We start from the raw sequence: 111,189 nt of genomic DNA, 5'->3' as shown, positions 1-111,189 counted from the left end.
AGCTTCAATTTCGATCGATCAAAAATAATCCATGCAGATTAAATTATGTAATTAAAATATCTATTCAAATTAATGTTGTTATTTTGAAAGCTTATCATTGCACGTAAACGCAGTTTAGAATGTGTTATTACGTATACATCGACAACTAGCTCGATTCAATGGATCGCGTAGATTTCTGTCATTCCATGCATGTATGAATTATAATCGATTATCATGAGCAGTACGGGAAAATACTAAGTGGATGTAAATATGTGCATTTCAAAAGGATACTTTAAATATATTTCAAAAAATACATTAAATAAAGTGTTGAAACATATTTAAAATCAATGTTTTAGAGAGTAGACATACCGTAGGTACAAATCCCATTTCTTCTGTCAACATATCCTTCTCCTTCACATTCGTCAACCTGATTGAAACATTATTAAATTCATCGCTGAAGTAAGTGAACTACGAGTATATTAATAAGACAGCACATATTGTTGTAACATATAACTTTCGTCTAGTTCAGTCTGTGAAACGCTAGTTATGACACCGTTGGGCAAACTTGCAAGGGACAAAGCCTTGTCTGTTGCACTTAGTGTAATATTAAGTCATTAGCTGATCGATCTTTAAAAAAAAGAGAAGTATGCATAGATATAATTTTAAAAAAAACCCAACAAAACTGCATACTAGTATAGTATGTACCTTTTATCTGAAATCTGTTGAAAATGAAAATAAATACCTTCATATATTATATTTAGAATTATTTCTATTTAAAAGCCGGTTTTTTGGTTTCAGATTTGATTTTGTCTTTGCATTCTTTAGAGGTCAAAATTTTTTAATTTAGCTTGAATTTTCATACAACACATCGATAACGAAATAAACATAAAAGTTACACCGAAAAAATAAATAATTAATATCGAATAAACTCTAAGTTATTTCATATTAAGACTTAACATCATATTTACCATTTGCAGGCGTCTACACGTGGAGTGAGACAGTGTATTGCCGGTATTCTTCCAACCTCTGCTGAGTCTACATGTTTGTCCAGTAGGCGTGGAGCACCGTTCTATAGCGTTACAGGACAGGTCATCTAGACATTTTGCTGCACATTGGGCATTGGTAATTTTTCTGGACGTGTTTACCTCTAGAAGGATTCCATTATCGTTTCCATATGAAACATCTCCTTCGTTAAAAAAATGTTCAGATATTTGTAAAGCGACAGCGTCAGCAGAACTGCCAATCAGACAAAACACAGTTCCGACGAGGAACATTGAAGTCAACATCTTCTCGGACGAAATGCTAAATCAAAGATAAGATGATGTTTTAGTATTGTAACACTTTCAATGATCAATGCATCCTTTAACCCCTTTATAAAAAGTGACGTTCTAAAACAGCCATCATAAGGTTGAAATCAATCTTTGTAGAATTTGGTTACAATTTTCTGGAAGATTAAATATAATTTTAAAGGATGTAAAACGTTTGAAAAAATGAAATGAAAGCGCTAACGTTTTACAATATTAGTGTTGTCTGCCTTTTTTATTTTCATATTCGTTACAGGACACTGTGAATATATATATATATATATATATATATATATATATATATATATATATATATATATATATATATATATATATATATATATATATATATATATATATTGTTTGTTCTAGAATCACTGCCAGATACTTAAACTACTATTAACTAAATTACACTACACATCCAAATGATGAATAACTTACGTATTTTAAGTATGGTACGTATTCGTCAGCCGGTTGGAAGATGACAAACACATAATTATCTAAAGGTGGTCACATCGCGCCAATGTTATTAACATTTTTTTTTTCGCAAAGTGACCTTCATTTATATACCTTTAATTCTAAAAAAAAAAAAGCATTGCTGTTTCTTTGCTAGATTAGGGAATAATAAATATTCATTAGCATGATAAAAGATGAAAGATTTTTTTATTCATGAGGTACCTGTGGCTTGTTTCAAAAGATATTGCCACCACTGATTATCTTTTATTAGAACTTTTTCTTGCGTATTTCAATGTAAATTTGGATCACATCAAAGCCAATTATGACCTTCAGATTTGAACTTGGTATCGTGATTTATCCTGATTCTTATAACGATGTTGTAAAAAGAGAAAACAATATCTTTTCTTTGTTTTAAATCCAGTTAGAATTTTCAAATAACAATTTATTGATGACAATGAACGTCTGATTTTACTAGCTTTATCTTTAAAAAAATACAAATAAAAAATCAATCAATAAATCTTGATCAAAAAAAAAGCAGAAGAAAAAAGCAGCGTTCATTATTACAGTTTAACTGAACGTTATGATTATTTTTTGGGTGGTGGATCCAATTTGGAATCTGATTGTGGCGTTTTTTATACTTGTATATCCCACCCTCTTTTGATGATTGCCATATCAGGGTCATACTTTTTAATGTTTTTATGTAGGGGGTCAGATTCTATATTGGATGTTGCCCAATATATTGAAAATGTATCAGCGGTGTTTTCTAGTCTCGTCTGACCCCGTCAATATTTACAGTTTTTACATCTTTGACATTTATTTGAATAAATGGCCTATTTAATCTTCAACTATGTTTTTTTTCTAATTCTATCAATAAATCTAGTGGAGTAGTTTTGCCTCTTTATAACAAAAGAACATAAATATTATGTTTAATTTGGTCCATTTCGGCGATTACGGCATGCCTTTTCCAGCACCAAGTATTTGCCATATAAGGTCACGTCAAAATACGACAAGCTTGTAAACTTTACATTTGTCGATTTGTAACATGTCAGATGTGCTACACGTATATCCGAGGAAGAAGATACAAATGCGGAAACTATGGGTTACACATTACAGTTTTGTCTTATTTTTATTATTGCCCACAGATGTAACATAAAATTGGGATTCACCGGCTTTAGGTAACATTTGATGAAGCTGAAGTACAATGTGCAAAGTCAGAAGATAAATTAACATTCAAAAACAACTAGCTGCAAAATGTGCATCGTACGATGGAACAGAGTCATATCTCAAAGTATTTATGCCTGAGTCTTTATAGGTTACACATTCATACTCAGGCTCACACAAAGAAGATTCAATATTATATAATGGAGAAAGAATATGTTCACGCAGGATTGGCTCGTTTGCCACAACAGTTATAAGATTTAGCGCCAATGGGATGATGTATTCTTATAGATTACATTCAATTTTGTGTATTATCATGGATCTAGTGAACACGTACCAGTTAATATTATTATAACAATTTCCATAAATAAACAGTAGCAAATCAAGAGAGATTTTTTGGAGACGCCCTTGACAAGTCATTGAGTTTGAACAGGAAAGCACACCTAGTTTGGTGTAATGATACCATTCAACATTGAGTTAAGTTTTAAATGGCACATGACTATAAACTCACGCATGTAATATATTACTGTTTGATATATAATTATTTTATCAATAAATAGTTGAAATATGTGAGAATTATACCGAACGCGTGTGGTCTTAGATACATCTATACATGACTGCCGTACATTTTTGGGAGTTGATTTTAATCAACTCTCCTATGCAGTTACTCTGGCAAACCGAAAGTGAAACAGTGTTTGGACCTAAGCACAAATCATCACCGCTGACAAGACTAAGTTCTTGAAAATAATAGAAAAAATTCGATCTAATGTATGCTGAGGCATTGATTTTCAAGGATTTAGTCTTATTTATAAACACTTTGAAAATAGTCAAATTTTATACACTACGAACAATTTAGATATTTTTGTAGTCTCATGTTTTCCTACGCCAAAGTTAATTTTGTCTCGTTCAACCAGACGCTCGGCTGTCTCCGTAAATCTGTGACAAGCAGAGAGGGGGCTCTCTTGCTTGTCGGATATTACCGGAGACAGTTGAGCGTCTAGTTAAACGTGACGAAAGTTCGATATCAATAGTGCTTGGATCCATACAATTTTTAGAATTGTTTCGATAACTAATACATACTAGTAGACAGTTGAATTCTATCTTTAAATATTTCACAACATGATTCACATGGGGTTTCTCGAAATTCTTGTCGGAAAAGTCTATAAATTCATATTATAAAAAAGTGCGGAATTCAAATACAAACTAGAAACTAATTGCCATGCAAGATAAATTGATTTTAAAAGAAATGATAAACGATAAAATCAACTCCCGTCAGTACTTCAGTACTTTGATTTTGTATACTAGTAAACATTTCCAAAATTTCTATACATTGCACCCACAAGACCTGGTCTACAATCTAGAAATGATAGATTCATTTGTATAGAAAATGTACCAATCAATTACAAAATAATCTCCAAGTCACCAGGTCCTAGTTGTCTCGAGAGAATACACAAGTATTGTGGAATCATTAGAATTCGTGGTGGCTCGATTTTCGTGGTATTCGTGGGTAGCCCTCCCCCACGAATTTAAATCCTCAATGAAAACAATTTTAGAAAGAGTTATCTTTGTTACTAAAACAGTAACCGACGCATCCACGAAATTACATCCTGACGAAAGAACAAAATAGTCACAGTCCACGATAATTGGTCGCCACGAATTTAAATGATTCTACAGTAATTCTTATTTGGCCTTTAGCCAAAAAGTACAATGAACATGTATCACTTAGTAATGGTACATTACCTTACATATACATTTGGAATGCTGCTATGGCTGTACTTGTTTTCAAAAACAAAGAAAGCAAACCCTCGTGCAGGGGATATTTAGATGCTAGATGGTTTGTCAAAACAATGGATAGCTAATTTTAATCCCAATAAAAATTAAACTTTCCGGAAAGTTATACTTCTGGAAAGTTATACTTCGTCATTATATCATAAAGTATAGTGACAATGACCCTGAAATCAAACTATTAGAAATGTAAATTTAGGAGTTAACTTTTAGTTCGAAGTAAGTTAGTAACTATATACAGTATTTGTAATATGGCATGCCTTCGATCAACCGTAGTTAGCCATAAAAACTCTCTTCCTTGTGAACTTTTGATAAAATATATACATCTATAAGACCTGATTGAAAATATGACTGAATATTGTAATAAAAGGGAAGCAACCTCTGAGAGAGAATAATTAAATCACTACAGTTCGGATCTTCATTTTCCTTTTGAAATAGCGCTTAAATGATGGATATTGGTAGAAAATGTAATTCTTCAGAAGAAAGGTTTTTACTATCAACTTTTAAGTTATGGAATGATCTATCTCTGCATATCAGAAGTCTCTTAACTATATCTTCCTATTTCAAATGCTGTACAATATTAATTAGAAACCCCTGAAAAGATTTTAATCAAGGAAACTCCACACATGGAAACCTTTATTACCAATTGTCAATTAAGTAACAGTACCAGCTTTCTTAATGTTGACATTTAAAATTTTTATGAGAAATAATTACATGTGCCATAATTGTTATCTCCATACTGAACACGTATTTCATTTTTATTTTTTTATGTTCTAGTTAATGATTTAAAACAAAGGAATACTCCATTTATCAGTGATACTTCTCCCTTACAGTCATAACGCACGCTGAATCAATATGCCATTTATGTGCTATGTTCTTTATGGAGTAAGCTCATATAGGTAATGTCTGCATACTGCAAAAGTCAATAATGCTTTTAGCATAATCGAATATAATGAAATCAAATAAAAATCTGACAACGTCCGTTTAATATATAAACCAACAATAAAAAAATACATCTTTTCAAAGAAGAAAATTGTCGACATAATTTAAACATCATAATTTAAACACACAATATTGTACACGCATTATCCACTCTATGAAACACTGTTAACTATTAGTTCTATTCTAACAAAACATTAAAACATTCAAACAATAGAATAATTCTGACTTCCGAAAGAACCTCAACAAGAACTAGTGCTTGCTTGTCGTTACATCTTTCTGACTTTCATGACAGAGGATTTCAGTGAGTAGGATAGAGTCAACCATCCCTCCCAGTTCACGCCCTGTCCGTACCCGTTGTCACCATACACTCCATTCAGACAGGTGTTTTGACAGTGGTTGTGCCACCAGCCTCCTTTAGCCCACTCAGCACAGTTGCCTGGATAATTGTCATTGTCCCTGTCATACGTTGTAAAGGGCATCCCATTGTTGCAGATACCGCATGTTTGTTCTAATGTATTACCTGTGAAAAAACGTATTTGACAATTTTATTGAGTTATTTTTGTGACGAATGAAATACTTCATTAAAATTCCTAAAGTATCTGTTTGTCAGAAAATCTGGTAGTCAAATTCATTGATTCTTCAAAATGATCATCTTACAATGTATAACACATGATTGTATAACATGAAAATACAACAATTTCATGAACAATATGACACACATGTAAATATTTGTTCTCAAAACTACGTACCTATTATTAAGTATTTTTAACTTGAACTGCTCCCATTGAGACGGTTATTTTAAGTGAAAAAAAAACATGCGACTCATTTGATAATTCGTTTTAACATCATATCGCAAATTATCAGATATTCTGCACAGGGTGATAATTATATGTAAATTTATCAAGCTGAGATATCCCAAACTTTTTATTTTTTATTCACAGTTTTTTTCCAAAAGAACATGTTTATCTATACATAACACAGCTGTACATATTTAACGGAATGATATTTTTTCCAATGATGTTTCAAACTTTCTTACCGGCATCTCCAGTGTATCCAGTCACAAAAATTCTGTAATTGTCTGTGACGTCAGCCACGGTAAAACTGCTTGTATTCAGCATACCGCTTGTTTCCATCATGGTCCTCCAACTCAATTCTCAGTATTGTGTGGCCGTCAGCGTTCAGACGATGGATGTACTTGTTTCCTTTAATGATACATTGTTGGGACTTAAATGGGCATGATCATGCAAGATTTGAGCGTGAATAAGTTTTTAACCGGGTTTTCCAACGGAAAAATCCGGTTATTAAAATGGTGAAAATGGCGGGCGGGCGGATGGGCGGGCGGCTGCCAAAAGGGTACCCTCATTGTACGGATAACTCCTCCTACAGTTTTCAAGATAGGAAGTTGTTCTTTTGCAGATCAATTGTACATATATCAGAGGTGTGCATTTTGCTAGGATTTTGATTTCCAAAAATTTATCGAAAAAATACCAGCTTTTGAACTTAGTCATTTTTTGACAAAATGTTGCATATACATGTAGGGTACTCCATTTCACTGGATAAGGGTTGACATGGATTATGGATACAGTTAACATAAAAGAAAACCCGGTTTGCTGTCACATTAACAGCTTTTCACTTGTTAATCTTTAATGTTCAAAAAGCTTCACAGGGTATATTTGTTGGTCAGTCAAACATTGAATGTCAGTTTCGAGTTTATTAGATCCTGTATAAAAAAAACCCACCTGCATATTCTTATTGAGCCCCTTTGCATGTAACAGGATGATTTTACAGTCATATCACATATTAGGCGTTACAGTTCTCGAGAAGATGATCAGACTTAAACAACAGTAACTGTTTATATATGGATTATTAACCTACATCAAACTTTGAACCCTTTGTGAGGTTCAAGAATTGTCCAGGGGCATGAGTCTAAACAATTTTAAAGAATAAACAATATGTTTAAATGTTTGCAAATAAGTAAAACCATATAAATGATAACATTTGATTTTTGTAAATAGTTTAAATGTCTTCCTTTGTAAAATTGAATCTACCCTAACTGAGAATGCTTTCATACAAGTTTTAGCTTTCCTGGCCGACTGTGGCCTTTCTCTATCCCAAGGATCATGATTTGAACAGAATTAAATCTAAACTACATGAGGATGATTCCACACAAGTTTCAGCTTTCCTGGCTGATCAGTTTAAGAGAAGAAAATTTTTAAAGATATACTCAATATATTCCTACGTAAAAAATTCAACCGCAATTGTTGTCCCACCCTAAACCCTAGGGATCATGATTTGAACAAACTTCAATTTACACTACCTGAGGATGCTTCTACACAAGTTTCAGCTTTCCTGGCTGATTATTTCAGAAAAGAAGATTTTTAAAGATTAACTCTTTATATTCCTATGTAAAAATTCAACCCCCCCCCCCCCATTGTGGCCCCACCCCACCCCGGGGATCATGATTTGAAGAAATTTCAATTTACACACCCGAGGATGCTACCACATAAGTTTCAGCTTTTCTGGCTGAATGGTTTTTGAGAAGATGATTTTTGAAGATACCAACAATTTTTTAATGATTTTTAATTATCTCCCCTTGAAATAGAACATGGCCCTTCATTTTAACAAACTTGAATCCCCTTCAACTAAGGATGCATTGTGCCAAGTGCCAAAAACTCCACAAAACAACAAAAAGCAAAACAACCAAAACACGAAAGAATCCCCAAAACTACCCCTTCCCAAACTCGACCTTCCCCCTAGAACTCACAATCCATTATAATGTAAACAGGGCTGATATAATTTTGTTTACATTGAAAAATATAAATAAATTTCTGTTTCAAGCGGGTGTGTTTTCCCTTGCTATGTCAGAAGCAATCTGTGAATCTTTTTGAAACAGTTTGATATGTATCATTCCTACAAGACAAAGGCAAACAAAGTCTGTATAGCTCTCGAGAATATATTCGAAATTATGAATTTCGCTTTTGCAACTTAAAATGCATTGTGTTTACCCTGATACCGGTTCCACAAATCTTACAGCATGCACTAAAATTTAACTGTTGTCAATGTGTTGGTTATAATCAAATTATTTAATTTTAAATTGTTTAAAATTATTTTATTACAATATCTATGATACTAAGTAATTATCATTTACTTTGTGACTTCAAAAAGAAACAAGTTTTTGTGTATAAGAGCGAAACTATTTAACAGGCAGTTGACGCGTCCAGTTAGTACAATGATGCATCCCACCATATGGCATGCTTTAACAAAGAGTGTGTGAAAATTTCAAGCATCCGCAATGAATAGTTGCTGAGAAAAATGCGACAAAATTTTTTGTTACGGACGGACAGATAGACAGACAAACACTTCTCCTTCGGAGCGAGGGTATAATAATCAGGTATTGATTACCTTTTTATTTTATATGAAAATCCAAATCAACTTACCAAGCCACACTTCAGACGCCGGTGACCCAAATCCGAACTCATAATCTGTCCAGTTCCTGTAGAAATCCTCGGACCCATCTTGTCTCCTTTGAAGTACCTTGTGTATTGAGGAAAAACGTAACTAATTAACAGATATTTATATTTATACAGTCACATGATCACATATTTTAGCTAAAAAAATAAATAAAATAATTGAGAAAGAGTTCATAGAAAAACAAACAAGCAAACAACAAACCAAACAAACAAAGAAATAAAAAGAATTAATTTTGAGCATGAACTAGATACAAATGTTTAGAATTATGTTTTTAACATTATGGTACCTTAATTTTTTCCGTAGATTTCCTTTTTTGTTTTTTAAATTCTCGTTGAAAATTACACTGTATTCCATTTAAAACTTTTAATTTTTTTATTCAATGTAAAGATACCAGTTTTATTTAAATTATTGTAATAGCTTTATAGATTCAATTTATTCCGACAAAAGCTCAATTAATAAGTCAAAAATACACTTATGTTTTAAAGAAGTAATTAGTTGGATTTAAAGTGTAAAGTTAGATTCATCACGCCTCTCCAAATGTGATCATATCTTTAATTCGTATAATTGTGCAAACTGTACCTGTGCCCCACCAGTTCATCATTTAAATCATTGATGAATTGAGTTTAAGTGTACGACACAAATTTTATTACGGGCCGCCGGAAGGCGGTCCGTTATTTGATACACATTTAAATATTGTTACTGCGTTTCTGCGGGATAGTTCTTATTTAATAGAATTAATATTATGTATATTTTTATAAATTAAAAGTAAATTTGCATGTAGAAATATATTCTATGCCTTTTAAAAAATATCACATATTTTTTTGTTGTACTTGTAAATGAAAAATAGGTCATACTTAGTAGATTGTCGTCTTTGGTGCGTTTTTATCGAGACTATAATCTATTCGGAAAATTCGGAGTTCTTCATTCTTTTCAAAACAATGCATCGAGATCGGTATGCAGGGCATACTAAAGACCTGAAACACTACAGACCTGAATGTCATTAAATTTTATATAAATGATATACTTGAATTCTTTCTGCCGTGTCAAAGAAAATGACTTTGTGCGTGTATTTTTTATATTTCCATGTAAAATGTGGTAGAAAATATCATTAAATGACATCCATATCAATTATTTACGCAAAAGTATGACAGAAATCAAAATTTGAATTGACTGGAATATTTGAAATAATCAATTTCTATTTTATCATGAGGACCCTTGAAATCATATAAACTAATGCATTAAGTTCTCATTCAATACAATGCAAAAAACAAAACAAAAACAAAATGGTTTGAAATACAGAATCTCCAAGAGAAAATGATGAGTTGAACTTTGTATTGTACAAATCAATGTGTTTTCCATTTCTTCATACTATGGCAATGATCAAACAATTACCGTTAGAAATGCTTACAGTAACGAACTGGATTCTTCATGATAATAGTAAAATGTTAAACTTCAAAACATGTTGCTGACTTGTAATATTAAAATTTACCATGAAAAATTAGTACAACCAACTTTTATCTTTTTCTGTGTGGTGTGTTTGTTTATATGTAAACAACCAATGATTCATACAATTTTACAATTATATTTTTGCGGCCCATTTGACGCTTGCGTCAAAAAGATTTCTTGTTCTTAGTGTTATCAACGAAAAAACTTAAACATCTCTCTTACAGTCCAGGTATGGCTGCTCTCGAACGAACAGTAAACACTTTTTAGATCTCCGCCAATAACAACACCATAGACCCCAGAAATCTGCGTGAATGTAGATACACACTCACAATCCTGACATCGGTCTGAAAAGAGAGAAATTATATAAGTAATTGGATTGTTACGTTTTCTCGTCCTTATGTTCTCAAATTCTAAAACTGTATTTCCATGACAATCATATCTTACGTCATCACCGACAAATACAGCATTTCTTTGAATAAGATTGCCTAAAAATTCTTTATCAATTTAATAAAGTCTATATCTAAACATGTATTCCTCGAGTTTAATTAATTAAGAAATGAACTCGTATTACCGCGGATTATAAAGCGTAAATTGCCCCAACTCAGGTTATACTCGTATAACTTGGGTAGATATTGAGTTCATTCCTTATGATTTAATTTTATGTAATTTGCTGTACAAATTGAGTCTAGTCTGTTTTACTTTTTAATCTGTTCAAAATTTAAGCGTAACGTCAAGCGGATTTGTACGTTTTTGACGCTGGTGCATTGTGCCGTGGTTAAACAAAAGCTAAATTTTTCTATTCAATCAAATGCCGCGTTGCAACCAGAATTAAATTATTGTTAAATACTACAAACCAATTGCAGTTATTTCATTTAAAGCTATACACCACAGAAAATGATACTAAACACTTTTGCATTGCATTTCGTATAAAAGCCAAAACGACTGCAACACACGGGAGGGGGTGGTTTACCTCATTCGGAGTTAGATACCTTGTGTTATTATTATACTATAGGGTAAATTTTTTTCTCAGAAACAAGTGCCTGTGCTATACACGCTATAATTTACGTCAATTTTGAATGACAGTGAAAACGCATGTGTTTGTCTACTTATAAAAGTTATCCTTAATCTGTAAATTACAATGGTGAATTCCATCTCGTTACAAAGCTATAGATTTTTAATTGTTTATTTTCCTGCCAGGAAAATATACCTTTTCATGAATATTGATGAAGGAAGAGCAGAACCGACCTCATTGCTCATGTCCGCGGAGAACTAGGTGGTCGTTATTGTTTGCCTAATTAAATATCCAACTTGATTTTTAATATGCTTAACAGTTGTTAATTTGAAATACATACATGTATAATGAGTAAAATACGTTTGTCATTCACGATACCCTTACTTCTGCATTAACACTTATAGGATCTATAAATAGCACATAGGGGAAACACACAGGTCTACGTCATTTTTTTTAAAGGAAGTACTCACAGGCTTGTATTTTTTCTTTTGTTTGTACTCGTATATCGGACAAATTTATGCTTTACTGAAAATATCCTTTCCTTTGTGAAACTATCACAATTATGAAGATGTTGACCCTTCACCAGTTTTGGTATGATAGACTAAATTTAGCTGTCGATATCACGTGATAGACTGATATTCACGAGGAGGCATTACTTTCCTGGCAGGAAAAAAATATTTTTTATTGTTTGATATTTGATATATTTGTTCCATGATCGAATTGAACATTATAATTAACAGCATAAAGGTAACCTTTATTAGTAATAAAACACATACATTTCCCCCTTTATTTAAAATTGACGCAAATCATAGCGTGTATAGCTTTAAAATTGTTATATAAAAGTATTGATACTATTTCAAAAAATACTATGATAAATTAAATGCAAATTAATAACAATGGAAAGTTAGTTATTTAATCAACTTTTCTCAGCCATTGGTCGCTTCAGAAGTGTACTGGATCTTTGGACTCATTAGGTTAATGAATCAGCAACGTTAAATAGTTATTTAAAGATGTCTATTATTTATTGACACCCTATTAGGGTCAATTTTTTTGTGTGGATGACAATAACACATTCCGACAGATTATCTATCACGTTATTTAATCGGCCAGTGTAACGAAGAATACTGATCTGGGTTGAAAATTGACCCGGGGTCATATTACACCGATGAAAATTGCGACCAAAAGTCGTTAAATTTACATCTCGGTCATTTTTCAACAGCTTATTTTTTTTTTCAAACTCATTTGGGCTTTACCCGTTAGAAATGACCGTGTTGACTTCAACTAAAAAGTTTTTAACTGGAACTTAATTGCTGAACGCGATTAAAATAAATCTACTCAAATTTTTGTGGGTGTGCTAAGCGGGTATTGGACATTTCTGTAGCTCTAGATATAACACTTCCATAACATTTTAAAACTTAATTTAAACTCTAAAAAATTCTACAGTGAAAGACTGCTTCTTATACCTTCCCATGCACATTATCCCTTTATTTTGTAGATTTCCATGTAGTAAGGAATATGAATAGCAAGGAACGAATAAACTTTACTCTTTAAGTTAGTAAATAAAATTGTATGTGTAACAACTCGTATGTAGCTGTACAAATGTTTTAATTTCAAGGCAAACTCATTAGAATAATATCTTAAGTAATCTGCGTGTACATGTAATTAAAAAATTAACATGAAGCTGTCACTGCATAGTATACAAAGTAGTACGTGCGCATATAGTAAATTTTGTCGGATACCTCATACGGACACAACTGTGATCGTAGCATTTTCAAGGCATCGGTCAAATAATAACTTTCTAAACTATCAACTTTTTAAAGTAGTTTTACTATCTAGGTTGAAATTCCCACTGTGTTAATACCTTCTTTTAATTAGTGTTCTACGGATCAAAGACTAATAGAATCATTTATTATTACGAGTGAGTTGTGGGATAGTGAAATTCCACCGAGGGGACAAGTTTCGCGGTCTAGAACGAGACTTTGCCGAGTCCTAGACCATGAGTCTTGGCCCCGAGGCGAAATTTCACTATCACACACGAGTACATATATATAATGAATAATTATTTTTATCGCATTATTTTACATTAAAAAACATTTTCTGACAACATTCCATTATGACGTTCAAAAGATTACTCTCGTTTTATCCCTCCGCGTGCTTCAAATAGTGCAAGTCAAAATGAGATCTTACGAACTTTTTAAAAATAAAAATATGGTAAATTGTAATTAATTATATTGTACATTCACAGTAGCGCTACCTAGAGGTTAAAGCTTTTGTTCTTAATGCACCATTGTTAATAAATCATATGGGACGTAAAACATCACATGTATAAACGGAAATAATTAAGGAATAAGGAATCAATCTTTTAGTATTATGAGGTGATAATTTCGGTCGGGGCGTAATAATATAATAATATCATAATATTCAAAGAATGATTCCTTATTACTTATATTTATTTAATTTTAAGCCAATGTACGATTAAATATTGATTTATAAATAAGCAAACCCTGCTGGCGCTCTAATTATACGTCATTTGAAGTTATGGGTTAAATAGTACAAAATCGACACGTAGTGTTATCACAGGCAAAGACATTGGAAAATGTAAAGATTATTCTTTAAAAGCAGTTTACATTAGCTGGTGTTTAGCTGTTGCTGTGCGTCGATACACCAAAAGGAACAAATTTTAAACTTGAAAGCTAATGGTTACTTACATTTTCTAGTTAAAATATTGACTTTAAATTTTGTTATACATTTTAATTTTTGTTTGATAAGTTTATCGTACCCAATATCTAAAATGATACATATATCCTGTTAATGAGTATATTGGTTTGATGTTTCTTTGATATAAAGTTAACAAATATTTATTTTATTGATTGCAGTAAAATTCTATTCAACAAAACTTAATTCTCATACTTTACATGTTTTCTTTATTTTTTACAGTACATGTTTGATAACTTAAGGTATGTTTACTTAGCATTCTGTAAAGTAAATATATGGCCAGTTTTTAAGCATGGAAACAGTTTTGTTTTCATCCAAGTTCAAATCTCTCAAATCATGGTTTAAAATTGAGAAAATATGTTAAACATGTCCGTTTTCTTAATTTTATTTTTTTTCTGTATCAAAAATATTAATTGCAGTAATCCGAGTTCATCTCTGCCATTAAAAACATGCTTCGCGCTACAGATCGTGTAACATTAAAATTTATTTAACCCTTCAATTTAACCCCCAGTTATGTAAGGCGATGAATTGTAAAGAGTGTTTGAATTCTCTTAAAAATTTACATACCGTAGGTACAAATACCATTTCTTCTGTCAACATATCCCTCTCTTTCACATTGGTCGATCTGATATAAACAAAGAATCGTTTAAACCACTTTAAGGAGACTGCTCTCTTTTGAAGACTTTTTGCGTAATGTCTTAATAATCATTTATACTTTTGTGTCCAAACTACATTAATTCACTATAATAAACAAGTTTCATATCAATTCACCTTACAATAACGATAGAAATATCTCGGAAACAAAGTTGGGATATAATTTACGACAACGATAAAGACTATATAGTCCCCTTCGGTTTCACGGATAGGGACTAAACGTCCAGTTATCCCCTCCAATGCACAGTCAAAATAAAAGCCTGAAGGAAGCAACATAAAATATACCCTGACAATTATGTTATAACATGCGAGGAGTCCTGAGAATTTCCAAATGCAGATAATATGCAAGGTTTTCCTAGTATATAAACCACTGCAAGAAACGAAATTTTTGTTAGTGTCAAATTTCTCCATTTATAAAGAGGAAACTTTTAAAAGAAATGAATCTTCGGGTTTTATTTAATTTCATCGTTCTTCACTGAGAACTATAATTTGTGTTCTCTATCTATTTTTAAAGAATAAGAAATATTATGGGAACGGTAATTTGTGACAAACATTTAATTAAGAGCTTCAATAAAGCTTGAACTCAATGAAATAACATAATTCAGAATAAACACACGTCTTGGCTGGGTATTTGTCTGACCAAATTATCTGAAAATCAGGTTCTATCGTCCTTCAAAAATTCCCTCAAATCAACACTGTATACATGAAAGTTATTCTGCGGGATTTATAGGAGAAAGAATATAATAATAGGTATTAATTAATATGTTAACTCTCAAAATGAATGATTTATTAAATTGTTTATTCTGTGAATACCGCAGAGTTCGTATCATTATCATTTTAATTAATACATGTGCAAAGCTGTAAGAAAGGTATGCATATATAAGTTGTGAAACATATTGCAAAATTAGACACGTTAGACATATTTTCATCGTAGACTTACCGTTTTCAGGATTTTTAATTTATCTTTAGTCAAAGAAAGAAATTGCCTAACTAGATTTATCTAATTTTGCAAATACATGTATATATACTACTTGTTAAAATCTGCAACATCTAAAATTCATTTGAAATAATTAAGGTCTTCCGTTTCCAACGGAAGACCTTATAGTGATTGTCATGTTTCTTTTTAAGGTCTTCCGTTTCCAACGAAAGACCTTATAGTGATTGTTAGGTTTTTTCTTTCTTTCTTTCTTATTATTAAGGTCTTCCGTTTCCAACGGAAGACCTTATAGTGATTGTTAGGTTTTTTCTTTCTTTCTTATTATTAAGGTCTTCCGTTTCCAACGGAAGACCTTATAGTGATTGTAATGTTTCTTATTATTATTTTTTTTTTTCCTTTTTTTGTCCACAAGATTTCTCAGAGATGGCGGGATGGATTTTCTTGAAATTTTCAGGACTGATAGAAAATGATAATATCTCTAGGCGTTTTTTTCATTTTTTCAAAATTCACTTCCTGTCGTCCGTTTCCTGTCCCGCGACAAAAAGCTATGGACAATGAGATCTCAGAAACGATAAAGACTTGAACCTCCAAACTTTGTGGGATGATAGACCCATAGCTGTAGATGTGTTTAAACTATTTTGTTTTGTTCGTCGTAACTTCCGGTCGTCACCGGAAGCACTTCAAAAATAACTATTTTTTCGCATAAATTCATTTTCGATAAAATAAATATATAAGTAAAAATCTATGCATAGGTTATCTATGCGATGTTAACTCAACAAAAAATTTCGACTTCCGGTGAGATATCTCAAATATCTCAGGTAGCTTTTTTGAAACACATTTTGTACAAAACACTGTGCCGGATAATTATGCCAGTGCCAAGGTGGCATTTTTGCGCCCGCTTAAGACGCATTTCTCTAAAATTTCATTTATGTCAAATGATAGACCATAGCCTAGAGAGTAAATAACCACCTTTGACTCAGGTGTATCTCACCTGACAGGTGAGATATCTACCTTTAAACATAAATATCCCATAGGAAAAAAAAAATTCCCCTAGGAGAAATCATGTTCCTGTGGGAATTTTACAAAATCCTATAGGATAAAGACATTTCCTACAGGATTTTTAAGTTATCCTGTAGGAAATATTTCTCCTGTAGGAAAATATTAAATCCTATAGGAAGTTTAAAAAATATAATTTCCTGTAGGATATTTAAATATTCCTGTAGGAAAATAATTTCCTCTAGGAATTTTATTTTCTCCTAAGGGATTTTTTTTCTCCCATAGGAAAAATATTATCCTGTAGGAGTAAATTCTCCCTTAGGAAATTAAAAATTCCTATAGGAATTATTATACTATCCAACGATGTACATGGTTAATTTATACATCCTTAGCATGACTTAGTCCTAAATTGGACAATTTATATATCTCATTGAAGTTTTTGTCTAAGTAAATGTAGTCTGTAGTGTTGCAATAAAAAAGTATGCTGGCAATTAAATAAAGAAGACAATATTTCTAAAGGAAAACACTTTTTTTTTAATCCTAAAAGAAACTGGGTCAATTATGCAATGTTCAACTACAGCATACCCATAGTCAGATACTAGTAGTTAGTCCGAAATATCTTACATTTTCCTGGCTTTTTTATTTCAATAGTCAGGAATACCTGGAAAGTAAATTTCAACTTCGTCAAAAAGGCCAGGTAAACAACAGATATTTCGGAATTACTCATAGTGTCTGAGATTTTCTGTCCATCAAGATGATGAACCCATGATATTATGAGAATGAACTACGAAACCAAGTTTCTACAATCCTTCAAGCAAAGTTTGCAAATTATTCAGTACACAGGTGTCTTACATTTACAATACCATAAGATCCAAAATACTTACAGCAAATGAGTTATATTTGGTGATGTTTAGAGAACTGATTCACGACATCGAAAATTAAATTCTCGGAAAATCATCAACACGAGAAACAATTTACAAATGCATGATTCAGTCCAAACAGTGTGTCAGAAGATTGCATCGTGTTTGTTTCAGATCGTTCTTTCCAGACTAATAATAACGTAACAGTAAGCGCTTAAAAGACTACGACAGGTGTTGACTAAAATCCGAACATTTAATTGGGGGAGCTAATGCACGATACTATCTGTTTTGCAGTTATTTCGTTCTTTAAAATATCATAATAATCAATCAACAAATTGTCACGAAGGCGTCGGGAGAGCAGCGGCGTTCGTCGTCTTCGTAATGAAAAACAGTTGTTTTTTTTTTTTATTTTATTTTATTTTTTTTTACATAAATTACATGTGTTTATTATAGAATACTATTGCAGTGTATTCATTGTTCAGGGCTGGAGCAGCAAAATGCGATTATGAACTCTGTTGTATACACAAACGTGAAGAGGGAGTCATACTTCGTTAGCGTATGTTGACAATTATGTATAACCTGGTATTTTACACATTGGATATATTTTAGCAATAACTGCACTCGTGCAATTCTGTTATTTGATCAGGTGTCAAATTTTCTCTTAATTACATTTTAGCAAGAGGTTACAACTTTAAACCCCTGTTTTACGTACTTTCCACTCTAGTGTAAGTGCATGTATTTATACCAAAGTTGAAAGGAAAGAGGAAAACCCCAATGAAAATATTTAAAGCCCCCCCCCCCCCATTCCAAATCGTCAGCGCCCCCCCCCCCCCCCCCCAATCCAAATCTCCAGCTACCATGGCTACTGGGGTGTGTTTGAGTTTTAATTGAATTAAGTACTAGAAACCAGAGTTTAGATCGATAACATATCCAATAAATATGATTGTTGGCTCACCTTTCATGGAATATATATTTTTCACTGAAAATGCTACAAATCATCCAATTTATTAAAAATTTATGGTAAATTTTTAGTATTGATGATCATATTCAAAAATGTGTGAGAACTGACTCAAGGAAACTAATTGCCATAGGTTTTATGATACTATATGTGAAAGATTTTTAACCACTATTAAACTGCACTTTATGAAAATCAAAAGATACAGGGAGGGTATTGATGCAAGGGTATTTCTTTGTGATGTGATGCTTTTATCATAATGATATCATGAAGATACTTGCAGTATTGCAGGTTTCTTATTAGAGGAGACTGAACGGCAATTGACCTCTTAACGATTATTAATTAAAAATGTTTTACTGAAGGAAAGCCTCATGAATCTGTGTTTATATATACTAGTGAAGTGGAGATGGTGGGTTCACTTAAATGGTTTTATTTTTTCTTAAACCTCAATGAAATTGGCATTATGGTGTTTACTTTTTCTTAGAACTGCATATGCTTTCTTATTCTATTCAAAATTCCCTTTTATAGGATGTTAGTGTAAAGTAAAGGTAGCAAGGGTCAGTTTCGGATTATTTATACATGTTAATGACTGTATTTGGTGAAGTATAAGTGTTGCTAAAAGTCATGAAATAGTTTTTAATGATTATAATTAGTTAGAGAGATGTCTTCTGTTGAAATTGGTATGCAACATATGGGTCCCTAATGACTAATATTAAGTTCATGAGAATCCTGAAAGTACTGGAAAACTTTTCATCTTGCAGCTATGACTGTTGTGTTGGCTTTACACAGTGACATTGCAATTAAATTACAGACAAGGGGTAAAATATAACATGAAACATTTCATTTGAAGGGGAATAGTCAATGTTTTTACATTTTTACAGGAATTTACGAATTCTTGGTATAACTGATTGTAATAAAAATGACTTTTGAATAATTAAAAGTGGTCATTATCATCCTGAAAACCTTACAGAAACAGTTTAATCATACAAGGTGATTGGTTCAGCCGGGAATGGGGGTGTTACTAAATCAGAATTAAATTAACTTTTTTATTTTTCAATTAAATATGATCAAATTTAAAAATTCTACTTTAAATTGCACAACCTAGCTTTCTGATTGTAAAGTGTTTTTGTTAGAAATAAATACCAGACTAAATGTCAAAGGTGGCAGTGGATATTTATAGTTTTGTGTGAAAGACCGGTCAAATTTTTGAAAAAGGGGGAGGGGGGAGGAGGACCTGACATTTGAATGGTTACTTTAGGGGCATATATAGTCAGAATAATTATTGTTCAGTTCAGTTCATTTATTCACTCAAAACCATTTCAAACATATGGTACATGAGGAAAAAAATAACATTAAAACATACATATAAATTGAAATTGCAATCATTTGTTGGGGAGTGGGGCACATGTCCATTGTTGATCAATATACCAGTATAATTACACTTTAGAATTGGTAGTTTTTTTTATCAAATAGGGAAAGAAAATGCTACTGTAACAATGTTGTCAAAATTTTCACTTCTGGATTTGTGCTTGAAAAAGAGGATGCATGGGTCCCCTCAAATAATCGATAGGTTTTGCATGGGTAGACAATATCCAGAGAACAGTTGCTTCTAGCAGTTGCTTGGGGCTTGTTCTGATGCCTGCCAGTGAAAAAGTAAAAAATGTAAAATTTTTAGAAAACAAATTGAGATGGGGCTCTTCTAGTAAATGTAATCATATGGAAATCTTAAGAGTCAGGACTATGTTTACCTTTGCATGCAGAACAATTTTAACAATTTTTAACAACCTTGCCCCCCAACCCACATGTATGAAATACACTACCCGGGCCATTACGTGTATATGTAATTGACATTTCTTTAATCAGCAGAAAAAACTGTCACAGTGGTATTTAGAAAATTTACATACATTGTATCTCAATATGTATATATGATGTATGTGATAAAATTATACCTGTATTAAAAAAGTACAACTAGTTCTATATACTTGTATAGTTACATGTAGATTGCTTCAGACAACCCTTTATATTCTTTAATATATTCTGAGGTGTAATTATATTTAAATTATCAAATACAACTTAACTGATCAAGAACTTCTAAAACCGGTAGTCACAAATTTCAATCTTCATATTAAAAAAATGAAGTACCTTAAATTGATTGGTATTAATACAACTAAAAAGATTGATAAAAAAGCTAGCCACTATGTCATTGAATGTATTTTCCTTCTCCTTGACATTTACATGTATGTTTACTTAATGGATAAAACCATGCATAGTCATTATTTGAATTTCATTATCTAGTAATCCTACTGGTATGAATCAGGAATATCAATTTTATAAATCTGAGTGACAAGTATTTAGTTTATTATGAAGTTCTATTGTGATAATACATGTACATGTTCATCTACATGTACCATCCAAATTCACCAATAGCCTGTTACTGATTACCTGACATAATAGCATATAGGAGGTTTTGTTTTATTGCAAAAAGTATGTGTTTAATTATGATCTACAATTTTGTGTGACCCAAATAAAGCTAAAGATACATGCAAATCTTAGTTAATTATAGCTGATCAAGTTTATAGACTTTTGAAAATTTAACTTGGTCAGTTTAGTATTATATATAAATAATTAGATTATGAAAATATTAATAATTTTAAGAAATAACCTCATCACTACAAATTAATACATTGTATGATAGCATATACATGTACCAAAGATGACAAAAAAAATATCACAAATCTTATTTATCATAAAAGTTTAAGTTACAGGCAGACTTATTATACTAACAGGTTTTTGCAGTAAAATAAATCTCTAAAAAATACAGCTCATATTGCTTTAAATAGTCTAATATTCTAATAATCTAAGATTTTCTATCATTGAAAAGTGGACCTAGGTGAAATTAACGTGCAGAATTTGGCGTTTGTACCTTTATAATATCTAAATAATTAGAGTAAACAAGTTAAAAAAAATCCATAGACCCTTCCCAAATGAAGGAAAATGAAGCAAAGAAATAGCTCCATGTGCGTTTTGATAATATTACATTTGTCTTTCAATATTGTGTTTGATTGAATAATTTAATTAGTAGCCCTGGGTGTTTTTGTTACGTAGATGAAAGTGGGCTTGCCTGAGATAAGCCAAGGAGACACACTGTGTATACCTCATTAGTACCTATTGTTCTTTCACAGACCTTGCAATTAACTAAGAATTATTAAGTGTCTTTGTAACGGGCACGTTCTGTGTATACCAATTAACCACCCTATTGTTCTCCTAATGCTACAATCAACAGAGCAAAGGTACATACACACGACTCGTGAGAACAGGTGTCCGATCGAGCAGTGCATGTGAAAGCAGGAACAAAGTAATCGAAGGGAGGCGGGGGGGGGGGGGGGGGGGGGGGGTCTGCCATTACTCTGGATGTCAAACAACACCCTTTTGTAAAAAAAAGAATGATTTATACGCTTCTATTGAATTAATTGTTGTACATATATAAACGGAGAAAAGAGAAAGTGACCACCTTCTTCCAATTTTAATTTACTACAATTATGTCATCATCACCAATTTATTTATCAGGCACGTAGCATGGGGGGGGGGGGCACTTTTTCTCGCAGCAAAGATTTTGTTAAAATTGAATTATCATGGAGTTGCCCCCCGCCCCCTCCCCCACTTTTTTGGGGGAGTATGTTAATCATTGAATTAAAATAAAGAAATTAAGAGAGAAAATGAAGTTATATACATGTAGGGAGACTACGCGCTACCGCCCCCTCCCCCCCCCCTCCCCCACGGATTAAGATTTTCGTGATCTTGGGTAGTTTATAATGGACTTCTAGCTTTTGATATCTCAGGCATGAAAAGGGCGACGCATTCTAGACTTGCATTCATAATGGATATTAAAAATATGCACACTTTGACCTTTTCATATAATCTTGATTTGTGAACAAATCTAAACGGCTCTGATCAGTAAGCATATCACTTCTGAATTGGGGATTGGGATTTAAGGTGGAATAACACATCGTCATAAAATGGCTGACCTCTGATCAAAACGACATGTTGTTTTATTAAAAGGATTTTATCGACGGCAACATGTAACCTACTTCACAGCCGAGTGGATAAAATGTCGGGCTTGTGATCCGTACATACCGAGTTCGAATCCCGCACCTAGGGGCTTTTGTTGTTACTTACTGAATTGATTTTTTAAGATATTCCTTTTTTTATCCCCAATTTGCAAATTGTTCGCTTATTTGACATATGTATAGTTTATTTATCATTATATCTTTCATAATCAAAGAATTTAAAGTTAATTCGAATGACTTTTTCAAGGTGTGTTATTCCACCTTAAGGCAATGGGGGTTGGAAGCAGATTTAAATTTTAAAATAATTTTGTACTTGGTACAAGTATGCGATTGAAATTAATTCCAGTATTTATTTAGTTGAACTTCTTCTCCTTTTGGTCACCCTCTTGATATAGGGACTTTAAAAAGAGCGATATTTGAATGGTTGAACGACATGTTATGTTGATCATCTATTGTATGGCCTTCGTCGGATTTTTTCTGCAAAGATGTATCGCTGTTGACCAGTGCACCCATTTCCTCTAAAAAATAATTCCGCACTCAGAGCCATTATTTAATTAATTTATGTCTTTTTAATTGTTGGATCTCACAAAATATTCATAAAAGTACAGACACGTACTCGTAGCATCGTAGTTGAAAATCGGGGCAGACTCATCCAGAAAATCTTAACAAGCAAAAAAGAATACAGAATATATGCATGCATTTCCAGTCAAATTCGGTTTAACCTCCCCCCCCCCCTAAAATTTACCGCCCGGGTATGAATACATGTACCTTCCGACGCCCCTGGGTAATTAAACGAGAAACGATTATAAAATAATAAATCATAACTGATGAGTATAAAAATAGGTAAGGGGATTTTAAAATCTGCTAGTTAAAAAAACCCAACAACATTCATTTTTTCAATAATCAGTTAATGGTCCTATATGATATCATTCAAATATCTAATTACATATGCCTTAATAAACTGCGCCGTAGCGCATATGGTAGCGCGTGCGCCTACGGACCCAAGGGTCGTAGGTTCGATTCTCATTGCCGGCGTTGATTTTTCTCCAAATTTTCCTTCTGTAAAATGCCACAAAAATCAGAATTAACCAGAATAAACCAGTAACAGTTCCCAATTCTCGGCTCGATACAAATTTGACAAATAAATTCAAGCATGCATTGAAATATGTAGTATACACAGCCTTCCGTTGATATATATATATACACATGAGGATTGTTAGTTCGCAGACAAGTTCTAAATCTAAATCATGCAAAGTAAAAAAAGTGTGAAAAAATTCGTGTGATTTTTTGCAGACTTTTTTTTTTCATTTGGCAGTTCATAAAACATACTTCATCCTGTGCACAGTAATTTTGCCGTAAATTACTTTGTCCACGAACTTCTCTAACAATCCTCGTATAGATATACACGTGTTGAAATTAAATTGTCACACACCTCGGATCGGCTTTGTTTCTTTGCTTCACCTCTGTATATAAGTAATTTTTTTCAGCCATGATATCTTTTTTTTCACTTCAAACATTTTATATTCAAAGTAATCTATTTATAATAGTTTCTGAGCATTATATTATCTATTTTCACATCGTAACACTCTAATGAAAAGCAAAAATCCATCAAGTAATTAAGTACCCTGCCCCCCCCCCCCCCCCACACACACACACCCTTTCCCCGATAATTCAACATATTTAACCGATATTTATACCTAAATATATCCGCGGACGCCATGTAACAACCTCCTGCTAAAGTCAATTAAAACTAAATATTGGTTTTACTATAAAGATGTATGAAGCATTACACACTCTGGTACTGCATGTAACGTTATATGCTATTTTAAAGCCCCCCCCCCCCCCCCCTCGATCTACCCCTAATCCATCGTGTTCATAATTATAGATGTAAAATTGATAATATTACGGTGTTCATATGGACAAAGAAAGTAACTATTCAGATTTTCAAGTTTTTTGAATGGCATTATTCTTATAGTACACCACAGATCGACTGTTCTAACCGAAACGTTTGTGCCCCGATTTGTCTGTAATAATGAATTATTACATCCGGTTTTCAACTCGGGCAAAATTGTGTTGCGAAGTTTGTATTTCTGTCCAGTTTTAAAGGTAATTCAACTGATTGCAACTCAGTTGCACTCTAAATCTAAAATACATCTTTTTGTTCTTTGTTGAATGCTAAATGAAAAATAGATACTTATAGTAAAAAAAAAAAGCGAGATTTATTTGTGGTCCGAATTTTCTCGAATTACAGTGTCGGAGAGCTGTCTAATAGATTTAATGTGTAATCTCAAGTTTATGATCGCATATAGATCTATCGTAATTTTATGTCTTATTTAATAAGATTATATAATGTTGGTATATGCAAACAATACTTTTGTTTTTAAACAGTTAATTATTTGTCAATTTTATATACAACCTGTCAGTTGTTGAAGAGTTGTGCACTAAGCAGGACAAGGATCGTGTTTAATTCAGATATTACTTCTTAATATGATTTACCTACAAAATTTCTATAATATTTTAGGCACACTAAAGAGACAGTGCATACCTTTTTGTGCTGACTGTCACACTTGTCATAAGAAAAAGAGATGTTTTTGGAAGACAATGCCACCATCAATGGATTATTCTTCAATGCAGTTTGGAGAAAATCTAGAGACATTGAACTAATTGCAAACATTTATAAGTCAGTCTCGAGTAACTTATCATTGAGAATCTGATTTATGTGCTTGAATTAGTTTAGTTAACACCACCTTAAATTGTCAGCATTGTGAGTATTTTAATTGAAAGGCAAAATATTAATAATTTTTCCTTTAAACAAATGGTGTAAATACCCTATATCATTATAAATCCAATGGCATCGTAATTATAAAAAAATAAATAATTGCCACATCAAAATGAAATTTGGAAATAATATATTTGTTGAAGATTTTTGTGAATTATAGAGGCTAATATATCTTGTAGAGTAAAACAGCCTGACAAATATATCAATAATTAATGTTTTATAAAAAGTCCCATGGGAGTTTTCTTTTCCTATAGGAGTACAGAAAAATGTTACTGTGGCCAACTAATTCCTGTAGGAGAGAAAAAAATCCTAGAGGAAATATTAAAGAGGATTTTTTTCCTACAGGAAATTATAATATCCTATAGGATTTCTTTTTCCCATGGGAGATTTTCTTTATCCTATAGGATTTTTTCTTCCCATAGGAAATATAAATATCCCACAGGAGGAAAATTTCCTACAGGAAAACTTTGAAATCCTGTAGGAATTGTCTTTATCCTATAGGATTTTGTAAAATTCCCACAGGAACATGATTTCTCCTAGGGGAATTTTTTTTTTCCTATGGGATATTTATGTTTAAAGGTGAATATCTCACCTGTCAGGTGAGGTACACCTGAGTCAAAGGTGGTTATTAACTCTCTAGGCTATGGTCTATCATTTGACATAAATGAAATTTTAGAGAAATGCGCCTTAAGCGGGCGCAAAAATGCCACCTTGGCACTGGCATAATTATCCGGCACAGTGTTCTGTATTAGGTTGTACATTGTATAGGCAGGAAACAAGGGTAAACAACTGACACAATTTCAATTTGAGTCTGCGAGCGATTAAAGTGTTCAGACTGACACTGTTAAAATTCAGTTGACATATATTCGATGTATACATCAATCTAATTGATTAGATGTTAGATCCGCTCGCTTACTCGCTACACACAAACACGTAAGCGAGCGGATCTAACATATAATTTTAATAAAATTACATGTATACATACGAATACGACATGACAGTGAGTCTATGACAATGTCAGTATTTAGTTGACAGTTGTTGTCATTAGATAGATAGATAGATAGATAGATAGATAGATAGATAGATAGATAGATAGATAGATAGATAGATAATGGTATTGAATTATTTTTATCAAGATTGAAAGTTTTTTTTTTCAAATTTGTTTTGATTTAATGTTAAAACCAATTTATATAGGTATGAAATTACATGTAATCACCTAAATCCTATCAAATTACATATTACGATTCATCTGAAATTCCTTGTTTCATACACTGTATCTTATAAATTCCTTCATGAAAGTCGGTCGTTTCCAATTCACGAAGAACGCGTTAAATGTACACAGGAAATTACGAGGTTGTATATACAGGTTGAAGACAGGGAATCTTTTAGGCTTACAAATGGCCGAGATTGTTTATGAACGGCTCTTAAGGCTACCAGACTTTTGTTTGTTTCTTAAGTGGCACACTCCAAGGAAGCTGACTTTCGAACGCTTAAGCTTGCTCGTGGGAGCAGCTGACGGGCGCATGCATGCACGTGCGCTATGAGGGTGCCTGGAAGCTCTCTGTATCTGGTGTTGACGCATCGCATCTTGCTCAATCGTTCGTCCATAATCAAATTATTGCCTCAGTTTCATTCATAACTTCGTGTAAAAAAAATGAAAAATAGTACACATTTAAAACACGTGTAAAAACAAGAGGTCTAATCAGGGACAGGCGCGAGGGATTGTAACAGAAGATTCTACCTGTCTGCCAGTGATTATATACCGAGCCGTGAATGTATGTTTGAAATTACAGAAAATATATTTTAAGGAGGGATTTGACAACTGAAATTCATTACACTGACATTTTCGAGGAAAGCTTGAACGTGAAATATTCTTGAGGAACAAACATATTGGAAGATGGAGTTTTATTTCGCGGGTTTCTTGATTTATAACAGCAATTAATTAACAAAAAATTAATTCCAAATTATCGAGGGTAGAAACTGGGAGAGATAGAATATCGCTGCTTGTGTTTCAAATGCACAGTTATACATCCTCGCCAACATGTGTCTGTTTGGAAAATCAAGGAACCACACATTTAAAGGCAGGCTAGCAATGCTTTTGCAAACAAGGAAAAATGCGAATGACACTTGAAATCTAGAATTCAAACTACGGATTATATAAATAGATAACTATTAAAACATGGGACAGGAAATTTCAATGGACGATTATGAAAGTGACAGTTCGCTTCAGAGCATACTTCAATGTGAGTATATAAACTATCATTTATTTTATACACGTGCAAATAATAAGATGTACATGTACGCGCAATGTGCATGTCTTATCCCTCTGATTATAACTTAAATTAATTCTGTTATGTAAGTTTACAACAACAGGTACGTATAAATAATATACATATAATTTTTAAAAGGTAAAAAAAAAATCAAATTTCGAATCGTTTTGATATTTAAAAATAAAACATTTCTATTCTAAGTTATAAGAGAGAGAAGAGAGAGAGAGAGAGAGAGAGAGAGAGAGAGAGAGAGAGAGAGAGAGAGAGAGAGAGAGAGAGAGAGAGAATGCATATTTGCATTGAATCATTACAAATTATCATTAGTTCAATCCTATATACTTTCTGAAGGTACTGAGGCATTTATGAGCCCCATTACTGTTATACGCAAGGGTTGAGAACTGTCGACATGTTGGCTAGACTCAAAGTGTTGCCATGTGTTTTCTTAATTTATTGAATCAAATGACCGCGATGAACAGTTAAGTGGTGAGAAACGGTTAATTCTCGACAAACAGAATTACATTCTCATATGGTCGGATACCGACCATAAAAAACTTAAAACATAAATGAACAACTTATTTAATTGGATTACTGTGGAACTCGATCTGTATTTATATATAACTATAAGTGAAGGTGTGCATACTTAAAATGTTGAATATCCATGTAGATGTGCTTCATATTGGGGCATCTCTCTCTCTCTCTCTCTCTCTCTCTCTCTCTCTCTCTCTCTCTCTCTCTCTCTCTCTCTCTCTCTCTCCGACACTCCCTCGATCCCCAGCGGTACAATACAATTTAACAGAAATAAGATCCTTTGGGATGGGAGCGGATTATATGCAGTTCACCTACATGTTATTGAAACTGAGAGGTCATGCCAGTTTAAAATATGTAGGTGATTAAACCCCTTTCTCTCTCCTTCCACCCCTCCAAAAAAAAAAAACCCAAAAACCCACAAACACCACACAAAATGTAAAAGTACTTTACGTGGGATATGCTCTTTTTTAAACAAACATGATTATAAATGAATTTTGTTTGAACAATTATAAATTAAATGAAAAATAAGGAAAAATCGTCATAAAAATCAAACTTTGATATATAAATTTTTTGATATCAAGAAGGCCAATTAGATAACGACTATAAATCAGTGTAATCCGGGAGTATACATGGTATACGAGTTAAGTTCCATATTTTCATTTCTCTGTGTATTTCCGGTGAATTTGTTTGGCGGAATATTTCAATCAACACTTTCTAAAGCAAAATGTTGAATGACTTTGAATTATCTTACGTAATGAATTTTCAAGTTTTCTTCAGGTTTGGCGATACTTTTTGAATATATTTTCAGAAAACATATAAAAACTAGTATTACATTTTTCATGTAGTCGCTATAACCTTGAGGTTGGTGGTGGTTGAGGGATGGGGGAGGTCGATCAACTTGATGTGTTATCTTATTGTAAACTCATGGGTACATTTTTAACTTATCACATGTGTGATAAGGATACATTGTACATACTTGTGTACGGTTGTTTTACTGGTAACAAAGATTCGCATGTATCATGTGTATTGATTAGAATAATTTTTAGAAAATTATTGAAGAAAAAAACGCAAATAAAGATTTAAAAATCTGAGAGCCCAAAGGGCTTGTCTTACACATTTGATCACGTTAGATATCCCAATGAACTTTTTAACATTGCTGTTTACTAACTATATTTACATGTACATTTGAAAAAGGCAAACCGTTTAGAATTGTTAAAATTTCATGTTTAAAATAATCCAACTTACATTTGCGATAAGCGCGTGCTATGATCATTGTGACGTACGTCATGGAAAAGTCCACACAGAGTTGAATATTTTTGCTATTCTGTATATAGGTTCTGACATTTATAAAGGAATTAACATATCAGCAAATGTAAATATTCAGAAATGATACTGATAAAGGGAGCTTGATTCAGTTTGATTTATTCCTACATAAAATTTCCTCTTCTTCAATTGTATGTTCTCTGACATGTACCTCTGGTGTGTTATCGATATTGATCTGCCTCAAAATATTCGATCAGAAATGATAGAGGGAGCTTGATAAATTTGTACTGGTAAACTAATTTGAAACTAGGAAAATGGAAAGGGGTGTTGAAATTACTATTATTAATCTCCATAATTCATTCTTCATATTTTAGAAAGTTTGATTTCACCGTTATGAAAATCAAAGAAAAATGATTCAACAACTTAAATAAATTCAGAATTCCGACCACAATGGTTGCATGCATGACAAAACCTCATACTGATTCGCTACCAATAAAAGGACTGAATATAGAGCTTTGATGCTGCATGCCCATGATTATTCTTGATCATTTCTGCTGTTGAAGTTGTCTTCTCTTCATTTATTCCTGATATATCAATCATGCAAACCTTGCCAAGGTTTTAAAGCTCGATCTGTTCAATAACAGTAAAATTTACTGTTTTTGATAAAATCATTTATTACCTCTTGTTGATAAGGGATATTTTGATGAAAATTAATCATATATGTTGTAAATTGATTTAAATATCTATATTAATAAAGGAATTGTTGGATGAATCTTAACCAAAATAATGTCAATGGTAAAATTATTTAGATATAAAGAAATCAAACATTGATTTTAGGTTATAGTCTCAGAGAAATCTCTGAAAAAATTCAGATGGGCGACCTGGGAGCTACAGTTCTGTTCATCCTAATAAGTTGAAATTTTAATTTTATGGCGCACAAAATATTGTACTCAAAAAATTTCTACAGACCTGCAGCCAACTTATGGGATACTCCAATAGTAGAAGGCAACTATCGCAAGTCTCGCAATATCTCCTGGAGAGTGATTTCATAGGTCAATTTTAACTGCCAATATCTACATGTTTAATTGTTATCAAATGTATGTATAACAATACAAATTGTTTGTAAAGCAGTTTTAAACTTATTCTACGATGTAGAATTAATCAAACTCAAGTAAAACACGTATAAAATATGAATTTTTTACAATAATATTTTTTTCCCATAAAACTTCAACATTTCTTTTCCATTTTAATTAATAGACCAGGTACAGGGAGACGTGGTGAAGATCCAGATAGAGCATCTCGCGGAGAAGTGGGTCCTACGAGCTTGTGTGGCAGAGAGGCGAGCGGCACCCTACGGACGTCTGAGGTCGGAGTGTGGAGAACCGTTGATTCAAAAGCGGGAAGAGAAGCATGTCATCAACAATCTAAGTAAGCCATGAGATTTCCTTCAATAAGCAGCTTAGGATATATGTTAATATTTTTTATGGTGTGACAGTTTGGGCGAGCGCAGCATAAATCGAATTAAATATCAAGGGTATTACCGGTATATATATACTTTAGATAAATATCATATCAATGAATGGTTTACCATTTGGATGCATTAATGTGATAAAAAATTATTAAACTAAAAAACTTTATCCTCCAGTATACATGTATAAACATTTATGGTTTACAGCTTGGCTATGTGTAGGGCAAAGCCTATAAAATGATCACAATTTCACAATCAGATTCAATAGAAAAATGTATATTTGGATCTACATATCTATTTATTCATTACTCTAAAGGTGTTATGTTAGTAGAGCAAACATCACTCAACAATTTTTGTCAAAGTAACAATGCTCCAAACAATTTGCCTGGAGAATACCTTATTACAACCTGTTGCAAAGCAGTATTTAGAATTGAATTAGGGGAATATGTTTATTAATCATTAACTCATGACAATCTTAAAATACATTTTACCTGTTCTCGCGAGACATGAGATTGGTAGCCATTTGCAATTTACACGGAATTGTGGGTATGAATCTGATGACAGAATTTTCACTATCATATATTTACATCTACCAAGCATAATATCCTTTATTTCTTACGGAAAACTTATAGTTAATTCATAGCTCTATAGAAACAGCCAGACTGAAATCTACACGCCCTATTTATCGATTGGTTGAAATCTATAGCGGCTGAAAGTGACAGGACTGAAATTGACACGCCCTGTTTATCGATTGGTCTGAACCTACAGCAATCTTAGTAAAATCCCGGACTGCACGAAATAATCATGACAATGCCAGACTCAAAGTCTCACAGGAGACGATTTGGCTGTTTCTTTTAGCTAATGTACTCTTGTACATTAACAGTAATTAAGTGAATTTTACTAACTTTTCATAATCAGTTTATTAATTAGTTAAAGAAAAAAGTTAATATAAACAATGAAATGCTTTCTTTGATGATTCATGCGGGTTTTGAAGGTAGTGATCATTGCAGGAAAAATTTACATAACCCGCTAACACGGGTTATGTATTTTTCCTGCAATGTCGCTACCTTCATATCCTGAATGAATCACCAAAGAAAGCATTTTATCGTTTAAATGTCAAAGGTAGCAGTAATTCAAATTTTCTCTTTGCCCATGGGTTGTCATTAGAGCTCAGGGTGCTTGCTGTTGCTTCACGATGGTGAGCAGCGCTTGCTATTAAGGTGTACTGTTCTAATTTATGCGACAATCCATATTTCAGATGAACACTAAAAATATAAAAAATCAGTAATAAGGAAAATAGAAATCTACAATATGTAGTTTCCTTTTCCCTCAGGAGTATAGGTATTCATGAAGCACTAAAAAAATACATGCATGCAATGTGACCCCCCCCCCCCCCCCCCCCAATTATCGTGATAGGTGCTGTAACTTTAATCATTTCATTTCCTTTTTTCCTGTGCCCAGCTAAGGTACGTACCTATGTTGATCATTTTGTACTAATTAAGGTTTGAAAATATTTTTTTTTTTTTCGAAACATACATTTTTGATTCCAAAGTACAAAGTTTTAAGGACCACTTGAAAATGTAATTTCTCTCATCATTGATATAGTACATTTATAGGTTACAAAAGATATGAATGATCTAATGCATTTTTCATCTGTTCATATATCAGGTACATGTATTAGCAATTGCATTGACTTTAGATATTTGAAAATCCTAAGTGAGATTCAGAAAATTTAGAAAATATTGTATAGATCTGCAGATTCAGACTGATTATGCAGCACTTATTTTACTTCCTAGTTCAGTAAAGCTACAGAAAAAATATATGTGGGTTAAATATAACGTAGTTTTGATTTCTGCGTATGTGTACAATTATTGGAGTTGATTTTCATCCTCTTGCTTTTGATGTTGTCCTTTTTTTGACCTAAGTAGTCATAACAAGCATACGAAGAGAATCTTCCCATGAACACACCGGTAATCTAAAACTAAAGCGGCCTTCCAAAAAAATAAAAAATAAAGGAAGAAGAAAAAAAACAAAAGAAAATTTAACCTTGCTTAAGACTCTTTCTCTACACCATTATATAATAACTGACACGAAAATACATTTCCGCCATCTCTCCTCAGATATATTTGTGGATATTTTTTTCTTTTCTTCTTTGGAAAATTCAGCAATAAAATAAAAATAAAAAACAAGATTGATTCATGGCGTATATGTAGCTTTGAATATCTTTACAATCCAGCTCTTCCTGCTTTTTTTTAACTTTTTTTTTTGTAACCAAGACTACTCTGCATTAAGGGTGCCTCCTGCTTCCATTAATTTTTGTTCAAGTTCTGCCAGCTGTTGTGTCTTAAACAGAAACTGTTTTTTTAAAGTAGCAGAAATCTTTGTAGACATTTTGAAGTAATGTCAAGTACCAGTTTTTTTCTCAATCAAATTCATTTACAGGTAACAGGAGATCAAGGACAGACTATTTGTGAATGCTTATAATGATAATCAAAAGGAAACTGTATATGCTAATCATATGTCTTTGAGCTTTTGTGGATATAATTTTAGCTGCTTTGGGTTTTGTCAAAATTTTGCATATTATGTATTTGCTTTCTTATAATATCAGTAACAGTATCAGTAATAGCAACAATATTGGTAACAATGTCAGTTACATTATCAGTAACAATATCAGTAACAGTTACAGTAATAGTAACAATATTGGTAACAATATCAGTTACAGTAACAGTATCAGTAACATTATCAGGAAAACTAATAGTAACAATATCTGCTGTAACAGTATCAGTAACAATATATCAGTAATGATATAAGTTACAATATCAGTATCAATGATACAGTCATAGAAATTTAATGTAGATTTGAATTTATGATCTTGGGATTTAGAAAGGACTATTGATTCTGTAGATACCTTCAGATCTTTGGAAGGTCTCGATCAGTATAGAGAATGGTGGTTTAATGTATGCCCTAGTGTCTTAAAGTTCCCAGTTACTTTGACTTTCGCCTCTCTTTCCTTTACTCTCTCTTATGCACAGTTGTAAAGTTCGGATCAATGACCTTGACAAATGAACGAAAAAAGATACATGGCATTTAGCTTTTACTAGTAGACTGATGTAATAATTTGGCTTATAAAAAAAAATTGTGTGTTTAGGGTAACACTGATGAAAAAATTAGGTTAGGTAGGTAGGGATTTTTTTAATTTTATCATATTTTTATCTGCATGAATCCTAATTTTAATTAAGAATGTTTGTTTGTGTCATATTTAAAAACGGATTTTTTAATAGAAATAATATAAAATTCACAATCAGATAAAAACAGACATCTAAAAATGGTAGGATCGGGGCATTTTTGTAGGTTAGGTCGGGTTACCCTAAACACAATAGGATTGTTGAATTATTAAAATTGCTTTGCTTTGCTTTGCTCTCTCTCTCTCTCTCTCTCTCTCTCTCTCTTCTTTACACCCTTGCATACACATGCATTAAAAATATTTTGAAATAGAGAGAATCTTCATGCCTGCAGCTTCAATTGATCAGCCTTCTCTCCTTGTTTCTTAATGGAGAAGAACATTTAATTTCTGCAGAATATTTCTTGCTTGAACGGTGTCTTTTTTTATCTCCTGCTTTTAATGACTTTTTAAATACTTGATTAACAGAGTTCCGTCTAGTTGCATCGAGAATTGATGGATGACACTTGTAACATATGTTTTGGGAGGATACCACAGCTGCTTTGCAAAAAAAAAAAAAATCTAGAAAATCCATCCAAAACAAAAAGATGGCATTAATTTTTCAAGATGTATAAATAATTAAAAATATGTGCCACACAGGTTTATGCAAGATAAAAACAAACTGAAGTTGCTGATGCTGCTCACACGAGACCTAGAGATCAGTTTTAGAAGATGCAATAGTACAAAATAAACCTGGCTCAATTCATAAATGAAGATAGAAAATGAACTAAAACATCATTTGATTGTAGCATGGCTTTAAATAAATGTAGATTTATTAAACTTATTAAATTAAATTATTTGTACTTTGAAATAAGTAGTAATGTTAGTATTTGTTCTATACTGTACTGTTTAAAATATAATACAATCAATGATTAACTATTAGAGTAACTGTGGGTTATAACTTTAAGTAAGAAAATACAGATATCTGAGTATGTTTCAAATTTTGATATCAAATCAGAAAAAAAAAATCATTTGGAGAAAATCAAAAGAAACTATCAGTTTGTTTGTTTATTTTTATTTTTTTATCCAAAGGAACCAAAAAAAACAACTTATAATGATATAGCTAGAACTCATACTTTAACGATATGTTGAATATAACCAAAAATGAGCGACTTTCAAATTTCAAGGCACAGAAATGAATACATTGGCTTTAAATTGTTTTCAATGCAAGCTAAGGTGCATGCCTCCAACAGAGTACATCTCAATTCTAAAGGAGAGACAGAGTTTCAAACTTGACTTTAAGATTGATGCACTTGTAGAAATTCAAAAAATCTGTTTTTCTCAATCTTTCAATGAATGCATGTTTTGTGTTTTTTTTTGTTCATTTAATGGATATACAGAGTAAACAAAGCAGGTGCTTGCATTTTCTGCATGTCTGAATAGGTACTTTTGCTCCTCTGTAGACTTCAAGAACATGGTTAACGTATAAACAGACATGGCAGATGTACAGAAAGTACTTAGTTCACTGAATTTAACAAGTTTATTTCAGGAGGGAAAAGACACCTGAGGTGTTTCTATAGGAATGGAATATATTTGACAGAAGTGAATCAGTTGAAGATCCCTCTCAGTAATCTATCAGGATATATATATATTATACAGTACTTTGGTTTTATCAATATTCGTTGAATACTAATTTTCATAGATTTCGTTATTCAGTTGATCCACGAAATCAAGTGTTCGTTGAAGTGCAATTTCTATTAACATTTTGTATTGATAGGGTCCTTGGCCACAAATTTACGTATCCTTGAAACTGTGATTTTCCCCTTTTCCACGAAAAGTGATACACTGGAATACATACCTGTTAACCCTCCCGCATTGCGTGGGAGACTCCCGCAAAACGGCCTAAAAATTTAAGATCTCCCGCATCCAACCTATCTCCCGCGCGGGAGACAAATTTCTCCCGCAATCGTATGTCTTCCCCATACCCCCCCCCAATTCTGAATCTTTACATGCAAATTTCAACATCCACTGCGGGTTTTTCTCTGATTTTGAACTCGAAAAGCTGCTGTATAGCTTGAAAATATCAAAATCTATCCAAGTACTGTCTACCGTGATCATAGTATGACATGTTATAGCCCAGTTTACTTTTTACGATTACTTCCGGTTTTGACTGAAATCAGTTACGTATTTAGTTATGCATCTATAGGCCTTATAAAAAAAATAAATGAAAGCTTAAAACATCTTGATTATACCCCCCGCAAACGAAGTTTGGGGGGGGTATATAGGAATCACCTTGTCCGTCTGTCCGTCCGTCTGTCTGTGCAATCGTGTCCGGTCTATATCTTTCTTATGGAGAAACATTGGAAGTTCTTACTTCACACAAAGATTGCTTATGACCTAAGGGTGTGTCATGACCTTGACCCAAGGTCATTCGGGCAAGGTCAAGGTCACTGGCAGAAAAAATACAAAATTCGTGTCCGGTCCATATCTTTCTTATGGAGAAACATTAGAAGTTCTTACTTCATACAAAGATTGCTTATGACCTAAGGGTGTGTCATGACCTTGACCCAAGGTCATTCGGGCAAGGTCAAGGTAACTGGCAGAAAACATACAAAAATTCGTGTCCGGTCCATATTTTTCTAATGGAGAAACATTGGAAGTTCTTACTTCACACAAAGATTGCTTATGACCTAAGGGTGTGTCATGACCTTGACCCAAGGTCATTAGGGCAAGGTCAAGGTCACTGGCAGAAAAAGTGAAAAATTTGGGTCCAGCCCATATCTTGCTTATGGAGAAATATTGGAAGTTCTTACTTCACACAAAGATTGCTTAGGACCTAAGGGTGTGTCATGACCTTGATCCAAGGTCATTTGGGGCAAGGTCAAGGTCGTTGAGAAAAATAGTGCAAAATTCGTGTCCGGTCATTATCTTTCTTATGGACAAACATTGAATGTTTTAACTTCACACAAATATTGCTTAGGACCAAAGGGTGTGTCATGACCTTGACCCAAGGTCATTTGGGCAAGGTCAAGGTCACTGGCAGGAAAAGTGCTAAATTCGTGTCCGGTCATAATCTTTCTTATGGAGAAGCATTGAATGTTCTTACTTCACACAAATATTGCTTATGACGAACAGTTTTAAAAAAAATAGAGCAGTAGTTATTTAAAGAAAATAGACGGTGAAATAGATTCATCCAATATTTTCTATCATTGGAAAAATACACGCATTATGAATTTTATCTTAGCGGGGGGTATCAATTGTGAGCTTGCTCACAGTACCTCTAGTTTTACTCTGTAACACCAAAGAAAACAATAACATCCAGTGGTGTCACTTAACAGGTGCACAGGTAAAGCACCCAAGCCACGTGCCGTGAGTCGTGACTAATTCTGTCTGGCCAGCACGGTGGGTAAAAATCAAAGTGAGTTTGGAACACTGAGTGTTTATACAAGCTACCAATAAAGTGAGTGTAAAAGCATTTCACAAGAGTTTTTAAAGTTTATAGTACCGGTACTATGAATTACAGGGATGCTATAGACATTACAACAGAGATCATTTTTAAATGATACTGGAGAAATACATGTTAAAATTGTTTTGTGAATTAAAAATCTATCCTATAAATAAGGCAAAAAATAATTTTAATGAATATTATTTTCTGGTATTTTCTTAACTAGGGGGGTTTCACTGCAAATTCAAAATAGGCAAAATAAATTTTCTGTGTTTACCCTATATGTCAGCATGTAGTGATGGTTCAATACTGAACAATATAGAAAAACTTACCTAATACATGTATAAAAAGTCACATTATTGACTTCTTGTATTGTACCATGCAAACAAAATAATAGTTTTCTGATCATGTACAGCAACACAAGTTGTAATTGCACACTGGTAGTCATAGAAATAATAAAATTTAAAATGATTGCAAATGCATTAATTACAATGGTAAAATAAGGTATCTAACAGTATTTTTAATATATATTTGCATTTCACGTGAAAAAACGTCGTTTACGCAAAATCTCCCCCTTAGCCAAGTTGGTAAGGGGGAGATTCTCCCACATAGCAGCTTTGAAAGGTTAACAGGTATGGGAATATTAATGAAAACACAGTATCGTTTAAAAAAACACAACAAAAAAACCAAACTACATGTACATGCATTAATTTATCAGTATCAATATCATTTTTGGGAGTTGATTTTAATCAACTCTCCTATGCAGTTACTCAGACAAACCGAAAGTGAAACAGTGTTAGGACCTCAGCACAAATCATTGGTGCTGACAAGACTTATAAGTTCTTGAAAATAATCAATAAATTTGATGTAATGTATGCTATAGTATTGTTTTACAAGGAAATTTATTTATAAATACCTTGAAAATAGTCAGATTTAAATGGTACGAACAATTTAAATATTTTTTGTAGTCGTATGTATTCCTATGGCAGAGTTCAATATAGTCTCGTTCAACTCGACGCTTGGCTGTCTCCGTAAATCCTTGTAGGAGATTTACGGTGTCAGCCGAGCGTTTGGTTGAACGAGACTAGAGTTCAATATTGCTTGGATCCAAACAATTTTCGAGAAATATTTCTATCACTGATACATAGTTTGATTGAATTAATTTTATTTTTAAATATTATTTAACATGATTCATATGGGTGTTTCTCGACATTCTTGTCGAAAAAGTGCAAAAGTTCATATTATTAAAATGTGCGTAATTCAAATTAGAAGCTACATGTACTTGTCATGCAAAATAACACATCATTGATTTTAAAATAAATAAACATCGACAAAATCAACTCCCGTCAGTTCTTCAGTACTTTGATTTGTCATTTAAAACTAAAAGTAGGTGAAGATGTATCCATCTCAACTTGACTAATATAACATATTTTAGAAGGATTTTTAAAAATGAAAGACCAGAATAAAAAGTGTTAGTGTTTTTTAATATACTAGAAAAAATTAAGTGTTTGTCAAGGGCTTAACCCATGACTGCCATCTTTTAAGTGCAGCAAAAAATAATTCCCCTTCTTCAGAATGTATCATTGATATGATCTTGACATTTTGAAAAAGGTTAAACTCAATATATTATATAAAAATTCAGAACATGCATCAATGTTAACTAAAGAATGAAAATTCATTGGTTCAAATCATAAACAAATCAGGTCATGTAAATTTTTTAATTTCAATTGGGAATTTTGAGTTGGAAATTGGGAAAATATTAGGAAATTTCCGATTGGGACTGCAGGGGCTGAATTTTGATCCCAAATCAGGCCAAAAAAAAACTGCATCGGTAGAGTTCTCAGGGCTTGATACCTGAGTCTGGTAAAAGGACCTGTATTCTCAATAACAAAAATAGACAGTTTTTTTTTTATTCTTTCCTAAAATATAACAAAATCACAATCATATTTGACTTCCTGTTCTCTTTCTTGACAATTTGTAAACAGTAGATAAACTTATTCATACAAAGAGGAAATAGGGAGTATTGATACATTACAATGGGGATGTTGAATTGTTAAGAGCTTCTCACTGGTGCGGTTTGATAAAAAAAAAAAAAGGGGAAGGATTATAAATAGTTTTAATATATTAGATGTGATTTTCATTGGCATGGGTAAAATTTGTCTTCTAATAAATTACTGTCTTGCTAATAAGAGCATTATAGATATTTAACTTTAGTTGCCAAAGACTTTATCCCATTATTGCACAGCTGGTGTCCCATTTAGATTTTTCGGAAATTAAAGTTGGATCTGAATCGAATTGATAGACATTGGCTCACTACAAAGAGAGAAACTTTTACGGCTTCAAATCACTAAAATAACTCTAAGGAAATTTAAAAAGGCTGGCTAGGGGATTTTAGGACTTGAACCCATGATCACAGCAAAGAACATATCACCGCTTGGCTGAAACTCAACCTAGTCTGATTGATAAATACATTAGGTCTTGATTCAGTCCAATTTCCCCCTCTTAATTAACTCAATGGGACAGATTTAAAAAAAAACTTTTGATTTATTGTTAATGTATATACCGGTATATCCAAGGATTTAAGATATTGAAGATGAATAAAAGAAGAAACAGTGCAGGTCGAAATTTTCAATCTTTTTAACCTAGTATTCCCCGATATGCAATTTAAGCTTGATTTTATGTTTTAACAAAACTTTATCTAAGCAGCTAAAAGAGTACTGTATCAGGCCACTAGACATTCTGTATTCAATTAATTGCTAGCAATTTCTACTAATTACTGGTACTAATTAGCATTTACACACAGTTCAGTAACACTAGGGTTCTGGTTATCTGCTATGTGTCAGGGAAGCCATTGATGTTTACACAAAATTTATGAAATGAGTCTGAATTGATTTAAGGAAATTGTGGAATTGCTTGGTATCTCTAAAAGAGCTAAAGGAGGAAGTTAAAATTAAATGTGTATATGGAACAGATATTTTGCCTAGCTTAACTGAACTTTGCATCTTACTTTATATCTAGTACATATTAAAAGATAGCAAAAAGGTCTACTGCTCAAAAAGACGTGATCAGGCAGCTAAATATAGTTATGTAAATTTATGTTATACATGTAATTGTATTATTGATTTCACCCATTGAATAAAGAAGTTAGAACTATAATGAATTAATTCTTCATCTCTAATTATACTATAATACATGTACCGCAGTATCAAAAAAGTGATGCATGTAGAAAGCCAATATGGCATGCATGTTAAAATGGGGTCTTACTGTAACTGATAATATTTAAAAATTTCAAATCTAGCTCTGTGTACCGGTATTTTTATACATAAAAGATACTTTTACAATGTTTAGATGTCAACTTTTAATACTTTCGTAGACTCACTTTAAAACTGTAAATATAAAACTATGAATATATGTATATCTTTAAAACTTTACTGTAGATCTCACTCAGACTGCCTAGCTAGCTGACAAGAAGAATAACTCTTAGTTTTAAAATAAAACTTATTATAAAATATTGTCAAAAAAAAATGAGGCACATTGAGCATTAGTAATTAGTAAATTTCAACTGTAAATGCATCATTCAAATAGATCCTTTGTCGGTTAAGACATTGAAAGATACAAAATGAAGTATCATAAATCTTCATTTTTAATCTATTATTAATAGTACTATATAATCTGGAACCTTGAATACCATATAAGCAGTAAATAATAGCTTGGCTTGATCTCTGTTGACAAACACTTAAACCTGTGATGTTAGAGATCTGTGTGTCAAATATCATAAAAATCTTCATTTAATAGTTGTCATATACATGTACTTACATGTACACAAACACAAGTCTCTTAAATGCTTGATATCAAGAATTCAATCAATTTTTTTTTTATCTATATATTTATATCATTGTGTGGAAATGTTGCTAAATCTCAGTCTAAGATGGGGAGGTTATAATGTGTCAGAGTGAAATCTTTTTTAAATATCTCCACAGGGATAAGTGTACAATAATCTTTTTCTCATCGCTGTTATCCGTGACTTTTCCTGATGTGAAATATTGCACAAAAAATCATGTTGTTTAAAAATGGAAGGAAACAACAGCGATCTGTGTATGAAATGGATGTATTGATTATTATGTTTTGGTTTCGTGAAACCATTTCCTTTATAGTCTGAAAAGTTTATGTATTATATTAATCATATATGCGTACATAATTATGTACATGTAATTGTTCAATGTGCCCAACCAGTGCGGTAAAGGAAGGTGCCAGCAGCATATGACGATGTTCATGGCAAATGACTTCAGGGTTGAATTTCAAAGGAAATGTTGAATATAGATGAACTAGATTTATACAATATGGAAGGATATGTCTGAACTTCTGTGTGCATAGAAAAAGAAAAAAACCCATATCATGTCAAACAAAAAGTCTCGATTTTCACGAAAGTTCCGCAGAAGGACGCTTGGGTCCATAACACCTAAAGCAGGTCAGTTGATATAAATACGAAGCTTTTTTATTGGGAAGAGGTGAGAAGGCAATAAAGTATAAGTGGTAATTCAATTTGTTGGAGTACACAGGGAAATAAAAAATATATACTTGTATGTGTATATGTAAATATTAATATGGAAATGTTTCCTTGAAATGATTAAATAATATACGTTGGATAGAATTGAGTGACTGTATATATGCATGTATTATATACTATGTAAAAAAAAAAATAACCTACAAACTCCAGATCGTGACACTCAAGGAAAATTATTTAATGATTGTCGTAGCGGATTCCTCAGAAATGGATCAGAAACGTTTGCAAATTAACCTTAAAATCTTTGCAAGGAATGTTACTAAAAGTTCACAACATTATTTGTTGTAGGTTAATAACGTGATCTCTATTTATTTATTTTTTATAAACATTGCAATTGAGTGAAGGCTAAACTACAATATGGTACATATTATACAGAAAATCTAGCTCTGATAGATAAACTTTTCAAACATCATTAATTAAAATGGTTGAAAAAAAATACCCTGTAAATTAAGCTTTTTCCTCAATTAAAAAATAGTTTTCTAGATCTTAAAATTTTCATAATTCATAAGCATTTCTATGGGAAAAAAAATCTAATCAAAGCACCAGGCAATCCCCCTTTTTACCTTATTTATTCTTTTTGCCAAAAACTGAAGAAAACATTCAGCATATTCAATCAGTTGATGCTTGCAGTGTTTAACAAATCAAAAGGAGACAATTTGTTAAGGTCTTCCGTTTGCAACGGAAGACCTTGTACTGATTCTGTTGGTAATTCTTTTTATTCTTTTTTTTCTTCTAGACGTTTTTTAAAACTCAAATATCTTGCTTGTTTGTTGTCCTATAAAGTTCAAATTTTCAGAGCTTATTGGTAGTTACAATTTCTCAATATCTAGGGAAAATCGTTGAAATCAACACTTCCGGTACCGAGTTATTCCCCTTTTTCCAAAAAATATAGGCATTCTTGTGCACGCAAAGGCTCTGAAACCGCTCACAGCATGTGTTACAAAGTCACAAATCTTAAAAATAGACAGTTTGAACGTTGTCCTCCGAATTTTGTTTTTACAATTTTCCTCCTTTAAAGTTTCAAAAAATTAATTTGAATTTGTGGTTTAAAAAATGATGATTTTTGGTTGTGTTTTTGTTATGTAACTCTTTAGTTTAAAATTTTCTCTAAACACATATAGAACAAAATATGTGCAAAATATCAAGGGCTTTCATTTGACACCATTGAAAAAGGGCTGGCCCCTTAAATTAGGGGTCTAGAGCCCTTAAAAGTCTTCGCTTATAACTCAAAAATGGTTAATATTTCGCTATAGCTATCGATAGAAAAGTTGTTTATTACTGTGTTATCAATGTCGTTACAAAATTATTTTGTACCGGTAATGCGTAATATGAGTGTAAAAAGCTTGTCTTGTTAACATGTACCTGTATTCATTTGGCAAGTAAGCGAATAGTCTTCATGCGCATAACGTACATAAATTAACAGCTGAAAGTGTACCAGCATATACGGGATGCTTTGATTCATTTGAAAAAGTGTCTAAAAAGTATACGTGTACATGTTTTTCTTAAAGCCTTTTTTTTTTGGAGTCACCTCTGTTTAGGTCTTACAGTGGACAACCGTTAAGAAAAACAAAAACGAGAAAATATAAACGTTCTTTTTCTGAAATATCGTGAGATACATAAACTAGATTTAAAAAAAAATAACTTCCATAAAATAGATTTGAGTCATTTTACTGCAAGCATTTTAATTCGACCAAAATTCTTAGTTGTGTGCGTCATTACGTAACCCATCTCGCCCGCGGCCGAGAAAGTCGATCGCCAAGGTCGCGGCTGGACTACCTAGCGGTCAGCGGTTATCTAATACACAAGAATCGCGTCTGTTTTATGTGATTTTATTTAGCCGCAAACACAAGAATCGTACATATTAAAGCTTACTCTTCTTAATTTGAATTAAACGATAGAGTGTCAATTAAGAAATCGTCGCGGCTGCACTACCTAGAGGTCAGCGGTTTTCTAATAACAAGATATATATATACAAGAACTGTTTCAATTTTCTGTTCTTAAAGTTAATTCACCTTCAATTTATTTAATTAAACATTTGAATGTGAATTGAGAAGCCTTCTAAAAATTGATAAAATCGATATTATTCCAAATCAGAAACATCATCAGACATAAATCAATAGTGAATTTGTAATTCTAAAATGTTCTTAAAAACTATACTAATAATGTTATAGATAAACAACCGAAAACCACAAAGATTAAACCTTAAAATGATGATCACCCCTAGCACATAGCCAAGGAGATCCCGCGCGAGTGGACAAGTGATCCGTGCATGTTTATTGATATTTTGTACGATTCCAACTATTTGTTTAATCGAGATTTTGACCGGTACATGTAAGATTGACTTGTGTTTCAATTTAAGATTTTTTATTTACCCACAAATATTTCCGCTAAATACTACTGAGAGGTTTTATAGATATCGAAGAAAGTAGTTGACGTCTTCAGAAGGTTGCACATAAAATGAGAGAGAGAGAGAGAGAGAGAGAGAGAGAGAGAGAGCTCAAAACTGGAAGCATTATTTAGCTGAATTTAGAAAATGAAACAGTCTCCAAGCGTTCAAGGCAGGATAAAAAAAATCAAATATCAAATTAACACATGCGGTAGAGGCAATTGCAACTTCTCTGGCCTTTCCGGCAAGTTTGGAAAAACACTTCGAATGTATTAACATCACCGGATGTTAGAATTTTATACAAAATGGAGTCTTCCCATTAAAATAAGTATCGGCTAGAAGTCTTGTATGTCGCTTCTGTGTTATATTTTAGTGTATATTGATACATGTACCTTTAATGAAGTATAGCTCACATCTCAGCAAATCATAAAATGTGTTGTAATTATATCAAGTTTTATAAAAAGGGGGGTTGTCATGGACGCCTAGGTAATACATTCGAGGTGTTTTTCCGAGCATGCCAGAAAGGCCCAAGAAGTTGCAATTTTTCGGTAGAGGCTGACACGATAAAAGAATTGTCCAGAATTGAGGGATTTAGTGATTATTTTTAGAATGTTCACAACAAGATTTGTTTAGATTTTATCGGTTTCATGATCACAGTGCAAGGGCTTTATTTTTTTTTCAAAATGTGGCAAAGACCTGTTTTTGGCGACTACTTAACATGTGTACATTTTTCTCCTCAATGTATGTCACTTTCCCACCCGTGTGTTTATTCGGTCAGTCTATGCTAAGTCAATCTGCTCCACGTGCGACCGAAAATCACGTGTCGCACATAGCTCAGAATATTTCCCCCGGGCTGCAGATCAGCAATTGCTAAATAATTGAGTAACATTTGGAAGGATGCTTTCACTGCAGCGTTTAATTGTTAAACAATAAGTGTCTAAATATTCGATGTCAATCAACCTCACATTAAAGGTGCGATATCGTAATCTGAGAATGTGGCTAAAAAAATAACCTGTTGAGCACGCTAAACTTCTATAGTTATGAACAGAATAAAATATATATTATCAGAGACATAAATAACTTAATAAGTTATTTATTTCTCTGGTTTTATAAGTTAACAGTTTTAAGTCAAAGATTAAATAAAAATTGTTCTCAGGATTAGAAGTAATGATATACGACTACATTAAGCAATAAAGTTGGTCAATCGTCATTAAATCATCAGAGTACTGCAAGTGTCGACAGTTTCTTATTTCTTTGAAATAATTGTAGTAGTTCAGTTGACGTGCAGACTATAATATAAAGCGACTTTTCTGCCTCCCAAAAATGTATGCATTTAATTGCGATAGATATGTGTTCTTGGGGATTCTACTTATTGTTATATGCACATTGATAAAAAAAAAGCATTGAAGTTGTGTAGTATGAGGTTGTAATGCAGATTAAGTGACCTAAAACTCAGCTGAATATTTTATTTTTAATCTGGCTTGTCAAAATGGGAGATTGTTAACTTGTAGCTTGTTAACTCTGAAAAAGTCTAGAACAGAAGAAATAAAGTCTTTATAGCTTTCGCAACATCTTCTTTTTTATGTGTACGCGTACATAAAGCTATTTATTTTTTTTTTTAGATTTTTTTTTACTGTATAAAAAGTGTTGTTTTCCCTAACCTTAAATTTAAATCTATAGAAATTCAATATCTACATGAAACATCTCAAAAGCTTTGATAGCTTACCGCTTGGAAATCATTTAGTGATGCAAATTGACAAATGCCCATGAAAAGACATTATTGGAACCCAAGGGGTTTCCGACGATGATGAGAAGAACTCAAATGTGCATAAAAATCATACATTTACATGTATATTTATATATGATATGATAGAAATAATTGAAAAATATAGGTCTTTTTTGTGCCGCACAAAACGGGCGAAAAGGATTTTTATACCCCACGAAAATAAATTGGGGGGGGGGGTGAATAAAAATCACCTTGTCCGTCCGTACGTCGTGTCCGGTCTATATCTTTCTGATGGAGAAACATTGGAAGTGTTCTTACTTCATACAAATATTACTCATTACCTGACAAAACGTCATGACCTAAACCCAAGGTCATTTGGACAAAGTAAAGGTCACTGGCAGGAAAAGTGCAAAATTTATTTCCAGTCCATTTTGGAATTTCTTACTTTACACAAAGATTGCTTATGACCTGAGGGTGTGTAATGATTTGTCCTTAAGTCATTTAAGGAGAAACATTGGGAGTTTCTATTTCATGAAAAGATTCCTGATGACCGATGATGTGTCATGAACTTGACCCAGGGTAAGTTGCGCAAGTTTAAAGTCATATTAAACATGTGTCATATCTTGTATTAATGGAAATGTGTAAAAGCTAAAGTTTGACATAAAGATTACTTGTGACCTGTAAATATACCCTGCCTTGTCTGACTCACAAAAGAAAAAGAACCATCCATTATTCTCTAATAGAGAAATAGGTGAGTAATGACTTCTTTCTTAGCGGGGATATCATTTGTGAGCTTGCTAACAGTACCTTTTAGATGGTCCAGTGGGAGTAATGCCCCCCTTTCTCTCAACTAAAATTTCCCTTAAGTTAACGTTTAGAAAATTGATTTTTGGGTCATTACCCCCACCGCCACACACACACACTTTTATCATAATTACATTAATTATATACATGTACATAAATGATGTACTTTTAAAGTTGTCCTAAACTTGAAGTAAGTTAAACGAAGAAATTGCCTGGTATGAAAATAATACTTTGAAATTGGGTCTCGTTTTCGATTTCTTGAACTTACTATTATCATATTGATAATCCATGCAGTCTCATTAAAACCATTTCCCTTCTCCTTACACTCGCCAGGGTCTGATAGACCTGTATCAATAACAGACTTGACCTCCACATTTGCATACAATCTAAATAAACACCTACTTAGCAAAGATATGCCTTTATCTGTTTTTAAATGAGTGGTGCAATACTCATTCTAGAGGTTACACAGAAAACAGGCATGAATTAATTTTTTTTTGTCTCCATTTGAAAAGTTCCAATCAATTTTCTGAAACTCTAATTGGTAAGAAGAAATGGTCGTGTAAAGATGACCTTTTATCAATACAGGGTCTGTCAGGCTCTGACAAGTGTGAGGAGAAGGAGTTGTTTTAATCAGACTGATGTACAATCCTTCCCGACACGAAGTTGCGACGGAAGACCTACTCGTTGCTTTGCAACGAGCTCGGCTCTAGTTTTATTAAAAATTCTGTGTGTACCTGTAATTATCAGAAAACTTGTAGTGTCTCCCATAGTTAATGTATTGATTAAAAATAAAATGCGAAATACAGAATTTAAGGTCAGTTGGAGAAAAATACTGAGCTGAACAGGTTTCAATCTATGTAAAGTTAATGAATATTATATCATATAACTTTTAAAATCAAAAAGAAATGGTGCCTGCATTCAGGTTCCAGAGTTTGTGATTTTAAATACAATTTTACGTACATGCAGTCAAATACATGTATTCTGGCTGAGATTTGTCACATGTAAATTTGAAGACATTTCTAGTTCTTGAAAAGGGGCACCTAGTGTATCCATATATCCATGTGGGGTTCATTACTATCAAACGCCCACCTATAACAATAGTGGGGATGGGATACTATTGTAAACACTGATGGAGTTAATGTAAACTTGGGGGAAATGATTTAGCTATCTAGATGTAAACATCGTAAATTTCACCTCTCTCAGAGAATGGGCGGAATCATCTTGACCCCTGACCCCTTTCCTGATAAGTTTGTTTCCATCTGTTCCTCTATTAAAAATAGTCTGATTTACATGTATGCTCTGGTATTTAAAGAATCACTGATTGATGCCTGTATATATAAGTATGAGCTATATCAAGTTTGAGTATTTTAACCATGATGTACCGGTATACACATCAAGAGTTATAAATGATGAGTATTTGTTTATTGCCTTCAGAAGGGGGCTATTTTGGTTTTAAATTGATTTTTTATTGACTGACAAAGATGTTGCTAATTTGAGGAAAGTATGAGGGGTTATTTGTAAATAGGAAGCCTAGAATATCTGCCAGACACAAGGATCAAAGTCAAGAATAACCACAGTGTATATATTAAGTGAAATTTTTGGTATCTGAGTGAAATTTCGGAGTTAATTATCCTATCATCTGCTAGCTGGTTATTGACTCAACACTCTCTATTAATAATTTGAGAAAAACCACAAAATTTTATAGAATTTTATGTGAAAAAATCATCACAACTGCTTCTTCCTCTCTTTTTTATTACGCCCGCGCATTCTTATTTTATGAATCAAAAGAACGGAAGAAATATTTCTGTACCAGTTTTTTTTATTTTTGGTGCAATTTGATTTCTCTAAGTGATCGACTTTTAAATATTTAAACTGGCAGTACAATTGCAGAAATAGAGATACGTATACATTTAATAGATTTGAGTTAATAAATAACATGTCTTTCTTTGGTCTTATGACCAAAGGGTTCGATATGTGTGTATATAATCAAAAGAGATATTAATTTAAAGCTTCTACTAAGTATTTTGATTGTGGTGTGTTTAACACTATTTTCTCTATGTTAATATTCACTTGAAAACCAAGCAAACAATTTGTCAGTATTTCATGAGCTGTACATATTTAAAAAACATTTTGACAAATACAAAAGATGACTGTAAACCAACTTTATTCCACGTCTGTTTGCGATTGAGACGAGATAAACTGGTTTGCTGCGTTTAATTTTTCCGACAAAGCCCAATCAACAGTGATGTTGTTAAAAAAAACAATTCTACAAGGACTGGTTCACAGCAAGAAATATTTGCATTGACGAAGGTTTTGTGAACCTTGTGACAAAATTCTCTCACACGAATAAGATTAGATTTACAGTACACATTGGTATAAATTAGGTACTAAGATTATTTAACATAATTTTATGTAAACTATATATTCTCATTCATTGTGTTAAATCTAAACTACAAATGGGTTAATACTACTTTTTGACTTACAGTATCGATCAGACCCAACCTATAAGAAAGTAAACCCCAAGTAAAACCCTGGGTTTACTTTCTGGGTTTACTCTGGGTTTACTTCGGGTTTACTAGAGTGGACCCAGAGTAAACCCAAAGTAAACCCAGAGTGGACACAGAGAGTAAACCCAGTCAGAAGTATACCCCTGAAAACAGACGCTTACTGTGTATTCGGAATATACAAAGGGTAGGAATTACAGGCAGTAGGATGGTAAGATAAAATACTAGTCTGCTTCACACTTCAGTGCATACAGTTGACCTCAAAAGCAATTTCAAAGTAAACCCAAAGTAAACCACAAGTGGACCCAAATTTTTAAAAAGTAAACCCAGAGTAAACCCCAAGTAAACCCAGGGTTTAGTTGGGGTTAATACTCTGGTGTTAGGTTGGGTCTGATTGGTACTGTATGATCATCATCTACTGAAGTACAAATACATGTTAACAGTACATTAGTAGGTCAGGCCTTTTTAATTTGTCTATAAAGTTTTATGGCAGTGAATTGTAAATATATAGTTTCATAAAACAAATGTAAATATTGGCATAGAGATGCAGGCCAGTGAACAGGAAATCAAAAGGATGAGCTTGTTTCCTCAAATTCCTGTTTCCATCAGCTATACATAGTACTTGCTCTATGTTAAATACAATTGTACTAAAAATAGTCACTCTGTCAGATTTTTTAAAATGTGTGAAAACAGCTTGGAACCCAATTTTCCCTATGTTTTTCAGGAAGTATTGCAGTCTGCGTGAGGTTCAACGCCTGAAATTTGTAATGACTGATTCTGGATTTTAAGTCACGACTATACTTATATTATATAGCCTTATAGTCTTTTCAATAAATGTACCATGACATTTTGGGGATGGTATGGTGCGGGCTGGGGGTTGGGGGGGGGGGGGGGGGGTTAGTGGTTGTATTTGTTGAAAAGACATTTTATAGCATAAAAAATAGAGATTATCTACTTGCAGAAGTAAGAAAATTAGGTCAGATCTATCTGAAATGATATTGATATAATTAATGCAGCACTCATTAGAGTCGCATTTACCGGTACTACTTGTGTTGTAATAATCTGAATCTTTAAGGCTAAGATGAAATTTTAGAATGAGGAAATGTTTAATAATTTCTCCATATTTCCCCTTCCTTTTACACTAATGGAGCCAATGTCTTTACACGATTTCTGAAACCAGGCAGTGTAAAGTTACCAAGAATAATGTGTGTAGTCCATGTATGGGCAAACATTTCTTGTTTTTTTTTTTTTGGTCTTTTGAGAGTCATTAATCAGACTGGTATAATTTTATGAAATTCAGTCAGAGCAGTCCTAAGCTAGTTCTTGGAATTTACTTATCCAATTGAAATATCTGTCAGATATATCCTTTTTACTTAACACAATAAAAATGCTTTCTTTGGATTATTGTGTTGACAATGAAGGCAAGCAAGCAAACTCAGCTAGGATAAAAAAATACATAACTCATTACTTGGGCCAATACAGGACTGCAGGGTTATGTAAATTTTTTTCTGCAATAAATATAAGCTATAATCTTTTATTTAGCCTCTATGAACCACTAAAGAATGTATTTAATAGAGAGTATTTACATTTTTCTCTAATTTACTGCTCTAGTTATTTATGTCAAGTGAGTAGTTTTATATAGCAGATCTAGGCTAGTTTGCAAATCTAAGGGTATGCATATTATAAAACAATGAATATATGCCTATTACATTTGGCAAATTACAGTAAAATTTTGATTCAGGTTTTCAAAAATCTTCAATTTTTTCGGCTGATGTTAATCAGCCAACATTGCATACATATTATTGACATACTGACTACTGTGGTTTCATTAATTTTCGTGGGTATCAATGTTCGTGGATTTAATGAAAACCATAGTTTCAAGGATACGTAATTTCGTGGCCAATGATCCTATCAATACAAAACGTTAGTTGAAATTGAACTTCAACGAACATTTAATTTCGTGGATCAACTTAACAACGAAATCCACGAAAATTGGTATTCAACGAATATTGATGAAACCACAGTATTCATCCATTTGATTAAGATTTTAAAGGAGCATGGTCATGATTTTGATCAAAATTTATTTTTCATTTTTCAAAGTTTACAATGCTTTAATAGGGGCATTTGTAATAGTCAACAAAAATTTGAGTGTCAAATGCCAGGTCGTAAGTGAGATACACTGCTGAGCTTACAATTCTTCGTTATGTAAACAAATATACGGTCATTTTTTTGTTTACATTTTTAATGTTGAATAAAATTTCCAGGTTTTGACCTTATAGCAATGACAAACGCTAGCAACTGTTCATTTATGTTAAGCAGACAGAATAAAAAACAGCTTTAAAAAGAATTTTCACAGGAAAATTGAACCAATTTAATGTAATTTACATAACAAAGAATTATAAGCTCTACATCTCGCTTATAACTCAAATAAGTGAGATATAACTTGAAGACTGACGAAATTTTTTTTGTTGATCATTAGAAATGCATTACTTTAGCATTGTAAACAACAGAATAAAAAAAATAGAATTTGACCAAAAACATGACCTAAAGGGGCATGGTCGTAATCATGAACATGCCCCTGTAAGTCATGAAATCACTTTTACAGTGAAAAGTATAACCCTTATTTTCTTAAGAGTAGGTGAAGTTGTTAATTAGAAAATGATTATCATCAGTAATGACCGAGATATCCTGCAGATGACTTATTACAGCCTCTCTATCATTTAACAGAATATCGTGATGGTTTTCCCGTTCCATCCACAACTGATGATTTGAACACCTTTGATCAGGAAGTCTTTGAAAGCTGCACAAAGACAGTCGAAGTTCCCTTGAAACCCAAAAACCATCGAATCGTATCCCTACCCAATCTGAGCCACATCAGGTCAAGGTTGTCCAGCATCCAGCTGACCTCAAAACTTCATCTCCAAGGTAATTAAATTGCCTGTAAATTTCTGTGAAATTGACCTCTGAAACTCAGACTCATTGGACATGTATGACCTCAAAACTTCATATAAAGGTCAACCGACTAAGTATGGTAAGTCCTGTATTTGTTTAGTAAGTAATAAAAAAGAATGGTACTTGACCTCCAGAATTTATGTTCAAGGTCATGGTAACTCTTCAGTCATTGAACTGATAGTAAACCTCAAATATTTATTTATTTCCAATATTTATATTTTCTCAATGCATGAAACTTTATAAGTTAGAATTTATTGACTGCAAACATCTACCCTTGCATGTTTTCACATGTCAAAGAGTTGGTTGTTTTTTCACTCGGGAAAAAAATGCTGTCTTTGGGATATTCACCTTTCTTCATTTGTCCTCAGAATAAGTTCTTTTGACATTGAGAATTGAATTAACTAAGGTACATGTGTAGCTACAAAATCAAATTCTCCTATTTAGTAACCCCAGGAAAATGGCATATTGTGTGTGGAGAAATTTTTTGTTCAGGTTGGCTTCTCAGGTGTACAACAGGTAATTGTCATGGATTTAAATCGTTCTTGGGTGTATATTATGAAAAGTAGCCATAACCGTGATAAAAAAAACCCATTGCAAACAATATTGAGAGTATAGGGGTGTTTAAGCTGAAACTCATATGGCTACATGAATATGCTTATATATAGTCTGCATATGATATGTACTGTAACTAAGAAGAAGTCATTAATTGATTTGGATTAGTTTGTTAGTTATTCATTTATTTTTACATGGTGATATGTTCAGTGTAGTTTGTGTTTTTTATAAGAAACAACAAAATAAGTTTATCGGTACATGAAACAAATTTGAAGCAGAAATTCATTTATTCATTTATCCACTTTGTAATTATACATGCAGATACATGTACATGCAGATGAATTGTAGTACAAATGAACTTGCAATTTATTGTCAATCTCCCTTTAAAGAGATAACCTACCACCTAGAGCTCATACTCTGAGTTGATTGAAATGTGTGTAGATTTTACAGTGCCTTTAATTCTAAAAATACAGTCTGTAATAAATTAATTGTCCTATATGCATAATAAACATGTTATTAAATGGATATTCATGATGTTAAAACGTTAATACATGAACATTAAAAACAAACCAATGTTTAATACATACACAAAATAGAAAGAGACTTAAAATGCTTTTTTTTTTTTTATAAACAATTAATTGAAATTTGTAAACAAGTTGTACAGGATGTATTTTTAGTCTTTGAAGTTTTATTTTATCCTTGCATAGCTTCTAATTGGTATTTTAAAAGCTGGTAAATGGTTTGTAAATGGTTTTCTTGATTGCTGAATTAAATGATCATTTCTGACTTGAAGCCACACGTATATATACCCATTGTAATGATTGATCTCCTTTAAAAAAAAACATTGATGATTATTTTTTATTTTGTTTGGGCATAAATTATGTCATATTTTATTCGAGTCAATTTAAAAATCAAAATACAACAGTTATATTCAAAATTAATAATTCTAGAATTTTGATACAACAAAAATAAGTGTAAACTTTGCATGAAAACTTCAGAAAATATTTCCCTCATTTGGAGCAGAATTTATAATAAAAACTTAATTAACATCCTGTTAGACCAAAATTTTTAACAAAATCCAAATTGCATGAATGTTTATTATTTTTTGTTGTTGTTCATAAACTGTTATTCATTAATTAGTTTTATATCAATTGTATATATGATGCAGTTTTTAACAATAAGGGAAATGAATGGAAAATTAAGCTTAGCTAGTGTATATATATTGATGAGAGACAGAATATCATTGTACAGTACGTATGTCATACATTATGTCCCTGTTATAAGTTCTTTCATATTTGCATTTAATATTATAATATAGAAAAGAGGAAGTTATTGTGATGAATATGATAGATATGTCTCTCTTGATCCATCATTTATTATGAGTTTTAGGGACATAGGTTTAAAGTAGAAATGGAATTGCAATTCAGAGAATATACATTTGGCATCCTAATATTCAAAGCATTTCGAGACCTAGTATTTAGGTTTTCATTTTTGCCTTCACGAATATCAGTTGATTCAAACCCTTGTGAAGTCATCAATTTTTTTTTTACACATTTTGATGATTGAGTGCTTTAGGATATAGAAAAACAACGTGTCGGATGAAAATCACATCCCAACATAAGAGATCCTTACATGTAGTACATTAAACCGACTGTTCAATTACCGGTATTGACAATTGGCATAAATGAGAATTAAAACATGAATGTTTGTGAGAACCTTGATATTTCTTGCTTTTAAATAATTTGTTCTCCTATTTAAGTACAGAAACTGTTATCTAAATATACATTTTCTAGGCTCGGTTGCAAAAAAACATTTTAGTACCGGTAAGTTGCTAAAAAAAAACTGAACAACCTTTTTGACATATTGAAATAAACAACATACAGATCTGATGTATTTTAATAAATTTAGTATCATGTTTCTGTGTTATTTAGTGATGATTTTGTAATATTGATAATTTATTATAGCATAATTGATAACACAAATGCTAATATTGACTGAAACCCCCCCCCCCCCCAAAACAATGGCCATCGTTGGGGGTGAAATTTTTAGTAGAGAGTACATTTTATGTTATCTGAGTATGGTGTAAGTTGTATGTAAATTCTATAAAAAGATAAACCTAGGTGACATCTTCAAAGCACAAAAAGATACATTAGTGGGGGAAAGAGGTCTTTATTTCTTACCTTAAGTATCTCAAGGTATATTTTTTACCTGACTCTTACCTGAGTCATGTTTTCTTCTTGTAATTGTAAAGGTGTATAATTAATTTCAAGTGCTACTTCCCTTTAGATATATGTACAAGTAATCTGTGTACATTTGATAAAGACCATGAAAATATGTCACTTTACCATAGGTTCATATTCTGAACATGCAAACAAATTTCTTGAAAATTTAAACATTGCATGCATTCTTTACCTATATATATATACGTGTGTGTGCTATTTCGGAAGTCTGTCAATGATAGATCTTTTTGGACAAGTGACAACTCGGGCATCAAATTCCAACAGCAAAACCAACAGGTATATAGATATTTTTCCATATATATATAGTGAACAAGGGGGAATATTTTATGGCCCTATATAAGCTTGTCAATAATGAACGCTCTTAATGTCATGTGTACCATGGTGTCTGACTGCATGTAAACACAGGAAGATCATTGTATATTATGAGCTGATAAATACATATATATCTGTGACACTTGTTGGTCCTTGTTGATACATAGTGAAGTACTGGCTGCGGCAAGAGTCGCCAGCTGTTAGGAGGATTTCTGTAATCCCGACAGTCTAATATCCTGGTTATATTGCAGTGTTGTGAGATGAACAGGACAAGTTATATGTAGCTCAAGGGATTTTTTTTTATATACACGTACGTGAGGAATATAATCTACCATACTTTAATTACATTGTAAGTATTTTTTTTTCTTCTTCTTTTTTTTTTTTTTTTTTATAACGAGGAGATTTTGGCCTGTATATAAACTTGTAGATTATGAAACTGTGAGCATGTGGGGTAGGGTTATCTAGTTTGTATACTAGAAAGTTTTACCATGTTGTTGGTTGTTACTTTGTTTTTAAAGCTCAAATGTTACAATGCTGTGCATTATCATGTGATAAACACAGATGCGCAAGTCCACATACTATATGTTTAATCTACATGTAAATGTACATGGACTGATAAAACAATGTTACAAAAGCTACCGTACACTGTGCATTTTACACATACATACCAGGTACATCGTAATAATATGTCTTTGTATGCATTAATCTGCTCATGAGTGCTAACTTTCACAATGAAATCTAGAATTGCATGTGGTATAGCCCTGAGTAATAGAAAAGATTTTCCATATTTAAATGTGTACAATTGTGCCATTATGGATCCGAAAAATAGCAAGAGAAAGACTCTGAGTTAGAGAGATAAGGTACCTGAATCAAAATTGTATAAGCTGTTTAAATTGTCAAAAGAGTTAGGTAAATTGCTGGTTGAACATTTATTAAGTAGATGAATGTTTACCTTATCAGAGTCATTTTTTCAAAGAAATTTTGTAAACAAGGAAGTCATAATCGGCCCAGAATTCATTTGCAACAAAAATGGAAACGAAAACAGACATTGAGATATTAAGGTATATATATCCTTGGAATGTGCAAACATATGATTTTACTTTCTGCAGTATCATGATCATGAGGGTTTTCCCCTTGAGATTGCATAATTTTTGTGTTTGTTCGTTCTTTTTTATCATTAAAACAAATCAATACACGTTTTATATTAATTTTATCCAATTATTTAATATTTCCTTTTCTCCCTATCCATTGGGAACAATGCATGCAAAATCTATGCAACGCTCATATTTACATAGCATTATTCAAGATTGTTTAATTATTTGATTTTGAGAGGATATCATTGCACAACCTGGTGCATTTTTATCCTGGCTTGGGGGGGTAGGCCAATGCAGACATCTGTCCCGATAAATTCCGTGAATTCACTCTTAAGTGATATGCTGCTCATGTCCGCGTACATGGACTTTTAGCTCTCCAACATTTCCAAAGAGGTGCTCACAATTTTACAAGACCTTCCTGGTTTTTAGGATTATTTCAATTAATATAGATATATATCATGAAATATTAAAAGTAAAAAGAAAAATATCTGATTTTGGAAAGGATTTATGTTAATACCAAGAATAAAGCTGATTCATCTGTGATCTGTTCGTGTGGAAATCTTGAAAATGGAGTTAGACGATAGCCGTATGTATTTTTTTGTATATCAACTTTACCTGAATGTAAAAAAAAGCTCTTAACAAACTCGATAAGGAATATGTCTGTCTTTTTCAGTTGTTGTTACATCTATTAGTAAGAATCAAATGTTTCTCATATTTTACTTACAATTAATATTGCTTAAAAGGCCAAATTAGTTTGAAATGTACCCTAATTTAATTGTAACTGATACACTGATTTAAAGCTTTATATTTCTCAACCATCTCTATAATTTTGGAGTTAAAATTTTGACTATAATCATGCAAGTTTTAAGTAAAAAACAAGAATTAATACACATATATATATCGTACGTGTATACAGCAATTTATTGAATAACATTGGGTATATCCTTTAAGTTGATGAATTTTACAAGTAACTTGAATACCAAAAACAATATTCTTGTTTCAGGGAGTAACTAATTGTGTAGTTGAATTAAAATAAGTTGATAACTGCAGAGTGATTTGTTTAGATCACTTAAAAATTTTACCAAACATTTATAAAGATTTAGGTCTGATTTACAGGTGTTAATATATTCTTTTTAAATGGAAAATTTAAAATACCTAATTTCAATTTTTAGTATACAATCTATGATGTTTTCCTAAGGTGGATGTGCCTTAATCGTGTTGATAACTCTAAAAATTTACAACCTTGATAGTACACTTTCTTTTGAATTTAAATTTGACCATCATCGGTTGATTTCAATTGCTAAAGAGCGTGATCAAGGTCAAGTGAAAGACTATCTATGTTCTTTTGGCCAATCTACCAGTGAGAGGAGAGAGAGAGAGAGAGAGAGAGAGAGAGAGAGAGAGAGAGAGAGAGAGAGAGAGAGAGAGGAGAGGAGAGAGAGAGCATTATAGAGAAACAAACACTAGACTGACAGAAAGACAGCCAAATAGAGCAAGATGAGAGGGTCATATTAGATGGATTAGAAGGAAGAGTCTAGTTTGATCGAGAGATCTGAATGAAAGACTAGGGTGTATGAGGAACAAAGATTTGATTGGATTATAAGTTTCAATATTAAAGTTATTAAGTAGTGTTAACCAGTCCCATATTTTACGAAAGTAGGAGAGTGTTTTCCCGATATTTATATTTAAGTAAAGATGGCCACATTATCACCGAGCTTAATTGTTTGGTGTCCTAGCTTATATAAAGGAGGAAGTATGAATTTGAATATCTACTTTGTATCTATAGATAAAGTGTTTGTGTATTCAAACTGCATGCTACACTTGATGTATTATATTTTCAGTTTAAAATTTTGTAAAATGATCCTAAACTGAGGTCATCGTACACTACAGGAGGATGAACTTATAGGTTCAATCTTTCATAATGGCGGAACAATTTGTTTGGGGAAAACATCAGAGCTATAATCTAAAGTCTTCACTTGTTGCAAACACAATATTTTATAATGAAATACTCTTTCAAGTGCATTTTTATACAATATCCTTATAACATTTTTACAGTTTCCCAAACTATAAAGTTGCTTTTATTGCAGAATTTATGTTATTAGTAAGCATATTTTGAGGTCTAAATCGTTCTTTATTGATAAATTTAATATGCAGATCAACCGAGTATTGTATGTTTATAATTTGATCTATTTCCATACCTCCTGAAGACTTTGAGATGAATTCTGATATGTTCATGTTATAGGCCAATAGGGAAGCTGAATTTATATTGAATACAGTACACAGGGAAATATTTGCCCTGTTTTATTTTTGCCCCTTTCGCCCTCATTGTCAGTGGGCGAATTTAAGACTGGGGCAAATTCCAATGTCTCTATTTATCTCTCATTAAACACAACTTTGTCTGGGCGAATTCCAGACAGGGCGGAATTGTTTGCAGATGAAGAGTAGTGAATATAGCACAAGGCTAAAATAACCCTGTATACAGTATCAAAATCTTAAACACTGGGTTCTGATCTATACATCTTTTTAGCTTTATACAACTAAGTATAATGACCACTTAGAGTTTGAGATTTTTAGTCTTCTACCATTTTGCACATGCATAATAAAAGCTGATTCCTTGTTTGTACCATCTTGATCTTTATTAACTGCATGAACAGTACTGTTGGAATTGTTCAGTACTTTAAACTAACAATAAAAAGGCCTTCTGGCTGTGCATTTTCTGTCCTGCTGACACCCCATAAAAGCTAAGCAAATGATCTTTTATCCATGATGATTTAATGGCTTATTCACAGCAACAAATAAAATTAAAATGTTACATCAGTTGTTCCTACTTTGTAGGACTGCTCACGCAATTATATAACTTACTCATCAAGAGATGATTGGTGTTGGAATTTGAGATGCAGATTCACTCACATTTAGCTTGTGACATGAAATCACTTAGTCATTGGGAGGGAAGGGGGGGGGGGTTGATTAGTACAAAAAATGGAAGCTATGATATATGAAGGTCAATGTACCAACACTGAGACCTGTAATTTGATATCTGTCCTCAGATAATGTGAAAATGAGTCATTCGGAGGAAAAAGCATAGTTACTGTATATTTTTAGCCAGTTAATATGTGTTGTTTGAATGAATCTTTGTAAGTGTCACATACATACGGACTGGAATTATTAGAATTCATGGTGGCTCAATTTTTGTGGCATTCTTGATGGGTAGCCTTCCCCCACGAATTTACGTCCTCGACCAAAACAAATTTAGAAACAGTTATCTTTCCTACTGAAACTAAAAACTGACATATCCATGAAATTTCATCCCAAAAAATAAGCTAAAAACCCACAATCACGAAAATTTGACACCCTCGAATTTTAATGATTCTACAGTATGTCTTTGATTTTGGAGTAAGTAGACATTCATTTATCATGATCATCAAAAAGGAACTATAATTATAAAAGCATTATTTGGACTTCCTAATCTGAGTAATCTCCCTATAGAGATGGACAGACATGTAAATTTCATCCAATCAGTATACTTTATACAGGGAAATATTCACCCTCGTTTTATTTTCGCCCCTTTGGCCCTCGTCGTCAGCGGGTGAATTTAAGACTGGGTCAATTCCAATTTTGTCTCAGAATTAATATCTCTCTTTCTTACAAACAAAACTGTCTGGCGAATTCCAGATGGTTCAAAACTGTTTGCAAGTGTATAAGAGCGAAAATTACACAGAATGAAAATAACATTGCATACAGTATAAATTATATATTCTCTTTGCAAACTCCTTAATTTGTGCATGCAGCTGGTATGAATGCATTCAGCAAGGTAAGTTAGAAGTTGATATTGTATTAGAGATTTTTAGGTACTCGACACCCCTAAAATAACCATCCCCCCCCCCCCCCCCCCCCCCAGAAATACATGTACTTGTTGCTTGTACCACCGGTGAATTTATCTTTAAGTTAGTGCTTTTAGTTTAAGAAACCGTATATGTAAGATCATCTTTCCAAGATGTTATTGTGACATTTTTACCCTTTCAAATCCAAACATTTCATAAATACAGACTGAGGAAGGAGATGAATAATTAAAATGCTATGTTACAATACATGTACAAGTATTCAAGGACATAAACAAAAGGGTAGATCTATTAAGATTTTTATTTTGGTTTTAAGTTAATTCCTGTTTCCCTGGTATTTTACATTGGTAGATTCTGTACTGATATTCGAAAACTTCCTTAAATTTGATGCACAGCCTTTGCAAGATGACTAGCCTGTTGTAACAAAATGCCATATACATGGCCCTATGAGATTTCTTTAGTGTAATAACACTAAAAAAATGTTACACTGTCATTTTATCAAGGTATCCTGAGTGAAAGGAGGAAAATAAGTCATTTCAGACAAGTTCTTTTAAGAACACAACAGTTAACCAACTATAGCTGCCAAATAAATAATTTTGCATATAAAACTGTCAAAAAATCCGGCAATAAATAACCTAATAGTATAATTGGCCCAGCTATAATCGTTAATGTTCATTATGTAAACTCGTAAAGGGAAGTGTATATTGGTTGTGTTCGATGGTACTGGTACGTGTATGTGTAACATGCTTACAGCCATTCATAAGATATATCATTAATATACCGGCTACCAGTTGACCACAGACAAAAGACATGCATACCTACGTGTTAATGGTCTTGTTTTACGACTGCCGAGGAGGGACTTGTATTAAGTAGAATGACAGGATGTATGTTACTCAGCCAGCTAGGGTCAGGGGCTTTTATAGTGTACGGGCTTGGATCTACTGTAAACAATTAAGTGTCTTCTTTATTTACTATGTATTTTTTTTTTTAAGTAGTTGGGATAATCAGCTCTTCCTAGAAAGAGTCATATTACCTTTGACCCCCCGATTAACCTCATTGATCAGCTCTTTCTCTGACAGTAACTTCCTTTGAATTAAATTTTTCTCGAATTAATGTTATGTTACCCATCTGTGATTTGGCCTAAATAAAAGATTCACATACAGTAAATATTTGTAATACATGTATCTGTTTTTAAAAAGTCAAAGGGTATGGTGGTCAGAATTCAGAAGTTTTCAGTTTTATACGAATCCTTTAATTCTAACCCCCCTCTCCTCCTCCCCGCCCCCCCCCCCCCCCACATACACACTTCTGGTGTGAACTCACCTCCCCTTCTCTCTCTCTCCCCCCCCCCCCCCCCCCTTCTGATTTGAATCCCCCCCCCCAACCTTTTAGAAAGAACTTTGTTCCTATATGTTTTGTACAAGTTGTTGTTTTTTCAAAAATGTATGTGATAATTTACAAGTGTAACTAATGTTAATGTACGAATTTTATTCTTAATACTCATGAGACTCAAGAGCGTGGACACTTCCTTTTGTACAAGCTGTTTTTATCTATCTTTTTCCGTATGATCACTCAGATATTGACAAATGGACTGTTATATACTGTGATGATGATGCACGCTCAGATCTTTATCTCATTGTGACAGGACAGTATTCTTACATGTGGGTAAAAAAAAATTTTGTTTTTTATCTTTATTAAGTATTTAGGTATAAAAACATGTACACATGTATATATAAGTCATGGATGAAACAAAAAATTGAAAGGGCTGATACTTCCCTATGCGAAGTACAATCTATATTTATATGAATATCATAATGATACTAGACAGTATATGTATAATTGTATAGATTATGTCTATAGTACTTTGGAGAAAGTACCAAATATGCTATTCAACTCTTGTATTAATTAAAAAGGTGAATTTTAAAATTCATAAAATTAGAATCGTACATCTTGCTTAATGTGTATGCAGGCACTGCTCTCTCTCTCTCTCTCTCTCTCTCTCTCTCTCTCTCTCTCTCTCTCTCTCTCTCCTGCTTTTGTTGGTGAACACACATTTAATGAAAATGACAGCTTGATTTAACTGCCATGTGATGATAAATTGTAAAACAAATTAAAAAAAAAAAACTCCTCAGAGTAACACACACACACTTAAAGAATTTAAACCCCCCAAAAAATCAATACAGGGAGACTGAGTCTGCGAGTCGCAGTGTTAATGAGCTATGGAGTGGAATTCCTCCTCACAGGGATAATCAATAGAAACGAAGTGACAGCGTTTCACTGCATGCTTATAGGAATGTACTCGCTTTGTGTGAGATTATAAACGGGGGCACCTGCTAGTAGACCCAGAGGTAAAGGAGGAGAGAGAGGGGGAGAGAGGTAAACGTCCCCCACCTCACAATCAGGATGTGCATGTGGGGTGAGTTTTGTTGGTGTACTTTGTTATTGTGTGCGACTGTGGTTGTGATGGTGAGACACAGTCAATGGGATTACTCATTAGACAAAGGTTGACTCATCAGCGGATTGATTAGAAGGCAGCGTGATTTGATTAAATAATGAACATGAGCAATTGGTTTGGGCCAGATTGTTTTATTTTTAAGTTCATTCATGGATATATGTTAATGTTGTGGATATGTTAATCTTATCAATTATGATTTAGAAATTATATTTGTTTGGGGGTTTTTTTGTTCGTTTTGTTTTGGTTTTAAAATAGATACAGATACCTTCAGATATGATAGACTTTCTGAAATGTTTATTTTTTTAAAAAAATTTATATTTTAATGCGGTATTAAAATTTAAAATAATTCATATCATATATTGCCTTAGATTTACATAAACATAACTGAGATTATGTTTCTAGTTCATGCTGCCATGTACTACTTTGAGAAGCGGACAGGCATGCTTTCATGTAAGCTATGCGTGTACACTTCTCAAAAGAGAATAGGTGTCATGAAAAAATGCTACTATTTACCTAAAGTATTTCTTATAACCAGGGACAATAAAAGTAATGTTGATAATGCAAGGTATATATTCCAATATAATCAGTTCAATTTATTTTTAATTATCTTTTTTTCAATTGCAGCACCTTCTAAACCAAAGTTCCTTGACAAATTCTTCACCAATGTGGGCCTTAGCAAGAAGCTTCAAGGTCGAACCAGAAATGGTCTGGTAATTCAGACGATCACCACAGGAACGGGGGACGTAGAAAACCCAGAGGAGGATCTAACGATTGCAAGGGAGTGTGACTTACTCGGAACAGTCAGTGAACCTCCGACAGAAGCGAGCTCTCCTTGCGAGGAAGTTCCGGAGAAAACCACGCAATCAACACCTAATTCGCCCAAACTTTCGGGCATTGTTCGTAGGCGGCTTTTGGAATACCAGCAAATAGGGACCGGAAATAGGGGGCCAAGATTACGATCTGCATCTACTCCTTCATCGCCTTCATTCAAAAGGAAAGGATTTGTACACTTAAACCATCAAACATCAAGTAACTCAAAGGGAGAAAGCTCTCTAACTGTTCTGTGTTCAGGGTTGTCAAGAAATGAACAGTTTCGCCAAACGGTCATGTCTAAAGGTTTTGTGAAAGCCCTTGTGGACCAATACGACGGTCAATCTCATGAGAAGGATGGCAAGGAAAAGACAAAGGATGCACCCAAAACCGAAAATCCAGAATGCGAAACACCCGTAGAAAAAACTATTCTGGAAATTCCAAATGTGAAGCCCTCAGATGTTGTGAAAACTCAGCATTCTCCAAGGCTAAGTAGAAAAGATGTGGAGAAATTTGTGAAAAGTTCCCCTTCTGTTCAGAAAAAACCATCCCTTCTCATTCATTCAGATCATTCAAACTGTTCATCAGGGACAAACAGTCCTGCGCTGTCTCCCACACCCAAAAAACATGTGTTCAACAGTAATCGGTGTTCAAGCTCTTCACATAAAAGCAGCTCGTCAGACAATGATGTCGTAGTGACCTCTTCCCCTCGAAGTTCCCGCAAAAACAAGGAACTCGCTCCAAAGGAGCTGGTGGTTGATGCGTTCGAAAACGTTACGACTGAAGAGAATGGAAGTAAGAGTGATATAAGCAATAGCGTGAAGTCGCTGAGTTCTGGTTGTTATAGTAACGGGGTGTCATCTGTTGGTCAGGAGGAAGGGGAGACAACTGGGGAGGGAGTCAAGGTCAACCTTGACCCAGCAAAACTGTTTGACTCTAGTTGGTCTGATTCCGATGTGGGCAGCTTCAGTGACTTTGACAGTGACCTTGAAGAGGAACATCAAGAGAAGGTTAAGGTGGATATCTTTTTTTATTCAATCTGTTCTATGGTTTTATAGGTTTTACATCTAGAGTTTCAAGTTTCATTGAACACGAAGTAGAATCAGTAGATTATTTTTTTTTTGTTTTACAATTTTGACAACATCTAGATTGAAAGTTAAAATTGATCAACAGAAATAAAAAAAAATTGGAAAAGTTCATAAATCTGCCAAATTCCAGTCAACATGGTCAATATAAATGTAATTAGTTTAGTTGACAAAATTAATCAATTTTTCATTTCATATAATATTATTGACATGCCAGCCTGTAAACACTTAAAAAAAGACCCCTGTTCAAATACGATGCGGAATAAAAAGCAGTATAGCTGAAATAATCCTAGTGTTCTGTCAATAAGATATCAGTTGAAATAGTGCAGAGGCTGCAATTATAACCTCTTCGTGCATCTGCTCTGGACTAGAAGACAGAGAAATGTATTGATTATCTGCAGGAGACAGCTTTTAACACAAACCACTGCCTCAGACAAAAAAAAAGATATAAAGAAGCCTGCAACACACAGAGTTATATGACTGTTTAACAGTTTAATCCAAAGACAAGGGAGTAAATTTGATCTGCAAGCCACTCTCTACAAATGAAATTTAGTTGCCTCCCTTACCATAAGTTTAAATAATGTTAAATATTTAATGGTGAATTTCCTCACTAGATATGATGTTAAAGATATTTACCTATATGTTATTCCTTATTTTTATTTCGGATAGGGGTGGGGATTGGGTGTGCAGCGCAGCCAATACCGTTTTTCGGTTACGCTATTTTAAAGACATGCATTTTGTGTCTCTCATGTTTTATGGATGTACTGGGTTTTAGGGTTCAAAATTGATTTGTAATGTAATCACAGACAATATAAGACAGTTGAAAATGTAAATATTTTCTTATAATGTATTATATGGAAACCATGCATCGTAATTAATTGATTCATACGCCATGTTCACCTGCATCACGTTCCTGCTGAATTGTAATCCTGGCCTGTTAATTGAATCAGCACAATTCACACATTATTTCTTTTTGTGTGTGTGCATTTAGGGGAAAGAATGTCAAGGTCAATTTGTGTTGTGAAAATTATATATTACATGCAGTAAGATCTACTTTTTCTCAATCAATTAAGTTGTCTTACTTTGAAAATAAGATCTTGTTAATTAAGTGTGTGTTAATTTGCCTCCTGAAAACAGCTTTATTCAGGAATTTGTTCTGATCCATTGTTTGTGCTATAGAAGTACATATTTTGCAAATATATGTGAATATATTATGGCAAGTAAAATCTACAAATTAGTTTATTATTCATACACATGTATCATATAATCAAAGAAGGTTTCAGTATATTTAATCTTTGATCTGATATTTATCACTAGGAGGATCCAAACTGTGTCGGGCAGTGTAAATTAAAGAAGATTGCGTCAGAGCTCTTACAGACCGAAACAGCTTATACGAAAAGACTTCAGCTTCTGGATGAGGTACATGTTTGTTCCTGTACAATTTCATTATCTTTATAGGGCTATACTTGCTGAAATTTCTGTCAATTAATTACGATTGGCGCTGAAAATGCATATTTTTGTTTACTTATACGATAAATGTTACCGTTACTGTATACTTTAAATTACAATACTAGATTTGATCTCGTCACAAAAATGTCACAAGTTTAAAATTAAATTTTTTTATTTTCCTGCCAGGAAAGCAATGCATCCTTTTGAATATCAGTCAGTTGACAATGTGACATTGACAGCTAATTTTTGACGAATACAAAAAATTGGAGGATCAACACATTCACAATTATTTTATTGATTCAAGAGAGAAAAGATGGTACAATTTCTTCCGTTAAGCGTAAATTGATCCTTTATGTACAAGACAAAAACGAAGTATGTGAACAATAGTTGGAACTGCAACAATGACATACGATTCCCCTAAAGGCTATTTTTAGTTTCATCCTATTCAAAATTATAATAACTAAAGGCAAGAGTTAGGGTATGGTAAATGTAAAACAAATTACAATTAGAACCTATAATAAACGTTTGTGTAATTTAGCAAACAAAAACAACCACCTGACTTCCTGCAGACATGCAAAAAAGGGTTGGTTTGGCTCTTCTTCATTTTTCGTGGAAAGGCATCAAATTCCTAGTTGCAGAATTGACTAATTTCTTTGTTATTAGAATTATAATAATATTTGATCTCCAGTACTTTGAGGAAAGTGTCATTTCATACAACTCCACATTAATCTCTCAATTTATGCAATTATATTTACCAGCTAACCAATTTGTGGGTGTTTTTTAATTAAAAGATTAATCAGTCCAAAACTAGCGCATTGTCAAGTTTTTGTGTGCTGTAAATCACAACTTTTTAACAAATAAGGAAGTGTAACTCCATGCAAGGTTGATTATCTGAAATTTTTCATGTGTTTTTTATGCCAGGAGCTACAGACGGATGGTTATGATGCTCATAAAACCCTCTGCCTAAATTCATGGCCACTGCATGGGTTGGGTTCATGCCCTAGGGCTGGGGCAGTATGGCCATGTAGCTACTACGTCCCATGTATATTTGAAAAAAACTAAATGAATGGCTATGATGTCCATGAAACCCTCTACCTAAATTGTGAAATTTGTGGCCCCTGAGGTCCTAATAAGGAGGAGCAAATATGGACATATAATGAAAATGTATTATTTAAATCTTAAGAAATCCTCAGGATCTTTTCTACTTCCACAGTAGTGGGAGATGAACCGAATAGTATGATTATGATGTTCATGAAGGGATCAATCTACCTAAATAATGAAATTCATGGCCCCTGGGTGCACTTAAAACATTTTCATGTACTGTAATAGCTAGCATTCATTTTTTTCATTCTGATTACAATATGACCATTCTATATTCTGAATGAAATGAAGGACCTTTTAAAAAAATTATTATTTTTTTTTTTTTGGGGGGGGGGGGGGGTGTTACATGTAATTATCGTACAACAATAACATAAGATTATCACAACTGTCTTAAGTATTCTTTTTATATAACAAAATTTTATTACTATAGTCATCAACTTTGTAAATATCTAGAATATGGAATATATAACGTGTGAGAATGTAAATTTTGCTTCAGAATATTGATAGTAAACTTTGCATATAACCATATATATACTTCGCTCAAAATTTTCTTGCTAATCTTTTTCTTATTAATTTCCTGACTTTGAAACACAAATCTTTTCAAATTCAATCTATACATTCGATTTTTGTTTGTTTTTCATCTGGGGAGGGAAAGATTCAAGATGTTCATGGCTAACCCTTTTACACAAATTTACATCCCATTGAATGTATGTACGTCAAGCATTTGTTTAGTATATATTTACAAAATGGATCTTGCTACCATCGAAATTACGTCCCCATGAACTAGGAAAATTTTGGCTACACACGAACATTGACCCCCACAAATAAAAATGATTCCACAGTAATCAAACTTTAAATGAACTGTTAAAACTCTTTTGAAATATTCTCAATGTTTAAAAAACATTCTGGTAGCTACATGCATGTATATGCAGGGTCACAATAAGGCATACCAGTAATTTAAAGTTTTCTAAGTTTTCTTTTTTTTGTTTAAATTAGACTTTCCAAAAGAAGTTACACGAGGAGAATGACAGCCAGAAATTTCTGCCACCAGACGTGATACCACAGATTTTCTCCAACATTACCAGTATCCACCATTTCCACAAAGACTTCCTTCTGCCTCAGCTTACAAAACGCATGGAAGTCTGGTGTGTAATTTTATTAATCTTTAATTTTTTCATTTGTTTAGACATCAACATTAGATTTGTACCACAATTCATTGCTCAATCACTGTACATGTACATCACCAAAAGCTCCAAATCTTTCATACTGTTTCAAATATAATTTGAGTATACAACATTTGATAGAACTGCTTTTTGAGAGAGAGAGAGAGAGAGAGAGAGAGAGAGAGAGAGAGAGAGAGAGAGAGAGAGAGGCTACTCTCAATCTCTGTCAGATTTTGTAATTTTCTGATTCAAGTAATTCTTCTTATTGTAAAGACTTATTGATAGAGGATCAACAGGTGAAATTTTATGGTACTATGTTTTAACGATTTTTTTTTTCGTATAGGGATGCTCAGCCTCGAATAGGAGACTTGATGAAAACAAACGCCCCTTTCCTGAAATTGTATACAGAATATGTACGCAACTTTGACCATGCCATGAACCTCATTAATACTTGGATGGAAAAGTCGCCCAAGTTCTCCTGTCTTATCAAAGAAATCCAGGTCAGTATCACAGTACATTTGTATGACCATTTTGCAAATGCAAATGCATGAAGTAGCTAGGTGTAACTAATGGGGGGGGGGTATTAACTACATGTATGTTTTTTGATTTGATGTTGCACCACCTTCATGGTAGTGTGAAAATATAGAATAAATTTTAGCTCTTCCTTATAATCCTCAATTTTTACAATCGCAAATATGCTTCCTGATATGAACCTATAGAATCAATCTCTCACCAGAGGGCGTATTACGCTGCGCTACAACACCTCTGTTAACGTCTAAATGCCAAGAATCTTTGCAAAACCCATTCTCAATCATGATATTATAAATTATAGTTTTATATGTATTCAGTCTACATTTCGATGTTAAAGCCTCGCTAAAATATTGAAATAAAAAAAATGTATTGGTAAATCATGGTAACAAACAAAGAACTATTTCTCGGAGTATTACTCCATTACCAATGTTTTCGTGGCACTACTTTTTAGACGTTAACAGAGGTATAAGTGGAGCGAAGCAGGAGCGATAACTCTGGGTGGAATTTGCTATAGAATAGGGAAAATGTTCAATTCTGTGTGAACGTTTTTGTGACGTCATAATGATAACCACACATGTTTATATAGCTTGACAGGTGCAATATTGTAAACGTAAAAACACTGTTATATTAATGATTCTGAATGGTTTGCCATTCTCAAATATAAATATAAGTAATAAACAGCAATGTTAAAAAGTTCATCGGGATATGAACTTGGTTGGTATATGATCAAACCTTCTGGGAAGCCCTTCGGACTTCACAGGATTTGATCATGTGACCAACCGAGTTCATATCCCAGTGAACTTTTTAAATTGCTGTTTATTTCTTATATGAATTGCATGTACTACTGTACAATACTTTTATAATTGATAACACAGAGCCATCTGTATATGCATGTCAGTTCACTGTCATTTTGTCAAAGAACATTACATACATTGAGTCAGTTCAGATTGTTGATGGGCTTATTGTTCATCGGTTATTCCAGATCCTTCCAGAATGTGGAAAGTTGACTCTTCAGCATCACATGTTGGAGCCCATTCAGAGAATTCCTAGATACCAACTTCTACTTAAGGGTAAGTTATCCACCAACTCCTACACGTGTGAACCTTGCGGAGCATTTCTGTGTTTCCTATATTACGGTACTCGGCGCATAGTCTAAAATTTGGAAATGGGCTGCTAACTTGATGGAGTTGTCCTCCCTAGTAAGAGTGTTTGAAATAATCGTCTGCCCGACTGCCCGAAACGCATAACTTTTGGCACAGACAAACAAATCTGTTTGTTCAAGCGCTTGACTGAACATGCCCAGTTAATTTTTTAAGCAAATTGTATAAAATATTTTATAAAAAATCTTTCTAGTAATCCCTGGTTATTTTTAAGTTTTTTGGATTATGGGTAGTCACTGCCATTGAGTTTGAGATAATATGGTTTGATCTAATACAATATTTAATTTGAAATTATCGATAAGACCTGGTTGAGAAATGCTTCGTTAATTTGAATATGAAGATTTCAATATTTGTTAAATAAAATTTATACCTATTTTTGCTTTCTCAGATTACATTAAACATTTACCCGAAGGCTCGCCGGATATCCAAGATGCTAAAGGTCAGATTTCTTCTATGACAACAGTTAATTGAAAGATGAAAGTTATACATTGTACTCTTTCAAGAAATTAATTGATTATTTAAATTAATTTTTGCCTTTTAGTTATTAATTTCTCTATGAGTGCCAGATGAATTGTAAATATACTTCAAAATTTTTGCATCATACAATTATTTTGCTCTACATGTACACATGTACTAAACTTTTTAAAATTAATTAACGTTTCATATTAGGCCTTATTGAATGAACCCTCAGTCATCATATTTGCTTTGTATTATAAATGTTATATGATAACTTTATTTGATAAAGCTTACTTCATTTTACAGCTGCTTTAGAAAAAGTAGAAATTGCGGCCAAACACTCAGAGGAGGCCATGAGAAAAATTGTAAGTTTAAAAATTATGAATAATATTAAGAATATTATATATATATATATATATATATATATTTTTTTTTTATTCTGTAAAGTTTACTTAAAATTTGATGAAGTGATTTGAAGAAGAAGATGCCATGAGAACCTTATTTGAGATGTAAACAAGACAAGAGTGTAAATTTCACAAATCCGTTTTATAATGCATAATCATGGAATATTTATTTCTAGGAAAAATTTCACAAGCTTCTTGAGATCAAAGAAAAAGTTGCCACCACCATTGACCTAATTAGCCCCACCCGAGAATTGGTGAGGGAAGGGAAAATCAAGAAGATCTCGGCCCGGGGTGGAGAACGACTGGACAGATATCTCTTCTTGGTGTGTGGGAGTTATTTGTTAAAATTTTCACTGTAAAATGAGTAATTTATTCATGGTGGCTCAATTTTTGTTGAAGTTGTACCGTATATACTCGCCTATAAGTATTGTTCGCCTATAAGTCGGTTGCCATTTTTCAGGTTTATTTACAAGATTTTGCCATTGACCCTCTTATAAGTCGGGTATTTTTTTCTGGATAATCAGTCTACAGATTGTCAATCAAAAATAGCACATTTTATCAAGCATGACTATATTCTAGATAAAAAAATATTGGTGTTTGACCCCTCTGTTATCATTTCTAGATGCAATGCATTTTAAAAGTGTTGTGTTCAGTTAAGACATCTATCCTGGATTAATAACTTTCGATTTTGGACGCCATTTTTTTATTGATACACTAATAAAAACTTGGTATAAGCTTTTAAAAATATTTAAATAATTTTGAAAATAAAATGATAGTGATTTTAATCCTCTGCTGACTGATTAAGATGGTATAGCCCCTTTTAATAGTGGTGTGTTAGCTTGTGTTGTTTTAGGTGACCTGCCACCTACAGCCACCAATATAGCTATTATCACCTCAGGTGTAATTAATTATAAATAATAATAAAACGATCTTTATTTTTTTTTAACAGACCAGCAATTATTCTTGTGTTTAATTTTTAAGTATTAAACATCAACTGCTGTTCTGTAATCCCACTAGATCGCTTTTAGACGCCATGTTTTTTAATAGTTTTCTGTAAACAGAGTTATCTTTCTTGAAGTTTGTAACTTACGATTTTGGACGCCATTTTATTTTTTAAACACTCATTACAACTTGATTATAGCTCAAAAACTATTTTAAATGATACTGGAAATAAAATGACAGTGATTTTATCCCCTACTGACTGATTAGGACTGGTAATTAGCCTCTTAAACCCAGTGTTGGCTTGTGTTGTTTTAAGTACAGTAATACCTACAGCTATTATCACCTCAGGCGTAAATAATTGCCTGTTTAAATAAAAAATACTATCAAATAAACCTTGTTCATATTTTTAAGAAATACAGTTGAAACTTTCAATGTATTTATTAATGTGTTTATCTTTTTAGTAATTAAAAAATAAACATGTCAAGTATAGGGATTGCAAGCAAAATGGCACCCAAAAACGAAATTTAGTGAAAACAAAATACATGATTTTGACTGGTCTAGCTTACAATGTTTATGTCGCTTGAATGTTGCGTGGCACCAACAAAATTAATATCTTGAATATAATTGGTGTGTCGAAGTAATTTGTCCCAACCACTTATCTTTAAAAGTATTTTACCCTCGATATCTCTAATACTCGGATATCTCAATATTTTTAAAACAGTCCCATCTAGTTCAAGGTAACGAAGTTTGACTGTATATATAAAGAGTTCTTCTTTTCATCGAAGAGAATTAGCTTTTATAGATTTCTGTATACAAGTACCCTTTGTTTTATTAAAGGTGGAAAAATATTGGATTAACCCACTGTATTTTGAAGTATATGTTTATCTGTATGTTTTAATGTAATTTAATCATTGTACAAACATACGGAAAAAAAACATAACACAACATTTATTTCACCAAGAAAAACATTTTTAGAGCAGGAACAAATCTGTTTCTCCCTTATTGTCATTACGTAAAAAAAAAAATAAAAAAAAAAATAAATCAAAGCAGGGACCACCTGATTATTAAAAAAAACACCCTTCATAGGATTTTAACCTGGAACCTTTGGTATTGAAGGCCAACAATCTCTGCAGGCATTAAGCCCTTAGTGTGTGGTATTCTCAGTTAAGTGTCAATGTACATTGTAAGCTTTCCACAGAATAGCAAATGGAATAGGGATTTATGCCTTAATTCTCACTTAATAGGTTTTAATTGCTATAAATGTAGGCAGTAATAGATTATTTGTTAATATAAGAAGTTGCTTCAGCTAAATATGTCTCACAGTTTGGAAGATATTTACATTTAAGAAAATATTTCACAGAATGAATAGATAATAAAATTGCGAAAAAGATGATAAGGTAAACCTCTTCACTTTAATGAGTTTTAAATGCTAAAAAATGTAGCTAGATTATTTGTTATTTTAAAGAACTTTAGAACGTAAGAACTTGCCTCAGCCAATAAAATACTCAACAACAAGTCTCCTAGTGTGGAAAAATTGTCAGGTCAAACACCCTGAAATTACATCATGCTACACATAAATTCCATGATATTAAAAAAAAAAATTAAATTATTGTTGTACTGCATGCATTCAAACACAAGTTTGTCTCTATAATGTGTAGATATTACTATGGAATCATTTTTATACGTGTGGATCAATGTTCGTTGGTTTGAATAGCCAAAATTTTCCCTGTTTGTGGGGATGTAATTTTGTAGGTAGCAGGTTTGGGATAATTTTGATAAATACCGGTATTAAAAAAATTCTTGTATATATGTTCATGGGGATGTAAATTTGTGGGCAGGGGTTACCAATTAAAATCCACAAACATTGGTCTCCCACAAACAATGATGAATCCACAGCATGTGAAATCAAATTTGCAATCCTAGTCGGGGGATAACTGTTGGGAATAAGTCTTTTAATGTTTTGGATAATAATTATTGCATCACAAATCATTGAATTAAATAGATCATGATCAGAGAATAGAAATATTTTTTCTGATAAATTTAACAATGCTTTTTTAAAGCCTTATTTTCCCATGGCGGTTGAGTTTAATGTACAGATGGAATATTTTTAAGCCTGAGAATAAAATTGTATTAAAATACGTAAAACTCATATCAAATACAGTTTTTACCAAAGGTCAATTGATTGATTAGCATTTTGAATGAAACAGGAAATTCAGGAAAATTTTAAATATATATATATATATATATATATATATATATATATATATATATATATATATATATATATATATATATATATATATATTGAAAACAGATTAAAACTGTAAGGAAATGATTAATTAAAAAAATATGCAAGTGCATGCATGCAGGCATTGAAAATATTTGTATTATGCAGTTTTGATACATGCATGCATGTATATGAATGAACATGAAGAGTATTCTATTCATGAATATTTAGAACCACAAGTCCTTGATAGAGAAACATATTACAATTGAACCAATAAAAATTTCTCTTTGGTGGTTCATGCTGCAAGGAAGGTAAAGAGCATTCCAGAAAAATAGATCACTGGCTTAAGTGGTCTTTTCTAAACTTTTTTGTGCAGCTAAATTTACTTTCATAGCCCATAATGAACCACCAAAGAAAGCATCAATGCATGAATTCACTATAGTATATTACATACACTTTTTTCCTAATCTCTTTTAATTAATTTAAAGATCCATAAAAAGTTAATTACCAGTAGTTAAAGTATGTACATGTATTACATGTATAAGACAGTCACTATAGATATCACTCATTATTGTAATGTTGTGAAATATTTTCACTCCTTTTTCTGTTCTTTTCAAAGTTCAATGATCTGCTTTTGATCTGTGGAGAGGTACTGCTGGGTAATTACAAACTGAAGGCGGAGTTGACCATCGACGGTTTGGAGGTGGGTAATGCATGTAGAAAGCTAACTGTGGCACATTTATACTCGTAATCAGAAATATTTTAACTCTGCACATTTAATTGCCATGAATATATTGCTCTTGTATTTTTTTGCAGTTTAGTAAGAATTCGGTTATAGTGAATTTTGTGGGGACTAGCTGTCCCAAACATTTTCATGTTTGCTTTATATGCATGTAGTCTAGAGTACTGGCAAAATTTATTTGTGTAAATTGATTTAATTGTTGTAAATGGCAATCAAAAAAAAATAAATAAATAAATGTTTGGGAAAAAAAGAGAATATCATTATGGTATGTGAAAGAAAAAATAATCGCAATGTTTATTAAAAAAGTTTTATTAGATATTTTGTAATTTTAGATTTACTTTTTCTATGCATGCCTTAAAAATTTCTATAAATTCATTATTTTTTTGTTTTATATATCATTAATTCTTTTTAAATTAACAAAGAGTTATGCAGCAAAATTTGTGAAGGAATGTTAGAATACAGATTGTTGTATTAATGTTATTCTTGTATGTAGATTGTAGCTTATAAGCTATCATGATGTAATGTTAGGACACAGGACATAGGAGCTAGTCATTGTTGTTCACCAAAGACAATTGCGACAGAGAAGGATCGAGTTTCGAAGAATTTTATGTAGCATGTTTCTATATTTGGATTGATCATTTTTTTTTCTAGATTGAGGACAATATTACTCATGCTGACTGGGTATGTTGTCATGGAAATGGGCCCGCCTTAGCAACATTTAATTCCACATGCTTATAGCTGGCATTAACATAATTATATAAATACTATGCACTGTATACAAGGTTATTTTTGGCCCCGTGTTATTTTCGCTCTTCTACACTTGCAACATCTTCTCCCAGTATTGATTTTGCCCAGATAGTGTTGTGATAAAAGAGATGTAAATTAGACATTGGAATTTTCCCGGTCTTAAATTTACCCATTGACAACGAGGGTGAAAAGGGCAAAAATAAAACAAGGGCAAATATTTCACTGTGTACAGTATACCTATTTATTATTTACCATTAATCTTACTTCCTTCCAACAATTTGTTCGAGACATGAAGATAAAATTAAGTGGTACAGGGAAAAAATCAAGATTTTGTATTATGATCATGGTAGAATGCTAGTATAATTGCAGCCAAAGATATCATTTTGTTTTCATTTCAATTAAAGAAATGTACAGCAATTTATTAATGAGAGAAATGATAAGAAATTTGAAAATTTTTGGCTCATCAATTAAAGGAAAAGGTGGATAAACGAAACAATATTCTCTGGTCTGTTCCCAGAAATCTCATTTTGTCTTATTTGTCACAGATAATGAGAAAATATTCAATTTGTATTTAAAGGTAGGGAAGTAGTTTACTGTCTGTTAATTCATTACATTGTAAAAATACAGACACAAACACGTGTAATTTTGTACACGTGGATTGGTATTAAATGACCTTTTGGTTATGCACATGCTAGCTAGTACATGTGCTACTACTTTTTTCCCTACCAATTCAGCAACTACAATATTAAAGAAAGATTATAATGTTTGGAATTGAAATGCCAAGCATTAATTTATGTTCATGTTTTGCAATAATCAAAATCATTTTCATCTGTGAGCTTTCATTATCATTCAGTCACCATAGGTCCAATTTTAATAAATATGCATTATGAAAAATCAGTTTAAAATGAATCACCACAAAAAAAAATGTTTATAGAATTTATCAGGTGTGCAAGAGCATTTTAATGTAATATTTATTTCAACATGAGTTCAGTGCTTTAAAAGCATTTCTGCTATCTCAAATTCTAGTTTGATTTCTGCATTACCCATCTACATGCTTTAATGATCATTTATTTGCCATCTTCAAGTCATTTCAAAGAGAATCATTCTTAAAACAAATGCTTAAAACATACCTGTCCATTAAATCATGACTCAAAACCGAAACTCAATATGGCAGCCAACACCATTGCCCATATTTTATCATGAGTATACTTTCACCTATAAATACCAGTGAAATTACCCAAATATAGTTTCCAGAGTATGCTTTATTCATAATAAACATCCATATTAACTATTTTCTACAATTTAACCATACAAAGTCCATGATAACCACTTCCATTCCCCATAACTACATTGTACCAGTATCATTGTCCATGAAAACCAGATCATGTATCATGCTTACACATAGGTACCATTTAACATTTCCCTTGTAAAGATACTAGCATACATTTGCTTCATCAAAAATATACATTTATGTTTTTCATTATGGTGATGCAAATGATACATATGTATGATATTAAAACTGTTTTTATTTTAAGGATAATTAAAGTCGGTGCAACTGCGCCGCTCTCAGTGGAGAGAAAAACTAATTCATTATTTGTTGAAATAGAAAAAAATAAATTATGATGTACATTGGGCCAAGGGGAGGAAACATAAAATCATTTGGTTCCTAAAGAATTGTCATAGTCAGTATGTGTTTACAAAAAAATGACAGCAACTTTTTCTTCACATTTGCAAACTATTAAAGGACATCTGACATATTTTCCGACAGACATGAATAATAAATTGGGTATATTAAGATCAATATTATTAATTCATTATAATGGTTCAAGGAAATTAAATCATTGCATGCTTTTGGTTTACAAAGAGTAATGGTCTTTTAGGAATATAAAACTGGGAATACTGCTGAACAGTTTGTATATATCTGTATTTTAAAATCAAAAAGCTTTCCCATAACTTAATAAGTACTGTACTACCGGTATATGAAATATTAATTTTAAAAGGTGAAAGTTTTTAAAGGCTTAAATAAATGCAATTTTGAATAGAGTTTATAGTACATTGTTATTAATATTTATTCCATTTTGAAGACTTAATACAATTTAGAATAGAGTTGTTACCACTATTATTTCTTCCATTGTAACAAAATGTTACTTCATTAATACTTTCAGTAACACAAGATATCTATACCATCTAGCATCGACGTTGTATTATACAAAGAATGAATTGTTTCCATGTTTGTTGTGTTTAAGCGTATTTGTAATAAATGTGGTAATAATTGTTCACAACGCATGTACTATTTTGTTTGTATTTTTACAGATACTCGAAGGGGAAAATATTGACATTCCAAACACATTTTACGTCAAAAGCCGACACAAAATCATCCAGTTCTTAGACGAGTAAGTATATATACAGGGACCAAAACAACCATGTGTTGTGTAGTCATTTTGAATATTTGAAAATAGGTTGAAATACTTGTTAAATTTTGACAGCATTATGTCAGTTTATCAGTGATATTGGTTCAATGGATTGTCAAATGACAGGGGCTAATCCCTTTTTGACCTTAATTTCAAGTAACCATAGAGTTAGCTGCTATGATTAGAGTTGTGTTAACTAAAGCCAATATGTTACTTGAAATAGTGGCCTCTTGATTTACATGTACATTGACTTACAAGCTTACATTGAAATTATGGTCAAAACGGGCATTGGCCCCTGTGGGTCACATAGAATGCATTGAATATATAAAATTATTATGACATGTTCAATGATGGTTGTAATTGGTTTGATCGACCGTAGGCCTCCAATTTGAACTCAGGATTTGAGATTTTTTCTGATAAGCTGCCCAGTTAAGTTAAGAGTTCAGTTAAAACTAATAATTATTCTTTGCTATTATTATTTTTGATCAACATTCTACATCAGATGTTGTAGATTTTTACAAAAAATTATATGCGGCCATCCAGGCATATATACAGATTAGTCATAGATTAATATCGTACATAGCAAAAATATACTTGAATGTACTGTCAAATGAGTGATTTGGGGTTATTTAGGAAACTTAGACTTTTTTTTCAGATGTATCTGATATTGTTATGAAAGTTATGATATTTAATTTTTAAATAAATAAATGATTTTTTAGTACAGTATGTTAAAAACATATGTATATATATATATATATATATATATATATATATATATATATATATATATATATATATATATATATATATATACATTAAAAAAATATTAATATAAAGAATGATATACACCTTAGGAGTACTTATATTTTTATGAGAGATTGGCTGGAAAAGGATTACTATCGATTACATGAAGATAGTTTCTCAAATCAGCAGAAAATTTGATTTTGAAAGATAGCATGATGCTTAATTAAGAAGTATGTAAGTCAAATAGGCAAAAAGCTCTGGATAAAGGAGTAAATATGAACAAAAGCCCCTGACCAGGTAGATTTGATAGTGTTGATATTGTCAAGATTTAGTTGTAACAAATTAAAATTCAAATGAATCTTCCGTTTTAACTTTTATTGATGGTTCAGTATCTTTGTTAATTGCAATCTCTTATTTTGTGATTGCAGAAATCCTGGTGAAGAAAGTAGTTGGTGCGAGGTATGTATATGCTGTTAAGGCAGAATATTAAGACTACTGTATACAGAGAAATATTTGCCTTCGTTTTTATTTCACCAGTTTTGTCCTATGTCAGCGGGTGAATTTAAGACTGGGCCAATTCCAATGTCTTAAATTATCACTCTTTCAACACGACTTTCTGTGGGCAAATTCGAAACGGGGCAATTTAACTGTTTGCAAGTGATGAAAGGACAGGGCAATTTAACTGTTTGTAAGTGATGAATGGCAAAAATAACATGGGGCGAAAAAAACCCTGTATACAGTATGTATGATAGAGGTCTCTAAGGGCCTACAGAGACATTTTGCACAAATGCATTTCTCACAGTTATTATTATAGTAGATATTCTATTTCAATGCAGTTCTGATGCAATTTTTTCCTTTCACATTTCAGAGTATCAAAAATGTAATCAAAGATTATAAAGTAAGAAAACCTTCAGTACGAGCAGGGGAGTTACCACCATGCAATGGAGGAGAGGTAATGGAAATTACAAGCAGAATATACTGAAGCTTGATCCATATTCAAGGCCAAAGATTTCACCTGGATTTAATTTAAAAAAAAGTTCTGATGTGGCATCAATCTTGTAAAATGTCTATTATGTATATAATCATATTAATTTTTTATAATTGGGATTTTGTCTATCCTCTTTGAATAAGGTGTCGGAAAACGATCTCGGCAATGTGGCCCCACACTGGATCAAGGACGATGAGGTCTCGATGTGTCAGCTGTGCAGCAAATCATTTACAGCGTTAAAACGGCGGCACCATTGTCGTGCTTGTGGAAGGGTGTGTATATCCTAAAATGTATATTACCAGTACACTAAAGAACTGTTTCTTGATGTATTAGTTTGCATACATGTATGCATGTATATAGATTGAAAAAAACCTCTGCATTCACAAATTTATCCTCTCCAGTTTTAACTGAAAATCTATTATTGCCCATTTATGAATGACTATAAAGTTTTTATAAATTAAATTCAACATAAAATAATTATATGTTTTTTCCATTCTTGCTTTCTTTAAAGAAATGTTACTTCAAAATTTAATTTCATTAAGCATTATATGCTTTAAATTTGTTTCTGACACAAATACAAACATAGTTAAAAGGATGGATATCTAGTCATTTCTTTATATATTAACCACATTTTTTACCTGCGTTGATATTCCATTATATGAATATGAACTGTAGCTTAGATAATTTCGAAGAGACAAGCTGTAAAGCATTGTCTTTCTATTAATACAGGTTGTATGTGGAAAGTGTTCATCAAAAAAGAGTAATTTAGCGTATGACAACAACAAGCCCAATCGGGTCTGTGATAAATGTTTCGTCATCCTGAAAAACGTGGATGGAAAGGTGGTGGACCAGAAAGTTCCTAAAGGGGTCAAACTGGTAAGTAAAAGGGTCAAATATCTGCAGATAAATATTGAAAATAGGATACTGTAAATTCCTTCTTTTACACGAGTACTTAATACCGTGAAACTGCTGTTTTGCATCAGATCACTAAAATATAAAATGGCGAGGACCAATTTTTGTTTTGATTTCATATGATAGCTCAAAAACTGTGAAAAAATAAAAACATGATTTTAAAATCCGGGAGGACTGCTTATTACGATTTTATGTGGAAATTAATTCCTCGCCTTTGATATGGAATTTACAGTAGTGTGTCAATCTCGTAACAAGTTAGCTGAAAAGTTGGTCAAATGTTTGCTGTTAGTAGGGGAGTGTTCTGCATGAAAAATATATCAAGGAATAATAATCCTGATTAAATCTAATAAAGCCCAAAGGGCTTTATTATAGATCTGATCTTTCCAGGACCGAAATTATCACCTCAGAATATTTAAAGAATTATTCCTTATTACTTATATTTACATTATTTTCAGCAATTACACGATGAAATATCTTAATATAAATAAGCAAACCCTAATTATATGTCATATTGAATTAATTGGACTGTATAGTACAAAATTGATACATAATGTTATCACAGACAAAGACACTGAAAAATGTAAATAAGTAATTTTAGTTTTTGTCTATTTCTCTGCAGTTCTGTAATTTAAATTTATGTCAGATTTTAATATTCAATATAACAAATCAGGAATGATTTAAGTGCTCAAAATTGTGTGTCATTCTGTACGCATTGTAAAGTACTTAAGCGTGTACCAATATGTATGTGTAAGTATAGAGCAATTCCTTTCTCTATGAAACTTGAGTATCCCACCTTTTGCTACAGATGAATGCCAATGACCCCTCTATTCTCTCTGGGTACCTCCAGAAGAGCATGGATCGAGGCAAGACTTGGAACAAGAGATGGTTTGTCATTACCAAGGAGTTTGCCATGTACGAATTTAAGGCTCACCATGTGAGTATTTGAAGTCTTCCTGTGTTGGAGGGTGCACAAATTTGTTGTTCTACTTTGTGTGTACCCATAGTATACAGGCACTCATGCAAGATTAAATAGAATGGAGGGTGTTACAAAAGTATGCCATTATACTTTTTCCTTTTTTCTCCCAAACAGGATATCTATGCCATAGCAACCCTACCATTACCTGGTTACCAAGTAATATTTCCTGTGGACAACATCGAGAATGTCTTTTGTTTGAGTCACCAGCAGAAACTTCCTCCCACTTATCTACAGTCCGAGTGTACTGCAAGCAGAGACAGGTAAAATTCCAATAACACAGAACCCCCACCTGCAACCTTGTAGTCTAAGAGTTAATTATTTATAAAACTTTAGAAATTATCAACATTTATTTTTTTGTTTTGTTTTTCTCGCAAGAGGTGTTAATATTGTAATTGTAGTACGTACATCATGATCCATTTTTATGTGAAACTTTTTGTGTTTATGCACAGGCCTCTGAATTTCTAATAAGCCATATTTTGTATACTGTAAATTCCTAAATAAATGTGAGGAATTAATATCCGTGTAAAATCGCGGGAAGCATCTTTCGCGGATATTAAAATTTCACCATTATTTTCTGAGAGTTGAAAACTATAAGAAATAAGGAGAAAAGTTAAACGTTCGCGATTTTATATTCTCGCGATTTGAAACAGACCAGCGGGATCGCGGAATTAAGTACTCGCGTAATATAAGGAATTTACAGTACCTACCATCTCTATATGTAAATACACCAGGGTGTGTTTCTGTATAGAGAGGGTAAAAATTCAGTAGAGGCCTGTGGTTACAATACTAACCAATCGTTTTGATTATACCCTCTTGACTTGATAGATGGTTGAATGTACTAAAAAAGATGGTAAACTTGGAGCTTCCCGAGGAATCGAACCGAAACTCCACTCATTCCTCCGAGAGTTCCGGAAGCCAGAACGCAGAAGATGGCTGTGACAAGACGTCCTAGTTGAATTAGCTGCACAACACATGAAACTCAAACTAGAGAGCACAACTGAACTAACTTATAACATGGAAGTCAGTTTCTTCTATGGTGAAAACATCTCATGAGCTTTAACATAGTGGATAAACTCTGATTATGTGAAAGTCGACTTTTTGTGCATATCAAATGAAAGTTGGTGACCACTACTTTATCTGAGAGTTAGCTCTAGTGAGCACATCAACCTGAATTTTAGTGGGTAACCACTAAAATCTAGAAAGTCAGGTCTAGATAGTGCATCAACTGAGACCGATGGTGGCCATTTATAACAGAAAAGTCAGCTTAAAAGAGTGTCACAACAGCAATATATTGGATAGCAAATCGTATCATAAGATCATTGAATCATCATTCATTATGAACTTTGAACAAGAAAAGTATATATCTATATATATATATTTATGCAATAGATTCATTCTGGTTTGTTGTAAATAAAAAGCAATTTATCCATAACTGATTAATTAACAGACAATCTAGTGTCAGATGAGAAATTTTGCACATTTTGTAATTTGCCATAATATGTGATGTTTCTTTTTGATATATATTTTTTTTCAATTTTCTGATACATGTAACAGGAACAACTTGGATATGGGGGGTGGGGGTATAGATGGATATTGTTTGCTAATTGGTTATACCAAGGCTTGAAGAGATAGAAAATGTGATATAAAGGAGTTTGAAAATGTATCCTTTAAAAGGATGCATTTATAATATATAAAGATAAACTGTAACTTAGTTTGTGGTCAAACTGTGATTATGAAACTATATCAGATTGAGATATATAACATGCGTCACCAACGACAAGCGGAGGCGTTGATGTTGGGTCCTTTTTTTTTTTTTTTTTACCTTTATTTGAAATTGCTTCATGTGTCTTAACTGCTTCAATTTACATGCATTTAAATAGATTTATGTGGATTCTAATATTTTGTTATAATTGTGTTATTTTTGTTTTTTTTGGTAATCCCCATAGTTTTTATTTTGAAATTGTAAATGTGATGTTTTTTGATATAATGTATCACAAATCATAGGGTTTTGAGATTATGTATCACCATTATGATTTTAAGATACGTGTACTAAGTGTATGTTTGCCTGTTATGTTGTACAGCTGCCGTGTATCTAGCATTGCAGTTTCATTACATATGAACAGTTGTTAGTCAGAATTATATTAACTGGTTCCATTCATCAATAAATGCTGAAATATTTCTACAAAAATCATATTCATTGTTTTTATTTTATTTTTGGGAGTTGATTTTAATCAACTCTCCTATGCAGTTACTCTGACAAACCGAAAGTGAAACAGTGTTTGGACCAAAGCACAGTTCACCGCCGCTGGCAAGAATTAGTTCTTGAGAATAATTGATAAATCCGAATAATGTATGCTAAAGCATTGTTTCTCAAGGAAACATATTTATAAATACCTTGAAAATAGTCCGATTTTAAATGGTACGAACAATTTAGTTATTTTTTGTAGTTGTATGTATTCTTACGCCAGAGTTCAATATAGTCTCGTTCAACTCGACGCTCGGCTGTCTCCGTAAATCTCCGACAAGCAGAGAGTCTCTCTTGCTTATCGGTGATTAACGACGAGAGCCGAGCGTTTGGTTGTTCAATATTGCTTGGATCTATAAATTTTCCAGAAATATTTCTATCACTGATACATAGTATGATTGAATTTATTCTACCTTTAAATATTATTTAACATGATTCATATGGGGTTTTATCAACATTTTTGTGTCGAAAAAGTCCGAAAATTCATATTATAAAAACGTGCAGATTAAAACTACCTGTACTTGTTATGAAATTAACATATCATAAAAACAAGAAAACCTTCAGTACGAGCAGCGGAGTTACCAATTTGCAATGGAGGAGAGGTAATGGAAATTACAAGCAGAATATACTGAAGTTTGATCCATATTCAAGGCCAAAGATTTCACCTGGATTTAATTAAAAAAAGTTTTGATGTGGCATTAACCTTGTAAATTGTCTATTATGTATATAATCATATTAATTTTAATTTTTTCAATTGAGATTTTGTCTATCCTCTTTGAATAAGGTGTCGGAAAACGATCTCGGCAATGTGGCCCCACACTGGATCAAGGACGATGAGGTCTCGATGTGTCAGCTGTGCAGCAAATCATTTACAGCGTTAAAACGGCGGCACCATTGTCGTACATGTGGAAGGGTGTGTATGTCCTTAACTTTATATTACCAGTACACTAAAGAACTGCTTCTTGATGTATGAGTTTGCATACATGTATGCAGGTATATAGATTGAAAAAACCTCTGCATTCACAAATTTATCCTCTCCAATTTTAACTGAAAATCTATTATTGCCCATTTATGAATGAATATAAAGTTTTTATAAACTAAATTCAACATATGTTTTTTTTTTCCATTCTTGCTTTCTTTAAAGAAGTGTTACTTCAAAATTTAATTTCATTAAGCATTATATGCTTTAAATTTGTTTCTTACACAAATACAGACAAGTTAAAAGGATTGATATCTAGTCATTTCTTTATATATTAACCCCATTTTTTTACCTGCGTTGATATTGCATTATATCAATATGAACTGTAGCTTAGATAATTTAGAAGAGACAAGCTGCAAAGCATTGTCTTTCTATTAATACAGGTTGTATGCGGAATGTGTTCATCAAAAAAGAGTAATTTAGCGTATGACAACAACAAGCCAAATCGGGTCTGTGATAAATGTTTCGTCATCCTGAAAAACGTGGATGGAAAGGTGGTGGACCAGAAAGTTCCTAAAGGGGTCAAACTGGTAAATAAAAGGGTCAAATATCTGCAGATTAATATTGAAAATAGTTAAGCATTGAATCATTCTTTTTTGAAAGATATAGTCTCATAACTGCAGCGGTGTGTGCATACAAATTGAGTAACGCGCGCTAGCGCGTTATGAAAATTTGTATGCACACACCGCTGCAGTTATGAGACTATATCTTTCAAAAAAGAATGATTTAATGCTTATATTTACATTTTTTAACTTCTTGCCTTGTCTGCAAATGTGATTTATACATCAATATTTCTGTTTTATCCTAAGGGGAAGTTCAAATTAATGGAAGAGCCACTGTAACAGCCACAAGCGTGAACTTTGATTCCCGCTTGTGAAGTTGCATTTTACAGCGTTCAACGTTTGTGACGTCATAATAAAACTAGTCATTCTAACCTTTGAGTACCCCGTGTGTGTTACGGTCTTATAACTGCAGTGTCTTTTCACACACTTTACATGCAAAAAATATTTGGAATGTAAATATGATACTGTAAATTCCTTATTTTACACGAGTACTTAATACCGTGAAACTGCTGTTTTGCATCAGATCACAAAAATATAAAATGGCGAGGACCAATTTTTGTTTTGATTTCATATGATAGCTCAAAAACTGTGAAAAAATAAGAACATGATTTTAAAATCCTGGAGGACTGCTTTTTACGATTTTATGTGGAAATTAATTCCTCGCCTTTGATATGGAATTTACAGTAGTGTGTCAATCTCGTAACAAGTTAGCTGAAAAGTTGGTCAAATGTTTGCTGTTAGTATGGGGAGTGCTCTGCCTGAAATATATATCAAGGAATAATAATCCTGATTAAATCCAATAAAGCCCAAAGGGCTTTATTATAGATTTGATCTTTCCCGGACCGAAATTATCACCTCATAATATTCAAAGAATTATTCCTTATTACTTATATTTACATTATTTTCAGCAATTACACTATGAAATATCTTAATATAAATAAGCAAACCCTAATTATATGTACAAAATTGATACATAATGTTATCACAGGCAAAGGCACTGAAAAATATAAATATGTTACTTTAGTTTTTTTCTATTCCTCTGCAGTTCTGTAATTTAAATTTATTTCAGATTTTAATATTCAATATAACAAATCAGGAATGATTTAAGTGCTCAAAATTGTGTGTCATTCTGTATGCATTGTAAAGTACTTAAGCTTGTACCAATATGTATGTGTAAGTTTACAGCAATTCCTTTCTCTATGAAACTTGAGTATCCCACCTTTTTATTTCCTACAGATGAATGTGTAAGCCTTCTGTCTTACGGATCCAATTGAGGGTCAGCTCAAACTTATAGATGACAAGTCCAGTATTTCTTTCTCAAGCGGTTTTATTAAGCGTGATCGTATAGTTACAATTACATCAGCTAATAGCAGCCCAAATCAGGAGTCTCAGAATCTATCTCTATAAGCGGAATCTCTAAATCTGCGGGCTCTATCTATCTCCTCAACATCATTTTACATGGGTATATATAACATTTTACATATGATGGACAGTTCTGACTAGTTCGGCCCATATACGACGATCATGAGTGAACATTAAGTGTTCAAAATTAAGATTAATATTCTATTCCTAAATAAAGTAACAAAACCGTCAAAACTGCCAATCAAAGAGTCTGAATGCAGGATTTGAGTCTCCGAGTCCTGGGTCTCGGAGTCCCCCACCTAGTATGTGGCATCACTTACTCATAATACGTTCATTCATACATGGCATAAAAGGTTACAACGGTTAATATATAGAATACACAATACATGACTCAATATAGAGTACCAGAGCTATGAATCGCCAAATTCGACACTTGTTTTTAAACTCTCAATTTGGATATTATTATGCCCGTATTATACACCTGATTTCATAACATCATTTAGGAATACTACGCATTGCTACAAGATTCACAGAGTTCATTCTGTTAATTATCATTAACACCATTCAGTGCGCAGTATCTAGGTACACATAAATATCATAGTGACCATTATGTAATACTAGCAATTCAAGGTCATAGCATGGCTATCTGTCTACATACGTCCCCCAAACAAAAGAAATATCCCGAAGGGAGATTTCTCATGCCTGGCGCCCGAAATAGGAAAGCGTCCTTGATCTACCCTTGATCAGACGAACTTCCTAGTGACATACCAGTCAGAACATCTATGTTAAGAGATAGTAACAAGTGACATGTTTCCACCTCCGGCTTGAAACACCATTCATCTATAAAAACAAATCTATAACCAGGATGTATACATGTTCATAAAATCATATAGCTTGATTATATCGCATTACAATCATGAAAACAATAATGAATAAAGTATGATAATAATGACCAAGATGAAATAACCATAGTTGAATATAATCGTAATTCATCATCAAAGTAATACTAAGTATGGTTAAGCTTGATGTCACATATATATACAAAGTCAGTGCATGCTTATAAGTTCACAAAAATATCTCTTCCTTCCTAGGGGCGAGGTTAGCGTCATAAGTTCGGAGTCCATCGGTTTCTTCCTGAATTTCTCCAGAGTGAATCAACAAATACAAGATTTACATTAGCACAAGATAACGCACATTTCTACTTTAACACATTTCACATTTTTTAATTTTCGCTAAATTTCACAATCCTTTCATAAGGAATACACAACTTCTTCGCGGCTGTAGCTTAATTATTCATCCATCATCGGCACCCGTGGATAGAGGGTCGGCGCGGATGGCGAGGCGACTTCTCGCGGAGCGTCTCCTGCGTTCCTCTGTTGCGTAGACATCGCGGCCTTCTCTTCCAGGTATTTACGTGCCAGCTCTGGGTCCGGTCGATAGTATTTGGTCCATGGATAGTCTTCATTTTCCTCCTCTCCAAGAAATTGTTGTGCTAGTTTAGTCGAAATTGTCCCCGTGTTACTGGCCAATTTGCGAGTTGCGATTCTTCCGCTTCGTCGGGGTTTCTCTTGGATCCTAGTGACTTTCGGGATTGGTTCAAGTTCAATAATGTCGCTAGAGGTCCTTTTCTCTGGATTCTCACAACAAAATACAGTGTCTTTGGAAGAACCTTTCTTATCTCCGTCACTACCCCTTTTTCGACAACCTGTCCAGCAACCACCACAGCATATACCACCCCACTTTTTAATAGTTTTGCGTTTCTTAATACAAAGTCCTATCGTTATTGTTACTGCCAAAGTTAAACACAATTAAAACCAGGGGCTTCCCACCCAAGATGAGAATTTTCATGGGATGCAAATTAGTTACTGGCAATTCCACCATAAGTGAATTCATAGGGAAAACTTTTAAATTAATATTTTTTGTCTTAAGACATTAAACCATGAAAACCTGAGCAACCTTGTCCCATATTCAAGATGTCGAACGCAATATATGATTGTTTTTACGAATAACCTTAAATCACTTTAAAAAAATTAGTCTTACTGTTTCTTTACTTAGTCGCTGTTTCATGTATTTCGAGTATATGTTAAATCTCTTTAACTCCGCATATACAAACAAATAACCGAGGTGCTGAGTCCGCGTTTACTAGTCGGCGTATCTCAATACATGTTTTTATGTCACAGGGGGTCATCCTGTCATATCTTTTTAAAAGCGTGCTATATATACAAAGCTAAGCTTATTCAAGATTATTTACATCTACATTATACAATAATATAACTTATTTAATTTATTATTTTGGCCAATTCCTTCATAATAGCCAACACATACTCTTGTTTGTTATTTTCTCTACAGGGCTTAGGGATTGATTTACGCGGTTTAGGGATTGGTTTGAAGCCTAGACCTACTTTAGGGACTATTTCATCTATTTCCATATTTTCATCTAAGGGTACATTAGGGTTATCTAAGGGTATTTCATAGTCTTGACCACTATTTTCATCAGATTGTTCTGACTCATGGGTCTCATCCGATTCTGAATCTACGGTCTGATCGTTCTCGTGTTTATACTGTTGATCATCCATGATCTTCTTAGCTCTTATACGTCTTTGAAGTTCTGCTAGGGGAATATCCTCTTCGTCTGAAGATCCTTCTTTTTCCCATTGTTTGGACTGTATAGCTCTTTCCAATGGTTCTGGTTGCATGTCTTCATTTTCTGACGACGATTCATCTTCCGGTGGCACCACATAGTTAGTTTTTCTTAGAGTTCTTCCACCATCTTCAGTAGTTTGTGAAAGGGGCCAGTGCGAAATATCTGCCAGTCTTAATTGTCGCGCATGGCATTTGGTGGTTAATCCAGTCAATTGATCTCTCACCACGAAACTAACTGGTCCTTTCTGCTCTATGATTCGATAATATGGTAGCCACTTTTTATCCAACTTATTTTGTCTTCTGTTGTTCTTAAGGTAGACAGGGTCACCTACCTGAAAATTTTAATCTTTGCTTCTCTTATCGGCCTGAGCTTTCTGTTTCTTCTTGGCTTCCTTCATATTACGATGTACCAGCAGGAAAGCTTTATGTTGTTCTTGTAGGGCGATCTTGTGTTGATCTTCTCCTGTATATCTCCTTCGAGGTTTCATCAACGTATCAAGAGGTAATACGACATCTCTGTTGTACATAAGGTAATATGGAGAAAACTTTGACGAATCGTTAGGATGGAAACGAATGGCTGCCAACGTCTGATTAAGATGAATATCCCATGTTTGAGCGTTGTCTGTTGTTTTCTTAGCCATCACGTCATGTAGAGTTCTATAAAATCGTTCTACTTTACCATTACCTTGAGGGCTGTAATAAGATGTTTTGATATGGTTGATATTCAATTCTTTTAAAGTTTCTTCCACTTTCTTATTCACATTTTCTGTTCCGTTGTCTGTGAGGATTTGAAGAGGACACCCATATCTTGGATATATTTCTTCTAAGATAAGATGTACTATGTTGTCAGCTGACTTATCAGGAACGGGAAAAGCTTCTGGCCAACCAGAGTAAATGTCAATAAAAGAAACTATGTACTTGTTTCCCGACAAGGATGTTGGATATGGTCCTGATAGATCAAGTCCTACTTTAGCCATTGGAAAACGTGGTATATCTGTCTCTTGAAGTGGAGGTTGCTTTTTCTTATTGCTCCTCGTTTGGCATACTACACATCCTTCTATATAAGAGTATAACCTTTTGTACAAATTTGGTATGTAGTACTTTTGTCTGATTACGTCATATGTTTTGTCTACTCTCATGTGTCCGAGTCCGTCATGATACTGCTGCACTACTAAAAGTTCTAACTCACGTGGTACATACAGGCGAAGTTTTGGGCCTTCTGAGTCTACATCTGAAAGATAGTACATTAAACCATCAATTTCCAGAAACTTCTTTTCTTCGGTTGCCGTTGCTGTTCCTTTATTTAACCGATACTTCAGTTTCTTGATCTGCTCGTCGTGTTGTTGACTTTCTTTGATGTTGATATCCTCTGGTAGATCAATAAAGGGTTTGACCAATTCGTCGTGTTGATTAACTTCACATCTGGCCAATCTCTTAGGCGAAAAGGCATTGGAGTTAAGTACGTTCACTTCAAAGAAATTGTCCTTAACATCTGGTTCATCATGCTATGATTGTTCTTCCTCTTCACACTCCAGGTTGACTGTTGGTAATCTGGATAAGAGATCTGCACAGCAGTTAAATCTTCCTTCTATGTACTCTACCTTACAGTTATATCCTGCAATACTTAAGAGTAAAAATCAGCAAGCATCGAGCATTTTGTGAAAAATATGGAAAGTGACATAAAAACAATAATGATAAAAACACATATAAAGATAATCAGAATGAAGATTGTATTAAAAATATTTGGGTAATTTTTTTTTATTCGTGCTGTTACTATGGAAACCACGTGCTTTTAGACTGACTGATTTGTACTTCATTTTAACATGAAAATTTTTGTATATACAAATACAATATTATGTTAAATCATCTTAAAACTCTATCAATAATTTTTTATACTACAAAACACTTTGCTGTAATTTAAACATCATCAAGAATTTACATTTACTTCATCCTTTGATATTTATACCCGTTTTATCTTGTTAATTTTGCATGCAAACACCAGTCAATTCAGTGCACTTTTATAAAATTCTACAACCATGTCAAGGTTAACTAACACTACATATTTATATTATGACATTTGTTCTAGAAGAATCAATTAAAAAATCTTTAGGCAAGTCACCCGTTTATAAATAAATACTGATTTTATACACCTGGAAACGTGCAAGTTTTACTCTAATTACCTCCCTTTGATATGACTCTCTTACGAAAGGAGGTAAAAACGGTATTGTGTTTACATTGTTTACATCCAATATTTCTACGGAGCTGAAGTGAGACGACTATGGATTTTAATTTCTGGATTATAGAAGTGTTTATTTAGTTCATTATCATGGTAAGTGACAACTTTTACTGGTTTCTTATTTTCTACTAGCAAACATTTCTTTAACGGGAGAAATAGTGGATGCTGTAGATCTTCGTGAAAATTCGGATTAACATGTCAATGCACACAACATTATAAATAAAAGTTTAAACATGACAAAGAAAATGTATACGTGATTGCTTATTGTACATAGTGTTTGTGCATCAACGACAATAAACTTTTAATGAAAAATGTATTTACATACATGTATAGACTATATGGTAGCTACATGTATACAAATCCATGTTTAAATGTATCTTGTGTGAATAATTGATCAGTCTTCTTATTATTCTATATGTTGGTAATTAATGTTGTATTCACATAAAATCAACTATTTGTACCATATTGCTAGAAAAGTCAAGATTTTACACATATATTAAATGACTTATAACAGTAAAATATTTTACTGTACGAGTTTTCAAGACAGTTTAATTAAATAGGGGATGGAAAGGTGTATTAGTTATAACGGGTTCTTTGTTTTATTACAGATAACTTAGTGAGTTGTAAACAGAAAATGTGTCACATGCAAGCCAAATGAATCAACTTAAATGAGGATGGACACTAAAATCTACCATGCCTACACAAAAATTAAAATATTCAAACCAGACAGATGACAGAGACAATGCTTGAAATATTTAAATTTTGCAAAAGAAGAGGGTGAAAGTGCAATTGAAAAAAAACCCAGACCAACAAATACTATAGTTGACAAGGGATGATTTTCTTTAGCAGAATTTCTTTCATCCTTGAAGATAAACAGCTATGTTAACCACTTTGTTCCACAGAAAAGAAGAGCTGGCTTTCAACTTAAACTGGGAATCTTATCAAATAGAATTCAAAATTATATATAATTATATATAGGGATGTTTGGGTTAAATACAATGGTACAAACAAGTATTTTCTGAACTATTTCAAAGCAAATGTGTGCCTGACTTATACTCTGTCTATTTTTGAAAATAAGATGTGTTCATATGTCAATGCTGATGCATAATGATTTATTACCACTTGATCATTTGAGTTGTTGAATTATTTTCAGTGAAAATTATTACAATTAATGATGGTAAAAATTAAAGTTGATATTCATAAGATTGTTTTATTTGTGTTAACTTTACACTGTTAAATAAAGAATAAAATCCATGTTAGATCGATAGAGCATTCAGCAAGTTCTGCAGTAAAAGCAGTAATACAGGTTTATGTCAAGCTATTTGAACTGACCTGATGACATTGACAAAACCAAGACTAAATAGGAAATAAATTCATGCATTAGAATATAAACCAACAATTCACATATTGATATTAAGGCTACTGTACTATCTATATCAGCTGACTGTCATAATATTTCTCTGAATTTTTGCAGACCAATTCAATTTTATGTAAAATAATTGATTATTAGATTTTGAAGAAAAAATATTTCCCCATCTTAATGACAAAAAGTTTAATTACTGATCGAGTAGGGAGATGGACAGAACACTTTTTAAAAGTGGCTTAGTAGATCAATTCTCAAAGTAAGCATATACATATATTGTTGAGACAATTTTTCTTATGTGAAATTTCTGCATGCATGGGTGCTGGGAGGGGGCAGATATGACCAATTAAACTGAAATAATTATTGTCATTTATTTGTTATAGTTACATCCAAATATGAATCGGGCTGATATCAGTGAAAGAAAGAAACTATTGGTGACTGTGTTCAACTATAAAATAATATGATAATCAGATGAACATCTAAATTGGATATTTCGCCTTCTGAGGAATAAGTTACCTCCTTGATTTTTTTTTCTGACCTTCACTTTTTAAATAACATCTCTGCACATACTTTTTCATGCAGCAATGTTTTTTCTTAAATATACATATTGAAAAATGAATTATGATGGACTTCCACCCACCCACCCACCCACCCCCAATAATCTTTATTGGTGTTTGATTTTATCAGAACAACTTGAAATCTTTTAGACATGTTAGAGTAGACTGGAGATTCAGTATTACATTTAGAGATGAAGAGCATATCTTTCTTCTAAGCTGAGGTCATTTTAAATAATTACGCGCCCTTCAGAGAGCTTTATAGGTGATAGACTTTTAGTGTAAACTGTTTCAAATAAAAAGAAAAAACCTCGAATATTTTTGTAAGAATTTTACATTTAAAGCCCTCTTTCTAAACATTAATATATGATATCTTATTTATGAAATGGAAAACAAAAATATCCAGAAAACTGCATTGAAATCATAAGAAATCTAAACATTTAGAAAGCTTTTATTTCAAATCACACTTATTATTAAAAGTTGGCTAATTTTAAGTACAAAAAGGTCAGGAAAGATGCAACTTAAACAAAATATATATTATATATATATTTATTTTATATATTCATTCTGACCATCATTATAGTACTTATATAATGAAAAACAATATTGGTATATGATGTTATTGTTCACATTTTTTGTCAAGAATATCTAAGTCATTTTTCATTATGTTGAGAATTGCACTTTAAGTACAAAAAGGTCAAATCAAATGAACTCAGAGGGTAAAACCTGACCTCCTTCCCTTGTTTTTTCTTGGTACATAATATTTTAAATGATTGTTTTGTATGCAGATTTTCACTAAATTTATGATTCAACCACATTGAGGAGTAAAATACCTCATTTATAAATGAAATAAGTATTTTACCTTATATTTGCCCTTACGTCCGTGTGTCCATGTTTTCTAATTTTAGATGAAAATGATTGATCTTTAAAATGTCATTTTAAAAAAACATTTATAAAATAGAAAATTTGACTTATTGTGCATCTTGAACCAGGGAATATTTTAAAAATAAGGTACAATATGATCTATTCAATTTAATAATACTTGGTTTTTATGTTACCTTTACCCCTTTGTAAAAGCTTAAAATGCAAATTTGATATACTTTTAAACCTTGTACAACTTTTCCCCCTCAAAGTTGCCTATGGATTTTATTTTGCATATTTATAGTACAGATGATCACAAACAGAAATACATAATTCATTTTTCCAGCAGTGGTTGTAGATTTTGCATATAAAGTGATAAAGATGTGCAATTTTTGAAAATTGATAAGCGTCTAAATGCATGTTCTCTTCCTGTTGTCATGGCAACAATTACAATGAAATATTTTAAAATTTTATTTTTTCCTAAAAATGGGAAAACTCAATCTTATAATAAATACAAAAAGCAAAATACTATATAATATCATGTAAAGGAATAATTTACGTAGATGTTTAGCTAAAATCATTGTTTTATTTTCAAAGATTTGTGCACCCGTAACTAAGGAAATAAATTTCCTTGGATACCAGTCCCATAGTATGACAAAAATCATTGTTTATCAGGGTTTTTGTGTGAAGTAGATTAAATTCAATAATATACAAGCAGCTTTTCAAAAAATAATTTTTTCACTTTCCATGGAATGCTTGATGCTTGTTGATTTTTACTCTTAATGCCCATAGTTGAATTTTTTTTATTTTGCATTGGAGATTCTAAGATATACTTGAGCGGCTTATGGTCTGTTCTTATAGTAAACTGAGCACCGTGTAAATAATGGTCTAACTTCTGAAGGGCGTAATGGATTGCAAATGCCTCCTTTTCTATGGTTGACCATTTTTCTTGAGTTTTACTCAGCTTGTGTGATAAGTAATATATTGGCTTATCTTCTCCCTCATCTGTCTTTTGAGTAAGGCACGCTCCAATACAATTGTCGCTGGCATCGGTGTACAGGATGTAAGGCTTATTAGTATCTGGATATGCTAGTAAAGGCACTACCGTTAAACTTTCTTTAATAAAGTCAAACGCTTTTTGGCAACATGGTGTCCATTTGAACCTTGCATATTTTCTGGTTAAGTCAATCAATGGTTCCGCAATCTTAGAGAAGTTCGGTATAAATCTCCTGTAATAACTACACATACCTATAAAGCCACGAACTTCTCGGACTGTAGTGGGCGCTGGTAACTTTCTTATAGCTTCCACTTTCTTTGGATCAGGTGTAACGCCATGTTCATCAATGATGAAACCAAGATATTCTGTCTGTTCCTTGAAGAAACTACATTTCTTTAGCTTTATTTTAAGTCCATGCTTCCTTAGGCTGTTGAAAACGTCTTGAATATGACGAAGATGATCTTCCGGTGTCTCTGAGAATATAAGAATGTCATCCAGGTATGCGATGGCAAACTCCTCTTGTCCTTGAAGAACTATGTTCATCAGCTCTTGTAAGACTGCCGGTGCATTACTCAACCCAAATGGCATCCGGTTGAATTGGAATAGTCCTTTGTGACATGCAAAGGCCGTTTTTTCTTTACTTGAATCTTCTAATTTCACTTGCCAATATCCACTCTTTAAGTCTAGTGCAGTGAAATATTTTGCCTTACCTAGTAAACATAGGATGTCATCAATCAACGGTAGCGGGAATGATACGGGTTTCACTATCTTATTCAAGCTTCTAAAGTCAACGCACATCCGGTCTGATCCGTCCTTTTTCTTCACCACTACTAAGGGAAATGACCAAGGCGATTGTGATCTCTCAATAATCTTTGCGTCCATCATTTCCAGTATGGCCTTGTCAATTATCTGTCTTTTATTTAAGGGTACACGGTAGGGTCTGTTCTTTATTGGGTGGTGATCTCTAGTTTCTATCTTCATTTTAACAGTATCAGTCACTCCAAGATCACTGTCTTTCTTTGCAAATAAATCATTGTTTTTACTCACAAGTCTTTTAATTGAGTGTTCAAATCTTTTAGGTACATCAATTTCTTCTTTTGTGTCTTGAGTAGTCTGTATTCCTGAGATTTCCTTCTGTTTTAATGCGGTAATTCGTCCTACTATGTAGCCTCTTGGAATTTTATAATTTTTGTTAGTTTGGTTAACGAAGATCATTGGAACTTTCTTATCTTTCCGAACTATACAAACGGCGTCTTTTAAATATAGTCCTGGGTCTTCCATAATGCAGTTATTGTCTATGCTGTTCACTTCAACCAAGTCACTTTTTTCCAGAGGAAAATTGTTATTTATTTTTCCATAGAATACAGTCACCGTGTTTGGTCTCATAATAAGTTTCTTAGGAGTTCTTACAATAGTTGAGATGTGTAAATCTTCTTTAAGTTCCGCGTATACTTTGCCATCAATACGCATGAGTCCAAGATCAAAGTATAAACGAACATTGTTTTTCTTGAGCCAATCACGACCGAGAATCATGTTTCGGTTGAGTCCCTTTGTCACATAAAGTTTGTGGTCTAAAGTTAACCCTGAAATCTTAAAGGAAATATTTACATACCCTATCGCAATTAAAGAATTGCCATTTGCTGCTTGTAAAGAGGGGATGTCATTATTAAACAACTTGGGGCGGGGAAATAGATTATCATACATTTTCTTACTAATTAGAGATACGGCTGCACCTGTATCTACCAAAGCTCTAAATTTATTTTTACCTACTTTTAATAAACAGCTACTGGGGTTGTTAGTAAAATTAATTCCATATGTAGGTCTTTGTTTAAAGTTCTTTCTTCGGGCTTCAACGAAGGAAGAACGTCTTAGTTTTCCTGTTTTTGATTGTCAAAATAAGAGCGAGGTTTGAAATTTTGAGACGATCCCCTATTTACTTGGTCGCTAGATTTATATGTTCGGCCTTGACGATTTGATGGTCTGCCCCGATTTTGCTGCGCTCTTTGATACATATGCGAGCCCCAACAATCTGCACGCACATGACCTACTTTACCACAATTCCAACATTCCACAGGTGAACGGGGTTTCTGCTCTATATTATGGACGGGTTTGTTTTGACTGAGTCGTTTATTCATTTGAGGCTGATACCTGACTTGGGGTTTGTTTAGAGTACAAAATCGAGCCCTATGACCCGTCTGTTTGCATTTAAAACACCTACTATTACGCGCATGGTCAATTTCCATTGGTTCTACATGCCTTGTTTCTACTGAGGTAAGATTATCTGCTCTATCCTTTAATAAGGGAAGAGTACTATCAAAATTTGAAAGAGTTCGTCTGTTGTCATTACTTTGTACAATTTCTATCATAGTTGACCCTCTTATCGCTAGCCTCTGTCTCAGATTTTGTTCTCGCATTGCTGCTTGAATTGCGGATTCTAAATCTTTAGGGTTTTCTCGCAAAATTTTCATTCTGAGATAGTCGAATGTCAACCCGTCACAAAAGATATCTACTAACTGTTGTTGTATCAAAGGATCTTTTAGTCTGTCATTACTGTAGGCGTCTTCCGCGATTTGCAATAATCTCTCGGCGAACAACTGAACACTTTTATTTGAATGTTGTCGAGTCTTACGCATTACTGCTAACGCGTGTTGGGGGTCTGTTATTTCTGCAAATCTATTTTTAAGGGATTCCTTAAGATCGTTCCAAGATGGGATGTCTTCAGACGCATCTGTTTCATCTAAATACCTTTTAATATAATCCCCCACTGAACCCTTACTCGTTATGTATGCAAGCATGGGGATCTCATGACCTTGTTTCCCAGACATAACACTGTACTTTTCAACTTCTTTTATCCACTGTTTAAATTTTTGAGCATCTCCCTCAAATGGAGTTATCACAGAAGATAGGGGCACTGAGAGTGCGGCTGTTATAGCTTTAACTTGACCAATGAAAAAATCTTTATCCTCATCCTGATCTGGGACTCGGTGTCGAGGTTCACAAGTTTCATACGGCCTAGCATCATGATATGTTTCAAAAGTATTTTGTTTAATCTGCTCTTTTTCTGGGGACTTTTGACCTGTTTCTTGCCCTTTATTTTCCTCGTTCTGACCCAACCCCGCGAATTGTTTTTCTAATTGCTCCATTTGATTTTTAAATTCTTTTTTATCAAACCCATCACCTGTCGTCATATTGGTTGCTTAGACAAAGTTGTTTACTTCGAGATAGCTATAAGAGACAAATAGAAATGGTTCTTACCTTATTCTGTTTTGAACTTCGCTAAGTCCTGGTCACGGGCACCAAGAAAGTTCATGTAAGCCTTCTGTCTTACGGATCCAATTGAGGGTCAGCTCAAACTTATAGATGACAACAGACAAGTCCAGTATTTCTTTCTCAAGCGGTTTTATTAAGCGTGATCGTATAGTTACAATTACATCAGCTAATAGCAGCCCAAATCAGGAGTCTCAGAATCTATCTCTATAAGCGGAATCTCTAAATCTGCGGGCTCTATCTATCTCCTCAACATCATTTTACATGGGTATATATAACATTTTACATATGATGGACAGTTCTGACTAGTTCGGCCCATATACGACGATCATGAGTGAACATTAAGTGTTCAAAATTAAGATTAATATTCTATTCCTAAATAAAGTAACAAAACCGTCAAAACTGCCAATCAAAGAGTCTGAATGCAGGATTTGAGTCTCCGAGTCCTGGGTCTCGGAGTCCCCCACCTAGCATGTGGCATCACTTACTCATAATACGTTCATTCATACATGGCATAAAAGGTTACAACGGTTAATATATAGAATACACAATACATGACTCAATATAGAGTACCAGAGCTATGAATCGCCAAATTTGACACTTGTTTTTAAACTCTCAATTTGGATATTATTATGCCCGTATTATACACCTGATTTCATAACATCATTTAGGAATACTACGCATTGCTACAAGATTCACAGAGTTCATTCTGTTAATTATCATTAACACCATTCAGTGCGCAGTATCTAGGTACACATAAATATCATAGTGACCATTATGTAATACTAGCAATTCAAGGTCATAGCATGGCTATCTGTTTACAAATGCCAATGACCCCTCTATTCTTTCTGGGTACCTCCAGAAGAGCATGGATCGAGGCAAGACTTGGAACAAGAGATGGTTTGTCATTACCAAGGAGTTTGCCATGTACGAATTTAAGGCTCACCATGTGAGTATTTGAAGTCTTCCTGTGTTGGAGGGTGCACAAATTTACTACAATTCTACTTTGTGTGTACCCATAGTATACAGGCACTCATGCAAGATTAAATAGAATGGAGAGTGTTACAAAAGTATGCCATTATATTTTTTCCTTTTTCCTCCAAAACAGGATATCTATGCCATAGCAACCCTACCATTTCCTGATTACCAAGTAATATTTTCTGTGGACAACATCGAGAATGTCTTTTGTTTTAGTCACCAGCAGAAACTTCCTCCCACTTATCTACAGTCCGAGTGTACAGCAAGCAGAGACAGGTAAAATTCCAATAACACAGACACCAACCTGCAACCTTGTAGTCTAAGAGTTAATTGTTTATAAAACTGTAGAAATTATCAACTTTAATTTTTTTGTTTATTTTTCTTGCAAGAGGTGTTAATATTGTAATTGTAGTACGTACATCATGATCCATTTTTATGTGAAACTTTTTGTGTTTATGCACAGGCCTCTGAATTTCTAATAAGCCATATTTTGTATACTGAAAATTCCTAAATAAATGTGAGGAATTAATATCCGTGTAAAATCGCGGGAAGCATCCTTCGCGGATTTTAAAACCTCACCATTATTTTCTGAGAGTTGAAAACTATAAGAAATAAGGAGAAAAGTTCAACGTTCGCGATTTTATATTCTCGCGATTTGAAACAAACCAGCAAGATCGCAGAATTAAGTACTTGCGTAATATAAGGAATTTACAGTGCATACCATCTATATATGTAAATACACCAGGGTGTGTTTCTGTATAGAGAGGGTAAAAATTCGGTAGAGGCCTGTGGTTACAATATTAACCAATCGTTTTGATTATGCCCTCTTGACTTGATAGATGGTTGAATGTACTAAAAAGATGGTGAACTTGGAGCTTCCCGAGGAATCGAACCGAAACTCCACTCATTCCTCCGAGAGTTCCGGAAGCCAGGCTGTGACAAGACGTCCTAGTTGAATTAGCTGCACAACACATGAAACTCAAACTAGAGAGCACAACTGAACTAACTTAGTAACATGGAAGTCAGTTTCTTCTATGGTGAAAACATCTCATAAGCTGTAACATAGTGGATAAACTCTGATTATGTGAAAGTCGACTTTTTGTGCATATCAAATGAAATTTGGTGACCACTACTTTATCTGAGAGTTAGCTCTAGTGAGCACATAAACCTGAATTTTAGTGGGTAACCACTAAAAGCTGGAAAGTCAGGTCTAGATAATGCATCAACTGAGACCGATGGTGGCCATTTATAAGAGAAAAGTCAGCTTAAAAGAGTGTCACAACAGCAATATATTGGACAGCAAATCGTATCATAAGTTCATTGAATCATCATTCAGTATCAACTTTGAACAAGAAAAGGATATATATATATATATATATATATATATATATATATATATATATATATATATATATATATATATATATATATATATATGCAATAAATATATATGCAATAAATTCATTCTAGTTTGTTGTAAATAAAAAGCAATTTATCCATAACTGATTAATTAACAGACAATCTAATGTCAGATGAGAAATTTTGCACATTTTGTAATTTGCCATATTGTGTGATATTTCTTTTTGATATATATATATTTTTTTCAATTTTCTGATAAAGGGAACAACTTGGATATAGGGGTTGGGAGTATAGATGGATATTGTTTGCTAATTGGTATCTCAAGGCTTGAAGAGATAGAAAATGTGATATAAAGGAGTTTGAAAATGTATCATTTAAAAGGATGCATTTATAATATATTAAGATAAACTGTAACTTAGTTTGTGGTCAAACAGTGATTATGAAAATATATCAGATTGAGATATAATATGTGTCACCAACGACAAGCGGAGGCGTTGATGTTGGGTCCTTTTTTTTTTTTTTTAACTTTATTTGAAATTGCTTCATGTGTCTTAACTGCTTCAATTTACATGCATTTAAATGGATTTATATGGATTCTAATATTTTGTTATAATTTTGTTATTTTTGTTTTTTTGGTAATACCCATAGTTTTTATTTTGAAATTGTAAATGTGATGTTTTTTGATATAATGTATCACAAATCATAGGGTTTTGAGATTATGTATCACCATTATGATTTTAAGATACATGTACTAAGTGTATGTTTGCCTGTTATGTTGTACAGCTGCCGTGTATCTAGCATTGCAGTTTCATTACATATGAACAGTTGTTAGTCAGAATTATATTAACTGGTTCCATTCATCAATAAATGCTGAAATATTTCTGCAAAAATCATATTCATTGTTTTTATTTTATTTTTGGGAGTTGATTTTAATCAACTCTCCTATGCAGTTACTCTGACAAACCGAAAGTGAAACAGTGTTTGGACCAAAGCACAGTTCAACGCCGCTGGCCAGAATTAGTTCTTGAGAATTATTGATAAATCCGAATAATGTATGCTAAAGCATTGTTTCTCAAGGAAACATATTTATAAATACCTTGAATATAGTCCGATTTTAAATGGTACGAACAATTTAGTTATTTTTTGTAGTTGTATGTATTCTTACGCCAGAGTTCAATATAGTCTCGTTCAACTCGACGCTCGGCTGTCTCCGTAACTCTCCGACAAGCAGAGAGTCTCTCTTGCTTATCGGAGATTAACGACGAGAGCCGAGCGTTTGGTTGTTCAATATTGCTTGGATCTATAAATTTTCCAGAAATATTTCTATCACTGATACATAGTATGATTGAATTTATTCTACCTTTAAATATTATTTAACATGATTCATATGGGGTTTTATCAACATTTTTGTGTCGAAAAAGTCCGAAAATTCATATTATAAAAACGTGCGTAATTCAAATACAGATTAAAACTACCTGTACTTGTCGTGAAAATAACATATCATTATAAGAAGAAAACCTTCAGTACGAGCAGCGGAGTTACCAATTTGCAATGGAGGAGAGGTAATGGAAATTACAAGCAGAATATACTGAAGTTTGATCCATATTCAAGGCCAAAGATTTCACCTGGATTTAATTTAAAAAAAGTTTTGATGTGGCATTAATCTTGTAAACTGTCTATTATGTATATAATCATATTAATTTTAATTTTTTCAATTGAGATTTTGTCTATCCTCTTTGAATAAGGTGTCGGAAAACGATCTCGGCAATGTGGCCCCACACTGGATCAAGGACGATGAGGTCTCGATGTGTCAGCTGTGCAGCAAATCATTTACAGCGTTAAAACGGCGGCACCATTGTCGTGCTTGTGGAAGGGTGTGTATATCCTAAAATGTATATAACCAGTACACTAAAGAACTGCTTCTTGATGTATGAGTTTGCATACATGTATGCAGGTATATAGATTGTAAAAAAAACCTCGGCATTCACAACTTTATCCTCTCCAGTTTTAACTGAAAATCTATTATTGCCCATTTATGAATGAATATAAAGTTTTTATGAATTAAATTCAACATATGTTTTTTCCATTCTTGCTTTCTTTAAAGAAATGTTACTTCAAAATTTAATTTCATTAAGCATTATATGCTTTAAATTTTTTTCTGACACAAATACAGACATAGTTAAAAGGATGGATATCTAGTCATTTCTTTATATATTACAGGAATATGAACTGTAGCTTAGATAATTTAGAAGAGACAAGCTGCAAAGCATTGTCTTTCTATTAATACAGGTTGTGTGCAGAAAGTGTTCATCAAAAAAGAGTAATTTAGCGTATGACAACAACAAGCCCAATTGGGTTTGTGATAAATGTTTCGTCATCCTGAAAAACGTGGATGGAAAGGTGGTGGACCAGAAAGTTCCTAAAGGGTCAAATTGGTAAGTAAAGGGGTCAAACTGGTAAGTAAAAGGGTCAAATATCTGCAGATTAATATTGAAAATAGGATACTGTAAATTCCTTATTTTACACGAATACTTAATACCGTGAAACTGCTGTTTTGCATCAAATCACTAAAATATAAAATGGCGAGGACCAATTTTTGTTTTGATTTCATATGATAGCTCAAAAACTGTGAAAAAATAAGAACATGATTTTAAAATCCGGGAGGACTGCTTTTTACGATTTTATGTGGAAATTAATTCTTCGCCTTTGATATGGAATAAAAAAACTGAACTTTATTTATTTTACAACGATCGATAAGCAAGTTCTACAACTTATATTAATATTTCTCGTTGGCACGGATGTTGGCGCGAGGGGGTCATTGGTGTTGGAGGAGGCCGGAGTACCCGGAGAGAACCCACGTGTCCAAGTGGGCTACCGCCATACCCTATCACATACAACCACTGTCGATCACGGGGATCGAACTCGGATCGCAGCGGTGAAAAGCGAGTGCATTGTCCACTACGCTACTTGGAAATTAGCGTAGTGATATGGAATTTACAGTAGTGTGTCAATCTCGTAACAAGTTAGCTGAAAAGTTGTTCAAATGTTTGCTGATTAGTATGGGGAGTGTTCTGCATGAAATATATATCAAGGAATAATAATCCTGATTAAATCCAATAAAGCCCAAAGGGCTTTATTATAGATTTGATCTTTCCAGGACCGAAATTATCACCTCATAATATTCAAAGAATTATTCCTTATTACTTATATTTACATTTTTTTCAGCAATTACACGATGAAATATCTTAATATAAATAAGCAAACCCTAATTATATGTCATATTGAATTAATTGGACTGTATAGTACAAAATTGATACATAATGTTATCAAAGACACTGAAAAATGTAAATATGTAATTTTAGTTTTTGTCTATTTTTCTGCAGTTCTGTTATTTAAATTTATATCAGATTTTAATATTCAATATAACAAATCAGGAATGATTTAAGTGCTCAAAATTGTGTGTCATTCTGTACGCATTGTATAAAAGTACTTAAGCTTGTACCAATATGTATGTGTAAGTATACAGCAATTCCTTTCTCCATGAAACTTGAGTATCCCACCTGTTTATTTCCTACAGATGAATGCCAATGACCCCTCTATTCTCTCTGGGTACCTCCAGAAGAGCATGGATCGAGGCAAGACTTGGAACAAGAGATGGTTTGTCATTACCAAGGAGTTTGCCATGTACGAATTTAAGGCTCACCATGTGCGTATTTGAAGTCTTCCTGTGTTGGAGGGTGCCCAAATTTGTTGTTCTACTTTGTGTGTATACAGGCACTCATGCAAGATTAAATAGAATGGAGAGTGTTACAAAAGTATGCCATTATATTTTTTCCTTTTCCCTCCCAAACAGGAATATATGCCATAGCAACCCTACCATTACCTGGTTACCAAGTAATATTTCCTGTGGACAACATCGAGAATGTCTTTTGTTTTAGTCACCAGCAGAAACTTCCTCCCACTTATCTACAGTCCGAGTGTACTGCAAGCAGAGACAGGTCAAATTCTAATAACACAGACCCCCCACCTGATGTGTTAATTGTTTATCAAACTTAAGAAATTATCAACTTTAATTTTTTTGTTCTTTTTTTCTCGCTAGAGGTGTTAATATTGTAATTGTAGTAGTACATCATGATCCATTTTTATGTGAAACTTTTTGTGTTTATGCACAGGCCTCTGAATTTCTAATAAGCCATATTTTGTATACTGTAAATTCCTAAATAAACGCGAGGAATATCCGTGTAAAATTGCGAGAAGCATCCTTCGCGGATTTTAAAATCTCACCATTATTTTCCGAGAGTTGAAAACTATAAGAAATAAGGAGAAAAGTTCAACGTTCGCGATTTTATATTCTCCCGATTTGAAACAAACCAGCGGGATCGCGGAATTAAGTACTTGCGTAATATAAGGAATTTACAGTACATACCATCTCTATATGTAAATACACCAGGGTGTGTTTCTGTATAGAGAGGGTAAAAATTCGGTAGAGGCCTGTGGTTACAATACTAACCAATCGTTTTGAATATACCCTCTTGACTTGATAGATGGTTGAATGTACTAAAAAAGATGGTGAACTTGGAGCTTCCCGAGGAATCGAACCGAAACTCCACTCATTCCTCCGAGAGTTCCGGAAGCCAGAACGCAGAAGATGGCTGTGACAAGACGTCCTAGTTGAATTAGCTGTACAACACATGGAACTCAAATTAGAGAGCACAACTGAACTAACTTATAACATGGAAGTCAGTTTCTTCATTGGTGAAAACATCTCATAAGCTGTAACATAGTGGATAAACTCTTATTATGTGAAAGTCAACTTTTTGTGCATATCAAATGAAAGTTGGTGACCACTACTTTACCTGAGAATAGTTCTATAGTAAGCACATCAACCTGAATTTTAGTGGGTAACCACTAAAAGCTGGAAAGTCAGGTCTAGATAGTGCATCAACTGAGACCGATGGTGGCCATTTATTATAACAGAAAAGTCAGCTTAAAAGAGTGTCACAACAGCAATATATTGGACAGCAAATCGTATCATAAGATCATTGAATCATCATTCATTATGAACTTTGAACAAGAAAAGTATATATCTATATATATATGCAATAAATTCATTCTGGTTTGTTGTAAATAAAAAGCAATTTATCCATAACTGATTAATTAACAGACAATCTAATGTCAGATGAGAAATTTTGCACATTTTGTAATTTGCTATAATATATGATGTTTCTTTTTGATATATATTTTTTTCAATTTTCTGATAACAGGAACAACTTGGATATGGGGGGTGGGGGTATAGATGGATAATGTTTGCTAATTGGTTATCTCAAGGCTTGAACAGATAGAAAATGTGATATAAAGGAGTTTGAAAATGTATCCTTTAAAAGGATGCATTTATAATATATAAAGATATAACGTGTCACCAACGACAAGCGGAGGCGTTGATGTTGGGTCCTTTTTTTTTAACTTTATTTGAAATTGCTTCATGTGTCTTAACTGCTTCAATTTACATTTTTAATGAATTTATGTGGATTCTAATATTTTGCTATAATTGCGTTATTTTTGTTTTCTTTTTTGTTTTCGGTAATCCCCATAGTTTTTATTTTGAATTTGTAAATGTGATGTGTTTTGATATAATGTATCACAAATCATAGGGTTTTGAGATTATGTATCACCATTATGATTTTAAAATACGTGTACTAAGTGTATGTTTGCGTGTTATGTTGTACAGCTGCATTGAATCTAGCATTGCAGTTTCATTACATATGAACAGTTGTTAGTCAGAATTATATTAACTGGTTCCATTCATCAATAAATGCTGAAATATTTCTACAAAAATCATATTCATTGTTTTTAATTTATTTTTTTTTAAATGAATCTCCCAATTCTCTCTCTCTCTCTCTCTCTCTCTCTCTCTCTCTCTCTCTCTCTCTCTCTCTCCACACACTAAATGGAGTTTGCAACACAAAAAAGCCCTATGTGACCAATTTTTAGATTGGATAAGTAGACAAGCACACCGTCATTCAAAATTGACGCAAATTATAGCGTGTATAACTAAGTCGAACTTCACATTTAAGGTCAGGCGCGATCTATATGCCATTTATTTCTATTTTTTCCTATCTCCATAATGTGAAGATTTCCACTTCGATATTTCATAATTATATTTTTATGTAATTTGATTCTTTTTTTTTATTTAGATATAAAGTGTTCAATTGAAAATATATTCGAATTCATCTGCGTGATATTTTAAGGAAAATCGAAATATTCTAGCTCCTAAACGAGCCTGGTAACGTACTCTGAATTTTTGGGAAATAGCGTGTTTAAATGTTAATAAATAAGGAATGAAATATCAAGGACAATTGTATAAAATTGAGGAACGTCTCGTCTGTCCTTAAAGAATGTTTTACTCATACTGACTGCTCAATAAAATGCAATGCAAAATCCCCGTATACTTTTGTGTATTGAAATCTGAAAGCGAGAGTGGGCGTTTGAAATTTGGGATTAAAAAAAAAAAGTATTGAATGAAAATCGTTAAATTGAGTGCTGAGGTATTTATGAATCAGGGGCGGATACAGGATTTGTAGTTGGGGGGGGGGCGTGGATAAAATTATTGAGGCAGGGGGTCTGGGGTTTTCGTGTATTTTGAAGGTAAAACCAGGCTCAAAATACCGGTAGTGGTATTTTGTTTTTTATTTAAAATGTATGTACACTTTTAAAAGATGAAATAAGCAATAAAAATAAACAAGCAAGATAAAGTTTTCATTTCTTTTAATCACCAGACTTCTGCCATCTACTATTTCCCCTTGGTGCTTACTTCCTTTACACAAAAGCCTATAAAATATATATAACAATTTGACACATATTGTTACTTATACCTAATACATGTACTAGATTGAAAACAAAATATTTTAAGCATTTATGAACTCCCAAAATTAACCAGGTTATCAAAGTTACAACATTCTAATGACGTTACGGTATCTGACCCCCTATTAGCTGTTAGAAATATCCGATGCATCAAATCTTCAGTATTCTTACATTAAAATAGTTTATTTACCTAGAAAAAATTTCAAAAAATATACAGTAATCAATTAATGGTTGCACATAGACCATCTGGTTTTAAATGCAATTATATATTTACCTTTGACCAGCTTTTAAATATTCAGAAATTTTTGCTTGCATCCCAAAGGGAAATGACAGTGCAGTCTACACTTGAAACAAAACTGCTGGGATTTCCAGTCGATTCTTGGTCGAAGCCCCAAGTTCAGGGCCATGGGGAATTTGATGCAGCCACCATAATGAAATGACCAACACTGCTTTTTCAAATTTTTTTTTAATCTTAATTGGTTTGTTATCAGAACCTGTCAACATGCATTAGGGTCAGATGTTTATATATATGTTTATATAGCAGCAGAATTACATTCAGCATAGCACAGCTGGTGTATCAATGAGGTGTAACATTGAGTCAGGCATAATTATAAATAAAGTGAAACACAAAATGCTAACTTTTCTATGTAAAATTTATCAAATCATCTACAGTCATGCAAACTTTGAAAATTTTAGGGGGGGGGGCGTCCTCCCTCCACGCACCCCCTAAATCCGCCAGTGTGAATATCGAATACTGTAATTAAAGATGTGCTGCAGTAATATCTTAGGACTGAATAGAGTTACTGTATTTTGACATAATTAATATGTTTTTGCAAGCGCAATGTATACTTCTCCAAGGAAACCTGTAGCTGATGAAATTTACACTTTTCTTTATTGCAATAATTCAGCTCAGTTCAGAGGTTTGATTGGTTTCAAATGACGCACAAATGAATTTTGGCATGTACCGATAGCCTCACAATTCATTTACACTTGAAAATTTAAGAATTGATTATTGCAGGGTTTGGTAGACACTCTGTTTACTTTGAGATTAATACAGTCCAAAAATGATCACGACCATCGAGCCTTCTTAATATAGATAAGCGAACAAAATACACACGTTTATGATTCGTAGTTGTGGATTTCTGCTTTCACCACATTATATTTTGGATCTTGCTCTGTAGTTATAAAACTTATACAAGCTCGATTTTTTTCTCAGTCTTGCTTTTTCCACTATGTACTAATTTTGTAAACGTGAAACTGAATCGAAAGGTTTCAAAAATGTTGAAATAAGTTTACATCGAGGTTGGTCTAGATGTTAAATATGAAAGTGTTTTTTTTAAATTTCGTCCTTTATTTTAACACACGTATCAAAAATAGGAGCTACTGACGTACGCCAAACGCCGAAGTGAAGATAATTAAAATCGAATAATTAACCAATTGCAGTTGTATCGTTAAGAAGCTTGTTGGATTTTTTATTACGTATTATACATATACATGTACATGTTATACGTAAAAATATTGAAAAGCTGTATAATCCTACAGATTAAGAGACAGATGGATTAATTTGGGATGAACAACACCCATTGAATATATATGCTTCCTTGCTGTTACACGTACATTGTACGTCATTAGGTAATTGTTCGATAAGTAAATCAATACCATCCTAAAGATTTCAATAAAATACGAAAAATGATAAGTGGACGTCAGGGGAAAACAACACGCCTTTTTTTTACTCATTAAGGTAGATCAGGACGATGTAGTGTAAAATTGTCTAATTTTTTTTTTGCTTTTTCTTTTAACGCATCAGCACTAAGATGTCCTTTACAACATGTATTATATTCGCAGCCTCTTTCTTGCATTGCATGGGAGATATTTTGATATGAATTTCTCTTCTTGTCTGGAATTATGATCGTTTATGACAATTTAATTCTTCTGAATCAATGGCATGTATTGATATAATAACGGAATTAATTTCCTAGTTGTATTTGATAATTTTAACATTAGAAATAAATAAAAATTAATTATACCGTGGCCTTTTTATTTTGTGATATCATATTTTTATGAAATTACATGCAATAATAAAGTCAACACATAACTTTTGAGTTTTTTAATTCTAAACTTGAACAGAATGTGATAGCACATAAAAATGCTCAAAAATGTCATGTATCAACGTTAATACATGCTTTAAAACATAAAAAAAACTCTGATCATCTCAACTTTCTTGGCATTTAACGAAGATACTACAATAGGAGTCACCCCTACCTACACCTGTTTACTTCAATTTCCTAATTGTGCTTCTTAGGTTTGTAGTATGAAAATGTAAGTGTGTTTTATCCGTCATTATATTTATATGAAACCGTAAATTAGAATGAAATATTCGATGAACAAATTTTTATACAGAAAGTGTAAACTTCCTTGACCTGATTGTGGTACTCAGGTGACCGTTAATGCCCGCGGGCCTACCTCTGATTTTTAAAAAAAAAAATATCTCAAGGCCTTTGTATCAGATCTGTTGTTTGCATCTTTCTCTATATATACCGGGTAAGCTAAAAATGAAATGTCATGGTGTTTAAGGAAGCTGGATGCATAAATAGAGCTCTTCTTCTTTTGGAGATTGATAGAATACTGTGGAATCATTTTTATTTGTGTGGCTCAATGTTCATTGATAGCCAAAATTTTCCTGGTTGTTAAAGGACGTACTTTTGTTGAAGCAAGTTCTATTTTGAAAATAAATGCTAAACAAATGCTTGTATATACGTATATACGAGGGGATGTAAATTCGTTTGCAAGGGTTAACCACGAAAGCCACTAACATTGGTCCCCCCCCCCCCCCACAAACAATGATGATCCCACAGTATAAGTTGTCATTAACGGTGGCTTAAATGTTGCATAAAGATGATGTTTAAGCTGCCTTTAAGCATTTTTAAGCCATCTTTACGCTTTCTTAAAGCCATCTTTCTGCACCTTTAAGCCAGCTTTAAGCGGCATATTTCTA

The 111,189-nt window shown here is 32.9% G+C and overlaps 3 protein-coding genes and 3 long non-coding RNA genes across 14 annotated transcripts; 5 read left to right on the top strand and 1 right to left on the bottom strand.

Moving 5' to 3' along the window:
• Positions 1-6,699: 6,699 nt before the first annotated feature.
• On the bottom strand, positions 6,700-23,362 carry LOC136275051 (angiopoietin-4-like). Its single transcript, XM_066083322.1, has 5 exons — positions 23,354-23,362; positions 14,836-14,893; positions 10,764-10,885; positions 9,062-9,158; positions 6,700-6,826 (listed from the first exon to the last, which is right to left on the bottom strand). Exons 1-5 carry the CDS (start codon positions 23,360-23,362, stop codon positions 6,711-6,713), a joined length of 402 nt encoding a protein of 133 aa, XP_065939394.1. The 3' UTR covers positions 6,700-6,710.
• Positions 23,363-27,109: 3,747 nt separating this feature from the next.
• LOC105321647 (FYVE, RhoGEF and PH domain-containing protein 2) lies at positions 27,110-84,119 on the top strand. 8 transcript variants are annotated; one of them, XM_066082101.1, is made up of 22 exons: positions 27,110-27,759; positions 30,835-31,005; positions 52,362-52,559; positions 63,703-64,904; positions 66,291-66,392; positions 68,520-68,668; positions 69,030-69,186; positions 70,200-70,287; positions 70,766-70,816; positions 71,140-71,198; positions 71,414-71,560; positions 75,026-75,109; positions 75,800-75,829; positions 78,209-78,288; positions 79,479-79,509; positions 79,919-80,002; positions 80,182-80,310; positions 80,768-80,914; positions 81,756-81,884; positions 82,041-82,186; positions 82,752-82,912; positions 82,957-84,119. In XM_066082101.1, the coding sequence occupies exons 1-21, from the start codon at positions 27,696-27,698 to the stop codon at positions 82,876-82,878; spliced, it is 3,375 nt and encodes a 1,124-aa protein (XP_065938173.1). In that variant the 5' UTR covers positions 27,110-27,695; the 3' UTR covers positions 82,879-82,912; positions 82,957-84,119. The 8 variants fall into 8 exon arrangements, with proteins under 8 accessions (XP_065938173.1, XP_065938172.1, XP_065938174.1 ...); XM_066082100.1 differs by having other exon boundaries at positions 27,113-27,759; positions 82,752-84,119; XM_066082102.1 differs by lacking the exon at positions 75,800-75,829 and having other exon boundaries at positions 27,116-27,759; positions 82,752-84,119.
• A 7,134-nt stretch (positions 84,120-91,253) lies between these two features.
• Positions 91,254-93,219, top strand: LOC117685615 (uncharacterized). Its single transcript, XR_010713102.1, has 2 exons — positions 91,254-92,047; positions 92,563-93,219. It is a non-coding gene; the product is annotated as an uncharacterized lncRNA (long non-coding RNA).
• Positions 93,220-97,870: 4,651 nt separating this feature from the next.
• LOC136274681 (FERM, ARHGEF and pleckstrin domain-containing protein 2-like) lies at positions 97,871-101,384 on the top strand. Of its 2 annotated transcripts, XM_066082099.1 has the most exons (4): positions 97,871-98,000; positions 99,859-99,945; positions 100,105-100,250; positions 100,814-101,384. In XM_066082099.1, the coding sequence occupies exons 2-4, from the start codon at positions 99,865-99,867 to the stop codon at positions 100,839-100,841; spliced, it is 255 nt and encodes an 84-aa protein (XP_065938171.1). In that variant the 5' UTR covers positions 97,871-98,000; positions 99,859-99,864; the 3' UTR covers positions 100,842-101,384. The 2 variants fall into 2 exon arrangements, with proteins under 2 accessions (XP_065938171.1, XP_065938170.1); XM_066082098.1 differs by lacking the exon at positions 97,871-98,000 and having other exon boundaries at positions 99,143-99,945.
• Positions 101,385-102,825: 1,441 nt separating this feature from the next.
• On the top strand, positions 102,826-104,904 carry LOC136274682 (uncharacterized). The gene is made up of 3 exons (XR_010713104.1): positions 102,826-102,895; positions 103,079-103,207; positions 103,623-104,904. It is a non-coding gene; the product is annotated as an uncharacterized lncRNA (long non-coding RNA).
• Positions 104,905-105,059: 155 nt separating this feature from the next.
• Positions 105,060-107,173, top strand: LOC117682630 (uncharacterized). Its single transcript, XR_010713103.1, has 2 exons — positions 105,060-105,331; positions 105,878-107,173. It is a non-coding gene; the product is annotated as an uncharacterized lncRNA (long non-coding RNA).
• The last annotated feature ends 4,016 nt before the right edge of the window (positions 107,174-111,189 follow it).

The sequence above is a fragment of the Magallana gigas genome, chromosome 4 (genome assembly GCF_963853765.1).
Source record: "Magallana gigas chromosome 4, xbMagGiga1.1, whole genome shotgun sequence".
NCBI classification, from domain to species: domain Eukaryota; kingdom Metazoa; phylum Mollusca; class Bivalvia; order Ostreida; family Ostreidae; genus Magallana; species Magallana gigas.
The sequence above is the reverse complement of the archived record's forward strand: the minus strand, read 5'-3'. Positions and strand labels throughout refer to the sequence as shown.

What these genes read in the sequence shown, in the direction of transcription:
- LOC136275051 (XM_066083322.1), bottom strand. An exon ending in AGAGCAGCCATACCTGGACT is followed by an intron (nt 9,159 to 10,763) that starts GTAAGAGAGATG and finishes TCAATACACAAG; the next exon opens with GTACTTCAAAGGAGACAAGA. An exon ending in GGCGTCTGAAGTGTGGCTTG is followed by an intron (nt 6,827 to 9,061) that starts GTAAGTTGATTT and finishes GTATCATTAAAG; the next exon opens with GAAACAAGTACATCCATCGT.
- LOC105321647 (XM_066082101.1), top strand. Translation starts at nt 27,696, where the DNA reads ATGGGACAGGAAATTTCAATGGACGATTATGAAAGTGACAGTTCGCTT. An exon ending in ATCATCCAGTTCTTAGACGA is followed by an intron (nt 78,289 to 79,478) that starts GTAAGTATATAT and finishes TTGTGATTGCAG; the next exon opens with AAATCCTGGTGAAGAAAGTA. An exon ending in ATTGTCGTGCTTGTGGAAGG is followed by an intron (nt 80,311 to 80,767) that starts GTGTGTATATCC and finishes CTATTAATACAG; the next exon opens with GTTGTATGTGGAAAGTGTTC.
- LOC136274681 (XM_066082099.1), top strand. Translation starts at nt 99,865, where the DNA reads ATGGATCGAGGCAAGACTTGGAACAAGAGATGGTTTGTCATTACCAAG. An exon ending in ACGAATTTAAGGCTCACCAT is followed by an intron (nt 99,946 to 100,104) that starts GTGAGTATTTGA and finishes CCTCCAAAACAG; the next exon opens with GATATCTATGCCATAGCAAC. An exon ending in TGTACAGCAAGCAGAGACAG is followed by an intron (nt 100,251 to 100,813) that starts GTAAAATTCCAA and finishes TTGACTTGATAG; the next exon opens with ATGGTTGAATGTACTAAAAA.